Source organism: Scleropages formosus, chromosome 4 (genome assembly GCF_900964775.1).
Source record: "Scleropages formosus chromosome 4, fSclFor1.1, whole genome shotgun sequence".
Lineage (NCBI taxonomy): Eukaryota > Metazoa > Chordata > Actinopteri > Osteoglossiformes > Osteoglossidae > Scleropages > Scleropages formosus.
In genome coordinates this window covers 36194626-36329708 of record NC_041809.1, presented here as the reverse complement: position 1 = coordinate 36329708, position 135083 = coordinate 36194626, and the positions used below count along the sequence as shown (strand labels likewise).

General features: G+C 45.6%; 3 protein-coding genes across 5 annotated transcripts in view; 2 read left to right on the top strand and 1 right to left on the bottom strand.

Moving 5' to 3' along the window:
• Positions 1 to 12445: 12445 nt before the first annotated feature.
• Positions 12446 to 17957, bottom strand: puraa (purine-rich element binding protein Aa). Its single transcript, XM_029251587.1, is given in 4 exon segments — positions 12446 to 13251; positions 13253 to 13307; positions 13310 to 13464; positions 17903 to 17957. Coding segments are annotated over 4 exon segments (1020 nt in total). The 5' UTR covers positions 17917 to 17957; the 3' UTR covers positions 12446 to 12455.
• A 4976-nt stretch (positions 17958 to 22933) lies between these two features.
• On the top strand, positions 22934 to 124425 carry nrg2a (neuregulin 2a). Of its 3 annotated transcripts, none has more exons than XM_029251522.1 (11): positions 22934 to 23392; positions 82081 to 82243; positions 82682 to 82800; positions 101705 to 101825; positions 109532 to 109590; positions 114857 to 114880; positions 118296 to 118398; positions 119188 to 119311; positions 120161 to 120288; positions 121540 to 121767; positions 123764 to 124425. In XM_029251522.1, exons 1-11 carry the CDS (start codon positions 22984 to 22986, stop codon positions 124395 to 124397), a joined length of 2112 nt encoding a protein of 703 aa, XP_029107355.1. In that variant the 5' UTR covers positions 22934 to 22983; the 3' UTR covers positions 124398 to 124425. The 3 variants fall into 3 exon arrangements, with proteins under 3 accessions (XP_029107355.1, XP_029107357.1, XP_029107356.1); XM_029251524.1 differs by having other exon boundaries at positions 123834 to 124344; XM_029251523.1 differs by lacking the exon at positions 114857 to 114880.
• Positions 124426 to 133832: 9407 nt separating this feature from the next.
• The window catches only part of epdl2 (ependymin-like 2), a 3310-nt gene continuing 2059 nt past the window's right edge, over positions 133833 to 135083 (top strand). The window contains exons 1-2 of the mRNA XM_018751844.2: positions 133833 to 134104; positions 134302 to 134336. Coding sequence (XP_018607360.1) covers positions 134026 to 134104; positions 134302 to 134336 — 114 coding nt within the window. The 5' untranslated portion in view covers positions 133833 to 134025. The remainder of the gene's footprint in view (positions 134105 to 134301; positions 134337 to 135083) is intronic.

Below are 135083 nucleotides of genomic sequence, written 5' to 3'. Positions count from 1 at the left end.
CCTCTGGTAAGTGTAGAAGCACCTACAGACCGTTAAGTGACACACAACCACCGATTTTGACTTGACACCAAAGGAGAGGATTTCTTTCTGTGTGTTGAGTCCACAAGCAGCGGAAGAGAAAACAGCCCGTTTGCTGTCAATCGCACACGTCGGTGAGTCTGCTGGAGGGCGACGTTTAGAGGTCACGACCTTTCATTTGGCCACAGTAAGGGATCATCCAGGACAATACTGTCCCACTGCTTCTTTCCAAAGGAAGCACATTGTCACGGAGGAGCACGATGACAAAGCTACTCTTCTTTTCGGTGAAACATTTTTTGAACCTCCACCCGTAGGGTCCACAGCAGAGACTTGAAGCTGGTGTGAACTACAGCTGGACAGCAACATTATTGCTGTTCCTTGTGACCGAGTGCCGTTAGAGGATGTAGAAGACTTTCGACCCACAGCTCAACCCCCTCCACACTGTGTCCGCTCTGTCTTGCTTATACATGTTTGCACAGCAGACTACTGCATTGCTTTTCTTTTTCCCTATTTTTTGATGAAATAGCTGCATATTTTTCACTTTGCTGTGCAAAGCTGCTTCAGGGACACGGCCGCAGCTCTATGCCCTTCTGCGCACCAACACCGACGTGCAGATGGGCGCTTGGCGTGTCACATCCAAAGAAACCTACCGGCTGGAGTGAGGCAGGTGGCTAAAGGAGAGCGTTGGTGCATTCAGCGCCCAAAGCTGGAGTGGCTGTAGTTCTTTGAGGGAGAGAACAGAAGAGGGTGAACAGCCACAAGTAAATTTACTAAAAAAAAAAAAAAAAGTTAAGGTACAAACAACAGTGTTGGTGCCAGCGAAGTGCTTACACTGTGCAATAATTCCTTGGAACTTCAATCCAAAATGCTGTCATTTATGGGACTTTCTGGAGAGAATCCGTGAGCATCGCTGCTTCTATAAAACCATTATTCTCCACACATTCGATGTACTCAAATGCTGGGACGCCTAGAATGTGCGGAAGAGTTCAAAAACCATATGCTGCTCCGTATCTGTGGCGCTGCCACGGTTTCTCCGACGCGGAAGAAGTATTGTTGTTCTGCCTTCGATGTTTGTCCATCACCTGTACATTCGGAGAACTTCCTTCAGAACCCTGGACAGCTCCAAGGAACTTGCGAACGTCCACATTCTGCAGATATTCCTTTCAAAGTGATTTCGCCGACTGCCAAAACAGGTGAGATTCGGGTCACTCGTTACTGCTTTCCCCTTAACCTTTCGGACCACATGGTATTTCAGACACGAATTAAAATGGTGTCTCATGTAACCAGTACCGTAGTTACATATCAACGGTGCACAATAACTTCAAACTTCATTAAGAATAAAATGAGAAATTACTGAAAGTAAAACTGATACGTGTACAGCTTGCTATTCAAAGCCACTTACTGACACATTCATCCCATAAACTTCTGTAATGTTCATCAGTTTCCGGGCACTTTCAGCTTTGAGACACGCCTTGCTTTATATTTTGCAAAAATTCCAGACATAGCTGTAATAAATATTGAGCTTTTTTTGTTTTAATGTTGAAATTAAGTAAAAGCCCCACGAATACTATAATTTCTCATCTTCAGTTTCATATGTAATTCAGGTGCCCTTTATCTAATTTTAAAGTTTAGCTGCAGCCCTAAAAACATTCCAAGTCAAAAATTTACCACAACAGAGGACATCGGGAAAGGGGTAAATGCTTTTTCACTGCACACTGAATAAGCTTAAATATCTCTTTGAAAAATCATAATTTGATTAATGCAATAAGTTACTGTATCAAAGCTCAGACTTCAGCCAGATCCTATAATGGTTACATAGTCTTTGACTACAAATTTCATCAAGACACAATTTTTGTAGCATAAAAATACAAATTAAGGATATAAGAGTACTGTTGACCAGTGGTCCTAATAATAGCTCATATTTTCCTAATCATTTATTATTATAATCGCAATTATTGCCAGAATTTGCCTGACGTCCTGCATTCGGGTTGACGTGGTTTGGTCCTGGTGAACGTAAAGAACGTGCACAATACTGCTGACCCCCCCCCCCCCCCCCCCCCCCCCATACAAGGTGCAACACTGTCAGGGGTCAAAGCTGAGATGTATGTCACATAAACACAACTTACCGCAGCACTTAGTAAAATGAAATTATGTAAACGGCCTTGGATGCGGACTGCAGCTGTACGAATAGAAATATGTTTAAAATACAAGGTACACCTATAATTTCAGTTATGTGAGTGAGAAATACCCCTGGTCAACTAAGCATTCTTCTCCCGAGTAGGAGACGTGGCGTCTCCCGTCCTGGGGGAGAGCGGGCAGCCACACGGCTGGCCGTACATGAGATAACCCTTTCAGTGCAGCTATTCAAAGACCGCATTGTTTCCCGTTTCGCCGATACTTTCCGGTCGTCTCCTTGTTTTGCCAAAGTGAATCAAATGAAGCGAACTGGCTGCTCATTTAGGCAGGATGGTGGCAGCAGGCTCTTTGTGTTTTAGGGCTTAATTTGTCTTGAAATTGTGAAAGAGGCAAAGCTGTAACTTGAAGGAAATTAATCAGAGCCTTACATTTACATTTATTCATTTAGCAACACTTCTCCAAAGTGACATGTTTAGCTACTTGAGTTATTTACTTATACAGCTGGGTGATTTACTACTACAGCTAGAGGTGGGATTCAAACCTATGACCCTTACAGCCTGTACACTTGAAACTTGCCACTTTCGAGTAACAGTATTTGTTATATATATTCGGGGAACATACTGTTCAGTGTTGAGAAATGCAGAATTCTGTAAATAGGACATATTTGTGTCAATGCCAAGCATCAGAGTACAGCACACTTGGTCTGGTGCGTTCCCAGAACATCATCCTCGTGCGGTGCAGTCTCTACCGTGCCTGTAGACATGGTAAAACACGGTGCCAGCAGTGTCGTGTCCTGACGGTCCTCCACCTTAGACTGTAGGACTGAAAGAGAAATGCAAGAAAGTGCAAGCGAACAGCTGAGGACACTTTAGAAGTGAGGAGAAGATGTACCTTTGGACAGGGTAACAATCCAAGCAAGAGGCCAGAGGTTCTCCAGATACACAGGCTGTAGGATCCCAAAGTCCACGTGGTTGGGCGACCCAGCAGAAAAGTCGTGATGGGAATTATCTGCGGAAAGACTTGAACATTTCTGTCCATAAATGATTCCCAAGAATGTTGCGGGAGCTTGAACGGAACAGGCAGGAAGAACGAAGAGAAAACGCCGGATGCGCAGTTGGCGAAGACTTACCGGCGCCTTGTAGGGTCTCGGCACGTCAGAGAGAACCTGTCTCGTTTTACTCACATTTACTGTAAGGGATCACTTCACACTCGAGTTTGGAACAAAATTAAACTAGTGCATGAATCAATCGGATATGAACGAGTAACTTTGCTAAATGGGGGGAAAATATACATCTAAATACTTAAATAAGGAACTGTGTGTCTTGCTCTTCGTATGTTTAAAAACAGTTTAAAGCTAAAGCTCAAAAAGTTTAAATGCAACTAATTTGAGAAAGTCCTTCATAGATCAGTCTCTCAACTCCACCTTTACTGCTCAGTTTACGAGAAATCTGCATCTGTACACAAATTTCTCTCCATTCTAGCATGTTTGTAAATTACATGAATGATGAAAATACAAGTTACCCCAAAACAATTTATTGAAATGGTCTGTAATGAGACAAGATAAATAGTTAAATTACGTCTTTATTGCAATCATTGGTCGTTTCAGACTTAAGCTATTTACAAAAAACACAATTTGTACTATCAAAGGACATTTAATAAGGTAGTTGACGTACATGAAACGGCAATTAACACAGAACAGTAAAATGATGATGACGATGATGGTGAAGATGATATAAAAAAAAAAAAAAAAAAGAAAGAAAGAAACAACCAAAAAAAAAAAACATAAGCCAATTTAAGCACCATATTTAGATTAGGAAAGGCAAAAACAGATGAACTGCCAAAACAACATACCACCACAATGTGAGACTGAATTAATGCATGGAAAATACAGTCTTAACGCAACCATTTTAACAACTAAAAGTCATTCCAGTCGGAGCACTGCAACTTCATCATGCCATTCACTTGTTAAAACACTGAAAATATATTTTCAACACTAAAATATACTTTCGAAATTAAAGTGGATATATTTCTGTTAAACACAAAGCCTAGAGTACCTAGATTTTTAATGCAACGTCACCTATCAAAAATAATATGCAGAATTCTTCATATAAAGTGCAATTTTTTCTTTACAGTGAGTAGAAAGTACCAAAGAAACAATGACAAAAGTAGAATATATATACATATAGAGAATATATACATATATTCTTTAAATACCCCTGTTCAAACAACTTTGAACAATATACAGCATAATAATCCATAATGTAATGTTAGTGGGACATGTTATGAGGGTATTTAGATTCCAAGTAAAAAACAATAACCCTTCCATACTTCCTGCCTCCCCCACACACCTTGAACAGGAGACTCAAAAGTGTCCCTTACAGAGTCCCCAAGTTGTCCACTTGGACTCACTGATCTGCTCAATCTCAGGTGTCCACTGCGCCGAGCACTACAGCGCCCCCTAGTGGTGCGGAGCAGACAGGCTGCCACTGGAAAAGGAGCATTTTACCTACATTTACCCAACGCTTTCCTCCAAAGCTACTTACACTTATTTACCCATTTACACCGCTGGGTAATTTTACTGGAGCGATTTCGGGGAAGGACCTTGCTCAAAAGGTACTGTGGCTGGAGGTGGGATTCGACCCTGCGACCTTTGGGTCCAAAGGCTGCAGTTCCAACCACTCCGCCACCAGCCGGCCGCTCTGGGCCAAGGCAGCGCCGCCGTCTGCTACACCGTTACACGCTGTAGCTCCGCCCACTGCATTACTGCATCGAACATATTTCATGCTGACATTGGCCGTCCGCTTTGGTATGTTATGTCGTTAAAAAAAAAAAAAAACCGCATTACCCTGCAAACACTAATTTTACTGCCATTAGTTGACCAGACAAAACATTCCTTTCGTGTTAAACTTCAGTTGGTATATTTCTTCGGAGCGTAACATTATACCTCGGTTATGTACAGTACAAAAAAGGCAGGAAGCAGAACAACCGTGAGTGAAGAGCTGTATGTGTCTCACACATTAATGTGTAAATCATCTTGTCTTTATCATCATCATCATCACAACATGAAACAAGAGAAACGTTCAAGGATTAACAGCGTTAATCAGAGATTTAGAAACGGAAACAAAACAAAGGGAGACGCTCAATGGAATCTACTTTGTGTTTCAGGGGTGCAGAGTAGCTCCGCTAACCGGACTGCGGTAAATCCCAGTGAAAGCCCTGGCATTTCCCACAGGAGGAATATTTCTCCTTCGTTCATTATTTCGCCGCTCGCCGATGAAACAGCATCTCAGTAGAACGAACCAGCTGACTGTGGTGTTCAGGTGGGACAGAAAAGTAAAGTTTCTACATAGAGAGTGTGATCCATTCGCACGTTTCACTACGACACACACACACACACACACACACACACACACACACACACACACACACACACACACGCACGCACGAGAAAAGGAGACAAAATGCTTGTGATTGCAGGCAAGTTCACTCTGTGATGCTGTGAACCCATATTGCACTCGAACTGAACACGGTATTTAACTGCATTTTTACATTGAGTGCTGTACTTAGTAGTAATCCTATGGCTCTAATACTTCACTGCTCCGCTCCTCCCAATTTAAATAAAAATAAAAAAAAAAAGAATAAAAAATAAGACCTTTACAGAAGCATCTCCCAGCCACAGCACTGCAGACTGACTGTTTCTGTGGAGTCCGCCGCCAGTCCTAGCGACTTCCCCGCTACGACCACAAAGGCGCAAAAACGCATTAAATTGTCACCAAATCCAGGTCTTTTCTGGAAAGTGCTGCACGACACTTTGCTCTTTAACAACTTCCGATGCGCTCCCTTCGTTTAATCCATTATTTCTTCCCCACAAACAAAAGCGTGTCATTATTTCGCTGAATTTACACTGTTATATCGCCTAACCAATTAGGTAACCGAATAATTTGCCATCGTTATATTTAACACTGCTCAGTGTTAAGGGAGTAAATAAATGAAAATATGCGAACTCACACAGAGGAGGGTTCGATGACCCCCTACGGCCTGGAGTTCACTGATAAACTCAACGAATCAGGAGAGTCGACCGAAGACCGGGCCACGCATAGTGTCCTAGGAGCTGGGACCAGGACCGGCGGGGGGACCAGGACCGGCGGGGGGACCAGGACCGGCGCACACGGGAGCACTGACCACCAGGTTCGCTCCGTGATCACCACTCGATACAAAATCACTCGTAACCTGGAAGGATACATACAATCTTAAAGAAAGCGTGAAGTCGTCACGTACGTTCGTCACCTGTACAAAGTGACGCGTGCGAACCAGAGCTACACGCCGAACACTTTACGACTCGTCGCGTACAAAACGAAAAGCACGAGGACGTTATCGACGACATCAACCATTTCCTTCGATCGGAGTGGCAGATTCACCTAAAAATGTTCAAAAGATGACAAAACAATATTCAATAAGCTATAAAATGCTATTTCTTCACGTGACAAGAATTGGCTTGGAAGTTCCGTGCAGAAGCTGTCAGCACTTAAACGTGTAAATGTTGGGTTTTCGGTAAAGACCGTCAAAGCGTATTTTACAAAGGTGACCTGGCGTTAGACGTATCGACGCTTCCTTTTCCAGCGTGTCTGTGAGAAATACCGCAGGGCTCGATGGGGGGTCAAAGCAAACCGGAGACGTGTTTCGTACTGTTCGTAACTCGAGTCACACACACACACACACACACACACACACACACACACACACACACACACAAACCTCATACTTCTTTGTCCATAAAAAAACAACAACAAAAAACTTCCTTGGTACTTGACCACTAATAACAGTATGTCTGAAAAGTTAATAAGCCAAAAAAAAATATATAGATATATATATATATATAGCAGCACTGATATCAGATAGTCAAAGACAAGAATTTAGAAACAACCAGCTTAATAAAATGTATCGCCAACCCAGGAAGGAACATACTACTCAATTCTGAATTAGTACAATTTCAATGTAAATTTATTCAAAACTTTAAATAAAAAAAAAAATAAAAATCTGTCGCAGTAATTCTTGTGCAGGTCCGATTTAAAAATGAAATCACCTTCGCAGGAGGTCACGAAGTCTACGGGAAGCAAGCGAGTTGCTCCCTGAAATGAACTGCAGAAAAAGTGTAAAGACATGACGGTTTAGTGCAACGAGGGCACCAGAAGTACAGTAACAGTACACAGCCCCAAAAATTATGCTCAATGTTGTCATTCGCCGTTTTCGATGCACGGTTAACACTGCAACACGTGACGCTGCGTCGCTTTGCTCGACTCCACATTTCTACGGCACTTTTTTTTCCTTTCCTTCTGTGCCGTTTCATGTTCAATTTGCACAAAAAGGAGTGCAGACAGTTTTATTTTAAGTAAATAAAGCATTTATACAATTCTCCGGGAGTACTGCTCCCCTGTGGAAGGTGACACCGCGGTAAACTACTGCTCAGCACTACTGTGCAGAGCAGAGCACCTCTCACTCTCACACACACACACACACACACACACACACACACACACACACACAGCTTCATCCACGGCCCCTTTGTAAGAGGCAGTACTAAATCACCCAACGTTCACTCTTCATTAATTGTCAATATAATCTTTTTTTGTTTGTTTTTGGATTTCGCTACAAACTTGAACTCTCAAACTTTTTTTTTTTTAACTAAATAAATGTAAGATTTTTGCTTAATTGCAGGTACTTTTTTGCACGACAACTGTCTCCTTCAGTCACGATGCATATTTTATCTTAGCATATTCTGTGGTCTCCAGTATCTCAGGTAAATAAATTAGAAGTTATTTTCTGGTTAGAAGTAAACAGACACGCAGCCCCTTACGATACACTCGACACTACGCAGAAACGGACCGCTCTTCAAATATCAAGTGCATCAGCGGTGCTGCAAATACTGTGTCACAGTGAGCTCTTCTGGCCTGCGGATGTAGAGAACGAAGACGAACCGAACCACGGTACGGCCGGGACGGGTCACGACGTCTGGCAGTACTGGTAGCGACGTGAACGACGCCATCGAGTCCAAAATCAAGTTCCGTCGGTTACGTCTCCGGGAGCGCGTTCCCTCCCCCGGATCCGGGCCGCTTAATGGCACAGAAAGGAAAGAAAAGTCACGATACGAAATGGCACGACAGACCTCGTCTACCAGGCGACGTACACCCTCGCGAGGTAAAGAGACGCGGTACGAATGGTTCCCCTGCAGGTCAGCGAGAGGAAAAGTGGAAGTGCCCTGTGCAGAACAACAGCCGGTGGAGGTGGACAAACCCTCTCCGCCGAAGAGAGGCGAGCAACACGCCGGCCTACTGTGTAAGTTACGCATGACGTGTTCATAAAGCGTACACGTCGGTTTTCTTCAAAAGAAACCCCCTTCCCCAAAAAAAAAAAAAAAAAAAAGTTAACTTAATCAGAGGCCAAAGGATTTACAGAACAGACTCTGCTGCACTTTGGAATACCAGCCACACCGTCTCACAAACAAAGAGTCTTCATACATTTTACACATCCAATTACAGTTATAGTATAGTTATTTCCAAATTTACAGGACACTGATGTGTAATACGCACATAAAAGTTATTAAAAAAAAGAAAAAAAAAGAAAATATTACATTTTCGCGACCATGTCACCTTTTCGTTTAACCGTACAGCCTTTCGATTTTCAATTGTCCGATTTTGGCATCGTGAGCACACTTGCAGTTCAAGTGCTGAAATAAAGAACCTCAAATTCATCGCCACCTTGATTCCAATACAGGACACGTGTCAGAATGTGCGTTTCATACTGTACGTGGTAAAACAAACTCTACTAAAGAGAAACCAAATATGAATTAATGCATATTTTGACCGAAACCTGTTGAAAACAACGGTTTGCAAAAATTAAGTTACAGCCGTGGTGCGATTGCTAGCAATTTTAAACCCATCGCTGCAGACGACACTTTACAATGTCAATTCAAACAATTCCTTCAAACGCATCAGTACCGAAGACAGATGGAGAGCTATAGAGGTAGAACCAGGAAGCATGAACATTATCATGGAAAACTGCATTTTAGGAAACAAAAAAAAACAACAAAAAAAAAGTACATTAATCGTATTGGGTCGTGCTTGTGGACTTTCACAGAAGTCCTGCAAATAATTAAAGTTCAGGCAAAAAAAAAAAAGAAAAAACTAAAGATAAAATTACTTTTCCATCAGTCACGGGTAAATTATATTTCCGTTTATTTTAAAATCTGTAAAATATGCATGAAAAGTACTTTATTCACTACTAAATTAGTTACTGGAATAAACCTTACTCCGAAATGGAAAACAAGTTAGAGAAGAAGTTTCGCACAAGTTTGACATTCCTTAGAGATCTGGTTCCCACCCAGCTGGCCCGACACCCAGGCCATAGTAACACTGACTTTTAACGCACGATTTCAGGTAAAGAGAAGATAAATCTGCGTAAACGGCACACAGCACACAACACGCCTGCGTGAGGATCTTGCCAGATACTTTGTCCTTTTTCTCGTCTTTAAGCTTACTATACGTTAGGAGACATGACTGTATGGTTTATGCCACCAACTTGGAGGTTGTTTCCCCTCCTTTCTTTTTTACCCCCCACACAGAGCACAATAATGCTGCACCGCTGTGTGTGTGTGTGTGTGTGTGCGCGTGTGTCTGTGTGTGCGTGTGTGTGTGTGCGTGTGTGTGTATTCGGGGGACAGCGACTGGCTGGCTTACTGGAGCTCGCTCGGCTTGTGGGCACACAGCCGCTCCCCACCCCCTCAAAACGTTGTACCGTTTCTCAAAAGCAGATCAAAAGGCCTTAAGCCTTGCAGAGAAATAAACGTGGAGTTCAGCCTCATGCTTTCAAATATTAATCATATATTTAATTGATATACATATATTGCCACCATTGGCACGTACAATATTGCACACAGTAATGAAATGTAGCACTGAAACCCTTTGTGAGCCAAACGTTCAAAATGACAAATAATGTGGAATAATGCTGGAAATAAAAAATTAAATTAAATTAAATATAAAACAAATCAGACATGCTAAGTAACCCTCTAACAGAGGTCTTTTAGCAACTTACAAATTACACGTACTGCCCAAGCCATAGGTCTACGCACAGAAAACATCACACAGGGCTATACAGGCGTCTGTTTGTCCCAACCCAGTCCACTGCGTACCCACGACCCCCCCGCTCCCCTCGCGCGCTGCGTGCAACGCAGAGAGCGGGCGCTCGCATCTCCTCCGTGACAACATCCATGTTTACATTTAAGGCTGATGCCTGGAGAGCTTGGGAATACGAACACAAGATTCCACGTTCTGCTCGTCCCTCTCCGGGCCTCTGCCGACCTCCCCCAAAAAAAAACAAAAAGAAAATTTCAGAAATAAAAAAATAAAATTAACTCACCCCACCCCGCCACACCCCACAACCCCCAGAACAGGAAGCCCGAACAAACACGAGCATCAATCCAAAGCACTGGACCAGCATGTAAACATGCGGAGTGTGTAAGGCACCGGGTTGTTGTAAATGCTGAAGAGGACGCCCCCTCCCAACAGGTATGCAGCTCTGTACAGAGAACATGCAGCAGCGGCGCCCCCAGGGCTACTTGACTTCTCACTTGTGGACTTTTGTCTCTCTGTCTAGAGATTTACCATTATTATCATCATCATCATCATCAGTATGACTATTAGTACCACTCTAACATTGTTAAAATGACCCCACAGAAAATGTGGAGTGTGTCTTCCTCAAAGACTAAAATTAGATCTGATTCACAAAATCATAATTTTTTTTTTTTTTTTTTCTCCCTCCCCCCCCCCCTCCTCCTCTTTAAAAGCTAGAACTCTCGAGAAACGGATTGGTGACAATTTTGCTCGGACGGGACGCGGTCGGGTCGCACACATCCGAAGGGACCGCGAGACGTCTGCGTGAGGAGTCTCCTCTGGACATTTGCTGCATGTTATCACTGCACCTCCCAGCCAGAAATCAGATACTTTTTTTTTGTTGTTTTCCTTTTTTTTTTTTTGTTTTTGTTTAAAACACACATTGCATGACAAGTTGACACAAAAGGTAGAGCATACTCCTCATCTGCATGAGCTACAATGTGAATGAAAAGAAAGGAAGGAAAAGCAGTGAAACCATAAGGTTGCAATCGCCATGCAAATGCCTTTCTCAGCATCTTCGTGCGGACAGAGGACGCACTGACCGGCTGCTCGTGGGGACGCTTCTGATGCATCGCTGCAGCACACGGACCACCTTGTTACCCGGCGTCCACCTGTCCGTGTACCTTCAGCTTCACCGAGGGTCTGACATTGTAACAGAGGTGACAGCGTGCGCGTGCGTGTGCGTGTGTGCATGTACCTACGTACTCTGCGTGTGTCATACATGCACGCACACACACACACCTGTGCATACATGCACGCCAACACATAAGTTCACAGGTAAACAGGGTGGTAGGGTTACCATGACAACCTCTTTTTTTTTTTTTTAAAAAAAAAAAAAAAAAAAAAGAAAGAAAAGGTTTAGAGTTTTGGTTACAAAAAAGAAACAAGGGGAAAAAAAAATCTAAAATATCTGCTTTTTGTGCTGAAGTCAAATGTTAGCTCACATGAAAAGGACTCGGATTCCTCGGCAATATCTCCATTTGAACATTGCAAACACTTTTTTTTCATAATAATAATAATAATAGCTCGAACGTGTACAAAAGTTCTCAGGTTAATTAGGGAAATAAACACTCAGTTCTTTCTCGTTTTAATCAAGTAGGAAACACAGTTCATATTTATATTTATATATATTTATATTTATACTTATTTATAACGTTATTACTTTGTTTAGCAGCTGCTTACTGTCTGTCGGTGCTTCGTGGGACATCCAGCGATGGCGGCGATCGGACTGTCGGTCGGTCGGTCGGTCGGTCGGTCAGTCGGTCTGGTGCTCCGTCCTTCCAGTTACACACTTTCTTCTCTTGCACTTAACTTTCTCTCTTGCTTTTTACAGTAAAGTTCTTTTTAATTAATAATAACAATAATAATAATAATAATTTCTCTTCTGTTATTTCGATCGCTCTCTTTTTTTTGCATTTTTTTTTTTTCCTTCTTGCTTCTCTGTCCCGGCGTCTCCCTCCGGTGTATGGGCGGGCGCGCGCTCGTTCGCGTGTGAGTGTGTGTGTGTGTGTGCGTGCGTGTGCGTGCCTGTGTACATGTGTGTGTGTGTGCACGCGCGTCGCGTTCCGGCTGGCGATCGCTCGCTCGCTCGCTTCCTCCCTCCCTCCCTCTCTCCGTACGTCCGTCCGTCCATCGTCAATCCTCGTCCCCGTCGTCCGCCTGCAGCTCCTCCGCTGCCGCCGCCGCCGCCGCCGCCGAGGGCCCCTGCTGCTGCAGCTCGCACGCCCGCTTCTCCCGCTGCTTCTCCTGGATCTTCTTCATCTCCTCCGCGTACTTGCAGAAGGTGCTGCCGAACTTGGACCACACTTTGTAGGGCACCGTGATCGAGTTGCGGTACGTGGGCTTCACCTCGCTCACGCGCATGAACACGCCGTACTTGTTGGCGCCCACGTCGAAGAAGAAGCGCTTGTTGTCCACAGTCAAGGAGGTGCCCTCGGGCAGCTCGGCCGGCTCGTCCTCCACGCCGTAGTCGTCGATGAGCTTGGCGAGCGCGTCGCGGAACTCGATGAGCCCCTGCGCGGGAAGCGCGATCGTCTGGCCCTGCGTGGAGCCCAGGCCGGGCCCCCGGTTCACGGTCTGCCGGATCCTGAGGAAGCGGCCCCGCTGGTTCTCCTTCAGGTCCATGTAGTACTTGCGGTTCTCGCGCACCAGGAACTCGCTCTTGAGCGCCCGCCGCGGCTCGTCCTGCGCCACGTCCGGGTTGCTGGGCCCCAGCTGCGCGTAGTGCTCGATGAAGTCGCCCAGGTAGTCGCGGAACTCGACCGCCACCGACATGGAGAGCGTGAGGCGGCTCTTGTTTCCCCCGGCGCCGACCTCGGCGATCTTGAGGAAGCGGCCCTTCGCGTTCTGCTTCACGTCCAGGTAGAAGCGCTTGTTCTGGATGTCGACGCGCTTGGAGGCGAGCTCCTGCGTCTCGTGCTGCAGCCCGGAAGCCGAGCCCGCCCCGCCCGTCGCCGCCGCCGCCGCTGCCGCCGCCGCCGCGTGCAGGGAGCCGACGCCCGGGCCCGTGGCCGCTCCTCCCTGCTCGCTTCCACTGTCTCTGTCCGCCATGATGCCGCCGCCTGCCTGCCTGCCTGCCTTTCTCCCTCCGTCTGCTGCAGACGCCGCTGCCAGGCGCCACGCCACGCCGCCGATCTCGCGAGATCTGCGCACAGAGACACAGGAGGAGAGACAGACTCTTCGAGTCGCTCGGTTCACCTGTCGCCGTTCGGAGCCGCGCGAGTGACGCACGCACGCACGCACTTTGCTTCGTCTCGCCTCGCGGCGCTCGGATGTGCGCGAGAGCCGCACGGCGCCTCTCTCACGAGGCCAAGCGGCCACATCTCGCCCGCTCCCCTCTTTCTACGGCACCATTTTCGCCGCGTTTGTCACCCCCGACTTGTGTCCCTCGAGCGGCCGGGCTGCGGTCTCTTCGCGCGCGTTTCGCACTAATTCGGACAATTCGCGGAAAACCTGCGGTCTCTGCGGCAGTAGAATTTAACAAGCTGTAGAAATTTATTATAAAGTGCTAAAAAAAAAAAAAAAAAAAACAACAACAAAAAAAAAAAAGTCCGAAGACTCATTTGTCAGAATGCAGACAAGGACAGCATACTCATACTGACTCGCGTTTAATACGGAGCTGCATTCCATTAACTACTTAACGGGTCAGATATATAATTTCGTTCAATAAATAACCTTTCTACAATTTTTTTTTTTTTATCAGGATTCATCTGTCCTGCGTTTTATGCACCTACTGGAGCGATGAACATCGGTGTATCAAGTGGAAAGTAACAAACTAGGTTTACTTAAGAATCACATGTCTGCAGCCGTGTCTCTTTCTCTTAATGTAATGTATAAATTGTATTTTCGCTGAGATGTACATCGCTTTGGAGAAAAGCATCTGCTTAATGAATAAATATAAATATAAACTTAAAGTACGCCCTATGGCATTTTATTTTACACTGGCTAATACAGTATGAATGCAAGAAAAAAAAATGTGCTAGTCTTCATACAAGCCGATTAAAATACGTACCCCTGAAATGTAACTTTCCTGTTACGCTGGTAAAAAACTGAATAAATGGTTGTACGGGACTAAACGTGGACTAACTGTCCTAGTAACGAATCAAAGGTTTAAGGAACAACAAAAACAGGCCCGTTACGGTTAGAAACCTCCTGGCAAGACATCCGATTATAAACTTAAAATGCCATTTAAAAAAAAAAAAAAAACTGGCTAAATGTGTTAATTGCGGGTCAAAATCTATTGAGTATAATCAAACAGATAAAAAGCGTCCGTAAAGAGTTTTATGCTTAAAAACTTTTAGCAATAAATGCGAACATAGATCAACCATAACGCCGAAAACATTTAGTAAAGCACACGATGAGTTACGGGAAATTAAATGTATAATATTGGATATTTACTCAGTAACTCTCTTCTTGCAATTATACATCTTATAACATTATTACAATATACAAATAATACTAATTACAGTCAATTTTCATGGTACAGCAAACACAGTCCAAGTCTCTTTGCAGGTGAGGTAAAAGGTAGGGTAAATAAAAGGCATGCTGTTATTGTGGATCAGCCCGTTCCAATATATAATTTACTCAGTTATTACATGACAAGCGCGGTGATTTTTCGCAGTTATATGGGAAAATGCGCCCCCCCGCCACAGTGCTGCTTCTCCAAACCGTCAATACACGTGGAGCAAGAAGACCGAAAGATGACTGTGCTAAACAACGCACCTCATATTGGAGAGAACAATGAGTAGCTATTGTACTGTAGTACTGTACTGTAATACTGTATTACTGTACTTTAGTCAGTTGTGAGGCTGAAAGTGGCTGCTCTGACTTCTCTGGATTGAACTGCGATGGTTTGGTGAAAAGGGCCCCCGGTCTGTCAAATGCAACTCCCCTTTATTCTGGTGGAGCAACAGAAAAAAAGAGCTCGGGGAATGAATAAATGTATTTTGAAAAATCCATCGGGAAAGTCCTGCAAATATCCCAAAACAAGCCTGAAATGAAAACAACAAATGCCCGCAGAAAGGTCCCAATATCTATACCATCCCTGCTGAAGGAGGTCGTAAAAATGTTAAAAATGCCCGTAAAATATATCTGGAGCCAGCTCAGAGTAACTTCACAAAATATAATCCGTAGATTCCTGGCCACTTTTAAATATATTTCTCTTCCGCGCTGATTGAATTTAAGAAAATGCAGAGAAAATTTCGATTTACCTGCTAATGCGCAAGAGGAACTAGATGGTACAGGATTTTATATAGAAGCGCTCGCCATAAAGTTATTACAGGCGTAAAATTCTCAGATTGATCATAGATTTAGTACCCGTGTGTGTCAGCCACGTTTGTAAAGAAATGTAAAGAAATAAAAATAAATAAAAAGATGGATCCCAAAGAGATCACGAATAGCAAATCATCATTTTCAGTGCTGCTGCCTGAAATCCGTCCATGTTTAAAAACATACACTGTCTTTGCATTAAAAACGTGTATAACGGCATACCAAATTACTATTATAATAAAAATCAGGCTCACTCCTATTTTACTTCATGCAAAATGTTACTTTTCGGGAAGCACAGTAAAATATGTTGGCTTCCTACGGTATTTTAAGCCTTCTTTTAAGCATTTTGCTACAAACTTGAACATTTAGTGTTACTAGCTGTGAAAGAGGCTGCACAAAAGTAGACCTGTCCGCATTAGTTGTTGCTGAAGACAAAACAAATCTCGCAACATAATTTAAAAGTATTATCACATGCGTAAATATGTATTGTGTGTGTGACTGATGGATTGTAAATTGTATAGCAGAAGAAAATGCACATTTGTCAGCTAAGAACTTTTAAATTTGATTCCATGAGGGTGTCAAACTTTTATATAACTAATTCGGGTTTGACTTATTTGTCATTTTTTGTTTTATTAATTCATTAATGTTATTTTTTCTTTAACCTTTCATAAATATGAAAGAAAAAGAGGCTTAAGCAATTAACCTCAAAGGTTAATATAACAAAAGCACAATACAGCAACTGCTACGTAAACATTATCAGTTTTATTCACGATGTTACAAAGTTTTGAATATCCGTCTGTAGCAGTAACTCATGAATTTATACGACCGAACTGAATTTTATAGCATCTACCATTGTTTGCAATGTTTTAACGTGTTTTAAATTTCATTATTACTGTTTGTGTCTGCAAAGTAAATGTATGCATTGTAAATGTGAGTATTTAAATTATTTTTATTTATCTAATTCAAGAGTCTACGAACAGTTATATTTATTACGTGCTATCAAAAATTCAAAATTTCACTACAATTATAGAAATAAATATTTGACTTAATCGACACTTGTTTTAATATTTAGGGTGCGCTTAATTTTTTTTGTATTATATTCTCCTAAAAATATGCTACTTAGAGTCAGCGTGACGTAAAGTACACAGAATTCAGTAAAATCATCACTTTATTTTCGTCAAGCGTCTCAACCTCAGTTCTGACTTCGGTAAAGTGCGTTCCAGTATATTTCTTTTAAATTAAGTAATAAGTTTTAACTAAATTTCGATTTTTTTCCCATGCACTAAGCATGTCTTCTTGCTGAAAAATCACTTATTTGTTGAAATGCAGTTTCGTCTTAATCAAAAATCTACTTCTTGCAACTGAATTATAGAATAATTTTATTTTTTAAACGAGAAATACTGTCGGATGGCATCTCCTTTTGGTTTTGTTCATAAATACAAAGACGAAGAGAATGTTGGAGATTCTTGTAAAGACGGGGCGCGATTTTTCCCATTTAATTCTGCCCTCGCCTCTTTGCTTCAGCTTCTCTCAATGCTCAATTTTTAAATTAACATGTATATTGATTAAAAAGGTAAGAAGTATATCAGCCTTTTACAGATTTTACTCACTTATCCAAACCAACATGTATTTAAGATAAAAGTCAAAACGTGTTAAAACTATTCGTTAATTTCCTTCGGGAAAAATCATGTTTCGCTATAAACAATTTGTTACAAATAACCTGTACCTATATACCATCTTATAAAATAAAGCAATGGAGAGATTGCTTTACTATTTATTCTGCTGTTTCCTAAATGTTAAAAATTAAAAGATTGTTCTTCACTCTAAACGAAACCATTCGGTTAATTAAAAAAAAAAAAAAAAAAAAAAGAAAATAAGCGCAATATGTAGACTCAGTTATAACCCAGACCGACACTGGGAGTTCAATAAATATGAATATGAATAGGTCTCTCAGTGCAATTATCCGTTCTCTTCATTTAAGAAATTCTTCCAGTATTAATAACGGACTAATAAATATAGCGGGTATGGCTGGCTAATAGACCAACTATATATGGTGACAAAACCGTAAAGGTTCAAATCTGAGCTGTAAGGTCTTTATTAGCTCATGAATTTTGCCATGATGTATCTCTCTGGGAGTGTTGTACTGTACATGTTTCAGTCGCATGTTTCCTTTGCCAGCTGTTTGTTCTTGAGGTGCACAGGTGCGTATCTTCAAGAGCCCGTCGAACCGTACTTCTGAAACCGTCCATCTCCCAGGACATCATACTTGTACGTATGAACACATGTAATGTATGTGGAGCGCGTGAAAGACTTACATGTAACTGTTCATGTTCTGATTTTATCCCTCAATGACAGAGACCGCCAATGGCATCCGCTCCTTGTCCGAATGCCTGACACAGATTTTAATGTGATCAATTATTTCAAATTAAACAGAAAAATGCATAAAAGAAACGCAACTTGATGAAGTATTAATATATGACATATTTTGATAATGTTGCCTTTTACTCCGCATTTTGTGGGTGTTTAGAATGAACTTCAGGAAGGGGAATATTTAGATGTGGATGTACAGTAAGTCCTCTACAGTACTGCACTGTTTGTTACTTATAATTTCTATCTGAGAATATCAGATACCTGGAGTCCGCAAAACGTTTGTTGAATTTCTGAGTTTGTACATCGTTCTTCCTTTAGTATTGTACTTTTACTGAGATGTACGTCGCTTTGGACAAAAGCGTCCGCTAAATGAATAAATGTAAATGTATTGGAGTGAAATAGTGGTTCCAGTTTTCTGTGAAGTTTGCAGACGAAAATACCCTTCAGTGATGATGTGAAAAGGGCCTGAAGTGCTGTTTCCTCTCAGCTCTGACACCGTTATTTGTTTTGGTTTTTTTTTTTGTTGTTGTTGTTGTTTTTTTAAACAATCCGCGTGCGAAAGGGCAACACCATAAGCGGAACAAGTCGAAAATTAATTTTTAGATGAATACCGTCGGGCAAGGGGAATTATAAACAAGAAACTCAACAAGTGTGAAATGAGTCGAGTGACACGTTCGGGTCCTCTTGGAGACATCACGGCTGGCGCTCTCACTCGCTCTTTTCTCCCTGCGTGTGTGTGTGTGTGTGTGTGTGTGTGTGTGTGTGTGTGTGTGTGTGTGTGTGTGTGTGCGTGCGTGCGTGCGTGCGTGCGTGCGTGTGCCCGTCCACAAGCATTTTAGCGGTTCCATTACAAAAGCATTTATTCAACATGAAAGAGAAATCCTGCTCGACTTTTTGTTTTTCCCCGTTGTGCGGCGTCGCGCGGAGAGTGCGGTCACCCGGCTGGAAGTCCGTGAACGCGCTGCAAAGGTAAGACACCCCCCCCCCCTCGCCCCCCTCCCCCTTCTCCCCGCCCCCCTCAGAGAGCAGTACTGTACTGTACTTCTGAGCATCCCGGGAAACCGCCCCTTCCTTCCTCCGCCAGGACGTTATATGTGCCGCGCGACTGCAATTAGCTGCACGTGAGGTCACTCCTCAGACGGCGTTATTAGCAGTTAAGGCAGAGAGAGCCCAACACACCAATGGTCGTCTTCTTCTTGCACACTTGACAAACACACTGACTGACTGCCGGCTGACAAGGATGTCGCAAACCTTACCCCGCTGCGCGCGCAGGCAGAGCGCTACAGAGGCCCGCGCAGCCCCGTCGCACGCAGATGCGGCTCGAGACAAAGGTGAAGCGCCGCGAGACACGGAGGCCTGCTGTCGCTGCCGTCCGCGGCGCCGCTCCGCCGATTCGCCGCTTCACAAGATGGAACGAAACAGCGAGTCGTGGCATGGAGACGGACGCACGCACGCACGCACGCACGCACGCCGCCTCCGTGATGTCAGCACGCTGAGCGAATGGGAACGGCGCCGCTGCGCCCTCGCGCTGCCGCTCGCGGGGTACTGCAGCCTGCGACGCGCACTGCCGCCCTTTCGCGCCACAGCATCGCAACGCGCCACTTTTTTCGCGTCGTTCCTCGCGCCGCCGAGAGGCTCGAGCGACACTCTGGCTTTTCAAGCACGAATGCGTGTTGAAATGGGCGCGCAGCGGCGGATGTTACACTGTTGCCATGTAACCACAAACTGTGTCCGACTCCGAGGTGTTGGGGAGCCGCTTGCACACAGTGCAGCACAGTATTTATACATCTCGCGATTTCCACGTTGCTGCTCATTTCATTTGCCGCGCTTTTTCTGGGCATCTGCGCCTCGGTCATATTAAACATTGTTCCTCAAACGTAGGTGATCCGTGTTTAATACACCAATCGGTTCACGTAATCAACTAAGTCAAAGTTCCAGTTTGCAAGCGATCAGGGAACGTGCGAGAATAAAGCTTTTATTATTATTTGGCTGCATTTGTCCAAGGCGTCTTACAATGCAGGATACTGTAATTAACTGTACAATAATTTACCGATTTATACAGTACAGTACCCTTACTGTATCAGTTCAGGAAAAGTAGTGTGAAAAAGGTTACTTACAGCAGAAATGACAAGTAGACAACCTAAACTACTGCACTACTTTTTGTGGTAGGACTGTTGTTCAGCAGTTCAGAAGAACTGCTTTATAGCGTGTGTTTTTTACTTCATTATTGACAAACATAACTTTTTCTGCAAAGTTTCTACAACATCAGTTATGATTTGCGATTTTCTTATAGAATTCATATGTTCGGGATGAACAAAACCCAACGGCTGCTTATTCCTTTGCTGGCCTTAAAAGCATGTAAATTATGGTCAGTGTTCACGAGCATTAGTGCACTACACGGCTTACTCACTGTCACTCCTCTTGGATTAGTTTATGCTAAAGAGCAGTGCATTACCTAGAACACCTCTGCACATCTATGCGTAAATTAGAAAAAAAAAGCGAAAATCAGTGGTGGAATCTTCCACATTTGTGCTACATTAATTGGAAGAGTCAGTCGCATAAAGTAGCTGAGTGATGTTTTTCCTTTGTGCAGCATTGCGACTATGTTTCAGTGAAGAGGCAACATTCCACGTGCGCGTAACCGCACCCACCTTCTCGCTGCGCACGAATTGAGCCGCGCGCGTTGAGCGCTTTCAGCACCAAGGAGAGCGACCGCGCCACGGACAGCAGTCGAATTCGCTCACGCGTATTTTTCACTGTAACTGTGATCCACTTTCCCTTGTCAAACGAACTCCCACTGCGCTTGGACTTATTTTAGAGACTTCCAGGAAGCATGACCGAGTAAACATTAAAAAAACAAAACAAGTGTCACTTCAGTGTGAGCGTCCAGTGGTCCCTTCTTCTTTATTAAGTACCTCTTACGTTTTATGTAAATGACTAGAAACGCCTCCTATGAAAATTGTAGTAAGTTGAGTAACTGTATTTTTTCTCCTTTTTTTTAGCTGTACTGCTGCACTATCCTTATGAACTGTGAACTAAGCCCTGACCATTTCTGGTGTCCAGAAAACATCTAAAAATTCCTATTGCTTATTTAGGTCTATATGAGTGCTATAGTACATAGTGCCTGTTGTTTTTTTTAAATACATTTTTTATGGTTGTGTTTGTAACATAACCTTTTTAGTTAAACACCGCCTAGGATATCAATTCTTTTTCTGTCCTTAGCTTCTCACTACGGTATTGCTGTTTTTTTTTTTTTTTTAAGTATACTTTTCAGCCTAGAATGAAACACACCATGACATCATAGATTTTTTTTTTATTATTCTTTGTGCACCGTGGGTCTGCGTCAATGCCTGTGAACTGATGACTATAGCCGAAGTAAAAAAAGTGCTTCCGTCAACTGTAGCTCAGCTGCTCTCTCACACCCGCAGGTCTCGGAGCGCAACACGCTCCCCCGACTGAGAGCGACACACACCTGCAGCCCCGAACGCGCCCCCGACAGCAGATGGCGCCCTATGTGAACATTTGGCTGCTCTCGAGCCGCACATAAGCTACACCAACACCGCAGTAACAATCCATCCAGCTCTTGACCTTATATAATTGACTTTTGCGGAAACGCACGAGCCGAGGAGCGCCTGCATTAATGACACGGTGTTTGACGATAACACACAGTACACTGGTCTCTGTCATGAGTGTGTCCCTGGTCTTATTGTTCCGTGAGAAGCCCGGCGTGTTTCTTGTTTGAGTGCAATGGATGTGATGCAGCACTGCCGCCCGCCTATCAGTTTTTTCACTGGCAGAGGGCTGAATGTGACCTGAATGCACTGCTCACTTAATAATGGAATGAGGCGCAAAACGCGGTTGGAAGGAGCGCCGAGGAAGCCGAACCTCCAAGCTCGTTGAGCGGCGTTAGTCATCGAGACGCTTTCGAACCTGTTACCGTTTCAGTCCATATTCCAGCATTTCTCTCACAGCAACTCTTCATTAAGACGGCAGCCTGAGAGGAGACATGACGTGTCTCAGAATGCAGTCATCCTGTCCTTTTCTCATCTCGGCTGAATCGTCCGCTGAAACGAAATCTCTGCTGAAATGAAGATGAACTGAGATTTATTCGCCCGGGATATATTGGGGCGGCAGTGAAACCGGCGCTTCGACCATTTTTTTTTTTTTTTTTTTTAATTTTTAACCTGCTAGCGGCTGTGCAGGAGGGTTCATCACCAGAAGCCTCTTATTGCGGGGGACAGAGATTTACCCACGTCCGCGCCCGCTGGACGTGGGGTGGAGGGGTATCGGTGTAGCAGGCGGACGGTATTGCGATGGAATAAAAGGGAGCGGAGCTACAACATCTACCCGCGGGGGGGGGGTTGCGTGTAGAATTCGAACGATGCGCAGATCAGAGCACATACCACAGTAAATCAGTCGTGTGTGTGTGTATGTGTGTGTGTGTGTGTGTGTGTGTGTGTATGTGTGTGCGCGTGTGTCCGTGTGCGTGCGTCTGCGTGCGCGTGCAGCCGACTTCCAGGTTCCTATTGTGAAGCGGGGGGCGCGCGCGCGCGCGCGCCCGCCCGCTGCGTTATTGCCTTCCGCGCAAAGAAGGGACTCCGTGGCAGCGCCGCAAACACAGACCGTGCATTTCTATGATGTCTTTCTAGCACAATGCAGAGACAGGGGTTTCTAGCCCAGCGCCGTTACGCCGTTTCCGGTTCCTAGCTGGTGTTTCCCCATCGCAAACTGTCGGAGAAGCAGCGCATCCAGATGGCATGGACACTTCCGCAAGGTCTGCCGCTCTGCCGTGCTACTGGAGCCCATTTGCAGTCTCCTACTTCAACTCAGCTCCATCCTCATCATCATCACCACGACCACCACCACCACCACCACCACCATCATCATCACCACCATCACCACCACCAGCAGCAGCAGCAGCAGCAGCAGCGACAGCATCAGCATCAGCATCAGCAGCAGCATCCAGCCACCCCGAGAGCACTGCAGCAGCAACGCGACCAGCCAACACGGAGCCAAAGCAGGCGGCATGAGGCTTGATTCAGTTCACTTCTCCATGCTGGTCATCGGGGTCTCCTTCGCCTGCTACTCCCCGAGTTTGAATTCCCTGCAGGACCAGGCTTACAGATCTGCGGTGGTCATCGAGGGGAAGGTGCACTCGGTGCCCGCCAACGTCTCCACGGAGCCCTACAGCGTGAATGTCCGAGTGCTGGACGTGTGGCCCCTGCACAGCGGGGGTCTGGAGCGCGAGCAGCTCGTCACCGTGGGCCACTTCGGCTCCGAGGCTCCGTGCACCAGAGTGAAGAAGAACCACAAATACATCTTTTTCATGGACCCCACGGACGAGCCCTTGGTGTTCAAGGCATCGTTCGCCCCTTTGGACACAAACGGGAAGAATCTAAAAAAAGATGTTGGGAGGATCTTGTGCGAGAACTGCGGTAAGTTTATCCCCCCGCCTGCTCGGTGCCTGCCTGGCCGTACTGCTATTGTGATGTTGCCTCGTGCTGCCAGTATCGACACACACTGCACATATATATGTGTCCGCATGCACTTCCCCTTTGTGATCGATCCGTCCGTCGATCGATCGATCGATCGATCGCGCGACGGTTCCTTCGAGGTTTTGCTGCGTCCGAACAGCGACACTCGGCTCTGCGGGCGAGAGCGCCGATTTGTCCAAGTCCAAGTGTCCCCGGGAGATGCGTGTTTCTGTTTGTGGGGCGTCTCTGCAGCATCATCGTCCCCACTCGCCGTACCGCGTACGGCACACACGCTCACACGCACGCACACACACACGCACACACACATTTTGAGGTTGCAGTTGTACACAAGTCGCCGTTACACAACGCGCGGGGACGCAAAAAGACGCGTATTTGCCAGCTTTTTTTTTGCTGCTGCATGTCCACATCTGGTAATGATTTCCTGCCATCATCGCCTACGGAAGCTGTAATATACAGTCATGTTATATCTGTGTGTGACTGTGAAAAAAACAATAATAATACAACACTGGCGTAATACACACAAGTCTTATGCAAAAAAAGCGAATCGCACTTGATGCAACGACCAGCAGAAGTGCAAACGAGCGCGTATTCCGAGCTTGAAATGAATGAATCTTCTTGTATTGATGCTCGAACACATTTGGGGTTTCGTGGTAATCTGGGTTTCGACGGGCTGAGAAGAAGTGATCCGCTGTTATTGGCGCTCATCACATTCATGATTGCAATGCGGGTTAACACATTACGCGCCCGTGTGTGTGTGTGTGTATATGCATATGGATTCATATAATAGTGGCGATATGACTGGTATATGGTGCACCAGAAAGGAGAGAATGATCGGCGCTTCAGGTAGGGTTCGGGGGCGTCGGGTGCGCGCACTGCCGCTGTGCGCGTTCGCGGCAGGGCCTTCGCTGCTAAGGCGTCGACTGGATCCCGTGTAAACTCGATTTGGGACGCGCAGGAGACCCGCACACCCCCATCGGTGTTACATCGGGCTCCTCTTCTGCGTTTGAGCCAAAATGGACCCGAGCGCTGGACTGCAGAGTCCCTGGAGGAGCCTTCATCCATGGGAGGTTAATACATGAGCAGCAAGAATAACAATATTAGTAATAATAACTCAAGCTCTGTTACAGTTAAGGTGCCCGTTCCATTACTGAACTGAGGTTATTGTACAAACCGCCATGCAGGAGCAGATCCCACCCGTTCTGAAAGTGGCTCTACATGCCCTGTATTTGCCAGCGTGGAATATAATCATCAGATTGTTTTTTGGCTCTGCAGTTGAATGGAATGAATCCACCGGAGGAGCTGAACGCACCCGAGCTGTTGGTGCGAGGAGACCAGGCGCTACAGGCCGTCTGCGGTTTTCCTCCTTCACGTGGTTGTATTTTTACTGCCCTGCCACGTATGTCAAAGATGCGAGAGCCTCGCAGTAAAGTGATGAGTAATGTGCATGTCATTGTGAGGTAACGCAGCAGTGTTATATCATGAAAACACGCCAAAGCAGACCTAACTTCCCATTTTTGCAGTGAAATGGATAGAAGCAGTTATGTCCTTCAGCATTTGATCAGTTAACCTTTGCTTCAGCTCATGCTTTCATTCGGGGGAACTTGCAGTGGTACATAAGCAACTTTGCAGTGAAATGGCCATTTACAGAGCAAGATGTGGTTACTGTATCACTCCAGTGTAAGTACCTCGCTCAAGGGTACTATAGCAGGAGTTGGGTTTGAATGGGAAGCCTTCAGGCTAAAAGGTGACATCCCTCACCAAAGCGCTGCCTGCTAATCCAATTCAACACTTTTCCAGCGGAAGGCTTGAATAGCCCTGTATGTACATGTAAAAACCTCCGGAGCTGCATTTTTTTTGCATAATTTAGAACAATATGTATAACAGGGCTGGGGAAGGAGCAGGAACCAACAACATTAAGACGTCCTGGTTTGTGGGAAATGTTGCAGGATTCAGATCATGGGTCAATACACAGAAACCTGGGTTTGAATCTCCTGCTCACACTGCTGAAACATTAAGACAAAAGCTTCTGTTTAACTTATAAAAGGGAGACACTATGTCCTAAGCAATTTTCATTTAATTTGTTTGTCATATTTCCTTTCTTTAAGGAATCTGTTCCTTGGCAATATGTCTCTGTCGTGAAAGGCTCCGTGCCAATTTTACTTATTTAAACCACTAAAACACAGCGTTCACGTTTGTCCTTTTATATTTTTCCTAAAAATGCTTGAATTTTTAAATCACTTAGTCCATTTGTAGCAACTTGTCCTGGTGATGGGTTGCAGCTGAATACTTTAATTTTTTAAAACACTTTGAAAGAAATCGTTCATTTAATAACGTCAAGTCTGGCTTTGAAAACAATCCTGAATTTCATTTTCCTGTTAGCCAGAGAGAAAACACTAGACAACTGAACACAAATCATTCATGACCCAATATTGATGTCATTTGTGACAGGATAATGTGACAGAAGTGGTAAAGCGTGTTATGTGTCATGCACATTATTGCCTCTCTGTAGCTTAGCATGTGTCCCCAGGTAACAGGAGGTGAATCACGAAGTGGTAGTACAGTAATGTGGCAGATCCGTATCACACCAATGCTTGTAATAATTCTAAAACTCTGAAATGTTAATTTATCTTAACCTCTTTAAAACACATTTTAGCTTTTTCTAAATGAATCTGAATAAATATCCCTTGCATTGCCTTACCAGTTCATTCATTTAATCAACTGATAAAATAATGTCTTTTAATCATTTCAGCAACCATTGACTTTTAAATCTATCCCAGTTTGAAAACTCTTCTTGCACCTTTCGACTCCAGTGACCGTGCGTCGGATGACATTTCACGCGAGCCTTCTGGGAAAGGGAAAGCACTTCTGTGCTGATAATGGTAACTGGCCGTACAGTCTGGTAATCGCATCCACCCCCTCACTTTGGCAGTGTTAATTCCCATCTGTGCCAGTGTGCATGATGATGATTGACTGTGGTTTCTGCTCAAATATGTCAGGCCCGCCTGCTTATAAAAATATTTTAGTCCCTGATGACCCAGCCTAGATCGCGTGGCCGCCGGACGCTTGCGGTGAGACGGGGCTTTGAGCAACATCTGGCGGCCTCTCCTTCGTTGGAGGTCGCCAGGTCGTCTCAGACTTCCCTGTCCTCAGTTTTGACCAGAAAACGGCATTGGAAACCCGGGCTGCTCATCTGCGTGTCTCACCTGTTAAGAGGGGCTGAGAGCTGAGACTTTGTGTGTGTTTGCAGCTTTGTGTGTGTGAAACAGCGCACTCAGTGTATTTGCCCAAAGTACTGGCTGCAGTCATGTTACCGATAAGATGCAGTGAAAGATTGAAAGTGTGTCGGCCGCTGTTTGGATTTCACCCTAAGGGTCCTCAGTGCCCCCGCCTGCCACCACCTGCACCCCCCACTACCAACTGCCGCATGGAGGCCACATCTGATGACGGACAGGAGACGTGAAGTTGCCTGAGGCTCGGTTGCTGTGAACTGAAAGTGCATCAGTTCGACTGCATCGTGTGGGACGGGAATAGAGACAGCTGTTTGTGGACTGAAGGCTCAAATGAATGCTTTACTTTATAGGGAAATGTGTCAGGAAAAAATACATTTAGTTCACTGTTACTGTGCGTCGTGCCACCGTTAGTGAGCGGCTTTTGCTGCCCTTGGACACTTGTGATATTATTTTTTAAAAAAAAAAGATAAAATCACAAACATTTTGGAGCTGTTCAGTTTAGGAATAAGTCAAATATGCTCTGTATTTCTTTTTAATTTTATAATTGCTACCTTCACATAGTTCACATTTATGTATTTAGACACTTTTCTCCAAAGCAACTTCCAATGAACTCTATGTAGTGTTATCAGCACACACACCTTATTAACCACAGTGACTTACAGTGCTAGATACACTACTTACACTGGGTCACTCATCTATACATTAGTGGAACACACACACACACTCTCTCTCTCTCTGTGTGTGTGTGTCATTTACACACTGTGGGTGAAGCTGAACTTGCATGTCTTTGGACTGTGGGAGGAAACCAGAGCACCTAGAGGAAACCCACACAGACACAGGGCAAACACACAAACTCCACACAGACCCAGTGGGGATCAAACCCACATTCTCTCACACCACCTAGACACTAAGGCACAGCAGTGCTACCCACTGTGCCACCGTGTCACTCCTTATTTGTGTCTTCATCTAATATGACAAAGCGTTCCTATGACAAATTACAGAAAACTTACTGGATTGACAGACGTTCATTTTCCCAATCTGCTTCAGGCCTTTGCTTCATGCATGGAGGCAAAGAAAACGAAACATGACAAAAATATCTGAAATTGTGAGAAATAAATGTATTAAGAGTGGCCTTACTAATTCGGCACAACCTTTTGGACGGCAATTATGTCCTGCCAGAGCACGACGGGCACCAGGTGCTGTAGTGGTTCAGTAATCGTAAGGCTGCAGAATGAACTCGCACGTCTTTGCTCCTCTATTTATCTTTTCCGTGTAAATGCGGAGCGTTTAAATTACAATCTGTTTACATATTGAAATCCGTGCCACTGTATAATGCTGCTGCAGGAAAATGGCATGTAAATTAAACAATCACATCCGTAAGTCGTTTTGGAAAGAACGTTTGCGACGCAATTATGTAAATAGTGGAAATAAATAGCGGAAGGATACCGAGTCTCACATTACTGGAGTTCAGTGAATGCAAGTGCTGTTCATCATTCTCGTTTCTAACAAACGGCTTGTACGCTGTTCGCTGGAAGCGTACGTGGGTTGAGTTAGCGTTCCTATTAAAAGGTGGAGTGTCTGATCCCTGAGTCACTCAAAAGCCCTTAGCAGTAATAGCTGTAGGCTGTTTGTTTTCCGCTCTTACGCTTCCTGTCCGCAGCATCGCAGAGACCGACCGGAGCGACGCCGCCAACGAGGGGGATGCTCTACGGAGCACCGATGGAGACGAGCTCGGGTTTCGCGCACCCTCCCGGCCCGAATAGGGGCCCTGTGACGGCGCCCCGTGTTTGGCCGGCTCCGGCGTTCTGTCTGAGCGGCGCTCCGGCTTTTGCGATCCTGGGCCGTTCGTCAAGCTCAGAGACTCGATGGGGAGCTGACGCGGCTCCTCGATGGGACGTGTCCAATATGGGCAATGTATCAGGTGGGGAAAAAAAAAGATTGAGAGCGGCAGAGGAATACTCAAGAAGGGATTTCATTGATCTCAGTCACATATAATGAGGGATGTTTGTTGAAGTCGCACCGCTGACCCTGTGCCCCACAGACACGCCGACGGATTCGTGAGCCGGGTCTCCCGGAGGCATCCTTTCCGCAAACGTGCGAGACACGTCCCTCGCCCCTACACCGAACGCGTATCCCGGGCAGTCACGCATTCAGCCTGCTTGTACTTTTCCTAAAACACATCGGTGTTTTCCATTTTTAACTTTTACGTGCGATCCTTAAAGTGTGGGAGCGCCGGTGCCTCGCAGCTCCTTCCCTGTCGGTTTAGGTCTGGGTTTGAATCGAGTTCAGTCTGTGCGAGTTGTCCTGGTGTTCATGTGGACCCCTCCACTACAGTCCAAACATAGTTCAGGTGATTTTTCTGACTCTAAATTCTCTGTAGTAGTTTGTGTCTAGGGGGGTGTGGCGGCACAGCGGGTTTGTGCCATTCCTGCTCTCTGTTGGGTCTGGGGTTCAAGTCCCGTTTGGGGTGCCTTGTGACGGACTGCCGTCCTGTCCTGGGTGTGTCCCCTCCCACTTTGGCCTTGCGCCCTGTGTTGCCGGGTTAGGCTTCGGTTCGCTGCAACCCCGCTTGGGACATGGGGTGTCAGACAATGTGTGAGTGTGTGATTGTCCCATCAAAGGGATTTCCTGCCACCTGCCCTATACTTCTGGGAGTGACTGCAGAACACTGACACACTGTGCTGGAAAAGCAGTTTATGTTTATTCATTTAGCAGACACTTCTCTGAAGCAACTTCCAATGAACTCCATGTAGTGTTACCAGCCCACACACCTTATTCACCAGGGTAACTTACACTGCTAGATACACTACTTACACTGGCTCACTCATCCATACATCAGTGGAACACACACACACTCTCTCTGTCACTCACACACTATGGGTGAACCTGAACAGCATGTCTTTGGAGTGTGGGAGGAAACCAGAGCACCTGGAGGAAACCCACGCAGACAAGGGGAGAACATGCAAACTCCATACAGACTGAATGAGGCTCAAACCCACGTCCTCTCGCATCACCCAGGGGCTGTGAGACAGCAGCACTAGTTGCTGTGCCACTGTGCCACCCATAGAAAGTGGTCACTGATGATGTTTAAGTTCATGAATTTAAAAAAAAAAAAAAAATCTCCAAAACAGGGTATACATTTGAGCATATTAATACCGTATGGGTGAAGAATAGTGAATGAGCTTCCAGAAACTGACTCCACTGGCTACTTCCACGGCCTTGGTGTGTTTCCAGAGTGCACTTTATCAATGCAGCTCTGCTGCAGAGGGGTGCAGGGCCAATCTTCCATCAAGTGAGCAAAGGCACAGCGAGGTGCAAAAGGTTAACCGATTGGCCGGAGGTCGTGCGAGGAAGATGTGAAAGGTGAAAATCGTTAAGAGGTGATGGTTATGGGCGGTGGTGCAGCGCGGCGTGTCAGTATGGCTGGTGTGACTGAGTGGGACACGAGTGAGAGAATTAGGGGGGCATGTTCTGTGGAGAGGTGAATATTGTATAAAGGACAAGGTGTCAAGTACTCTGAGAGAACAAGGGCCATCTTCAGCTCCGGGGGGGGCTACACTGTCAAACCCATGGAGAACGAGGGTCACGTTGGGCAGCGGGGTCTCATGCAGCTGCGACGGAGTGAGAGTGACAGTGCTCTTTTTTATAATCCTTTTATAGAGACCCTTACTGTCTCATAGTGTCAGGGATTCACGGGAAAGTGAGGTCTCGAGACTGGCAAAAGTACCTGCGAGGGATGTAAACGTTAGGATGCGAAAGTCTTGCTTTTTAAAGGATGGAGTCATTGATGAACAGAAGAATAATCAAGGTCCCTTCAGCACGTGTTGTTGGGATGTGAAATACACACGGCAGTTTGCAGGGATCCAGATCTCTCCTGTACTCTCCACATCACTCACACACCATCTGAGCCGCTTGTCCCATGGGGGGGGGGGTCGCGGGGAGCCGGAGCCTAACCTGGCAACACAGGGCGTAAGGCTGGAGGAGACACACCCAGGACGGGACGCCAGTCTGTCACAAGGCACCCCAAGCGGGACTTGAACCCCCCCGACCCACCACAGAGTAGGACCCGGTCCAACCCGGAGCACCACCGCACCCCCCTACTCTCCACCTAAACAAAAACGCAAATACCTCGATCAGAGCAGGTCAAATTTTTTAACAGTTCTGTGTTCAAAATGCATGTGACAAAATTCCTTTTGCATATTGAAGTAACGGATGATCGAAGAACTGTATGGAACCGATCACAGGAACTTTACGGAATTGATACTATGCACTTTTTTCCCAAGCGGATCTCTCCTTCGACACAGGCAGGGACACGGACGAGCGAAGGCTGCGAAATCCGGTGAGGTAGATATGTGTGGGACACCGAAGGCTGTTGTCCAGCACTTTTTGCTGTGGGTGAAGGATACTGTCAAGGATGAGCCACAGTGGACGGCTGGACGTCTTGACGGAGGTTCGTCTGTCAACCGGGACAATTTACAGCACATTTAGCTGCTGTCTTTTGAAGCAATAAAAAAAATCTCAGTATACTTAACACTTGAAAACGGTGCATCCGATTAGTATCGCAGTGGTTAGAGCTTCCAGATCCCAATGTTGCTGGTTCGAATCCCGCCTGCTGCTGTAGTGTACTTACCTTAAATTGCTCCGGTGAAAAATTACCCAGCTGTATAAGTGGGTAAATCATTGTAAGTAAGTTGCTTTGGAGGAAAGTGCCAGTCGAGTTAATAAATGTAATGTAAAGCTGGTACGTCTGTGTCTGGGGGCAGCAGGCAGCGTCGTGATTAGATCTGACATAGATGAGCTGACATAGATGAGAGATGACACCTCTCCATGGAGCGACCGGCGTCTGAATCCCACCACCTGCTGTAGTATCCTCGAGTGAGGTCCTTACCCTGAATTGTTCCAGAATAGATGGAACAACCAAGTGCGAGCATCGTAAGTCACAGTGGAGAGAAGTGTCAACCGAATGAATTAACGATCATTTAATAATAACTTCTGATTCGAACGAGGAGGCCGGTGAGCGAGTGAACGAGGCATTCAGTCTTGTAATGGCGCAAGAGACGTTCCCTCTCGCTCGTAGAAAGTTCCAGTTCGAGTTCAGTACTTTGCCGAAATGACGCCAACAGGCAACGTAACGGGGACGCTTGGGTTCGGGTGGCTTTCGAAGAGTCGTGCCGGCAGAGAGCGTGTGGAGAAGACTGTGGAAACGCAGCGCCGCTGTTGTCGTAACGGAAAACTGTCAATTATTCATCTGAATCGCACCTTCATCCAAGCGTCACTGTGCACCTTGCTGAGGGACGGACTCACCTCTGCCGCCACCGACGCGTAACATCTTCCCGGATGATGCATAGCAGACATTTTGTGCCAGAATGTTCATTGCAAATCAGCGGAGGTGAAGATGTTGGGATTTATTTAGCTCGTCGAACGAAGGGGTCATGAGGTGGAAGTATGAAAAGAGCCCCTGGATTCATTTTGGATTGGTATCAAATAGTGTCACATTTTCACAATAAGCCAAAAAGCATTTCATCACTTTGCTTTCTGTCTAGTAAGATCATGTCTGAGTGGAAATTTTATTACACTTACAACCCAGTAACGCTGTCGTCTAGAAAGACATGAAGTTGCTCTGTGGTCTCAGCTTTTTACGTTTATCTCGTGCTTTTCTCCATTTGTGCAGCTGGGTACTTTTACTGGAGTGATTTAGGGTAAGTATCTTGCTCAAGGGTACTGCAGCTGGAGATGGGAATCAAACGTGCAACCTTCGTGTCCAAAAGCAGTAGCTCTAACCAGTGTGGTACCAGCTGCCTCTTTTCGCACTTTTACGTTTAGCTGATACGTTTCTCCAAATGTATTATTTGCACACCTGGGGCAGTTTAATTTTGCTGGAGCAGTTTGGGGTAAGTTCTTTTCTCAAAGGTACTACAACAGGAGGTCACATTTGAACTTGCAACCTTGAGGTCCAAAAGCAGCGCCGCTGACCACGGCACTACCAGCCGTTTATGCTTCACGGATGTTCATTTTAACGTAAAAGTATTTATTAAGCGCTAATACTTGCATTTTGATGTGCAGATATTATAATTTCATTATGGTTTACAGTCGAATTGTTCAGAACTTTCCTGATGGCACATTTTGTACACACACACACACACACACACACACACACATACTTCTCTCCTGTGTGAGGTTTTGAATTATGAACTTCACGTTTGCCCTTGGATCTCCTTCACCCAATATCAAAAGTAACATGTTCCCACTTGAATCAAAGTTTTATGTTTTAAAAAAAATCATATGTTCACATAAAATAACTTGGATGGTCTATTATGAAGCATAATTCAGGATTCTCAGCGGTAAAGACGACATGTCCAGTTAAAGGAGACGAATATGGTGGTCGCTGCGCCCAGGTGTGTCTGTCTGATGCTATTTGGCCCCGAGAACTAATATTTTAGTCAAAGCTGCGGTAAAAACATGTTAGTAGTTTACAAAGTAGGACATTTTTGGGGTGGGGTGGGGTGACGTGTGATTTTCCTGAAATAAAATACGCCTTGGTTATGGGAGATGTATGAAAACTGGAGAGGGTGTGGACTTCATAGGGGATCATAGTAAAAAAAAAATAAATACAACACGACCATCTGTCAGTTATTTGTGATGTTTTTGTGTTATTTGTGAGATATAATGCACATTTTCTTTAATGTTTTCATCTTCTGTGCATTAAAAGTCCTAATCAAGAAGCTGGGAGTCATACTTAAATGTGATATAGTGATACCTGTACTAATGTGCCCTAATATAAAGGTAAATGTACTTTCACAGATGCTTTCTGGAAATCTAATCTTCTTATATGTTTAAAAAAACAGTATTATGCAAAAGGTAAAAATAAAGAAATGTCAACAGTTGTTTGGGTATTAAATTATCAGGCCATTCCAGACTGCCTGTTATTTTTCGTGTGTTTTCCAACTTCTCCCTTCATACCAGTTGTTTCAAATAACTCAAGAGCCTTTGCAGTTGCTCGAGTTAAAGACATTAAGAAAAGTGAACCAAAACTTGCTTGATTGTATCCTCAAAATAAAGGTAATGTATATTTGTTTATTTGAGAGGAGATCAGTACCCAGCGTCGAGGTTCTCTCATAATTATTCTAGTAATTGGAAAATTAACATTTCAAGTCAATGATACGCAGTATATTTAAAAAAGAAAACTAAAATCACCGCTTATAATGTGTGGGGGGAGAAAATGCAACATAAAGACAGAGCAGAGGCCGTTTGTCTTATTCGAGATATGACTTGCTTGTAGGGGGGTCTAGGAAAGGTTCGAAAAACCGGTGACATGATGTGTAATTTACTGTGCTCGTCTTACATCACCTTTCAGGGTTTGCTGGGTCATTGTTTCAAATGGTAGATGTCAGAGTCCACGGTGTCCACGGCCCACTATCAAAATGAAAAATGAGCTTCGTTGTGACCTACTGTCTTGTGCTATCTGCTGTCTGGTGTGTGACCTTTGGAAATACTTGGCTTATAGTGATGTAATATGACACATAGAGAGTCTGTGCCCGTATAGGAGTCACGGTGCACACGTTCGGCTCAGGAGAAAACAGCCATTCGCTATGATTTCAGAGGAAATGCACAGTCGGATGTCCTCACATTTAGAAAGATTGGATGTACGCTTAAAAAAAAAAAAAAAAAATTATATATATATATATATATATATATATATATATACAGTACTGTGCAAAAGTTTTAGGCACTTGGTTGGGGAAAAAAGCTGTCAAGTGAGAATGCTTCCAAAAATAATGCTCTTAATTAATAAACTCTGCGGTTCAAGCCTCGCTTGGGGTGCCTTGAGATGGACTGACATCCTGTCCTGGGTGTGTCCTCTCCCCCTCCAGCCTCGCGCCCTGTGGTGCCGGGTTAGGCTCCGGCTCGCCGCAACCCTCCTCGGGACGAGCAGTTTCAGACAGCGTGTGTGTGTGTCTGTCTGTACTGTCTTTCTTTAACGACATAGAAGCCCTTACCGTAATACTGTAACTTTTTGCAAAAGGAACACTTGGAAATGTAAAATATGCTCTTTCCCACTGACACTAACGCAGAAGAAATTAAATAAGCGTCTAAAACAAATATTTTTGTGAAACATGTAAGTGCCTAAGACTGTTGCACAGTACTGTGTGTATAGACAGTATATATACAGTATATATGGGCAGATATACGTGTGCATCACTGCATTTAAATGCTGGAGACTGAGATTCCAGAGCTCACGGTTTGCATAATGAGGTAACGCTTTCCTCGTCTCCGAGCCACATTTGAGGAGCCAACCTGTGACCGATAAGAGCGCCGTGCTGCCTGTCTTGGCGCAGCGGACGGATGGACGGCTCTACCTCCGCAGCGCACGCGGGTTTGCGGCCTCCGGGGTAATAAACCTGGGCCGGTATTCAAGTCAGACGCTCGGCTCCCTTCTGCGGAACGCCGACTGTAAAATGTTCTGTGCAACCGCCGTGTTTTTTTTTCCCCACATTTATCACAGCATAACATTTACAGAATCTTTTCAAATGTCATTTTTAATGCATTTAAAGAGAAATGCAAACGTAGCAGCTGTCGGGGCTAATTTTGCACTATTTGCATAAAAAACAAGGAACGATTTAGAACTGCATGTCATGCCAGTGTAATTGTTAAATGTAATTGATCAAGTTCAAATGATAAATGTCAGTGTTATATACATTTACATGTTAAATGTCAGTGTTCAATCTCAGTGTTAAAGTGTAAATTATAAATGTTGGATTTGCTCTCGCCGCTATTAATGAGTGCGGGAGGTGACGTAGGCAGTGCGAGAACATTTTCCACTTAAATATACTGTAGGTTTTAATGGTTTCCATAGTTAAAAACATTAGTTTTCAAGTTTCAGTTAAAACATAAGTGAAACATGCAGAGGGCAGTGTTTTTATTCCTTGATAAATATTAATTTTTTGAATATTATTGATAAATATTATTATTCGTTTGCCAGGTGTACTTTGTAGAATATTGAAATTTTTCACATTAAGGCAAAAACGTCCCGGACAACATTTTTGTTTACCCTCGGGGTTTTCACGTGGAGGTCCCATTGTCGATGCGGAGGCAATATATGGATGCTGCTCTGGCCATGGACAAATGAATCTATCTATCTATCTATCTATCTATCTATCTATCTATCTATCTATCTATCTATCTACATAAAATGAAACATTTTGCACTACTTCACTGCCGAGCAAAGTAGTCTATTTGTCTATCTACATTTGAATTTTACATCTATTTTTAGTATTAATAATTTAGTATTCAATTCAAAATATCTCCCTTGAAAACGTTTCCTCCAGTATATGTGAAAGTATTGCTGTTTTGCAGCGATAAATGTGGAAAAAACATAATTATACACAACACAGAAAATTTGACAAATTTTGCAGCAGCCCCGCCGTCCGCCCGAAATCACATGCAAGGAAGTAATTTCCATGCTCATTAGATGTGCGGTGGAACACATGCCCTCACTTCGGCTGTCGCCGTTCCTCTTTCTTTCCCGCTTCCTCATCTTATCTTTATTTCGGGCGACTTGTCAATCATCTTGGCCTCGGCGCTGCGAGGAAACCGACATCCTCCCTGTTTTGCTAAATGGCAGCTACTCCCCCCACCCCCCACCCGACGCCACGCGTACCTGTTTCCACCGAGATGTGTCTGCCTGCGTATCCGATTTAACTCCCGCTTTGGTTTGCGCGCACCCCCCCCACCCCCCCTTCCAACCCTTTCAGCGTTAAACTGGAGTCGCATGTTGAGACTGGCAGCTCAGTTTCCAGCACAAGTATTTTGATATATGGGTTACATTTACATGTCATTGTTCTCATTTGACAGACAGGGACACATAGTTGCCATATGATTAATAATTTATCAACCGCCAAGCAAGGGGCCCCCTGGTTTGTGCTACCATGAGGGGTGTAAGTGTTTTACGAGTCACCGTGGTGTCTTTATGGATGCTTTGAGTGGTGTGTATCTCCTCATCTCCTGTGTCTCCTCCAATCCGTATGGATCATGGTTCCCAATTCCCCAGTCACAGGATGTCAAGCACCAGAAGATTCACCTTTTTTTTTTTTTTTTTTCCAATTTATGAGTCAAAATATATATTTAACTCTATCATCACATACATATTAATGTCTAAGGAAACACTGCTTGAGTACAGTATGTGGGGAACCATGGAGAAATTGTTCAGTTTATTTTTAAATGTTGGGTTTTATGGTATGTGGCTAAGAGCATAGTGGTTAGAGCTGCTGCCTTTGCCTCTCAAGGCTGCTAGTTCAAATCTCCTTTTGTGGTACCCTTCATAAAGCTACTTATCCTGAATTACTCCAGTAAAGTTATCTTTTTCCAACACAGCCAGGCAGTTGTCTGGTCAGCGGGCGGCCTTCAGCAGGCCGGGCTATGCCTCTAGGGATGGCTTGTGGGTCTCAAACAGCTCAAGAAGGGGACAAACAGATATATAATGTATGATTGCTATACTGATGCTCAGAAGTACTGTTCACCTAAAGCTCCTTGAGTCCATTCTACATCTTAACAGGCTCAGTAACAGAAGGCTTTACTACAGTTAACTTCCACATTTAGGAAGTTAATAATGGCACAGCAACTACTGCTGCTGTCTCACAGCACCTGGGTGGTGCAAGAGGATGTGGGTTCAACCCCTGCTCAGTCTGTGTGGGTTTACTCTGGGTGCTCTGGTTTCCTCCCACACTCCAACGACATGCTGTTCAGGCCCCTCCACAGTGTGTGAGTGACAGAGAGAGTGTGTGTGTTCCACTGATGTATGCATGAGTAAGTAGTGTATCTAGCAGTGTAAGTCACCACGGTGAATAAGGTGTGTGGACTGATAACACTACAGAGAGTTCGTTGGACGTTGCTTTGGAGAAAAGTGTTTGCTAAATGAATAAATGTAATACGAAAGCCTGCATTCTGTAAATGAAAACTGAGCTCTGCCATTAACATGGTAATGGATTATAAATAATGAACATATGTTGATCCTTAAGTGTTTAAAACCCTGAATGCAACAAGATTTAAAAAAATTTAAAAAACAAAACTGTACTAGTGTGCACTGAGACACAATGCAGTGACCTAAGGACTGGCATAATGTGATCGTGTTTTCTGGTTCTTGTAATCCTTGCTGCACCGTTTCTCAGTTCACGGGAAGAGATGTGAGCGCGAGGCATTACAATAGTCTGGTCCGCTGCTGACAAATGTCAAAGACAAACACATTTGCAGTAGACAAAACTAATCTGCAAATTTGCATGTTACAGATTATGAATTTGCATATACAACAGTTTTCAAGAACTCATTATTCAAAATTGCGGCGCTCTGTTAGTCAATGTGTCACGTGGAGTCATATGCAAAGTAATGCTATCAAGTGTATGTGTTTCGTGAAATATTGCACATTTTCCAGAAATGCGTTTGCCACTACAGTGTAGGAATATTAAATACGTTTCTGTACATTAATTAATCGACTTAATTCAGCTTCTGTGTTCTTGCAAATTTTATTAGCTCTCATCTTTGTGTGTTTGTTTCTGCTGTCAGGATCTTTATCTGTGATTTTCTGTCTTATCCGGTTTGTTTGCTGGTGTCTCGTGTTTCTGTACTGCAACACCGATTTTAAGCCTCACAGGCAGCGCGGGGAACATACTCTAGTGCAACGCTAACGCCCAGAGGGGTCATCTCTAATCCGCAATATGTTATGTCGTATACAGAGGTGAACGAGAAATACACCCTTCGACTGTAAGTAATATAATGCAAAATTTCCAAGTCGAACCTGAAAGTGACATTAATTCATTTAGTTGATGTTTTTCTCCAAAGTGACTTTTGATGTTGTGCTGTTTATAATTAATTACCCATTTATTGGCACACACACGATGTCTACAACCACTTGTCCCGAGTGGGGTCGCGGCAAACCGGAGCCTAACCCAGCAACACAGGGCCCAAGGCTGAAAGGGGAGGGGACATACCCAGGGTGGGGTGGCAGTCCACCACAAGGCACCCCAGGCAGGACTCGAACCCCAGACCTGCCCCCATTTATTGAGTTGAGGAATTTTACTGGACTACTTTAGGGTAGATTTCTTGCTCGAGAGTACTACAGCTGGAGGTGGGATTCAAACTTGTAACCTTTAGGTCCAAAGGGAGGGGGGGGGGGGGGGGGGGCAACTCTAACCGCTTTTCTACCAGTTGACCCTTTGAACATAAAGCACTTGTAACGCTACCTTTACACCTTTAAAAATGCAGTTAAAGACACAAAGGTTTCTGTTCTGTGTATATTTACATTTATTTATTTTTCAGATGCTTTTCTCCAAAGCGACTTCCAATAAACTCTATGCAGTGTCATCAGCCCACACACCTTATTCACCATCATGACATACACTGCTAGATACATTTTTTACCCTGGGTTACTCATTTATACATCAGTGGAACACACACTCTCTCTCTCTGTGTGTGTGTGTGTGTGTGTCACTCACACACTGTGGGGGAGCCTGAACAGCATGCCTTTGGAGTGTGGGAGGAAACCCACAAGGAGAACATGCAAACTCCACACAGACTGAGCGGGGACCAAACCCACATTTTCTTGCACCACCCAGGCGCAGTGAGACAGCAGCGCTACACGCTCTGCCACCGTGCCTTGTTCATTTGTGCGTCTGTACCACCTTCTCACACATTCCAGTACCATGTTCCAGTACACTTTGTCGGTGGTGTTACAGTTAGGTTTCTTTGCTGTGCAGGAAATGAGCAAATGGTAAATGAAGGAAAGCACTGGTGGGGCGCGAGGTTCAGTTTTACTGTGAACACAGAGACGGCAGAATCATCTCCTGCCAACGCAGGATTCCTTTATACTGCTAATTCTATTTTTCGTTATTGTGAGCGCTGCAGATGGAAGCAACGCAACCATCGCTGTCTTTTCTTTGTGTGTAAATTCCCCTGCTTTCCCGGAGAGGTGACCAGGGTTAAATGCCTGCTTATGAGCCTGGGCGGAATGAGGATGATGAATCTGCACCGGCTGCCTCGTCTTTCACTTTAACTAAACAGTGGCACGGCAGTCCTTTCGACAAAACAAGACATTTAAATCAAAGCCGCTTATCACCGCACATGTTATTTATTGCAGCGGTCGGGAAGGATGGAGGGTTGAGTCCTGGCATCCTTTACTCGGCGTCACTCGGATGTCCAGCTCTCTCGATGATGCGGCGCCTTTTCCCGATCTTGCGGCTGCACCGTTTGGGCTTCGGCCCCTTTCGCTTGCCGCACGTCACTTTCCTTCGGCACATCGTCCCCGCTGTGAGCCACTTAGCAGCAAATTTGATCCTGGTCCGCGGAGCATCACGCTTGGCACATTTTATCCCCCGAGTGACACTAGCTCTGGAGCGGGGGGAGCTCCACCACCTTGCTGAATAAATTCTTATGATGTCACCTGTACTAGGAAATTCATTACATTGAATTATACACAGCAGCCTTTTTTTTCCCACCAGGGAAAACAGTTAATATTCGGCGAGAAATAAAATGATGTTCCTTTCTGCTCATAATGTAGAGGCCTATTAAAGATTGGTAAAGTTAATATAAATGCACTCCGGGAAGAACATGATTCCGAGAACCATATATGCAAATATAGAAAAAAGCATCCAGTGATTATTGTAACATTTATAGAACGGGCAACCATCTGGTGCGGCGCCGTCCGGACCCACCTGCCCTCGCTTGTCCCTTATTTCACTGTTGTCCACTTTTGATTCCTTCGTGAAATCTGGAGGCAGGGAAATGTTCTGGGCCAAGAGAGCTGGTCTAGCTGGCCTTCTCTCCTCCGGCACCGAGTGCGCCTGGTGCGCAGCACTCTGCCGTGTTCTTGATTAATCGGAGCGTTTTTGTGCCTTTACCTTTCGTGCCCTAAAACATTGTTTTGTAGCAGCGGAGGGCAGGCCTCTGCTTTTGTGTGCTATGACCGCGCAAACACCTTGATCAGAAGCTGCGTTTTGCACGGGAGCAGATCTGTGCTCCTTCCTTCTCCGCTCGCCTCCTAATGACAAGAGAAGCGCGGGCGCCGGATCTAAACGCTTCCCTCCGCGTACGAGGCTGTTATTTCATCTCCGGCGCCTTGGGTACAACGTCCTCACCTTGGTCCTCTTTGAGAGGGACGGTCGACTCTCAAGACTATAAAAAGACATTTGTTTTTCTGCCCGGTAAGTGAGCTGAACACAATGCCGTCTCAGCTGTTCCTGCCGATCCTTTATGTAGGAGTGGGGTTACCCACATTCGCTGTGCTGCCGCAAAGATAATGAATCATAAAAGCTTTTCTCTCCCCAAAAGGGAGCCAGATATTTCCAATAGTGCTTCATGTACAGATGCAGATATTATTTGGGGGGGGGGGGGGGATTTGTTACATAACTGGGGTTACATGGCGTGTCTAAATGTGTGTTAAAGTCAAATTGTGGTGTTTAACACACACCGATATTCATGTCAAAGCCACTGGTGGTGCAGAATTAGGTTGACAGGTGTTGTACAGCTGTTAGAGCTGCTGCTTTTGGACCCAAAGGTTGTAGGTTTGAATCTCACTTCCAGCTGTAGTACCCTTGAGCAAGGTACTTACCGCAAATTGTTCCGGTAGCATTAGCTGTATAAATGGTAAATATATTCACATTGTAAGTTGCTTTGGAGAAAAGTGTCAGCTAAATATATAAATGTACTTGCATGGAGTCCTACCATGAAAAGATGCTGGGGAAGTGAGAACCAAAGGAGTCACATAGGGAAGCTGATGCTGACGGCTGGGGAAACTGGCTATGAGGATGGTGTTTCCTAGGTCCTCCTCCAGTTTTTAAAGAACACCAAACGAAACGGCTATTAATTCGTAACTTTCTCTACAAGGACACGCTGCTTAGCGTGTGCATCCTCTCCTCTCCTCTCCTCTCCTCTCAGCATCCTATTTGTTTTCACACTCCATTCATTGGCTAACAGTGGCTGGAATAACAAGCCCACGCTGGTGCATCTCAGTTGGGCGGCAGCAGATGGACACATCCCTACTGGCAGCCCTGTCACGTCCTCCCCAAGTGTCTCCTCAGGACACGGACACAACAGGCGAGTCTGGTCAAGGGCCAGGAGAGCCAGAGCGACGAACCGTGTCGAGCTGCGTCACGCGCAGAAGAAGACGTCTTTTTTTTGCTTGCACATAAGGGACGCTCGGCGTGACGTCACTGCGGTGCGCTGGAAAAGAGAAACTTGGTGCCAGGGAGCTCTAACCATGTCGGTACATTTACATTCATTTATTTAGCAGATGCTTTTGTCCAAAGCAACTTCCAGTGAACTCTATGTATTGTCATCAGCCCACACACCTTATTCACCACGGTGACTTACACTGCTAGATACACTACTTACACTGGGTCATTCATCCATACATCAGTGGAACACACACACACTCTTTGTCACTCACACACTATGAGGGAACCTGAACAGCATGTATTTGGAGTGTGGGAGGAAACCAGAGCACCTGGAGGAAACCCACCCGGACACGGGGAGAACGTGCAAACTCCACACAGACTCATAGGGGACTTTTGCTGGAGCTTCTAGAGGAAAGATTGTGTGCCGTTGTAGTCTTGAATGAGCAGGGATGTGTGGACAGCGCCGACAAGGAGGGAAGCGCAGGATTCGCCTTTCCTCGGGAACTACAGCCTTCTGGAGCCTTCGGTGACTGTTACACACACACACACACACACACACACACACACAAACTTGTTATGAGACAACTTATAATCGTCTGTAGTCTCTGCTGCGGAGAAAAATTGACTGGCTTCATTTCAGGAATCTTACAGTTTGAAAAATGTGGTATAGGTAACAGTCCCCCACCCCCACCCAGAGCATATTTGTTTTTGCCAGTAAAATGGCTACATTTGAATTGAATACATGAAACTGATTGTCAGCATTTCTCATGTGTATTGGCTGCCAGAGGTTTAACAGATTACCAGAAGGGGACAAGCGCACACACTGCAGGCTGCCGCTGAGAGAATGAAGCTGTTCCACTTTTATTGCTATTGAGACAGAAAATTGAGCTGTATTAAATTGGACTCAAGCTTCTGAGGCGCAGTGACGTATGGAGAGAAATTCCATGGGCCTCATTCACTATGGCACTCTCTTCTATTATTCATGTGTTTTGTTGTATTACAAATTCATTTCAATATTCTTCCAAAAGATTTTCTTTTCTTTTTTTTTTTGCCTCTAAGACAAAATGCCACCCTCTGTGATAAATACTCGCTGTAAAACTGTAAGACGTCTTGGTCCACTCTCTTGCCGTAGGGACTTTTATTTTCCTTTACCTAAGCTGCATTTCGTTGGACAATAATGCACTTGATGAAAATGTAGTGCCGGGATGGTGGCGTAGCGCTGGTGCCACGCGGATGCTACGCTCCTTGTCAGGACGTGTGTTTGAATCTGGCTCTGCTGTCTGTGTGGAGTGTGTACGTTTACATTTAAATTTATTTACTTAGCAGACACTTCTCTCCAAAGCGACTTACAATGGATACTATGTACTGTTACCAGCCCACATACCTTATTCACCGCAGTGACTTACACTGCTAGATACACTACTTACAATGAGTCACTCATCCATACATCAGTGGAACACACACACTCTCTCTGTCACACACACACCTGAACAGCACATCTTTGGAGTGTGGGAGGAAACCAGAGCACCCAGATAAAACCCACACAGACACGGGGAGAACATGCAAACTCCACACAGACTGAGCGGGGATCAAACCCATCTCCTCTCACGCTACCCAGGTGCTGTGAGACAGCAGCGCTACTCGCTGTGCCACCACGTACCTTCTTCCCATGTCCCTGTGCTTTCCTGCCAAAATCCAAAGACATGTATTGCAGGTGAACTGATGACTCTAAATGACCTCTACAGCGCGACTGGATGAATGTGTGCGACTTCCCCTCTCGGGTGTACCGTGCCTCGGCTCCTCTGCTTACGGGATGTTCTCCGGGTCACTGTGACCTTGCCCAAGGAGATGCTCATTTACGGATGGAGAAAAATATTCTATGACGCGTTTGCCTTTTCTACTTTGTCCCGGTATGGTATTCGCCGGAAGAGTCCAGACCGTCTTCTCCTGTGGAAGCAGGTTCTCACATCCTCACAAATTATGGCACCGTCCACAGAGGTAGGAGCAGAATGATCTCGAGAAGACGCCTACAGCGGTTGCTATATGACATTTCTATGGAATGGAGCAGTTAGTAACACATCATATTGGAGAGTGTAACGATTTGGCTGGCGATGGGCAAACAGAGGTCCGCAGCCAGGAAAACAATCCAGTACTACCCAGCGCAGTCGCCAGCCAATAGACACTGCCAAGCTGTCAGCCGCCACCAGCAGTGTAACCGCATGTACGCCATAGCACTCGACATTCTAAAGCCAAAGTATCAACACACTGATCACTTACGTCGCACTAAACGCTCATTTCCAAATGCCAGACGATGGAGCGAAATGGATTTAATCCGTCTTCGAAATGTTTCTCGTAAACGGACATCGCAAAGGCTGCGTGTGAACTGCGCTCTTTCCCACTTCTGCGAATGTCAGCTACCCATAAACTGATTTAATATTTTTCATTCCGTTTTTTCGGGGTGCCGTACTCGTTCCAGCATTTTACGCTGCTCTCGTGGGTCCTCTGGTATTATAGTACACTTTTGCCAAATGTCACAACGCATCATGTGAGGATTGTGTCATCAGTTGGCTTGGAGGGTTACTGTATGTGGAGAAGGTCTCTGCAATCTACATTTTATTTATTATTGTGCATTTCTGTACTCCAGCACTCTCCCAGTGATTATATACAGGGAATCAAAAAACAGAAAATCCATTTTGCCAGTGTGTGGAAGGGGGACAATTATTCCCTAGTTGAGTGGGAATTGTTCCCTAGTTAACTCCGGGAAAATCTTCGAAAAAACAAGGAGTAGAAATTAATTGGATTTGGAGCTTTGTGCCAGAAGAAAACGCCTGGCATTGTTCTGCTGACTGTCACATCCATGCCCACAACTCAGTCGACAGCACCCGACTCCAGTTCAGCACCTACCCTTTAAAAGACACTCCAACGCCCAGACCGTTGAGGAATCTCGTCAGGGACATCCGCCCTTTCTCGTGACTCTTCGTTCACGTCCTCCGGTTTCTGACTCTTCGCTTCGTTTCCCGACCACGTCCACGGATCCTCGTTTCTGTCCTGTTCGCCGTTCGACCGACCCTTCGCTAAGTCCCCTGACCTCGCCCATGGATCTTCGCTCTGACCCCGACTGCCGATCGACCGACCCTTCGCCTTTCCCCGACACCGAGAACTCGCCTCATCCCTCGTCTCCGGACGAACGACGCTGCGCTTGGGTCCAGCCGTCCCAGGCCCCTATGTTTTGCGTGACAGAGGCAGGAGACTGTTGGTCCCCCAAGTTATCGTCAGGCAACTTCTGCTCCATGACGAGTGCCTGAAATTTAGAGGTTACCAGCAGCTGTGTCTTGGACCTGTTTTGGCTTTAAAAATTGTTTGCACTCGCTCACAATAATCATGTGCTAGTCAGGGTTGGGGTGGCCAAGAACCCATGCTGGAATTGCTGGGTGCAAGGCTACGGACGCCGGGGTGCACCCTGGGCAGGGCGCCAGTCCATTGCAGGGCAACCACACACAGACATTCTCACTCAAGCATTGGGGCAATTTAGAGTTGCCATTATGCATGAACTGCATGTCTTTGGACTGTGGGAGGAAACCAGAGGAAAACCATGCACACTCACAAAGAACATCCAAACTGCACACAGACTGAGCTCCAGTCCACACTTTGCCCCAACACACACACACACACACATTTTTAGAACCGCTTGTCCCTTACGGGGTCGCGGGGAAACCGGAGCCTACCCGGCAACACAGGGCGTAAGGCCGGAGGGGGAGGGGACACACCCAGGACGGGACGCCAGTCCGTCGCAAGGCACCCCAAGCGGGACTCGAACCCCAGACCCACCGGAGAGCAGGACCGTGGTCCAACCCACCGCACCCCCCACACTTTGCCCTCACATTTCTTGTAAATTTAAAAATAGAATAGGAGCTGTGCAAGACATGTTCTTTTGAATATCTAAAAAAAGGAAGAGTTTCACTCCCTTAAATAAGGCCATTTCTCAACGAGGCGGACTGTGTGTCATGATATCACAATTACTGAATCATTCATTGCCAGTGTCTGTGGATCTAGGCTACCTTTCTATGATTTATAAGCTAAAGGTACTCTCCTGCAGCTAAGGGTATTCTTGCCCATGACACATGAATCGGGTTTTTTTTGTCGAACATAATAGAAGCTGTGCGGCACAACAGCACAAGAACACTTATAAATGTCAACATTTACATTTAATGTAAAATTGCCAGCATATTAAAATGAAAAAAGGGAAATTCACCAAAGTGTACAACAGCAGGGTTTTTTTTGACAAGGCTTTCCAAAATACACTTGTTGCTAACTGGTATCTCATTGTCCTTGGAATGTGATCAGACAACGTGTGTTAAGGGCTGGATGAAAGGACTAAAAGGAAATATTTATTGGGGAAAGTATTTGTCCCAAACAAAATGATCCAGAAAATTCCAATGCAAACCAACACGTACGGTATTTAAGTCCTTGTTTTTTTTTTTTCTCTTTTCAGGAAAGCCTGGGTTTAGTTTTGTGGGGGGCATGGTGGTGCAGCGGGTTTGGCCGCATCCTGCTCTCTGGTAGGTCTGGGGTTTGAGTCCCGCTCGGGGTGCCCTGTGGCGGACTGGCGTCCCGTCCTGGGTGCATCCCCTCCCCCTCCAGCCCCATGTCCTGTGTTGCTGGGTTAGGCTCCGGCTTGCAGCAACCCTACTTGGGATGAGCAGTGATAGACAGTGTGTGTGTGGGTTTAGTTTCATAAGTAGAACCCAAGCTTCTAATGTAACCTCTGCTTAGCCAGCACCTCCATCCCTCCCCTGGGAACCTTGTGTTGGAATAAAGGGTGACAGAGGAATGTGTGAACAGTGGTGTCATTACCTGTGAAACATGCCGGAGGAATACAATAATTCCAGTGAACAAAGTGTCTAAAACTCTTTACTAGGTTTTAGTACAACATAAAACTAGTCTTAAACATTTCTCCGTCCTTTTTCTTCTCTGCCCTCCCCCACTGCTCCTGTGATGCGTCAAGGAGGGATAGATACCATCATGGGTACTTTGTGGGTGAAAGGGAGTAATGGTGTGTGTGTGTGTGTGTGTGTGTGTGTGTGTGTGTGTGTGTGTGTGTGTGTGTGTGTGTGTGTGTGTGGCTGCTTCCTGGGTTACACCTTGGCCTATGTTTCACCTAGGTAGAACGAGTGACAGACCTGAGATAACACACATGCGAACCCTCAGTGAATCCCATGTTGTTTCAGGTGCTGAGATCAAGTCCTAGGTTTACTATAGAGGGGTTTCTCTATAGTACATACTTTCCATTACTTTCTGTAAACATTTTTGCTAGATTAAAAAAAAATATTGCTAGGAAGGTGATCAGGAATCGTCAATATTCGGATAAAGTTTTATGCAGCTACTCGTGTGATGAACGTTGGTTCATACGGTGGAAAGAAACAAACGAACTGCACTTAAGAATCACACGTCTGCATTTAAGTGTCTCTTCCTGCTTATGTAATGAACTCATTGTATTTTCTATGAGATGTACGTCGCTCTGGAGAAAAGCGTCAGATGAATATACATGCAAACGTAGACTCTAAAATACATGTCATGTATATATTAATATCTTGTATATTATTTTAACTGAGAGTTATTGTGACAAAGCAATGCAGACCTGGCGATAAAAGCACTAATGGAGCGATGCAGCTGCACGGTACAGTAAAAACTGACGGTAAGAGCTCTTGGTAAAATCCAGGAAGCAGCGGCTTATTGGTAAATGACAGATAATATATGGATTTTTGCAGCACTGGTTTATGCTCCGTGTTATGTAAGAATGTTTCCCTGTTATATAAGCAAATTTTTACTGGAAAAAAATTGCTCTGGTTCTGAAAAGTGTGTTGATGATCATCGATGCAATTCACTCATTATTGAAGACTTGCCTCCAACGTTCCGTTTGACTCGAGGCAGGATTTTGACTGAGGGCTCAAGGGCGGCCTCTCCCCTCCTCAACTGGATTGTATTTGACACTGTATGAGTTTTTGGTTCGTTGCGCTGCAGAAATGCAAACCTTTGGTGTCATTTTTGGATTCTTTGCTGCCCGAGGAGAAGCTGTAAACTATTTTAAGCATCTTAACGCTTTAAGGTTCTTTGGAGAAATGAATCAGTGAAATGAGTAAATACCCAGCTTTACTCAACATATTTCAGAAACTTGACTTGCATGGCTAGATTGTCAGATCACTGGGTTAAAATTCATGCTGAAGGAATACTGGACAGTTCAGAAGATTACGAAAACAGTTAAAAATTGTTATCGGTAGTGGTTAAATCCAGAATATTCCATGGACAGATAGAGATTGATTATGATGATTAAGGCGTTTTTGTGTTCGTTCGTTGTTATGGACCCCTGCCAGGAGGGGTTTCGAAGCCTCATTAGATGTCATCGCTATAGACAACTGGAAATCACACTGAAGGAAACTTGAAGTTTTGTAGAAGCCTGTAGTTTTTAAGTGGATCAGCGTCAAGAAGTCATTCCAGAAGAAAAGCACTTTCTGATGCACTTCTGCATAACTGACCCACTCCGCTAAAACACAACACACTTTCTTCTGAATATCTTATTCCTTCTTTCTTGTAAATAATGGTCAAGATGACCACAGTTTGGAGTTAACTTCTGTTCTGTCAGATATAATATGATATATGAAACCCACAACAGATGGACACCAAAGGGCAACTCTTATCCCCAACGTCAACAGCCAAGCCGATACTGGACAATGGTTTTAAATATTTGCTGTATTTGAGGTTGCTGGTCTCCTGCCCTTGAGCAAGGCACTTACCATAACTTACGGCAGTAAATTACCCAGCAGTGTAAATGGGTAAATAACTGTAGGTAGCTTAACATGATAAGTCACTTTGGAGAAAAGCATCAGGTAAACAAATAAATCAAATCTACAGACATGACAGTGACAACAAAGAGATGCGAATATCTGTGAAACAGACTCTGTAGTCATAGGAAGAAAAAGTGGAGTTTTAGTTTTAGTGTGAATTTGCAGGAAGATTTTATAGAGCAGAGACCCAGTTGTCACTCAGCCTCCGGAGAGATGGTTCATGGGCTTTCATACCACCTCTGTTACATTTACTCTTCACTTTGTATCAACTGTTCCTTGATTAATTCTCCATGTGCATTTTAATATAACGTGCAGTCTGAATACGCCACTCATTTCGAGGTAGTTATCGAATGCAATGGAGTGCAGACTTGAACGAGAACTGCAGTTTTTGGCCTGCAAACCTCAACTTTCAAGGACAGCAGCGTGAAGGGTGTGTCACAGAAGGTTTTGGCCATAAATACGATCTTCTCTTTTGTTAAGACTGTTGACCAAAAACTCTTAAACCGGAAAAATGAATTGCAGTAGCAATCCACTTTTTACAGCTAAATTGCAAATTTAATGGTTTTGTGTGTAGCGCTGCTGTCTCATGGTGCTTGGGTGGTGCGATAGGACACAGGTTCGATCCCCACTCGGTCTGTATGGAGTTTGCATGTTCTCCCCCTTTCTGTGTGGGTTTCCTCTGGGTGCTCTGGTTTCCTCCCACACTCTAAAGACGTACTGTTCAGGTTCACCCATAGTGTGTGAGTGACAGAGAGAGTGTGTGTGTTCCACTGATGTATGTATGTATGAGCGACCCATTGTAAATAGTGTATCTAGCAGTGTGAGTAACCAAGGTGAATAAGGTGTGTGGGCTGATGACACTACATAGAGTTCATTGGAAGTCGCTTTGGACAAAAGTGTCTGATAAATAAATAAATGTAAATGTGTGTTTTAAAGAGCAGACTTCACAGATGCTTGCTGATATTAAAAAGATATGTAAAACTAAAAGATATGACAGTGTATGTAAAAGTATCCATATTGTCATTGTTTAAAGACTATGACGTGACCCTTAAAGCAAAGAGGAGATCGTTTCAAGGCTACATGGTGCACGTGGGCTTCGGAAACATCTTGCAGCTCATGCCTGGCCTTGTGTTGCAGGCATGTTGAAATGGAGCTGGAAACATCTGTACTGCACTGCAAACCCCATTAACTGCTGTGTCAAGACCCATAAACTCTTTAAGAACCTGTGTCTGCGTCTATTTGGCCACTTCTTCTTACTTGATTAAAATCACGTTCTTTAAAGGGAGAAAGGAAGAAAAAAAAACATTTAGAAACATGTCAAAGCATACAGAGAGTCAGTATTTTTAAAAAGTCACTGGTCCTAACTGCTTATGTGGACCAGTTTCATTATTATGCCATTATTTATAAGAACAGAACTGGATCACACAATTTTAGGACAGTTCATTCCAAATTTCTTTGTAAATCCTTCTAATTAATAAAATGAACCCATGGCATGTGACTGCGTCTAAGCCAGACAGTAACTGTGTAAACTGTGGTAATTGAATGTGCATTTGAGTAGAATGGAAACTTTGATTTTGCCTTTTAATTATCGGTGCATTGTTTTATGTTTTGCTGATTTTTTTTGGGGAGCCCTGGTTTTAACTCAAGATGAAAACAGTCACAATAGAAGATGTTAATGACTATTATGGGACTTTTTTTGAAGTGCTTTTTACACGGCATCAGCTCCTGAAAACATATTTTTGTGGTTGTGTAAGTCGCTTCAATGTATTTCCGTTAACAGACAGGGTTGTGAAATCAAGAGCAGTAACCTTGCAGTGTTTGGGAAGGATGTTGGGCAAATCATGACTAAAAATGTTAAATGATATAACAGCTGAACACAATTCTTGCTGCTTAGGCTGTGCAACTAGATGTGGGTTTGATCCCTGTTCAGTGGGTAAGGACTTTCTATTTTTATGTTCTGCCCATATCATCAAGTTTTTATACTCAACGGGAGGAAATCCACATAAATAGGGCCACATGGTGGCGCAACAGACAGTGCTGCTGTCTTGCGGCGCCTGGGTGGTGCAAGAGGCTGTGGGTTCGATCCCTCTTCTTTGTGTGTGGAGTTTGCATGTTCTTCTTGTGTCTGTGTGGGTTTCCTCTGGGTGCTCTGGTTTCCTCCCACACTCCAAAGCCATGTTCAGGTTCCACTGATGTATGGATGAGTGACCCATTGTAAGTAGTGTATCTAGCAGTGTAAGTCACTGCAGTGAGTAAGGTGTGTGGGCTGGAGTGTGTGCTACCTGGAGTTTGCTGGAAGTTGCTTCAGAGAAAAGTGTCTGCTACATGTAGGAGTAAAGAAGCTCTATTATCTGTTTACAGGACACTGCCTGCGACTGTCTACTTTTGATGAGTGAAATGAACAATTCCCGAGCTGGATAATCATGTTTGAAGGATGTGACTAACCATATAGGGTTTTGCCTTTCTTTGGATTGGAGCATCTGAACTGACTGGCCTTTTTTTTTTTAGTTATTTAGACAGTATCATTATGATTTTAAATTCCATGGCTCAGTCAGTAGTAACGGTAAGGGATAATGACTTGTACCCAAGGTGTTGTTCGTTTGAATCCTGGTCCTGCCACTGTTGTATTACCTTTGACAAAAGATATCTGTCCTCAACGGGTCCGCTCTGAATGTTGAAACTGGTAAACAGCTGCAAATCCCATCGGACAAAGGTGTGAGCTAAATGGCAAATGAACGAAAGAACTCAAGTTGTGGCAACAGGTAGTGCTGTGCTTCCAGCAGGTCACTTTACAGCCAAATGACTTGAGTCTGAATGAGTTTGAACCCTCACTCCTGCTCTGGTACACCTGATCACGACACCTACCCTGAACCGATATGGGAGAAATTGTCCAGTTGCAAAAATAACTAAATAACTACATGTAGCTTTGTGTAAAAACCTCATGATGGAAGTTGCCTTCACAGAGGCCTCATATAAATAATAGAAATACAGTCATTTATTTAGCAGACTCATTCTCTAAAGTCAGGGTGCAGTGGCACAGTGGATTTGACCAGGTCCTGCTCTCTGATGGGTCTGGGGTTCGATTCTCACTTGGGGTGCCTTGCAATGGACTGGCATCCTGTCCCCCTCTAGCCTTGCACCCTGTGTTGCCAGGGTAGGTTCCGGTTCACTGCGACCCTGCTTCGGGCAAATGATTTCAGAAAATCTGCGTCTGTTTTCTCCAAAGTGACTTCCGATGAACTCTATGTCATGTTATCAGCCCACACACCTTATTCACCGCAGTGACTTACACTGCTAGATACATTAATTATACTGGGTCACTCATCCATACACCAGTGGAACACACACTATGGGTGAATCTGAACAGCATATCTTTGGAGTGTGGGAGGAAACCAGAGCACCCAGAGGGAACTCACACAGACATGGGGAGAACATGCAAACGCCACACAGACTGAACGGGGATCAAACCCACGTCCTCTCGCACCTCCCAGGTGCTGTGAGACAGCAGCACTACTTGTCGTCCCACCATGCCGTCACTGGCAGTACTTGAGCTCTGTGCTTGGCTGCTCTGCCCACTTTTTGGTAAGCGAGAACTCTGACAATCGTATGGCCTCATGCAATTTATTTTTAATCACAGTTTTTCTTTTTAACAGGTGGCAACTGAATCAGTGTCAGCATAAATTAAAATGTGTGTCTCATTCACCACACAGAGGCAGTATGTGTCCAGGATTCTGGACACACACACAGGAAAAAACAAATGACTCTCAGGTTTCCTGTCCAACTTAAATTTTCATTAAAGTTTGTTGCTCTTAACCTGGACTTCCACATCCCATAGCTTCTCGTTCTAGTTTGCAGGAATATTATTCCTAAAATGGGATGTTTCAAGTTAATTTTATATTCAATTACCGAAAACATTTTACAATTACGTAATATGTACAGCAGGTAGTGTGTGGCATGATAGTTAGAGCTGTTACAGCGTTGTTAGGATTCCTTTGGGTCCAGTTCTATTCCTACTCCAGTACCTGAGACCACGGTATTTGCATTGAACAAACACAGTAAGAAATCCAAGCTGTATGAATTTATTATCCGTTTATATAATAATGCTAAAGTTCCTTACTGAAAAATGGTGCCCGGTAAATAAAGGTTAATAACATGGATAATACGGTGGTTTTACTGCAGTGGGATTCAAAACAACAACCTGCAGGTTTCGTGCTCTACATGCATCTGAACATTTAAACCATGAACAGAGAGGAGCAGCACAGTGACCGTAACCAGACCACCAGCTTTACTGGCAGCAAGATGAGCGCTGTGGTTTGCTTTCGTGATCTTAGGTCCTGTACGGCAGAGCGATGTACCGATTAGGCCAATAAAGATACGATTTCTGCTAATATGAAACAGAAAGGGGAGGGTGGCTCTTTTACGTTGCTCTTTGCTCTGTTTTACTGTGTTAAATGCGCCTGTCCTGCATTTGGCAGCAACTCCCTAACAGGGCCTCCCGACTGGCCGGTGTCCTTCTTCTCCGTGAAGACCGGCCAAGTTTATCCCAGTGTTCAATTATTAAACATCACTCTGATATCTCGCGCCGCAGTCCAACACACACTTCGCACCAAACACACGCTTTCCAAGTGTGTGTGTGTGTGTGTGTGTGTGTGTGTGTGTGTGTGTTGGAACGAAGGTGCGTTCTGCTCCATAGCTGGGGTCTGAGTGCCCAAGGATGTCTGGTTGAAGGCGGCAGCTGGGTGATGGCACCCCCCCACCCCCCACCCAGGCCCCACCTGGACCCCACACACGGCCCTCGTGTTCCCGGATATTGTGCTGAGCTCAGATTTTTCGCAGATTCAAAGAGCTTCCATCTGAAAGGTGCCGTGAATAATGCATCGAATCTGCGGTCTCACATGAACACCGGAAGGAGAAAAGCTCACGAAGGGCGGGCTTGGGAGGTGCAGTGGGGGGGGCATTCCTTGCTTTTCAATCTGCGGAGCCCATTGAACCGGCGAGGTGGGGAAGTAAGTCTCTAATACGGCCCCTGCGTGTCAGTGTAAGGAGGCCATGTGACAGCGTGATGGTGATGGGGGGAAGGGGAACGATGGGGGGGACTGTCTTGCATGCAGCATAGTGCATGTGGGGGGGCGGCAGGCAGGATGCAACGAAGTGGGGGGGGGAGGTGGGTTGGGGACAGATTTTCCCCACTCCCCTGCCCGCTAGCGCCTCATCAACTATTTATCACCAAGTCCCTGCACCTCAAGGCTCGTTCACTGCAGAGCAGTGTCTCAACACACACACACACACCCTCTGAAAAAAACACTTGGGTGAAAAAGTGGGAGAATTGAGCTATTTATAGCACATATAGGAGGTTTCGACATGAGTCCTTTACTGTGACTTCCACAATTTTTATCGTTTTTTTTAAATTTTGATTTTTATTTTGCTTTCCTCATTGTAATATTTCCTACAGTGGCTCCAGACCTCTGCTGGCTGTGGGGGGGGGGGATTACAGCAGTTTTCCTCCAGTCATCGTACAGCGCTGCAGTGGATGTGCGCTTCCTTCTCCTTCCCAGTTAATGCGACGGGATCTTTCATTGACACGTTTCTGTCGGTCGTGCGTTGAGGAGGTCGCGGCCCAGAAGGTTTCGCAAACATTCCCGGCCGTTCGCTCGCTCTTCGACGTTCTGAGCTGCATCGTGTCCGGCGCTGCGCGCATCACGGCACGCCACTTGCGTTCCGTCTTTCTAGGCCCGTCTCAACATCAACATGAACCATGTGACCTGATCCGGCACTCAGGTCTCGTTCTTCCTCCCGTTGATCCCCCGAAATGCTTTTCCGCCCACCAACGTGGGAACGAACGTGTGTGCGAATGTTTCCGTACAGGTGTGTCTGCACATGTTTTCTTACCATTTCAGCGCTTTTGGAGGGAAATGTGGCTGAAAGGAGTAAACCCTGAGGGACCTGCTGAATAGGAATGGCTGCACAGAGTAAATTCTTTAAATTTAGCTTCCTTAAAAAAAAGAAGTGACTAAACTTTTTATGTGTAACTAGTTCTTAGCTTTGGACATCTACATTTATTCATTTATCAGACTCTATGTACATCTCATAAAAAACACAATGTGTTCATTACATTAGCAGAAATAAACAGCTATATAAAGTCGTGTGATTCTTAAGTACAGTTAAGATTCAAGATTCAAGAGTTTATTGTCATAAGTACAGTAAACAGTTTGTTATACCATACAATGAAATTCTTACTCTGTGAATCCTCCCAGCAGCCTATGACATAAGGAAAAAAGACACAAGACATAAATTACAAATTTACAAAATAGCTATTAGTGCAAAGTTAATTTGTTTCTTTCCACCATATGAACCCATGTTCATCACACGAGTAGCTGCATAAAACTTTATCCGAATATCGACGATTCCTGATCACCTTCCTAGTAATTTTTTTTTTGAGATACATATAAACACACACACACATTTTCAGAACCGCTTGTCCCATACAGGGTTACGGGGAACCGGAGCCTAACCTGGCAACTCAGGGCGTAAGGCCGGAGGGGGGGGGGACACACCCAGGACGGGACGCCAGTCCGTCGCAAGGCACCCCAAGCGGGACTCGAACCCCAGACCCACCGGAGAGCAGGACTGTGGTCCAACCCACTGCGCCACCGCACCCCCTCTATACATATAAACATTTACGTTACATTACAGGAGTAGCTGTTTAAAGGTTTATCCAGCATCATCTTAAAGTTATGGTGCATGAATATTTACACCGTTCATGAACTTGAGAGATGATGGGCGAAGTGAGTCTGGAAGAGGTGAGTTTTAAGACCCTTTTAAAATGTAGACAGAGATTCAGCAGTTCTGAGGGGGGGGGGGGGGGGGTCCTTCCACCACAACGGAGGCAGAACAGAGAACCTCCGTGCTTTACCTTTCCTGTGTGGGACCAACAAGAGCGCAGATGTGGAAGAACAAAGCGGTCTGGTTGGGGTGTAACATATAAACATTTACGTTACATTACAGGAGTAGCTGTGCAAAGGGTTATCTATCTGGACATCCTCTTAAAGGTAAAATTAAAAGTTAGTGTGATGAGGAAATGGTTCTTTTTGTGCCGGTGTGACTCAGCGAGACAATAACAGATACTGTGACTGTGGCGAGTGATGGAAGATCCCTTGACAGAAACGTCCCATGAACAGAACAAGCGAGGCCCTTGATGGTCGGTGTGTCCACGTCCAGTGTGCCAAAGACGCGAGAGAAGACACAACGCTCCCCTTCCCTCCGCACGCACGAACTTGTTCGGCCACGTTTGCCCGACACGCTATACCTGCGCATCGCACGCGGCGATCCCATGAGGTGTGTTTGCAGGCGTGGGTGGATGAAGAACCTTCTAGAGACATGGCGGCCAGGTTGTCTTTGTCAGAAGGGGCAGGAACGGAAAAAATGTGGCGTGGAGATCTAGGCCGAGTGTGAAGCTGTAATTTCTTTAACCCCCACCCCCCCATCCTAAAAACTGGGACCCAACTTTTCCTGGTCTAGTTCAAAATTCTCACATCTTATCACCAGGATCATGAAAAGTGACAACAGGTCTGAGTTTTCTATTTTTTTCATCGTCACCCTGGAGCTGCTGCTCAGTACTTTTGCAGTTACTGTGCTGTTGCCGTTAAATGTGCTGATGCTTAGCGGTTATTATCTGATGGAGTCAATCCTTCCACCTTCAGATTTGTTTCCTGTATAGCTAATAAAACGATACTGCGGAACATGAAAAGCTGTTAAATTAGTGTGGTGTCTCGTTTGGGACATTGTGTTTGAGGGACCGAATCTATTAACCACCGCAAGATGTCGGAGAGGGGAAAAAAATTTATACACCAAGTGAACCCTCTGAAGAGCTGTTTTTTTTTTTTGTTTTTTTTTTATGTCCAAACAGCCTAATTGGTAATGGAGTCGTTTTTAACCCGTCACTGCGATCTGCTTTGAAAAGCGGAGCACTTTTATTGGTTTACATCAATCAGTCATTAATGTGGTGACCTTGCTGTATTGTAAAGCCTCTGCCCAGCACAAGCAGCATCCTCATAAACACCCTCCTCTGGTTTCTGTCCACATTCCAGAGCCCTGCCCACTGTCCACTCCTTTCATTCACTGCTCAACATTTTTACACTGTTTAGACTTGTTCTGCTGCCTTTACCTGATGATTCAGTGCCTTCAGAAAATATCCTTTGTTATCTGTTTCTAATTTTGCTCTTTTGCAGTGTGAAATAATATATACCCTTTGTTTTTTTCTTTATATTAGTTATAGAAGATATATTGGTAAATGAAAGTATCATTTCAAGATGGAATAAAATATTCCATTTGATGTTTTCAAATTATAGTGAGCAAGTTTGGTCTAATATGGTAATTCATCCTTTGTACTGCAGCAACTTAAACTGAAGTTAAACCAGCTGCATTATTGAGAGATCACATGAAATCATACAAAGGTCTGTCTATGTTGAGTGGGTAATACTGCAAACTTTGTGTGGTATCACATCAGAAACAGCAGCTCAGATCAGTATGTTGTCATAAAACTGCCTGTGCAATTTCAAAATGCAAATTTTTGGAGGGAAAAAGGTTGGAGGAGGTTATGAAAAGACTGGAAACACTGTGCACTTGCCAAGGAGCGCAGTTTAGTCCAGTGTAAAAAGGGAAAATGGCATAACTCAGGCATTACCTAGATGAGGCTGTCCATAATCGCTTCAGCACTGCACAGATTTATTCTGTTTAGATGAGTGGCTAGACAGCATCTACTCCTTAGGAAGGCTGACACTGAATCATAGCTGGAGTTTGCCAGAAGCCATCTGATAGACTTGGAGAAGAACATTTTGTGGTATGACCAGACTAAAGTTGAGCCCTTTGGCCAGAAAGTGAAATGCTATGTTAAGCACAAATGAAATGCAGCCCAGTGCTCAGACAGCACCAGCTTTACTGTCAGATATGGTAGTGGCAGCATCATGCTGTGGGGTGATTTTCAGTAGGGCTTCTGAGAAGCTTGTTGAACAGTAAGATGGGCAGAGTCCAAAATGGGCAAATCCTCTGAGAGAACCTGCTTCACTGAGCAAGGAATCTGTGTTTTGGGAGAATATTCAAGTTCCAGCAGAGCAACAACTTGCAAAAGGGCAAAAACTATGAAGGAAAATAAAAACGTGAAGGTCATTCTTCTGGAATGTCCCAAGCAAAGGCCAGACTTCCTAAGTCTTACCTTGAAGTTGATCAGGTCTGGTGTGACTGAGGACCTGATAGCTGCTGCGTACTGATTGGCGTGCTGGGCTTTTTGGGTCCTGAGGGTACTCCAGGACCGCGCAGGGCAGCCGACCCATCAGGACGCTAAGATGACGTAAGGAGATGAAGGAGACGTTAATCAATTGGTTACTTTGGAGGCCTAGACGTTAGCCGAAAAGACGTTAGTCAGTGTGATCGGTGCCCGGTAGCCCGGGGTCCGCTGTAAATTTGAAATGGAACAGGCAACACTTTTGAAAATCCAAATGTGCAGAAGTCAAAATACATTCATTCTCATTAGGACTCTGTAATTGCTGTCAGAGGTCTATGTGCTGAGTGGAGGCGAGTGATTATTTTTCCTATCGAAAAACATACGTTTTGAATGTCTGGAAAAAATTTTGTTGAATAACTTTTTTCCAGCGAGGATGTTAAAATTTAATGTCGGAGGGGAGGAACATTATTTCCGTGGATTCCTGTTTTAGTGGGTAAGAGAACAAAATGTGAAAAGTTTAAATTTTTTAGATGGGTAGAGGGGACGGTATGAATATTCTCCGGAAACACTCTTTGTAGGGCGTCAGCATGTTTCCGCTGAGGGTAAAATGAACTACAAGAAAATGATGCAAAGGTTAAAGCCGTATCGATAAATAACCAACGTTATTTAATGTTATGGAGACAAATGTAATTATTTTTCTTCCTTTTCTGTAGCTCTCTTGCCATGGCAACACTACTTATTTTAATGTGCTCCTTTTAATTAAATGAGATTGTATTTTAATTAAATTTTAATGGCTTTCAGTGCAGAAGCTAGCAAAGTTGAGTATGAGTTGATATATGTAGGGCGTTGGGTTTGCAGACTAATATGTAGAGCCTTGGGGAGTTGGATAGAGTTCAGTCAGAGAATGGGTAGTTTTGTGATTGAATCGTTTTCTTTTTTCCCTTCTCATCTCCTTGAGTTTCTCTCCTTATTACGTTCTGTACTCAAGCTGAAATTCGCCAGAGCAGAAGCTTATTTATTTATCTAGGTTAATAGCTTTGCTGACTGGCCCTTCCTGTGGCCGGTATGGGATGATAAAGACCAGAGCAGGTCTCCGGAACTGCGCCAGTCTCAGGACCACCGGCCCCAAGTGGCAGGCCTTGTCCGCCCCAGTCTCCGTGGGGTCAGGGCAAATGCTAATCCCACCACAGATGCTGGTGGACATCTGGGACCTGATGCTGGAGCTCTTCAAATCCACGTATACTTTGTCGAGTTGGAGCTGTCCGGTGGTGTTAATTCACAGGTTCGTTTGCAGAGCTGAAATATTTAGACACATGCTAGGGAACTTCTCTGCTCTGGGAAATAAGGACAGACCACAGAGATTATTATCAGGATTGTACTGCGATGTTGGCATCCGTGGTCCTGCTTCCCACAATGTAATGAGTGGCATTTGTAGACAAAGTATATGAGCGTGTGGGGGGCGTGGTGGCACAGTGGCTTGGACCGCGTCCTGCTCTCCGGTGGGTCTGGGGTTCGAGTTCCGCTTGGGGTGCCTTGCGGCAGACTGGCGTCCCGTCCTGGGTGTGTCCCCTCCCCCTCCAGCCTTACGCCCTGAGTTGCTGGGTTGGGCTCCGGTTCCCTGGGACAAGCGGTTCAGAAAGTGTGTGTGTGTGTGTGTGTGTGTGTGTGTGTGTGTATATGTATATGAGCGTATGAAGAATATTTTGTTTCCTTTAAGTGTTGCTGTCATATACAGTACTGAGTTAAAACAGATAAATGTTTCAGTGTTTGAAGACCCTTTGCATGACCATATGGACAGACACCCATGGACATGGGTGGCACAAGGAGCAGGGCAGCTGTCTCGCAGTGCCTGGGTGGTGTGAGAGGACATGAGTTCAATCCTCACTCAGTCTGTGTGGAGTTTGTGTCTTCTCCCCATGTCTGGGTGGGTTTCCTCTGGGTGCTCTGGTTTCCTCCCACAGTCCAAAGACATGCTGTTCTGGTTCACCCACAGTGTGTGTGTTCCACTGATCTATGGATGAGTGATGTAGTGTATCTAGCAGTGCAAGTCACCATGGTGAATAAGGTGTGTGGGCTGATAACACTACACAGAGTTTGTTGAAAGTTGCTTTGGAGAAAAGCATCTGCTACATAAATAGATGTAAATATATGGACTCTCCAGGTGGGATGTGAAATCTATCTCAACTATGTTGATCAGGTCTGCCCCACTGTTCTTAAACTATATTTAAGTGGACACATTTTGCTCTGCTTCTTTACTTAACTCTTATCCAGCTATTTCAACAGTTGCTGCATCTTGGTTATGACTATGCTTCACTATTCTTTACTGTGGAATATTACTGTGGCAGCAAAACCAAGTGATCAAAGAGAACTCGACGAGGAACCGTCCGTTTCCAGTAATCCGCGCTATTAACTCTGTAAGCCTACAGGTCTCAACATCTGTCTCAAAGGCAGGGAGAGCTCAGCAACTCATTTAGAAGGGAGGCCCCAGTATCTCGCTGAGGATTGAGATCTCGGTCATCATGAGAACGTAAGTCTCAGTCATGAACCCAGACTGTCCGTCACCGGCACGGGAAACGGGAAGTGATTGACGGAGAGTGTAGATCTCAGTCACTCGATAAGCATAAAGCTCTGCTGTGCCAGAATTTTTCACGACTGCTTCACCTATGATATTGCTATGAACTGTGATTTATGATTTTAAATATGTTGAAAAATCGGGCAACAGGAAGCGGAAGGGTCCCAACTTAGTTTAAAGTGTGTGTTTTATGGCAGGTTTTAGCGAAGCAGCTCTAAGTATCTCTCGTGACTTCAGTGGTCATGACAGGCCGAGCATGAATATTAAATATCCGTAAAGGCGGAGGGTTGCTGTAAAGCTGTTGACCTCACAACCATCCGGTTTGTACAGAAGACATAGGGCCATGGAAATAAAAAAAAAGAAACGTTTGTGTTGTCTTCCGCTTTGAAGCTCCAATGTGCTCGGCGTAGAGTTTGTCTCCCCCGCGAAGTGGACTGCTCCATCGCTGCTACCCGCAGTGTTTCCCAGCAGCCCGAGCGGCGGATCCCTCATGGACATCCGTGTTTTGATGTGACACAGCAGAGCCGCAATGGCTGCAGCGCTCTGTGCGTGGTTACCATGGTGACAGCAGTGCGCTGCAGAAATGACACGGAGCCCAGACCGATAACGCGGAGGTTCCCGTGCTCCTGATGCACGGACACACAAACACAAATGTAGATGTACGTTCTGACATCTCTCCCTGGTGTCAAAATATATATATATATGGTGGTTACAGGCTTATGAAAAGCACATGCTTTCAAAATGTTTCAGGATCATCAGCACATTACAACCTGTATTGTTTTCCTGCTCATTGTTCTGCTGCCATTTAACTGTCCACTCCTCTACTATTTCATTCTTCGTTACATTCCAACCCGAATCCAGCTACAGTGTTTTATGAATAAGCATTTAACATGCAACACATACGTTTCAAGATGATTCTTGGGAACACGAACAAGTGCAGGAGTCGCTGACCTTGAGAGAGGAGCCACCGTAGATGCCTCACGATGTCAGTCACATCCGAGTGGACGCGGCCCTGTTCTGTTGGGGCAGGACACTGCGCCAGCACCCTAAGAGTGACGTCCCACATCGTCCCCAGATTGGAAACCTGCGGTGGAGCCAGTCTTCACCTCATGACAAAACACATCACCGGACACATTGAGAGAGCAGCTGTTTCCTTCTGCCAGGGTGTTTCAGCGTCTGGGTCACGAGCGCCAGAGACGCCAGACTCATAGTCCTCTTTGCTTGCATGAAAACACACAGCTTTGTGTGTCCTGAGAGTAATGCAGTGGAGCACCGTTAAGTGAGGGAATGTGGAACAAACTTATTTTTGACTTTCATTCACATACAGTATCAGCCTGAGATGCTGTTCGGCTGTTGGGGCGGCACAGCCTGTAGCACTGCTGTCTCACAGCGTCTTGGTGGTGCAAGGGAGCATGGGTTCAATCCCTGCTCAGTCTGTATGGAGTTTGCATGTTCTCCTTGTATCTGTGTGGGTTTCCTCCCACACTCCAAAGATATGCTGTTCAGATTCATCCATAGTGTGTGAGTGACAGAGAGAGTGTGTGTGTTCCAGTGATGTATGGATGAGTGACCCAGTGAAAGTAGTGTATCTAGCAGTGTAAGTCACCACGGTGAATAAGATGTGTGGGCTGATAACACTGGAAGTTGCTTTGGAGAAAAGTGTCTGATAAATAAATAAAAATGTGAAAGTTCAGAATTTCAGCAGGGATGTTATGTTTTCCGAGGCTCTTCAACAGCGTCGCTGACTCTCGCTCGACAAAAGATCGCCATGTGCAGAAGAATGTGCTCAGAACATCAGCACCGTCCGTGAACTTTCTCTCACTGGTCCGTGCAACAGGAAACGGAGCGCCATTCTGAGATGCGTTGTGTGTCGGTAAACGTCTCTCCGTTACACAGACTGTCTGTATATTTTGCCTGGTGCTCCTGGTATGAAGACAAGATGCGCTATTGAGAACCTTGCACTTGGCCTTTTGTCTTGGTTTTCATCTCTCTAACTGGCTCTGTGCTCTTTTTCTATTGAATGAAGGTGCTATAGGACCGCAGTCTTTATCATCGCTCCCTCTCTCACTCACCCATATGCTGTTGATTCATCTGTCAGCAGCAGTCAGGTTTCAAAAAAGTACGACCCAACACCCCTCTTTGATGCACGAGGATCAAAACGGCTCCATGTGTGTTTAAAACCATTATCTTTCACGGTTGTGAAACTCGAGAATTACAGGGCAGCGTGAGAGAAGACGTGCGGAGGCAGACAGGGAAGAAACCGAACGCGTTCCGGGCCTCTAATCTCCACCAATCTAAGAATGCGGAGAGGTGGCCTGTGAACCGTGGCAAAGAAGGGGGAGATGGGGTGGGGGTGGGGGTGGGGGCTTTCAAGGGTCTGAGAACAGTTCTTTGTTTATTCTTGATACGGACACTTCCGCCCTCTTTCTCAACCCTGACACATGGGCTTTGAATACTTGGGGCTATGGATGTGAGGGACTGCAGATGCTTTCAATAAAGGCCAAACACAATGTAAGCTGTTCCACTCAAGCTGTTTCGGACTCGGGCTGCCAGTTGCCTCGTGAGAAGTAAACTGTGGAGGTTCTATGTTCTGTACAGGGTCAGGCTATTTAAAAATTCATGTTTTTCAGTGGTGGGGGGCAGCGGGTTTGCCCAGGGCCTGCTTTCTGATGGGTCTGGGGTTCGAGTCCCACTTGGGGTGCCTCGCGATGGACTGGCGTCCCGTCCTGGGTGCGTCCCCTCCCCCTCCAGCCTTGTGCTGCTTGGGACGAGCGGCTTCAGTCAATGTGCGTGTTTGTATAATGCACACAAACACGATGTCTACAACCGCTTGTCCCGATAGATAAAGAATATTTTAAGTGTTTAATCTGAAAATGTATTAATATGTAAATAACGTTCAGCGTTAAAACTAATTAAAAATGACGGAAAGTAAAAACACATGGCCTGTTCACACTTTTACTCCATGTTGATTGTTGACCGATTCATTCCATTAACTGTAAACACTGTAGAAGCAAGTTAAGTGTGACTAACCTACACTTGTGTTCTGTTTGGGTGCGTTTTGTTTTAATCCATCAGCTCAGAGTTTAAATACAGATCAGTTTTGCTTCGCTATCTGCAGAATTTTTGAAAATTGCCAAGTGAAGAACTGAGGTGGACTGGAGTCCTGTCCGGCATGTACCTCATGCTTCCGGAATTAACTATGGACTGTCACCCTGCCCTGGACAAACAGTTATTAACAATAGATTGAGAAGTGAGTCGTGTCCACCTGCTGCGCGAGGACATCAAGCCTCTCGTGTCACACAAGTCTTTTGGAGCTCAGATCTTGTGTTCCACAAACCCGGTTGACTTTGCCAGAGCCTGTAGGCCTGATAGACAGCAGGAGCAGGTAAAAGGTGTACCAGTCTGTGCCCTTCCCTCCACTGTCAATCAGCGCAACACAACATCCCGCACTGTACTGCTCAGTGAGGAGGTATGAACCCAACGAAGAGGGAGAAGTCCTGGTTTCAACCACGCTTCTTGATGTTAAGGAGTGATGTAAATTCAGTTGCTGTGCTTCATTTAGTTTTATTACGTTCTTTTCTTCTTTAGGTATGCCTCTTGGCTTATTCTCATTTATCTGAAGAAATAATTTGTTGAGTATTTCGCATTTATACCCAATTACAAAATTATAACCTGCTAGAAGATGGAAACTAGGACTTTCGGCGTTGATTTCAAAGGAATTCGCACTCGGTTACGGTGAGGAAATCCAAACTACGTCACCAAGAGCGTCCAAGGTCTTTCATCGAAGCTTCTAGGATCTGTAATGTCCGGTCATGACACGGACACCTATGTGTATTGCTGCAACGTCCGGACACGCGCGTAGGGCGTGGAGATCTCAAGTGCAGAGTTGATGCGATCTCAAGTGCACAGTGCAATTTAGGAAATGAAGTGCAGAGGTGATTCGATGAACATGGAACAAAGAGCTACACTGGGTGCTCTTACAAGGACAGTAAGTAGAACAAGGGTATGGGACCAGAACTAGTAGACAGAGTCACGGCGTAGACAGGGCTGGAACATGGGACCTGGACAGGAGCGCGGAAGACGGAAATGGAGAGGGCAGGAGCTCAGGACTGCAACAGAAACACCCTAGGAGTGGGACTTGGGAGAGTGGTAAGTCACTGTTAGGTTATTGCAGTAGGGAGCCGATCTTAAGTCCGCAGTTTTACCTCTGTCGTTCCCTCCTTTTATACCTGTTGATCGTCCCGTCACAAATAGGCGCGCGGGTCTGAACTGGTGGAGCTGAGTTGTGCTTTCTGTGGTCGCTGGGGGTATTGCTGCTGTGAGTCGTGGCAGGATCACTACTCATTCCATGAGGAGCAACAATATGCGTCCGTTTCGATCTTGTGTCGGATTAGCATTGACTGCCACGGCGAAGGGTGTAAATTGCGGAACTGCCGAGCTTTGGTCCGTCTTCCGGTCCGACTCAAACGCTGCAGCTCCACTAGCACAAGCCCTGGCGGAATTCGAACTCTGTGCCAATACAGTGGTACTAATTGCATCATTGGCAAAAAAAGACATAAGTATTTGTTACACTTTCAATCTGCTCAGTGAAATGAAAAACATTAAACACTGCTTTTCTGCCACATCAGTTAAAGGGCTTTTCGTTTCAATTTTGATTTCTGAAAGTACGAAACGAAAGGCTCATGCATTCATCCTTTACCCAGTTATTCATGATTTGAACCGTAAACCCATGGGCTCAGACAAACCAGAACCAGCCTTATGCCACGTACAGTAGATCAATTATTTAATATTAGTTTCCTGCACGTTATCGAGATTTGTGTTCACCGATGTCTTTCTCTTGCAGTAGTCTTGGTTAAAGTTTTTATTAGTTATAGAAGTTATGACACACTGAAGGAATTTGCTCTTTATCTTCAATAATGTATTTTTCTTTTTTCTTTCACCTAAGCAAAAACAATTTTATGGTGTTTTTTTATGTTTTACTTTTGTATTTTATGTTGCGCTACACACTTGACTGAGAAGTACAAGTTGGGTACTAATTTTCCAAACAAGATTCATATTGTTTCAAATGCTTTCCACAGTATCGTAAAAGATTAAATCCATAAGTTTTATGCAAGTTGTCAGCCATTCATATGTTCTTTTCATGAGTTAATAAGAACCAACGATTTTCCCAAAGATATATTTGTATAATCCAGCAATTTTTAAAGGTTTTAAATGTTTTATTTAGATGTTCTTTTGCAGAAATCAGTGATTTTTAAAGAAAATTTAAAAGTATTGTACAGTGTTCATAACAAGCCATTGTACTTGTTAGGAAAATCATTGGCCTGTACTTTTCTTAAACTCTTCATTTTTACTGCTCTTTCAAAATCAGTTTAAACCAGTAAAATCATACATGTTTGAACATCATCAAAGCAGGTAAGTCATACATGTTGCGAAAGTAGCAGCACTCGGATGGTAGGAGTGTGACATCTTGCTGTCTCAAGCTTTGTAACACATTTTAATAGTTGTTATGGGTGTTAAGAGAGCTGTCAAACACTGTCCTACGCTGCTATGTATAACAGTGTTACAATATCATTCGAAGGAGTGGTTGTTCTAAAGTGTTATAAACATCTGTTTGTGCTATTAAATAAATGGTGAATAATACATATTAAAAAATCCATGGAGATCATAATGGATTAAAAATGATGACTTTTCATTAATACCACCAGTACAGCAAAATTCACAGAAGCACTTCATGACATTGGAATTCAGTGCTGCTCGAAAGTGCGTGAACCCCTTGTGACCCTCACTTTACCACAAAATCATTGTTTAATGAGAATCAGTCTTTCTCACCTGACATAATAGGTGTGTAATGACCAATTCCATTAGTTGCTTTAGAGGAAATCATGTGTGCGGTAGAAACATGGACCACGTGCTAAAATGAATGAATCCCAAGTTTCGTTGGTTAAACCAAGTAGGTAAGTAGAATTAGGTGTGTAAATCATGATCATTTACTCATTTTACCAGTCTGTTTTAAAATTTTACATTTTATCATTTTAATATGTTAAATGGGAATAATGACTATCCCCATAGGTTTCACACGCTTTCAAGCAGCACTGTATAGCCAGGCTGAGATAGAACTCATGTATTTTAGGTTGGCAGTCAGTAAATTCCTTGTGCTCATGCTGAAAAATGTATATTTTTGTTTGAGGAAAAAAAATTACTGGTATATATGCACCCTCCACAGTATTTTATGTAAGATTGTGAAACATATTTATACATATTGATAAATTTGCTACTTCAACAGGGCAGTACATTCAAACATTATGAGGAAAATCCAGCATTCAAACCTTGGACTCCCACCCCATGGGCAAGTGCCTTACAAGATTACTAATAGGCTACGGTCTCCTGGATAGACTTGAGGATATGTTTCCCTACCTAATTAGCCAGATTTATCATTTCCCGTCTCACAGAAATGTTGCACTGGAAGGGATGCTCATGGAAATACTCAAACCACGGTCTCCTGCATTACTGACAAGCACTTTACCGCATAACTCAAAGTCTCTTAGCGAGATTTCAGGATTGCTGCAGTATTTTGATGTCTTCCGGAACCCGTTTGAAGACCCCCCCCGCCATCCCCTAATGCGTTGTACGCAGCATCACATCACCCACACTGAAACAGGCAGTGATGAAAAAATCATTGTACCAGCTCTTTTAACCACACTGATCACGGGTCTTCTTAATGTGTGCCTTGGTGCTTATAAGGTTGTGTTGAGTGTGTGTAGCTCTGAAGTATGAGTTCTGAGCGACAAAATATTAGAGTTGGCAGCATTCTGCTGGGTGAGTCTCTGCGCAGTGTGTAAGTGTGTGCACGCTGCTCCTCAGGGGAGTGTGGTAGATGTAAGTGGGCAGAACCTACAGTTACATTTCTGCAGGGCATGAGCAGCTCTGTTGGCTTCCAGAGTTCTCTGCGAATTCATCGGCACCACACAGCAGGTGGCACACATGTCTGTAAGGATGCTGAAGTTCAAGATGCTGAAAGGCAGTGACTCTCCATCCTGATCACGATGACCCCCTGTCTATACCGTGCGCTTTTTTAAGTTTTCTTCGCTGAGCTCTTTGTTGAATAAACTGCACGATTCAAACCACGTTGGTAAACTACGTTACCTAAAAAAAGCCGAGAAGGCTTCTGTCATGTTATATAAAATTTCTGTTTGGGGAAATCATAACACCGATTACTGTACATTTATTAGTGGTGCGGTCTCATCTTCATCGAAGCTATAATAATGTATTCTTATTTACCAAACAACACGCAACATTTTCAGTTTCGTTACTTGAATGAACTAATGGTTTAAACCGCCAAAGTCATTGATGGAAAAAGCATGTGAACTACTTTTATCGGCGATAATCTCCACCAAACACTTTCTCTAGATGCTGATTAGACCTCTGCAGACAGCAAGTTTTTCAGTCCATTCTTCTACACAGAACAACTTCAGTTCATATATATTTTTAGGATGTCTTGCTTGAAGGGCCTGCATAAGGTGATGCCACACTATTTCAATGGGATTGAGGTCAGGACTCTTACCTGGCCTTTTTAAAAGACTGGATTTGTTCTCTTTAGCTGCTGTGTTTCTGATTTTCTCCTGTGTTTTGAAACAATGTCCTGATGCATCACCTACATTTTTCTGAGTTTTAGATCACAGACAGTTGCCCTGCCTTTCTGCTGAAGAATGTCCTGATACGACTTGGAATTAACCGGTCTATCAGTTATTGCAAGCCATCCAGTCCTGAGGCAGCAAAGCAGCCCCGCAACATTATACTCCCTCCACCATGGTTTCGGTGTTAGTATGCAGCGTTTTGTTTTCTCCAGACATAATCTCTTTGTCTTCACAGACCATGGTTCCAGCGGTGCTATAGAACACCAAGATTGTCATTAACATTACATGTATTAATTTAGCTGACACTTTTCTCCAAAACAGCTTACAGTGTTAAGATACTTACAATTATTTACCCATTTTTCTTGAACAATTTAGGGTAAGTACTTTGCTCAAGGGTACAACAGGTGGAGATAAGATCCAAACCTGCAGCCTTTGGGTCCAAAGGCAACTGCTATAACTACTACACTACCAGACACCCCTTGCATTAGTAGCCTTGAGATGGGCAGCAGTGTTTGTTTTGGAGACCAGTGGTTTCCTCTGTGGTCACATCCCATGAATATCACTCTTGTTCAGTATTTTGTATCATGGTAGGCTCATGAGCACAGATGTTATCAGTGCAAGAGATGCCTGCAGAAACTTAGCTGTCACCCTAGATTTCTTTGTCACTTGTTTTAGTGGGACTTTGAGCATATGGCATGCCCTTGAACTGGTCTTTGTTGGATGCCCGCTTCCAGAGAGAAGAGCAATGGTGCTAAATTTCTTCCACTAGTAAACTGTCTGCCTGGTTGTGAACTGATGAAGGCCCAAGTTCTTAGAAATCCTTTTCAACCCTTTCCAAAGTTTTGAAATTCAACAACTATAAGGTACCATCAGATTCAAGACCCTGGTCATTGCTTACAAATGCATCAATAGAACTGCTCTCAGATCGTGCGCACAAAAAGTAAAGCACAGAGGTTCTTGGTTCTGGCTCCGTTGTGGTGGAATGACCTCCCCCTTTCGCTCAGAACTGCTGAAACTCTGTCTATATTCAAGAAGGGTCTGAGAACTCACCTTTTCCAGATTCACTTCACCTATAATCTCTCAAGCTCATGTATGGTATAAATGTTCAGGCACCATAACTTTATGATTATGCCCAGGTGAGCCTTTACACAGCCGCTACTCCTGTATTGTATGTAAATGTTTGTGTACCTTATTAAAAAAAAAAAAATTGTAGGAAGCTTATCAGAATTCATCTGTCCTGTGTTTTATGCATCCACCTGAGTGATGAACATCGGTGCATCAAGTGGAAAGAAAGAAAAGTTTACTTAAAAATCACATCTGCAACTTTGTCTCTCTTTCTCCTAATGTAATGAACACATTGTATTTCTCTGAGATATATGTTGCTTTGGAGAAAAGCATCTGATAAATGAATAAATGTAAATGTAGAAGCCTATGAACAATGACATACATGTTTATCATTGTCACAGTTTAACTGAAGCCATTAATACTATATTGTTGGACTTTATAAGGTAATTTAGATTACTTATCTTTTCACAGTTATGGAGGTAGTATGACTAGACTCATAGAAATTATACTGAGTCCTTTCAAACGCATTTAATTGAATGTGATTTGAATTTCACCATTCATTTACCTACATTACTTACAAGGTTAAGACCGATAAAGTCCAACATACCTAGGTGCTTGCTAGGACCAGGGTTGAGAAACGCTATTGTAATATTTGAAGCAAGATCGTCTTTTACCCTCACCAGTAACGGGTGACTAATTCTCTCATTCCAGTTAAGCATATAGCACAGAAATTTGATAATTAAAAGTCAATTTAAATCCGTGTGTGTCTCATATCGTACATATGCGCGGATGCAAGTTGTCATTGTTGTTTGGGCTGTGTGCTCCATGTTGCTTCAGGCACATTTTAGTCCAAAGGAGTATGACACTGAGGGACAGCTGGTAGCGTAGTGGTTAGAGCTTTGGCTCTAGAGGTCACAGGTTTAATCCCCACCTCTGGCTGTAGTACCCCTGAGCAAGGTACTTACCCTAAAATTACCCAGCTGTGCTGTATAAGTGGGTAAATGATTGTAGGTAGACTAACACTGTAATGCTTTGGGGAAAAGTGTCAGCTAAATGACTAAATGTATGCTATTTCCCCACCTACAAATGTGAGGAGATATTTGCACAGAAATCAGTTGTGTCAAACGTGTAAAATCTGGATTTACTGTTTCCGGAGTATCCGATCAGGCATTAATAGAATGCAGATCAATTCCTCCTCACAGTACTGATTAAAACCATCATTACAATAATATTTTGACCATTAGTTATATTAATTAATAGTTCTAATATATATATATATATATATGTTAGTTAGATTGTGTGTTAGCAATGCAGTATTGAAGTTACAGGTTCGATTAAAAGTACATATTTACTGAAGTTGTACAAAGAGTAGGGACCCTTTTTTCCTCCTGCCAGTGTTACTAGCCCATGGTTTTTGTATAATAAGATGTCATGCATTTGATGTAGTGCAGCTGGCCAAGCCACATTATCCTAATTACATTTCCTTACAATTTCCGCCCCACTGACCACTCTTGCGGGCTCTGCATAAGCCTTCTTAACATGTATTGGTGTGACCTGCTACACTAGTTAAGGCTCTATGTACATTTTGGCTCCGTTGTCCTCAGGCGCTTTCTATCTGCAAAGCTTTGCCCCCGGTGTGGAACTCACCATCACCTGTATCGTAGTCCACGGAAACGGGATGGAAAAATCGGTTTTGAAGTCACCATGTGCTGCCCTGAACTTGGGCCAGAATCAAAACCCTGCTGGTATCTCAGATCCTGAAGCTCACAACGTGCTCTTGTTTTTCCCGGGGTCAGTATGAGTGAGCAATTCTTTTCAAACCTTGCTGTAAACATGCGGGATTAAGAGATCACTGGCGACTTTTGGGGAGAGTGGGATGAGGATTAAAAAAACAGTGCGCAGCCCATACAATATGGGTGTGCTTTGGTATTCGGTTCATGCATGAGAAAGAAGAAGCTATTTTTTTCAGTGGGGTTTCCTACAACCCTGACCTGTGTGTGAGCCCACTGCTGGGATTATCGAAGAAAGGCGGCAACGGGAAGGACACGATTGCAGGCAGGCCGGGACTTGCGTTCGGCTGAGAGCAGGAAGAGCGGGAGGAAGGGGAAGGAACGAGCGGGAGAAAGAAAGGACGCGAGCATGGCCGGCCAGGTGTCAGTTGAGGGGAACAACTTTGACCTCTTGTGTGGGAATGGTGTCTATTTCCATTCCATTCTTTTGCAACACTTGTGCTTTGATTTTCTTCATCTATTATGCTGCAAACAGAAATAAAAAATTAACTTCAAAATGCAATTTGGAAACCAGCTGGAAAAAGGCCATATTATACTGCAGGAGACAATGGACTTTTAGTAACAATCTTAAAGTATTAATTGGGAAGAAGTTAGGTATGAGTAACATGAAATTATATTCCTGAATAAATAATGTCACACCTCAAATTAATTTTTTCATCATTCCATTTTTATCATTCACTTCTGCTCTGGATGTTTTTTTTTTTTGTCTGCCCATGACGTTTTGTGTTATTATTATATGTTATTATGTATTATTCTTCTTTATTTGGCTGACACCTTTGAGCAATGCAGTTCGTGGGGACAGTGACTGTGTTGGGGTGTTTGGATAGAGTTCCTCTGATGTGTTTGCTGTGTTCTTGTTTTAGCGGCTGGATGTTTTATGTGGTGTGAGTGTCTTGTGTTGGCTGACCTGAGATGAGAGAATGTCCAGAAGGACGTGTGGTTTTGTGAATGGGGTTTGATCTGCCCGCAGCGAGTTGTGTCACTGGGTAGACGGTTAAGAACCAGCTTGTATGAATGAGCTGTTTTGTTGTGAAGGGAGTCTTGATGGTTTGAAATGGTCTCGAGGCAGACCCTCGCTGTGCGAGGACCATCTGTTTGCCACGGAACTGGCAGCTTGACAAAGACGTGCTGCAATCCGCTGGGGGAGGACTGGGCAACCTCTCCTCTCACTCGATGGTCAAATTCTAGCCTACAGAGATGTTCTTCCAAGGGGCAAGCAGGCTTGGGATACCGCAAGTCTCTCGCTTTGTGTGTTTGACGAGAGAGCCCAATCTTCCCAAGTCCTCCTTGGTTCAGGGCCATGCAGGAGAGGAGGGGTGCAGTCCTAGGCTCTCCGTTCCAGGCAGCGAACAGTTAATCACCAGCTACAATTGGAAATGCTTTCTCTCGCTCTGTCTCTGTCTTTCCCTGTCTCTCTCTCTATCTCTGGCTCAGTCTGTCTCCCTCCCTCCCTCTCTCAGTGTTTGTGGTGCTCAAAGTAGGTGTATCCCTGTTCTGGGTAATGGGTGTTGCTCTATATAGCAGAAGACTAGGGGGACAGATCCAGTGTTCCATCCACGCTCTCCAAGACTACGGTGTCTGGTTTCTGGGATCGCCCTTAGCACGGCAGTCATGTCAGAGGACAGGGAGAGGGCCGAGAAAGGGAGGAAGAGGACAGGGAAGAAAGGAAGGAAGGAGAAGAAGGAACCCTCTGATGGTAAAGGGAGTAGGGGTTAGAGCTGCCATGGAAAATGTACCATGTCCTCCTGCCAAAGCTCGCTGCCTCTTGTCACACAGTAGTAGGCTGATGTGCGAAGCAAGTAGCTGCACATCTCGTGTCGGCGGGCGGAGGTCTTGTTGCTCGTTCATGCTCCGTTGCACGAGAGCCGCAGCTACCTGCAGACCATTGACCTCTCCAAGTGCTCTTTGCTTTGCTTGAGGTGCTTCGGTTGAAATACTAGAGGGAATTATGGCTTGGGGATTTACTGCTTTAAAACCAGCTCTAACCTTTTATTTTCGGCTCGGTTTAGCGCTGGCGAAGGAGCGAGAGCCGTACACCGCGCAAAAGTGCCGAGCTGGACAAATTCCGTCGCTGTATGTTCGCCATGTGTGATGTATGGATGGAATGCCAGTCAGCAGGTCACAGCTGATTTCTGTGTTGGTTTTTACCACAGTTTATGTATTTCACCTGCTCCCACTTGTGTGCCGTGTCTCGGTATTGTACGGTCTCGGTGAAAGGCTGCAACGTGAGTTGCGATTTTTCTCAAACGGTGACACAGCGAGTTTCTCACAGATGGTTTGGACAAGTTGGGGCAAATCGCTCGACTGATCTGGCTGGGGTGGTGGGACCAACCCCATAAAATTTGCCCCATAGATGACCGCAGCAGGTCAGGCTGACTGCGCTGCGCTCTGGGCCACTGATCCGGCACGATGACTCATCTTGTCACTGCAAACTAGGTCAATAACCTGTTGGTGGGGAGCAGTGAGGATCACCCCAGGAGCACAGTCTCCATTACAGGAGATTAACAGCTCTGACAGGGAGCAAGAGCAACAGAGCTGACCAGCGGCGAAAAAGGGGAATGGGTCATCTTGGGGGTGGGGGCTGGATTGGGTTGGGTTGGGTTGAGGGGGGGCGATGCAAACATTGTCTTCATATTCACTCCACTTAAGGAGAGCAGAAGGTTTTATGCAGGCTGGTTGAAGAAGAAGCCAATACCAGGGTAAGGGAGATGTGTTACATTTACATACATTTACATGTATTCATTTATCAGACACTTTTATCCAAAGCGGCGAACATCTCATAGAAAATACAGTGTGTTCATTACATGAGCGGAAAGAGACACTTAGATGCGGACGTGTGATTCTTAAGTGCAGTTGGTTTGTTTCCTTCCACCATATGAACCGATGTTCATCACACCAGTAGCTGCATAGAACTTTATCCAAATATTGACGATTCCTGATCACCTTTCTACTAATTTTTTTTTTTTTTTTGGAGATTCATATAAACATTTACGTTACATTACAGGAGTAGCTACGTGAAGGATGGATCCAGGAATGATCTTAAAGTTATAGACCCTGAACATTTACATCGTTCATGAACTTAAGAGATGATGGGCAAAGTGAGTCTGGAAGAGGTGAGTTTTCAGACCCTTTTTAAATGTAGGGCAGAGATTCAGCAGTTCTGAGTGAGAGGGGGAGGTCGTTCCACCACAACGGAGCCAGAACTGTGTCCTGTCCTTTCCACTGGCGTGGCTCTGAACAGGATTATAAGACACTCCTCACCATCGGGACCGGTGCTATTGTTCCAGACACCAAGGACTATGGAGGTGTTACAGGTGCAGGAGACAGTGGTGATTTACATGGGTCTCATTGGTACGGCTGAGCAGTGGCGTTCATAGTCTACCTGGAAAGTGTTGAGGTCAGGTGTGAAAATGCAGGCCTTTCTGCGTATGGGGAGGTGACAGAGTGGCACCGGGGCTGTAGCATGCAGTTTTAACATGTCCCTTCTTTTATGGGAGAGCTGGTAGCATAGTGGTTGGCGTTACTACCTTTGGATACAAAGGTTGCAGGTTTGACCCCACTTCTGGCTGTAGTGGCCTTGAGCAACATCCTTACTCTCAGCTGTTCTAGTAGAATCACCCAGCTGTATAAATGGGTAAATAATTGTAACATTAACGTTGTGAGGTGCTTTGCAGAAAAGCATCACCTAAATGAATAAATATAATGCGAAGGAATTCAGTGAATGTCCAGCTCTGTAAGTGAGTGCAGGTTTCAGATACGTGTCAGCGTTTGTCTCGCAACACGGAAAGATCGCTTTAACGTCACTGTTCCCTTTTTCTCTGAGCTGGAAGTGAAGTCTGTTAAACTGCATCTCCCTTTCAGAAAATACTAGAAAACGGTCTGGAAGAGCGAGGGAGCGGATGGGCTTTCGGTGTGAACCGGGCCGGTGTGAACCTCGAGTGAGTTTTAAACCTGAAACTGAGAAGAAAATGAAGATTTTCATTTTGACGAACTGGCCATTACTGGCATTTCGCTGGTAAGAATTTTGCCGGCGCAGCAGAGTCAGAGTATATGCGCAAAGCCAGTTTAATGTTTCTTTCATGAAACTTCTTTCGATAAATTTTTTCCGACTTTGCTTAGACCGGCGCTTGGTGTGTCACTGAATTAAAAACAACACGCTCCTGACATCAGCTCAGTTTTATTGATGAAATTCACATTCGCTTTCCTCCGTTATGGCCCCACTTTGGACTTGAACCAACACCATCTTTTCAAAGTGAGCGTTAACTTCCTTGCGTCTTCGATATAAATGTTTACGCCGAGATGTGACACGGACGGTCCACTTTGAGTACTTCCGCACGCAAGTAAACAACGGCGTTCCCTTGTGTAATTCTGAAATATAACATAATTCTCTGTCTTTGCATGTACCTTTACTTCTCCAAAGAGCCGATAGCACCCAGAGCAGGATTCTACATCCATTTACCGTGATAAATGCCCTATCAGTGCAGCTGCTCAGGTGAACAGTGCAAGTGCACCTCCTGGGACTGGACCCTGCTCTCAGTGGGTCATAAATCCATTTTCCTAACCACCAGTTTACCTCCTTCTCTTTTAAAAGAAAGTGTTGAAAGCTCAGTTGGGTTCGCATTCATTCATTTACCTGACACTTTTCTCCCAAGGAGTTTACCGTGTTAATCTAGTTATTTACCCATTTATGCAGCTCACTCATTTTAGGCTTTAGCAGCAATTTAGGGTAAGTACTTTGCTCAAGGGTACTATGGCTGGAGGAGGGATTTGACCCTGTGACCTTTGGGTACAAAAGGCAGCATCGCTAACCACTACACCACAAGCTGCCCCAAGTTTTACTCTTCTAGTTATTTTTTCTTAATGATCAACGGATGCATTTCTGTGGAGTGGAGGAAACACAGTGGTCGGCACTCGAAGAGATCGGGTTTGGATCTCGCCTCCTGCTGCAGTACTCTGGAACATGGTACCTACACTGAGATTATGCTGGGAAAAATGATCCAGCAATATACAGAAAATGGTCTTTGTAAGCTGCTTTGGAGAAAAGTGACAGCTATATTAATAAATAATAACTAAGCAGATGGCAGTACGGTAAGTGGATAAATTATGAGTTTATTTCCAACAGACTCGCTTTTTCAGTCCTTTATTATTATTATTGTGTTCGCACGGATCCAAAAACTTGACGATCGCATTAAGTGCCCGCTTGTAAGGGTTCATGCACGTTAGGATGCTAAATTGTGATAAAAGGTGTCAAACAAACCCGTTGCGTTGGGGACTTTTTAAAGAAAGCAGATGCATGACAGGATCAAAAAAGAATGTCGAACCTAAAAGGTGTAAAGTGTGATCAAGAGCTACCTAATTCTAATTGTGTTCATAGTCGTGCTATTTTTATCTCGAGAAATAATGGCATTGTGGAACAGAGAGTAGTTGTCACAACAAAAGATAAGCATACTTTCTAAAGTTTATGAAAAAGGTAATATATTCGCATGAAACATTCAGTTTCTGGAAAATTCTTCAGAGTTTTAAAGTTTCACATCTGAAACATAGACACTATATTAATTTAATAGCTTGAGGAGGCGAAACGCTCTGTTTTTTTCACGATATATGAATAAAAATGGTGTTTGATCAGTTCCACACTGAAATTTGTTAGAATCCAGCACAGTGCAATGTGTGTTGCTACTGTAGTAAAATATTCTGACTATAGATATGGATTCAGGACTTGATTTTTTTTAAAAGATAAATGTTTTTTTTTTTTCTCATTTGTGCAACACAGCCCTCGAAAGCTCTGTGAAAACTGGAGTGTTGGCGACACACAAGTGGATATTTGCATTGACAGAAGGGGATTTTTTTGCGTAGCCCTGCCCTTTCCTGTTCGGAGCTTTATTCACACACCATGTCAGAATTTTGAGAGCTCGAACCCTCGGACAGAAGCGTTTTGGTGTGAACAAGTCTTTGTGTAGATTTTCAGGGCAAACATCAAATGAACGAGTTGAAAGAGGCAGTGGCACATTAACGTATGGGAATTCTCAGTTCTGGCTCCGTTGTGGTGGAACGACCTCCCCCTGTCACTCAGAACTGCTGAATCTCTCTCCGCATTTAAAAAATGGTCTTCAAACTCGTCTCTTCCAGACTCACTTCCCCCATCATCTCTTACGTTCATATGGTGGAAAGAAACAAACTAACTGTACTTAAGAATCACACGACTATATGTGTCTTTTCCTGCTAATGTAATGACCACACAGTATTTTCTATGAGATGTTCGTCGCTTTGGAGAAAAGTGTCTGATAAATGAATACATGTAAATGTAAGCGGAGAAGGTATTATTGGTTTTTCCAATACACGACACCAAGTCATTCTCTATTGAGACTGTTTATTTTTAAGTATACTGATTATACTTAAAATCAAGAACTTCCTCACCTTTTTCTCATATCTGTTTAATTATTTAATTACTGAAAGTCAAATTCTCTCATTTTCGGTCTTCTGCAATGCCACACGGTGCTAATAATACATATTACGGACCGTTTTCTACAAAGGCCATTTCCCAAACCGTTCTTAATGGATTATGCACTTCAGTCTTTTATATGATTTTGGCTCTTGTTATATATGTAGTTTCACAACAGATAGTGAGCTGTGTGAGTATTACATCATTATCTTGAAAGCTAAACCAAAAAAAAAAGAATCATTACATAAGCACAACATCTCAGAATGAAATGTCACAGTTTTAGTAGAGTAGTTCTGCTGTCTCACAGCACCTGGGTGGTGCAAGAGGATGTGGGGTCAATTCCCACTCAATTTGTGTGGAGTTTGCATGTTTCCTCCAGGTGCTCTGGTTACCTCCCACACCTCCTATGCTACACTGAGGGGTTTGCTGCACCAGCGAAAGGAGCAACTGCAAGTTTCCTTTACTACATTTACATTTATTTAGCAGACACTTTTGTCTAGAGCAACTTCCAGTGAACTCTATCTAGTGTTACCAGCCCACACACCTTATTCACCACGGTGAGTTACACTGCTAGATACACTACTTACACTGGGTCACTCATCCATACATCAGTGGAACACACACACACACACACACACACACACACACACACACACACACACACTATGGGTGAATGTGAAGAGCATGTCTTTGGAGTGTGGGAGGAAACCAGAGCACCCAGAGGAAACCCACACAGACACAGGGAGAACATGCAAACTCCACACAGATTGCATGGGGATCAAACCCATGTTCTCTCACACTACCTAGACAGTGTGAAACAGCAGCGCTACTCGCTGTGCCATGCTGTGTGTCCCTTTACGTTCACACACCGTCCACAGGTTGAAACAAGCCACAGCCTTTCTTGCAAAGTTAAACCTCAAACAGAATCTGAGGTACACAGAACAAAATGTGAAACGTGATTATTCATGTGATCGTAATTACTCTTAATATAACGTGGGACCTTGACATATAAGTTTAATTATATAGATTTTCTTTTTTCACACATGATTTTTAATTTTTCATGGGACAAATTTTAATGTCGTAACAACCACTCCCATCTGACGAGTGAGATGACAGGCAATTTCACTTCTAAATTTGTTTGTATCAGTTTGTATGTAACGAAAGAAACTCGCGTTAAGTTCATTCAAGCTGTTTTCTGGGAAATCTGAGCGACTCTTCGGAAATCTTCAGCGTAACACGGCAAACTATTAACAATCTGGCCAAGAATAGCAGCAGATGGGAATGTTGTATAATCACACCCTAATGAAGACTCGTCAGGTATCCCTTGGGCTTCAGAACCTGTCTGCCGTTCTCATCCTCAAACCCACAAAATCCATTGTTTCATTTTCCAATTGCGCTTAAACATAAAAGTTTTTTTTTTCGTGTTCTCACTATCATCGTATCACTGTTTCTTACTGTCATCAGTGGGCTAAAACGTAATGCTCAGGCCAAATCGGGCTGAAGATGCAGTGTGTCCTCCTCCTGTTACAGTGTCTGTCACCTTGTTATCGCTTAAACAAGGAGCTTGTGCCTTTTCAAACCTCACTGAGATATCCTAAGTACAGTAACACACTGGGGATCCGACGCCACATTTTACTGCTAATGAGTGTTAAGCACATGGTTTTCCTTGTTAATTAATAGGGAACTTTAATGCGACAGCTTCAGAAGAAGCCATGTCCCCATGTAGACACTCGTGACACATGTAGAAGGTCGCACGCAAGATCCTTCAAACAAATAGTCAACAGTCACTAGTCCCTAACCAGGTCCTACGTGTCCACTCCTGTAATGCAACACCCGGAAGTGTATCGCAGACACCGAATGCACACCGATGAGCGTAAAGCTCCATCCCCGCCATTGTAATGCAGTCGCGCAAGGTATTCAGGTAAGAGGTTTGAGTCGGACATCAGCTGACGTGTCTCCCCAGCTCTTCCGCTGCAGTTCCCAGACATGTGGGTCGCTTGTGGTTTGCTTTACTTTTACTCTTCTGCAAGTGTTGGCCAGTGCGTCCAAACTTTTGACTTTGGCACCGGACGTAGCCACGCGAACTCTCCCGCGCTCGCACGGCGGTGCTGCAGATTTGCGGCCTTTACCTTCGCACCTTCCATGGTGGTATCCCCGAAAACGGTGGGAGGAGGATCTTTTTTTTTTTCTGGAACAGACTTGTGCAGCCCAGACAGAACACCTTGTTTAACAAGGACATGGAACTGGGTCATTCCATCCCAAATTAGGACAATTAGCTGTTATTTTAGTGCACTCCTGTCTGTGGTCTTACTTTTAGTTATCGTATGTCTGCGTGCATCTTTTTTACTATTATTATTGTTACCTCTGTTGCTTGTGCAACACAATCCTCAAGTGTAAAATAGTCACGCAAGTAGGAGAAATGAGAGGATGGGAATTCGCCGCACAACCATTTCTGGAATTGAACGTGAACAAAATTATTCGTTCCAAGCGTCGCACGTAAATTGTCTTTCTTGTCTTTGACCAGGGACAGCTGGCAGTGGAGTGCGTAGAGCTGCTGCCTTTGCACCCAAAGGTCACAGGTTTAAATCCTGCCTCTGCCTATAGTACCCTGGAGCAAGGTACTTACCCTAAATTGCTCCGGTAAAATGACCCAGCTGTGAAAGTGGGTAAATAATTATAGGTATATTAACATTGTTAGTCGCTTTGGAGAAAAGTCTCAGCTAAATGAATGCATATGATGTAAAGGTCTTTCCTACCACCTGTAGGTGCGTGCGAGAGTTGTGCAAATGTACTCATGACGTACACCAGGGGCCTTTAAAGCTCCATGTGTCACGGGGCCATGAAGTGCTTGTGTGTGACAGAGAAGTAGAATGTAGAGATACCTAGAGAAAAGGCAGAGGATGTAAAAGGCAAACTGTCTGGGTTGATAAAGGACAAACGGTCCTGTTCCTTGGCCCTGAGTGACGGGTCGTGTCGTCAAGCGGCCGTCTTCGTGTTCGAGGGCTCGTGTTTCTGGAGGACTTCCACACTTCAGGTGGGTGTCAGAGCTAATCAGGCAAGGGACCTTACCGGAGGTTACGGTACGGTGCTCAGAACTGCCCCGGCTTCTACCACCGTGGTACTCTCTTAAACAAAACGAAAATCTATCAAGTGAAACTTGCAGTGTGCGAAGGCAGCAGCATGGAGACATACAGTTACATTTATTTATTTATCAGACACTTTTGTCTAGAGCGACTTCCAATGAACTTCATGCAGTGTTATCAGCCCACACACCTTGTTCACCGCGGTGACTTACACTGCTAGATACACTACTTACACTGGGTCACTCATCCATACGTCAGCGGAACACACACACTCTCTGTCACTCACACACTGTGGGGAAACCTGAAGAGCATGTCTTTGGAGTGTGGGAGGAAACCAGAGCACCCGGAGGAAACCCACGGAAACACAGGCAGAACATGCAGACTCCACATGGACTGAGCGGGGATCGAATCGATGTCCTCTTACACTGCCTAGGTGCTGTGAGACGGCAGCACTACTCGCTGCGGCACCGTGCCACCACTTTCTTAAAGCGATGTTGGTGGAAGATGCTTTAAAGCTATCCTTCTCCTAGCAAAGTCATTTTTTATGCTTGGCCCTGAAACGGCTGGATGGTTGTGGCCCAAAAAACTGAGTCATGATTCTAGATCATGGTAAAAGTTTCAGAAATACGCCTTTGTGCCGCTGTTGGCTGAATGAGTATGTAGTCCAGTGTACGAAACGCACGCATAGACCCACAGGTACAGCTCACTCTGCGTGACTCTCTGTTTAGATTAGAGACAAATCAGAGAATTTAAGAGGTAAAATGTCGAGGACAATGTTAGGAAACGCTAATGATATTTATGTTTTTTAATATATGCGCAGCAGAAGAAAAGGGCAGTGCGAAAACTCTTAAGAGAATGTTTGAGTTGAGTCTCTGGGTGGTAACATGAATATTTAAATGCACTTTTTTCTTGTACTTCTGCATGAGAATCAAACTGCACTGGGCTCAGCTGCAGGTGCTGTGATGTCAAGGCCCATGACTACGTTCCCTTTGTAAAATGTACGGGAAACGTCTCGTCCGTAGAGGAAATTCAGGATTCCGATCGCGGCGACAACGAGAGCGCATGGGACCCAGAGTTAACGTTTGTGAATAAAATGCATGACGTGCTGTCACAAGTGCGTGGAGCGAATTGAAAAACGAGTCCTTGCTGCAGATGGGAGGTGTGGGGGTGCAGTGGGTTGGACCGGGTCCTGCTCTCCCGTGCATCCGGGGTTCAAGTCCCACTTGGGTTGCCTTGCGATGGGCTGGCCCCCTGTCCCGGTTGTGCCCCCTTCTCCTCCAGCCGTATGCCCTGTGTTGCCGGGTTAGGCTCTGGTTCCCTGTACGGGATAAGTGGTTCGGACAGTGTGTGTGTGTGTGTCCTTGCTGCAGACGCCTTCGAGGTCCAGTTTTAACGATCCCAGTTTTGACTCCTCCAGAAGGTGTGGGAGATGTGACCATTCGCAGGTGCGGACGTTCCTGCATGTGGTAAATGGACGCGTCCGTTCCTGTTGACCCCACCCCCACCCTCACTCCCACCCCCCTTGTTTGAGCTGGTCTTTGGTTCTAATCCTCCTCCTCTCTCTCTGTCACCCTCTCTCTTTCTCTACCCAGCATCCGCCCCGAGGTTAAAACGGCTGCGGAACCAGCTGCTGGAGGAGGGAGACAGGCTCACGCTTAAGTGCGAGGCCTCCGGAAACCCGAGCCCCACCTACACGTGGTACAAAGATGGCAGCGAGCTCAAGAAGAGCAAAGAAATCAAAATAAAGTCCAGCAAGTCAGTGCAACCATTTTTTTTTTTTTTCATATTGCTCACAGCGGCCGGTCGGAATACGCATATGACACCTTTGGTGGCGATGCGGCCGCCACTGGGGCAAACGCTTCCCACGTGAGGTGTGGAAAAAGGCTCTTGGCGTTGTGGACAGGGCGGAAAAAATAAGAAAAGTTTTCAAAGCATGTAAGAAGTTGCACTTGTGTAGAATTTAGAGCTGCAAATGATTTATGCCTTCCGTGTATCGAATTCGATTAAAAAAAAAAGTGCTCTGAGGAATAAGGATAATTTCATGACGCATTCATAAGATTTCCTCTGTATTGAATTCTTGCAGCTCTTACGATATCGCGTCGTGCGTTGCGGATCCATCCTAGCCGTTCGTTTCACCGTTTCGGCGCGTTCGCGACGGCATGTTGACCCGCAGCCCTCTTTGTTTCCCCGCAGGAAAAACTCCAGGGTCCAGATCAATAGAGTTCGACTGGAGGACTCTGGAAATTACACATGTGTGGCAGAGAATCTGTTGGGGAAGGAAAACACAACAAGCACCATTAACGTCCAAAGCAGTGAGTACCTCTCTGAGGGGATTTCTTCATTGAGCACAACACTTAACTGCACGGCGGCGGACTTGATTTTTGATGCCCAGCGATTCGGAGAGCGTTGAGACCGGTGCCTTTCCCTCCTTTTTTTTCCCCCGCTTCCGGGAATCCTCTGAATGGTAATGCGTGGCTCCACGTTTCGCCGGAGACGCGGTGATTTCTCTGATCTTCGTTTCGCCGGACGGGACGGACGTCAATATCGGAGAAGTAAAAGGGTGAAACGGCCAAGTCGTGTAGCGACACCCTTCCTCACGCCAGGCCTGTTTAGCAGTTTCCTGGAACATCAGACACGTGGAGATGTGGCTCCGTTCGAGGAGCGTGACACACCTTGTGCCAGCGGTCGGGTGTCCCTTGTGCAAACGCTTGTGGTCCGTTCCCGGGGTGGAGAGCGGTGAGCCCTAGGGCCGACGGCTCATCCTCAGACAAGCCTTGTTTGAGTTCCAGCAGCTCCGCCTTGTTCCGCGAAGCTCCCGAATAATGGAGAGACAAGACAGGTCGTTCTGGGGATGGTTTGGCTCCAGGCAAGGGAAATAATTACACTGAAAACACTTGCTGGAAAAACTTCAATGACATAAAAGCAAAAATGCAAGGCCAATAAAGTGTTAAAAAAACTCTGGAATTTAGCCAACAATTCAAACTGCTGGAGCAAAATTGGCTTAGAGTTGATAGAAAGATGTGATTCTCTTGACAACGTGTCTGCAGAGATGTGTTTGTGAAAGACAAAGATCAGGGCTGGAGGCCATTTCTCTCTTGGTGACCATAGATATATATTTTTGGGTCCCTAGTTCCTCCGGAGGGGCTGCGGGGGGTTTGGCCGGGTCCCGCTCTCTGGTGGGTCTAGGGTTCGAGTCCTGCTTGGTGTGCCCTGCAGCAGACTGGCATCCCGCCCTGGGCGTGTCCTCCAGTCCTGCACCGCCGGGCTGGGCTCCGGCTTGCCGCGACCCCGTTTCAGACAGCGTGTGTATCTCCTTTATTGACTTACTCGAAATCGTGTGATTCGGACCTGGAACATTCTGGATTTATGCTGTTTTTTTCCTTTCTCATCACAACACATTGTTACGACTATGCACAAAGGAAAGTGCGGAAGGCTGTCCGGCTCTGGACGGAGAAAAAAACGAGCCGAACGGAAAAGCCTTTTTATTTGAGCTCCAGACCGAACCCCAGGAAAGTCTTCATGTCTGAAAATCCTCCTTTTCTGCATCCAGAGTCTGCTGTAGGAGAATTTGTCCCATGGGTTGTGTTGTTACCTGGTTTACCCCCAGTGAGCCCTTTTCCAAGTGCAGCTGGGTGTGTTGCATTGATGGTGACCTGTGCAACACAGTTGTTCCCATATACTTTGCCATCTCAGTCATTGTCAAGTTAGGGTTTGCGCCACTGGGAAGGTATCATCGTCGCACATTCTACATTGGTGGGTTTTCCATTCCCTCTCGGTGCACAATTCGCACGTGTTCCCTTCCTTTCAGGACTTTCCCCAAAGGTTTCTCCAATTTCCTCTCGCGCTCGTGGTTGCGCTCTTTCGACCAAGTGCTGACTCAGCATCGCCCTTAGTGTTACTCTGTAGCTTCCGCTCAATGACCCGTCATCCCATCCAGTTGTAATGATCGAACCTGTGACGTGTTATTTCATATAGTGCCTTTTGACACTTCTTTTCCAGAGGGAATGAATAGAAGAAAAGAGGAAACTTCCAATAAATGTTCATGCGCTCGTCTGCATCTAAGTGTCTCTTCCTGCTAATGTAATGAACGCATTGTATTTTCTATGAGATGTTCGTCGCTTTGAAGAAAAGTGTCTGATAAATAAATACATATATTCATTTATATGATGCTTTTCTCCAAAGCCACCTACAGTGTTAAGATTATAATTATTTACCCATTTATACAGCTGGGTAATTTTAGGGTAAGTACCTTGCTCAGGGGTACTACAGCTGGAGGTGGGGATCGACCCTGTAACTTTTGGATCCAAAGGTAGCAGCTCTAATCACTGCATTACCTGCTGTGCTGTTATGTATTTTGCTTATAACATATATTATATGTAGCATAAATTCCAACGTGACAGCTGGGAATGTAGTGGTTGGAACTGCTACCTTTGGATCCGAAGGTTACAGGGTCGATCCCCACCTCCAGCTGTAGTACCCCTGAGCAAGGTACTTACCCTAAAATTGCTCCAGTAAAATCACCCAGCTGTATAAATGGGTAAAAAATTGTAACCCTACCTGTAACACTGTAGGTGGCTTTGGAGAAAAGCATCAGCTAAATGAATAAATGTAAATATGATAAAAGCTAAGAATGATTCTTTGGTATAAGTGGATCGAGCCTAAACTCTGCACTGCGGTGTCGCGCTGCACAGCCCATGTTTTTTGCGCTGCGTTCCAGAAAGCGCACAGAGATGCTCCTCTGTAACGCACTTTGTTAGCTCATACATTCTGGCAGCCTGTCTCATGTCTCAGCCTGATGGGGTGCAATATAAACGAGCCTCATTGGCCCCGCGGATGTGGTGTTTTGTCAGTGTTTTGTGGCTGCAGGGCCAAATACAGTGGCTGCAATGGTGGAGATCCTGCAGTGGTATGTAACTGCAGTATTGTGTAAGTGTGTGTGTGTGTGTGTAATGGGGGAGGGGAGCGGAGACAGAGCTCAGAGGCATCTGTTTCGTGCCCTTTTATTGGCAGTCGAGCCACGGCGCCGTCCTCGCACCAACGGCCTGTTTTTTCGACATGTGCAGCCGATGGGCTTCTCGGGCTCCGCTCTCCGCTCGCTCGCCCGCCATGTGCCCACGGCCCAGGGGTTCACTCTCATTTCTCCGCACTCCAGCATTCGGGGACAACAGGCGCGCATTTTTTGGGGGGGGGGACGGTGTTTTTTTTATAGCTGCTGCTCCCACCACGGCGCGGTCGCCCTCCCGGTCAAGGTGAAACCCGTCTTTGGCGTGCGCCTTCGCGTGCCGGCAGGCGATGGGGCCGATCGAGACAAACGGCACCTTGGCGCACGTCGCTTTGCTGCTTCCCCGTCACAGTAATGTGGTGCTTCAGATTTCACAGTCATGTAGAAATAAAAATACTGCAGTTATGCTCATTGCGCTCGTGACCTGACGTCGTCGGTCTTTTCTGTCTTTCAACGTTACCTGCTGGAATGACCTCCCGGTTCTCTGTGTCCATCAGCGTTTCCCTCATGGAAACCATAACTTGGACTTTTATGTGAAATTACTCAGTGGCTCTGCAGTTTCTGGTCAGTTTTAATTCCTCATTTTTAAATGTATCCATATCTTGTCAACTGACTTGGTACAGCGGAATCAGCGTTTAGGCTAAATCCTTTAGACAATGTTTCACTCTCCTGGTGCATTTCCTGGCTGGTATTTTATTGTGTCGCTATTCTTAGCATCACACTCCATACTGACACTGCTTTATAAAATGATGAAAGAAGACTGAACTGTCTCCCTGCTATTCCTAGTCCTCTCATCCTCAAACAAGCTCCAAAAATAGAGTCTCTACTACATTTATTTATTTATCAGACACTTTTCTCCGAAGTGACTTCCAATGAACTCTATGTAGTGTTACTATCAGCCCACACACCTTATTCACCGTGGTGACTTACACTGCTAGATACACTACTTACACTGGGTCACTCATCCATACATCAGTGGAACACACACACACACACACACACACACACTCTCTGTCACTCACACACTATGGGTGAATGTGAAGAGGATGTCTTTGGAGTGTGGGAGGAAACCAGAGCACCTGGAGGAAACCCATGCAGACACGGGGAGAACATGCAAACTGCACACAGACTGAGCGGGGATTGAACCCACGTCCCCTCGCAACACATATAACATGTATCACAACCAAAAATACACTACTGACACATATTTAATGTTCTTTATTATCCATGCATAAGGGGGTGCGGTGGCGCAGTGGGTTGGACCGCAGTCCTGCTCTCCGGTGGGTCTGGGGTTCGAGTCCCGCTTGGGGTGCCTTGTGACGGACTGGCGTCCCGTCCTGGGTGTGTCCCCTCCCCCTCCGGCCTTACGCCCTGTGTTGCCGGGTAGGCTCCGGTTCCCCGTGACCCTGTATGGGACAAGCGGTTCTGGAAATGTGTGTGTGTGTGTATTATCCATGCAAGGGGGATGCGGCAGCGCGGTGGGTTGGACCGGGTCTTGCTCTCCGGTGGGTCTGGGGTTCAAGTCCTGCTTGGGGTGCCTTGTGACGGACTGGCGTCCTGTCCGGGGTGTGTCCCTTCCCCCTCCGGCCTTACGCCCCGTGTTGCTTGGTTGGGCTCCTGCTCCCCACGACCCCATATGGGACAAGCGGTTCAGAGGATGTGTGTGTATTATCCGTGTGAACGGAAGCGCCATCGATTCATAGTAACCACTCCTGTGGTTTACTGGGGAGGGACCAGAAGTGGTTTAGCGGTGCTTTTGTCTGTGCATATTTGCAGGTGCCAAACGCGGGGAGAAACATGCAGGCTCTCCACACCCCGAGTTGGATCCAAACCCCACGCCCACCGAGCAGCTTGGGAATTGCATAGTACTGGCGGTACCAATTACCGTGTTATTGTGCCACCCGTCCTGATCATTTCTGTATATTGGTACCCAGCACGTAACTACATACGGAGTGTTTCAAAACAAAGTGCACACTTTACAACCCTCCTTCACTGCGTTTTACTACCTTAAAGGAAGATAGAGTAATGCTTGAGATGAGCAGTCTTTTTAGGGAACATCACACTGCATAAAACACATTATATTTTGGCTCTACAGCGGAAATGTCCGTACACATCGTTGAAATGTGGCGAGTATGTTTTTTGACACACTGTACATTAACAGTGACCTGCAGTGGTGAACTGTGCCTTTGGCATCTGTTATGGATTTTCACTCTTCTCATGCAATCAATTTTGTATAATTTTGTATAATTTATGGCAAGAGTGATTTAGTCCCAGCTTTGTGTTGCTGGTAATCTTGTTTCATAATGTAAATGTCATTTGAATGTTGATTTATGTGATGGGTGGAACCCGTGGTAGGGGTGGTCCCTCATTTGTTTACAGAACCATTGCGCTGAAACCTGCTGGAGCTTTTCAGATTATTCCAGAGATCTGGACGAGTTCCACTCCCGAGAAGCACGCATCTCCTGCGGGCTATGTGTTTTGCAAGTGTTATTTTAGGCTTAGAAATAAATGAATCTGACATAATGGTGGAGAAATGTCCAACACACACCCTCTGAAGCTGCTTGTCCCGAGCAGGGTCGCGGCTGACCGGAACCTATCCCGGTAACACAGGGCACAGGGCTGGGCAGGGAGGGGACACGCTGAGGACGGGACACCGGTCCACCACGGGGCACCCCATATGGGACTTGAACCCCGAACCTCGGATGGATGCAGTTTTACAGGCCGTTCGTTTAATAAACAACGTTCGCTTAAGGACAAAAAAACATCAAAAAGAAGACCACGTCAATAATAAATGTAACCTAAAGGGGAATTTACAGCTCTGACCCTCATGAGCTGACCTTAGCTGTGCTTAGGCAGCTGCTAGTATAGTGGCCAGAATGGCTGCGCTTGCATCCTAAGGTTGTAGGTTCAAATCTCCTCTCTAGCTGTCGTACCATAAAATTGCTCCAGTGAAAATTACACACACACATTCTCAGAACCGCTCGTCCCATACAGGGTCACGGGGGAACCAGAGCCTACCTGGCAACACAGGGCGTAAGGCCAGAGGGGACGCACCCAGGATGGGACGCCAGTCCGTCGCAAGGCACCCCAAGCAGGACTTGAACCCCAGACCCACCAGAGAGCAGGACTGTGGTCCAACCCACTGCACCACCGCACCCCGTGAAAATTACCTTCCTGTATAAATGGGTGAATAATTGTGAGTAGAGTAATGTTATGAACTGCTTGGGAGAGAAGTGTCAACTGTCTCCCAGTACCTTGTTTGACTGAAGGATTCAGTGCAAATTAACTTTTGAAGCTGTAAACTCAAATCCATATCTGTTTATGACAGAATCTGCTTCTCTGATTGCAGTTCTAGATTCTTGTTTATATTATACTTTTGCTGATTAAACCAAAAATTTTAATTGGAAAATAAACCAGTTACACTGGGAGCTGCTGGTGTTCATGAAAATCCTCCCTTGCTCATAGTTGGTGGATTCAGGGGATTTTTCTGGGATTTTACCCACTGTTTAGTACTGTGACCACGTTAAGGCCAGAAATTAAGGAACTAATATTTCTTACTTTTGTCACTTATTAATTTAGTCCTTGGGACATTTTATGCAGTGGTTTAAAAGGGATTTTAAAGGCACAATTATAGACATCTGTGGTAAAAATGACGTGTTTGAAGTTTCAGACAACATTTGTGGATGCGCTATAGACGTGTTTGTGTAACAGAGCATTTAAGGGTCAAACTGAAAGGAAACCTTAAATGAAGGTGTTTTACACACATCCTTCCTGGTATTTTAAAGTTTACCTTTGGCACCATCAGGCTCAGACTCTTGACTGCAGTGGAAGGGCTACAGGACAGTGTTTCTTCTAACCATGCTGTCTCACAGCGCCTGGGTGGTGCAAGGGAACATGGGTTTGATTCCCCGCTCAGTCTGTGTGGAGTTTGCATGTTCTCCCTGTGTCTGCGTGAGTTTCCTCTGGGTGCTCTGGTTTCCTCCCACACTCCAAAGACATGCTGTTCAGGTTCCCCCATAGTGTGTGAGTGACGGAGAGAGTGTGTGTGTGTTCCCCTGATGTATGGATGAGTGACCCAGTGTAAGTAGTGTATCTAGCAGTGTAAGTCACCGCGGTGAATAAGGTGTGGGCTTATAACACTACATAGAGTTCATTGGAAGTTGCTTTGGAGAAAAGTGTCTGATAGATAAATAAATGCAGATGTAGTCTGTGTATGTCACCCAAAATTGTTTGTATAAATAAAACCATCTTTTGTCAGCACCTTTGGCCAAAATAAATTCAAACATTGCCGTGTGTTTTCATTTCTGAAGCATTCGAGAAGCGTCACCGACATTTCGCTGAGAAAGTGTGTGACTGTGCAACGTGTCTCTTATGGCAGAGTTCTGTTTATTTGCTTTTTTACGTTTTGCTTTCTTTGTCGGATCGTTTGGAAAACTGTCCGTCTTCTCGCACTCATTTCTGACACTCGGGCAGCAATGTAGTCAGATATGATGATGTAACAAGGCGCTGCAGAGCAGACAACGTGTTCCTTGTTTATTCTTGTTCCTTGTTTTTTGTGGAGACAGTCAGCATAGCATGAGAATTAATGAAATTCATAGAAAGTCACCATGTATATTTTTAATTTACCGGTGTGCTTTTCATTATGTTGATTATTACCTGTGTTCAACGAAACGCAGACGAAGGGAGGTGCCCACTTGACAGCCTCAATGAGATACCCATGTTGGGACCCTTTGCTTGTGTCGGTTAAGGGGGGAAGTTGAGTTTCTTGATCTCGAGTCACGGAGACGCAAGGCGGCAATGTTGGATGTTGCTCTCTGTAGCTTCATGGTGAGGTCGGTTGGACTGGGTCCTTGTCTAGAGCCGTCGTAATATAAACATGGGCTGTAACATCTTGTCCTGTGTGTCTAAAATGTCAACTCTATGTGGGAGGGGAGAGGAGGCCTCCCAGGGAGCTCGGCTGCACTCTGAGTACCACGGTTCCCTGGAGGGGTGTTCTGGAGCCCGAGCATCGGCAACCTGGTGCTGTGCTGGATGCTTCCACCCCGCAAGCGTTCCAAGTGCTGCAGGCAAGGAGGAACACAATGGCACAGAAAGGTGATCTTCTGCAAGGACCTTCCCCACTTCCCCAAACCCAGCAGTTCTCCTTCTTTATCCTTCTTCATCCTTCAGACCAGACGCTTGTCCGACAACAAATCTACACGTTTCCCTTTCCCAAGTTTTTTGAAACGTGCATTTACTCTTCCTGAAATTCCCGTCTCTCTGCGGCGCCATGGATGTCAAGATTAACTGGGTTCAGATGATGCCAGAAATCTTTTTTTAGATGTTAGGTGCAGTCATGGCTGAATGTGAAGTACCTGTGAGGGAATCGATGCCATTGATTGTTGCCTGTTTGAGGAGCAGCTGCGGTTGTGACTGGATCCCTCCCAGGCGGGCCCTCGCTCAGGGAGATTTATGTCCAGCACTGAAGTCAACAATCCCCCAGAATAATCCCCTGCTCGCTGTCAGCCGGACAAAGAAGAAATTCTGGAGCCTTCATTTGGCACATTTTCATGAGGACAAAAATATTAGAAGTTAAAGAAACAAGTGTTTCTGTTTTAAACTGAGCAGCATAGTGAGTTGTGCTTCTTTCTCACAGCGCCTGGGTGGTGCCAGAGGATGTGGGTTCGATCCCCCCTCAGTCTATGTGGAGTTTGCATGTTCTCCCCGTGTCTGCTCTGGTTTCCTCCCACACTCCGGAGACATGCTGTTCAGGTTCCCTCATAGTGTGTGTGTGACAGAGGGAGTGTGTGTGTGTGTTCCACTGATGTATGGATGAGTGGCCCAGTGTAAGCAGTGTATATAGCAGCGTAAATCACCGCAGTGAATAAGGTGTGTGGGCTGATAAAACTACATAGAGTTCACTGGAAGTCGCTTCGGAGAAAATTTCCTGCTAAATTAATGTAAATCGGCATTCTAGATGTTTTCTGCAACTCCATTTTACCTTGTTTCTTCTTACTGGTGTCAAGTAGGTGTGGTGTGAGCTCTGGTCCATTGCTATGTTGAGTTTATGATGTTCTAAAGTAGAATATCTATGTCTTAGGGTTGGTGAGGGAGGTAATAAAGTACTTGAACGTTGACAAATTGAATGACTCTACGGTGAAATGACCACCCTTTTGAAGATGGGACAATGACCAGCATAAAAGCTCAAAATGTGCCTTTCCATCCACTTCACCCAATTCATTCGTCTTCCTTCCTTCTCACCGTAGAACCTGCAGTGATACCCTCGCCTAAGAAAGATCTTTGAGATTACAGACATAAGCAACTTTCATGTTAATTGAGATAACGCTTCATAACCCTAACCCTAACCCTGGGCAGGCGAGTCTTTTACGGCAAAATGCGCCTTCAAAAAGCTCCACTTGTCAAGCCCAGACATGAGTCTGAATGACGAGTCCAACTCTTTGATACCTGCGCTCTGCTGATGGGTTTGGTAAGACTTTCCTATTTAACAGAAAGGACTGGATAGTTTGTAGAAAGAACTTTGTAACATTTCGGTCAATCCAGTAATACATTAATGTTCCCAAAGGCCTGTAAGTGTCATTCAGGAATGTGTTACAATGTATTCATTCAGCCAACACTTCCCTCCAGAGGAGCTTTTAACTTGTTACCCATTTGTAGAGCTGGGTCATGTTATGGAAGTTAGTGAGGATAAGTACCTTTCTCAGGGGTGCTGTAGCTGGGATTTGAACCTATATTCTCTGGTTCTATAGGTAGCAGCTCCAAGCAGTACTCTACCAGCTGTTGTTTGAAAAGCCACCTCTGATAAAGCATAGTATTGTGGCGCGCAGTGCTGTGGATTCGGACGGGGCGAAGAAGGACGCGGAGGCAGCGTTCATTACGAACGATTTTTTGGAACATCAGCACCCGGGAAATAACGCTCTCGGTCCGAGAACCCCATTTCCTTGAGGACCTGCGCCTACAGCCAACCTTCCCAGCCTGCCTAGCACCCCCAGTCTCTTTCACCACACACTCCTAGGCACAGTCACCCCATTAATGCCCCCAGTGGTTACACACACTATGTACAGATTACCCACAATGCAACTATTTACACAAAACATCTTCCCATCTAAATACCGGTAACACGGGTCGTTATAGTATGTACACCTCATGGACCACAGTAGACAGTATCTTCAGGACCTGCACTAGCATCCAGTCACAAGGCGCTGGGTTCTCTACTTTCACACCGAAGTAATGTGTGTTCCAACCTCCTGTGCCTCATTTGTCACAGTTCCCTTTCGGCTGCTTGTCCGGATCCCCAATTGATAAATGATTGGAAGTTCTGTGCAACACAGTCCCTACGGCTGAACCCACGCAACTGGAACCGATTCACGTTAGACGTTCACATGTTTTCACTCTGGAGAAAAATGTTAAGCCGTACAGTAAATCATGTTTTTTGTAAATATTTAAAAAAAAAAAAAAAAAACTATACAGCAGTGCAACGCACACGGAGTAAAAATATAACGCTGGACGGGATGAGAGCCTGCATTATGAAGTGTACGGTTTTTCCCTCTGCATCATTTCTGAAAAAGTGGTTTAGTAATGGAGAAACTTTTCAAGGTTCTGTGGTACAGAGAGAGGATTTCGCGTGACCCCCTTTTTCTCTTCATACCCATGTTAAAAGCAGATGAATGGGGGGTGAGATTTCGTGATCTGCTGGTGTAACGGACAGGATGTGAAACAGCCTGACCTCCGGCTTGTACCCCTTTCTCTCAGGGGACCCGTATCGGTGGGTCGGAGCGGTCAGCCTCACCCAGTCTCGTGAGCTTCCTCCCTGTTCCGGCCGGGGGACTTTGTTGCGCTCCGGCTTCAGGGCTCCGTGTCCCTGAACAAAACCTGTGCCAAAAAAGAGGGATGCCTGAGAGCTCTGAGAGGGCGAGATAAGCTCTGTACAGGGGCTCACGGGAGACATGGAAAGGAGGGACCCAACGCAAGCGGGGGATGCAAATCGCACCGTGAGTTGTTGCAGCCCGCAGGCCGCATGGTGGCACAGCGGGCAGCGCTGGTGCCTCACAGCTGCTGGGCTGAGCAGAGCTGGCCTGTTCTCCTCGAATTTGCATGAGTTACCTCCTGTTGCTCCAGCTTCCCAACGGTCTGCGTCTCAATGTGGGGAATATGTGGCTCTAAATTGCCCTCAGGGTGTTGAATTTCTCCACTGTACAAAAAGGCAAATGATTGTATGTGGCTCAGTATAGTAAATTTACATTTATTTATTTATCAGATGGCGGCATGGGGTACAGCAGGTTTGTCCTGTGCCTGCTCTCTGGTGGGTCTGGGGTGCAAGTCCCGCTTGGGGTGCCTTGCAACAGACTGGCGTCCTGTCCTAGGTGTGTCCCCTCCCCTCCCCTCCCCCTCCAGCCCTACGCCCTGTATTGCCGGCTTAGGCTCCAGCTTGCTGCGACCCCGCTCGGGACCGGTGGTTGTAGACTGTGTGTGTGTTCTCCAAAGCAACTTACAATGAACTCTATGTAGTGTTATCAGCCCACAAACCTTATTCACCATGGTGATTTATGCTGCTAGATACACTACTTACAACAGGTCACTCATCCATACATCAGTGGAACACACACACTCTCTCTCTCACTCACACTGTGGGTGAACCTGAGCAGCATGTCTTTGGAGTGTGGGAGGAAACCAGAGCACCCGGAGGAAACCCCCACAGACATGCAAACTCCACACAGACTGAGCAGCGATCGAACCCACGTCCTCTTGCACCACCCAGATGCTGTGAGACAGCAGCGCCACTCGCTGTAGTGCCGCGCCGCCCACACGGCCGTTGCTTTGAAGAAAAGTGTCTGCTAACGCAGTAAATGTAACAGTGGAACTGTGAGCTCCTTTGGAGAAGCAGTTAAATTAATAAATATGAACATCAGCTGTCCAGTTTGGAGATGAGTGATTGCGGCAACAAGCCATGTTTTGCAGCGCCGTGCCCTTCCCCGGCACCTACCCCCCCCCCGGCCTTATACACTCGCACACAAACACACACGCATCTCGAAAACTAGGCTGACCTTCCTTATGTAAGAGTTTACCAGTGTGGGCTGTTGTGCAACTGCGCGCTGCGAGGCCTTTCATATTTCCACCGTCGTTTCCCTTCGTGACTCGACGAGGCAAGACCGGGCACATCTGCTGCACGGAGAAGAAAGGCCAACGGGGGAAAACATGGTAAAAGAGGCTCATAATAAAAAGGAGAAGCGGAGCTGAGACTCAGCCTGCGTTTTTACAGATAAATATTTATTATTTATATTCTGATTCGAGAACATTTCTGTTTTTCTTTGTTGCATGTTGTTTGCAGGGATAATGAGTTTTCCCTTGGAAGGTGGTTTTGGTTTATTGAGTTATCCGTAATAACGTTTGTTTACTCGCTCGGCCCAAATTCTTGGTGAAGTTTGCATCTTTCCTCTTTGGCCTTTTGCCTGGGCGCTGATTTAAAACACTTCCATCCCTGCAAGAGATCCTTCGCGCCGCTTCACGCAACCAGATGCGTCTTATTGAGCGTGAACTTCCAGAAGTGAGACGTGTTTCCGAAAATGTGAACTCTTCCCCGTGAAGCGTTTCGCCGGGGTCGCGCGGCGTCGCGCGCAGCAGAGTCCATCTTTACCGTGTTTTCACGAGGCCACCCTGCGGTTTTTAAGCACCGGCCTCGCTGCGTGTCTGCAGCCACGCAAAACCCACATTTCTGCTCATTTTAGAGAAAATATTTTGCTTGGAAATAACTCGCAGCTCTGCTCACACTGACCCCCATGCCTTGTGTTATAGGAAAGCCCCTCCGCACATGTTCAACTCCCACTACGGGAAGCCTTTTGCATGTAGTCGTGAAGAGAGCACTGTAAGAGGGTTTTGTTTGAAGGGCAATGGCTGATGCTGCCACGAAAAAGTGTGAAACATAGTAAAGGCTGCGCAATGGACTCACACTGGAGGGTTATATATTTATTTATTGTCTTTTTGCTGATGCTTTTCTCCAAAGAGCTTAGAATGTTAAGCTACCTGCACTTATTTACCCAGATATACAGCTGATTAGTGGAGCAGTAGATGTACCTTAGTCAAGGGTACTACAGCCGGAGGTGGGATTCAAATGTGCGACCATTGGGTCCAAAGGCAGGGGTATTAACATCTAGCCTACCGGATAACCTCTGGGGTATGCATTGCAGCCTTGAGCAGCACTGTGACTCAGCAGGTAGGTGAGCTCTCTCACAACTGCTGGGTTTTAGGTTCACATCCCGCTCCAGAACTGCATATATGGAATTACCATCAAAATATGCACTTTTTGACATTCATGGTGCTTCCGTCAGTATTCCAGAGTCAGGTGAATGGATGATACTGATGCACCTTTTGTCCAAATAAAAGGTGGTAGTGTAGTGGTTAGCACTTCTATCTTTGTATCTGAAGGTTGTAGGTTTGATTCCTACCTCCTCTCTGTCATATCCTTGAGCAAAGTGCATGCCATCAATTTACCGAGCTATATAACTGGGTAAATTATTGTAACCTGAACACTGTAAATTGCTTTGGAGAAAAGTATCAGCTTAATGAATAAATGTAAAAGCCCTGAAATGGATTAGGGGGGTGTGATGGTGCAGTGGGTTGGACCGGGTCCTGCTCTTCAGTGGGTCTGGGGTTCAAGTCTTGCTTGGGGTACTTTGTGATGGACTGGTGTCCCCTCCCCCTCCAGCCTTACACCCTGTGTTGCCAGGTTAGGCTCTGGCTTGCTGTGACCCTCTACTGGACAAGCAGTTCAGACTGTGTGTGTGTGTAAAATGGGTTATTTCCAGTGCTTACTTCTCTTACTGTTTAAATACTGGCCATGTTTTTTCAGTGTGTTTGCACCTGTTAAAGGACACACTTTCTGTATATGAGCAATAGTTGTGTCAAGTCCTAAGGATGGAATGCAACACCAGTTTGGAGGTCAGTGCGATACAGTAGATAACCTGATACGCAACACTGAGGACGGCTCGTTTCTACTAGACGCGGTCAACCGCAGCTGGTCCAATGCATCGAGTCGTCCTCGTCTATGTGAACAGCCAGATTCTCCGACATTTTACCAGCAAGCAAAGAGAAGTTTGAAGCCCCTGGAAAATCCTTACATATTGAGCCTTCCTCACAATAGTTTAGTAAATAAATATTGATAATCGGAATAATGAAATTACAATACATGTAGAATTGATGATTAAATTTGCAAACAATATATCCCCTCACACACACACACACACACACACACACAGACCACTCATATATGTGATGGTGACCAAAGGATTGGTTTTTCCCATATGAGTGTATGATTCACATGAAAAATCTCTGCGCTTGTTTACTTCTTTACTTTAATATTTTAATGCTCAGAGCTCATCCAGAAATTATTGCTTTTTCTATTGCTTCTACAGCCAATCAAGAAAACTAGTTTTTGGGCAAGAACGATGTGAAAAGGTCTGCAGAAAACATGGTACAAGTCAGTGCTTGTGCTGGATAATGAGTTTTTCAGTGAAACTAATATAGGAAGCACTGCAGTCTGGGCCACCTGGTAGCACAGTGGCTGCAGGTTTGAATCCCACCTTTAGCTGTACTTCCAATGAACAATGTACTTACCCAAAATGACAGCACTGAAAAGTTATCTAGCACTGTAAATGGGTAAATTACTGTAAGTTACTTTGGAGAAAAGTGTCAGCTAGTAGAATGAATGTAAATGTAGTCTGATGATGTAACCGCCCTTGTCTGGTGGTCACTGAAGTGAAATGACCCCTTTTTAACCTGTGTCTCTGGAGCTGCTGAGGCCTCTTTAAATGGCCTTCTTGTTTTCCGCAAGTGACACCAAATCATGTCCGTGCTGAGGAAGTGCTTCCCCAGTCACCTGTATTAACACCTCAACCTTTCCTCTTTGCGCCGACACTTTCCTAGAAACCCCGGACAGCACCGAACACGGTTTGTTTACAAAACTTTCCAGATGGTTCCTCTTGCTCTCGCCCTTCGTCTTTAGTCCCTGGGCCTTCCGAGATTAATTAGACTCGTCGACAAGGCACGCCGAGGGCGCAGGGGCACGTCCAAGACGTCCGGTTAATGATCCACTCCAGAGCCAGTGCGCTGGGGAAGCACCCTGTGTATTTCCCACATGGCACTGCGGGGCACTGGGATGGTGCCGTTGCCCTATCAGTCCATTTCCAGGTCAATGACAGATTGTCACTGTGTCCGTATGGGACGTCGGATTTCTCATGACGCGGAAGTCCTCAATACCGCTGTGTCCCGCGGTGTTCTTTCAGATGAACTTGTTAAGGCCGTAAAGCCTATGGCAGGTGTTGATGAGAAAGTGGGAAACTCTGATTTACGGCAACTGACTGCCGAATACCTTCAAATCTTTCGAACTTTCATTCGGCCCAAAACTATGCGTCTGACATAAAACTTATAAAAATGTTGGACCCAGTTCAAAAGCTGTAAGACATCATCAACAAAAGGCCTCTAAAAGGAAATCCATGAAAGCATAGATGTGAGTTGCACGATATAATGAAACTGAACTAATGTAGCAAATGGTTGTCCAAGTACCTCAAGCACATGCTGGAGAAAGTGTGTGTGTGTGTGCGCGCGCGCACTCATATTTTTCTTTTTTATTATTCCTTAAAATTTCTTTGTATGTGTCTTTTTCCCAATCCAGTTTTGCTGATGCTTTTGTGTGTGACGTTCGACCTCAGGGCCGCTGACATCATCTCATAGTCGGGCTGAGCCGGGTCTTTCAGGGATCTCAACTCAACCTTTCGCCATATTTTCAGTTTGCGCTTTTCGTCCTATTACAGGTGGTCGGTCCCCGATTTACGATGGTTCAACCTAAGATTTTTTTGACTTCACGATGGAGAGCTGGCGATAAACATTCAGTAGAAACCCTACTTTGAATTTTGATTGTTCCCCGGGCAAGCGAGACACGGAGTGATACTCTCTCGCGATGCTGGGCAGTGGCAGGGATCCGCATCTCCCAGTCTGTCACCCAGAGGTGTGTATTAGGAGTATTAAATGCATTTTTGACTTAGGATATTTTCGACTTGCGATGGGTTTCGCGGAACACGACCCCATCGTAAGTCGGGGACCTCCTGTAGTAGCCAAATTTTTATTATTCCACTGTCCATTTTGTCACTGTATTTCAATCAGTATTGGAGAAAGATCATTACAGGTCCACTGTGAGAGTCGTCATCAGTTTAAAAAGCTGTTTTCTGCCATTGAGCTCTTGTGCATATAGACCCCTCATCTAGTCATGATTCTTGTGAGTTTAATTAAATTGGAAATGGCTTTAGTGAACTCTGTCCACTGAGAAATATGGGGTTTGTTCACATTTATCCAACACTTTTCTCCAAAGGAACTTACAGTTATTTACCCCTTTATACAGCTTGGTAAGTGCCTTCTTCAAGGCTACTACAGGTGGCGGTGAGATTTGAACCTGCATCCTTTTTGGGTCTAAAGGCAGCAGCTCTTGCCACTACACAACTGGCTGTCCCCCCTGTTGGGCATCTTTGTTGTTCTGTTGCTTTTCCTGATACTGATGTTGCTGCAAAGCTCACAGAATTGATTGAAATGGGAAGCTTTTCAGCATCAAGGTTTTTAACGCAGGCAGCACGGCGGTGCAGTGAGTAGGACTGGTGCTTTACAGATCCTGGGCCGTGGGTTTGAAATCTGGCACAGTTTGCATGGAATTCGCATGTTCTTCCTGTGCTCATCTGGGTTTCCTCTGGGTGCTCTGGTTTCCTCCTGCAGTCTGAAGATATACCTTTCAGGTGAACCAGGGGATTTAAATTGCTTGTAGTGTGTGTGTGTGTGTGTGTGTGTGTGTGACTGGCATCCTGTGAAGGGTGTATTGTGCCTTGTGCCCAAAGCTTCCGAGATAGCCATTTAAACATTTGCATTTGACAGACACTTTTCTCCAAAGAAAAGTACAACATACAATAAACAGAAGTGCTTTCCTCAACGGATAGATGGCCAAGATACATCTTTGATACTTTGTTTGATATCAGCATTTTCATAGAGCACATACTCCAGTAGGTACCTATACAAGTGACATAAAAATGCAAACGAATAAATGTCAGTGTAAATGTAATAAGGGGATAAAGGGCAGAAGGCAGAAGACCAGACAGGAGGGCATTACAGTAGTACGGGTGGGATTTCACAATGGCCTGGACCAGGAGCTGATTTTGAACACAAATGGGCATGTGGTTATTGAAAATGAATGGATGGATGGACGGACGGATGGATGGACCAATGGATGGATGGATGGACAGATGGACTAATGAATGGATGGATGGATCGATCGATGGATGGATTTTAACGTTCGTGTTTAAAACGCAACTATGTGCGTAAGTGTCTTTTGAGAGGGGAACTGGGATTTTGCTTTTACTTTGCGCAAGATGTGCGGATCAGTGCAAAGCTCTCTCACAAGGTGCCACGCAACTGGAGGCGTGAAAAATAAAGTTTATCGACCAGGAACGTTACTGCACTTACAGGAGCTCACCTCTGCTGTCTTCGACTTCCAGCCTGACACTGAGGCCTTGTGGACAGCTGATAATCAGTGAGAAATTATCTGAAAAGGCATAAAAACCATAGTATATCACTGTAATAAGTTTTCTCACCATGTGCTTAAAAACTGGCTGAATTTCAGATTTATTAAGAAAAAAGTTTCAGTACTGAATACATCGGTGAAATATTTTGAAAAGCATTTGCATATGTATTTTTAGTGCCGTGTCAAGGAGTAAATAAACCAGAAACAAACAGGCACTTTTTTTATTAAGTCAGTAGAATTATATGATAAATGCCAGAGCTCTTGTCCCTGGAAGAAAAAATGAGGTGCTGAGAAACAAAATACATTGATACACTTATTGAAGTAGATTTCTGTTCTTACCAGAAATGTGTTGTGAGATTAATGAAAGTTTTTGTAACTGGGGGAGAAAAACAGACAATATGTCAGTTTTGACAAGAAAAAAATGAAACCTTAACATTTACTCAGCAGGGCGCCACAAGCCACGAGCGGTGTGACGTACGGTACACCGCGGTAACAATAGCGAAAGGAGGGCCTACTCATGTGGGCTCTGTGAAGTGTTTCTGTGGAACGTATAAATCTGCACAACCTTTTATATACAAATACTGTTATTTTACTGCCAGTAGTGCAGAGTAACACGTCTTTGTGATGTAATGCAACAGGGTTGGGGGGAGGCCTAAATAGCACGGTATTTTCCGAGGTCGAGGTACGTGGGCTATGAATTAAAAGCGAGCAGAGTTAGTGTTACCTGGTGGAAAGTGCAGGTAACATAGGCACTGTCAGAGGATCACTTGTGCTTTTTCGTTCAATTTTATTCAAGATTCCAATTATAGTGCAAGTTAACTGAAGATGAACGTGTGAATGTTAGCAGGCTTTTTAACAGACAATAAAACTAAATGGAACAAGTATAATGAGGATAACCAGCTCCGGGATTTATGATTTTTTTGTTTTTTTCTGTAACGTTACGTGATGTTTTAATAACACGTCGCATGAAAATATTGCTGCGTAACACACGCATTTTCGGAACCGCTTGTCCCATACGGGGTCACGGGGAACCGGAGCCTAACCCAGCAACACAGAGCATAAGGCCAGAGGGGGAGGGGACGCACCCAGGACGGGACGCCAGTCCATCGCAAGGCACCCCAAGCGGGACTTGAACCCCAGACCCACCGGAGAGCAGGACTGTGGTCCAACCCACTGCGCCGCTGCACCCCCTGTCTGCTGCGTAACAATTGGTGGGAAACGGGCTTCCTGGCACCGTGCAGCTTTCACATAAGCACTGAGTGTGTCAATGTGCTTCCCGTGACGTGACAGATAAATCTCAGCGGATCACTCGGTGACGCCATTCTCGGGAGCTCGTTTCCCCTTCGATGCAACCGGTTAGTGTCAATACGTGGTAACATTTCAGTGTTGGACGGACGTGTCCTTTGGCGCGCAGATTGACGCATCGGCAGGTGCCGGTTCACCTGTTCATCTTCTGCAGCCCGAGGATGTGTTGCTCCAGTCCCCTCTGTCCCATCAGTTGAGAACATCTCAGCAAAAAGAGAGACCCTTGGTACACAACGCCAGGGGGTCGCTGCAGAATGTCCCCCTCCCCCCAGTGTCCCTGGCCTTCAGCATCTCCGAGGGGGCAACCGCTGGGTGCGGGCGGCCCTCGGTGTGACTCTCTGTCTCCTGTCTTCCTCAGTTACCACCACGCTGTCCCCAGGCTCAGGTCACACCAGAAGATGCAACGAGACAGAGAAGGCGTACTGTGTCAACAATGGTGACTGTTACTTCATTCACGGTATAAATCAGCTCTCTTGCAAGTAAGTGAGTGACATTTTCCACTTCTTGCCGCTTTCAAAGTGTTCATCATGACTGTACTGTAAGGTTATTGTGTGTGTTTGTGTAAATGTGTGTGCCTGGGCAGCGGTTTGGTAGGCGAGGACCGCTCGGTTGTAAAAAATGAAAGCGTACAAATTGAATGCTGTTGGGTTTCGCTCGACGTTTCACACGGGACCCGAGCAACTGAGCTCTTTGACAGCTGCAGGATTTTTAAAACAGGCTTTAATTAGCACTTGATTTACGCCGTGAAACGTCCCTTTTCGGTGACACCCCTAGGTTGATTTATGAGTGTAATGCATTCTTTAGAACTGCTTCTAACAAAGACTTCTCATAAATTAGAAATAGCATTTCACTTAAATGAAAAAATGTATATATAATGCTTTCCTGATCCAAAAAAGTATTTTAATACATATATAAATATTTATTTATTATTTGTTTATATATATATATATATATACATAAGCAAAAGTCCTCTGACAGTTCGTGCTGGATACCATAGCCTAACCTAACAAGGCAGTTTTACTAGTTGAAGTACCTTGTAAAGCTTGGTGTCATCGAGCCATTTGTTCGGTACGTTTTGTGAGACAACAATGAGAGCCACTAGAAACACTGAAAAAGATGCCTAAAATAAATGTGTGCAATAAAGGAAAGAGGAGAACTCTCTCGGATGTCTAAAATGAATTTGTAAAATAAAGGAAAGAAGAGGAATCTCTCTCTTAAGGGATCCTTATGTGCCATCGCTGGGCTTCTCAAAGACTGAGACACAAGAAAGGGGCTCTTGCGGTGGCTGTGATGCGATTTCCTCTTGAGTTATAATTTACAGACCTAAAATTGTACTTTTCCTACGACAAAAGCATTAGTTAAATAAAGAAAAATATTAACAACGGCTCCCTGTAATGTGTTTCTTGAAACTGGGGCAGGTTACTTATAAATTTAATTTGAGCTGCAGATTTCTCCTGCTCATAAGTGAATTCTTGTAAAATTGAGTCGTATAAAGAAGGGAACGAGTGTAAGAATTATTTCATTATAGCATATATGAGCTGAACCAGAGCGAAAAGAAGCACAGAACGTCACTGTCCACAATCAGGCGTTGGCCTCCTCTACGTTGAAATCATTTTATTATAAAGTATTCGAAATACCCAAAGTGCCATAAACATCCAAAATTGGACCCACTGAGGTCATCCTGTCATTTTGAGTCCTGATGAGCAGCCAAATTCAGATGCTCTCAGCTGGCAGTAAAAAATACAGTAAGTTATTGATTGTACACCAGACATAAGATTAATGACAATGTTGGTAACAAAGGCTAATAGCGATTAGAAAACTTAATACGGGAAAGAATCGCGTAACGTTGATATCAAACATGGAAGGAATAATAATGTAAGTGGACTTGTGCTCCGTTGTCATTTACTGGGTTGCCAGTTGAAAGCATCGCACCCTTTTGTCAGGCCAATAGGTTTGATAAGTCGTCTTAGGTATACTTTGACGCGAATCACACATCTTCCCTTTCTCAGCTCTCGTTCTTCAGCATTGTCCTCTTCACGTGTCCTTGCGCACATCAGTTCCTTCTGCATAACACTCCTCCCCCCCGACACTTCATTACAGTGAGAGGGACCACCGGATCCTTCACACGTTTTCATTTTTGATCATCCTGAATGTCAGTTTTCTGCAAATTAACATTTTTCCCATTATTGTGCCACTTGAAGACGTGTTTGCAGGCCCTGCTTGAGTTGAGGACTGCTGCATCTTATTGCTTTGGGGAGAGACAAATATTTATGATATATCAAAGCTTCCCACAAGCGTAAATACAGCAGGATCTTTGCTTACATTAGGTTCCCAGAAAATGGGACCTATTTATGATGATGGTTTTAAATGAAGGACGTTGAGTGTGTTTGTTTGGGAAAAAAACAGATTTTTTTCTCCCTTCCTCTGGGAAAGTGCAGCTTCAGCCATTTCTCCGGGAAGTTACGGGGGGCCGTCCAAAGAGAGGAGGTGGGGTGTGTCGCCCCGCGGTGTGGCACCGCACGTCAGGGTTGCCGGGGCTGCGATGGGGCGGTTGCAGGAGCCCCCGGACCCAACCCAGCGGCGGCGCTCGCCATGCGGCACGGGCCGGACCGCGACGGCCGTTCAATAAGCTGTGTACAAATTGGAAGCAGCAATAACTCAATTGCTGCAGCTAATTCACTCACAGGGAGGCACGGGTCCAGGAAGTCAGATAATGCAGTTGAAGCCCCCGGGGAATTGTAGCCTAAAGCCATCTCATTCAATATAGGCCAGGCTTCCACGAGTATTACTCACTGGCCAACAAGTTCAGCAGACAGCTGCTCCTTTATTTATGCCCCTTGCTTTCACTTTGAAATATAAAGTTCCTCGGAGGCAAAGTTAACAAACGACCCGAAGGCAATTCTTATCTGCCGTGTCGGTGCGGCAGTATATTCAATAGCATGTTGCGTCTGCCAGAGCGTCAATTTTCTCTAATATAGATAAGCCTGAACAAGAGCGAAGCCAAAGAGAAGCATGTTTTGGAAACCTGTAGCACTGAGCCACTCAACTTAATATATACAGTATATAGTACAGAAAAATATACAGTGTATAGTATAGAAAATATATATTGTGTACGGTATAGAAAATATAAACAATATATAGTACAGAAAATATATACAGTGTACAGTATAGAAAATATAAATAATATAGTACAGGAAATATATTCAGTATATAGTACAGGAAATATATACAGTGTACAGTATAGAAAATATATACACTGTATAGAATAGAAAAATATACGCAGTATATAGACAGTGGGCTCAGTCATGCGTTTACTGTCAGCTCTTTTCATTTGTTTAAATACCTCCAATGTGTTTCAGTGCTCAATCAGTGCAGATTTCTCCAATTAACCTCTTTAATTAACAGTCGTCTGACTGGGCTGCACTTTGCCGAACCATCGAAAATGACTGAATATCTCAAGGCGACGAAATATTTCCGCTGCAGCGTTTACAAAGTACTAGTATAATACAGGCCTTTGTGATTCGATTTCCAGCCTAGCAAACGTTACACCGTGGGTTTTGTCAGAACGGAATCGGCCGTGCGGGACTCTCGTTCCGACTCCTACGCTGCGACAAGTGCGCATCAGTGCAGCGTGAGCCGTGCGAAACGCGGTAAGATGCGTGTGCGTTTTGCGCGGTAACTCGCGAGCATTTTTCACAAAGTAGCATCGTCTCTTGCCGAGTGCCACGTTCGGGCCTCATGCGCGCGCCCCCCGTGTTGCAGCCATGCGCTTCGTCACCAGGGTTACCGGGGTCAACCAAGCGAGTCAACGAGCAACTTACAGGCCAAACAAACAAAACTGCACAAGACCAAACTCTGCATGCAAACGTGGGCGTTTGCGCATCTCGGTATAATTTACCCAATTCCGCAGTCGTTATGTAATTATGGGGGGTCGGACCAACATTTTATTCCGCTGAGCCTGACAGCCACTGATGTCATTCGCATGCCGATCTCCGTGAATACATGTACGAGCTTCTTCAGTGTCATACGTCATACAGTTACATTTACTCACTCTGCAGATGCTTATAGAATGTCTTATAGAAACACACACACACACACACACACTTTCAGAACCGCTCGTCCCATACAGGGTCACGGGGAGCCGGAGCCTAACCCGGCAACACAGGGCGTAAGGCCGGAGGGGGAGGGGACACACCCGGGACGGGACGCCACTCTGTCGCAAGGCACCCCAAGCGGGACTCGAACCCCAGACCCACTGAAGAGCAGGACCCCGTCCAACCCACTGCTCCCCTCTTATAGAAATACAATTTGTTCATTACATTAGAAGAAAGAGAGACATAGTTGCAGACGTGATCCTTAAGTAAACCTAGTTTGTTTATTTCCACTTTATGCACCGATGTTCATCGCTCGAGTAGGTGCCCAAAACTCAGGGCAGACAAATCTTCATCACCGTTCTAAAATTTTTTTTTTTAAGGTACGGAAGATACACGCATCCCCAGCCTCTTGGAAAAGATCGCACACCATATATTTCATTTTTAAAACTCTATTTCTTGTAAGGCTCCGTTTTTACGCGGTGTCTGCATTAACCTTCTGTGGCGTTTACGCAGCGTGTTCGTTTTTTGCGACTTTTCTGAACAGTTCCTTGGGTTCCGAACGTCTCGGCGAAAGATCCTGTTTGCAGAGGCCAGTTTCATCAGCGCAATCCTGTAATGTAGGGTGATGAATGTCTGGCGTTGACTGTAAAATGCACTGCGTAAAAGTGTGGGACCACAGAGCTTTATTAATGCGCTTCCATGTCGAGAAAAATCGTTTCCCTCGGAATAAAACATCTCCAGATGAAATATTATCATTTATTTATTAACGCGTTAACTGTTATTATAACATTATTATTATAATAACCGACCAACGTCACCTACCGCTTGTCCCGAGCGGGGTCGCGGTGAACCGGAGCCTATCCCGGCAACACAGGGCGTAGGGCCGAAGGGAGAGGGGACACACCCGGGACGGGACGCCAGTCCATCGCAACGCACCCCGAGCGGGACTCGAACCTCAGACCCACCAAACGGCAGCTACCGGCCAAACCCGCCTATAATTATAGTACGTAGTTAACTATGAACTATTGAGGAGCACCCCGACAACTTCGGGAGGAGAGCTTCAAACTATCAGGAACTCGGACACCTCTCAGTTCGAGTCTTCGCGCCGGACCCGCAACGACCCGACCGCCTCTCGTTGAAGCTCAGCCGACCGGTAACACGAAAGATACAGCGCAAGTGGAAAACAGAGCGGGGGCACCGCCTATCAGGGCCACCCGCTGCGACCTCCGACCTCGATCTCGCCCATAAATACGCCCACCCTCATCGAACGCTCCAGTTCGTATCTAGCTTTTACAAGATGTGGCAGCTCCCTGATGATGCTTCCAACAAGGGGAGCGAAATGTTGGAGCCAGTGTCCTACACGACGCGACTGAATCCAGAAGAGTTAAATCCCCAGTCAGTCGAGTCGACACCAGCCGCGGAAGCCTACGGGTTTTGATATGAACTCTTCATTAAGGACTTTTATAGAAATTTCAAAATACCGCGATCTGTACTAGCTGTTACTCGCTAAGTTAAGTAACGCGAGTTTTTTTGTCATACGAATCGAGCGAGAAAGGCATTCGTAGGCCGTCGCACACTCTGGACAGCGACTTTATCCATTTCGGGGTGACGCTTCGATCTCGAGCATTCACCTTCACGTGCCTTTCGCCAGCCCTCCCTCCTCCAGGCTCTACTCACGGTGGTATTCCAGCCTGAGAATTTCCCTTTGTATGGAATGCAAAAATGAAATCGATTTCCTGACCTCGCCGGGTTTTCGGACCCTCCTAAGCGAGCGGCGGTACGTTTCTGTTTACTATTTATCGATTGGTGGGAAAGATCGCCGTGACTTTCCCCGTTGAGCAAGGCCGGCTGTGACCGCATTGACGGACGGGCCACACGCACCACCTCCTTCTCACTTAAAGAAATGTGATTTACTGATAGCGGAAATAAACAGCACTTCTTTGTTTAAAACAGGGTTCCCTGCGGAGAAGTAAATGGCACAGAATTTTAATTCATTCTCTGGACTCAGGCCCGTGCCACCACTTTTAATTTTAGCCGCTCGGTGATGTTTCCTGGATGGGACTTGAAGGTACCGGGGTAATGCAGCGTCACGGCAATAATCCCTCCAAATTTTTTCGCAAAATGAAACGGATTTTATAAGCCTGCACTGTTAACCTTTCTATGAATGGGCAGCTGGTAGGGTAGTGGTCATAGCTGCTGCTTTTAGACCCAAAGGCGATTGATTCGAATCCCACTGCCAGCTGTAGTACCCTTAAGTAAGGTACTTATCCTAAATTACTCCAGTAAAATTACCCAGCTAATTAATTTATTTATTTATTTACCTTTAGTGGTTTAAAACCATGCCGAAGTTAGCCGAAGGCTCGGTTTATATTTGTGTTTTTCCAGTCGTCCCGCAAACACGTAGGTTTAGACTTCTGTGTTTTTAAAAACACTTTGGGCTTGTGAGCTGTGAGAGCAGCCGTCGCTGGCAATAATGGGAGCTGAGAATTTTTCGTATGATAGATACTCTTAGGTAAGACTGGTACGTGTCCTATTCTCAGTTCGGTGTCTCACATCGCTGGGAAGGCGCAGGAGCCCAAACTAAAGCGGATCAGAACACATTTCTGTGTTAAATTCCTGGACGTGTCGCAGTTCATATCAGTTCATATAGGCTGTCCTCGAAAAGCAGAGATTGGCCCTTGAGCCAAAATCCATGCAATTCTGATAAAGTGGACAAACGTCCCAGAAAAATGAGCGTGGCGTAAATTCGGAAGCGACGCTCTCAGCCTTCTGCGTAAACACCTTCGGTCAAAGTTAATGCAATTAGTCCCATTGAGCGGAGGGAGCGGCGAGAGAATCGCCATAGTGGAAGAAGCACGTGATTTCACGGTAGAGTACCTCGCAGCTGAAGGTTCCCTTCCTGTACTCATAACAGCTACAGTATTCGGGGGGGGGGGGGGTCTTGTTCAAGAGCCTTTTTCATGTAAAAAAAAAAAAAAAAACAAAACGAAGAACTGATTCCTATTAGAAGTGATATGGCGAAAGACAGGGGTCAGAGGTCAGAATAAAGACCGACGTGACCCGCAGCAAGGGACCGCAGTACTGTACCGATGTTCTTAAATATCTTTTAAATGATATCGGTTTCAAACTGTTGGTTTCATTGTTATTTATCAGGCTCACTCAGTCTCGAAAAGTCTGGCTGAGCAGCTGCTTTAGTCGTCCGTCATTCTTCTCAGTGTTTTTTTTCTTCTTTTTTTTTTTTTTTTTTTTTTTGGCGAACCGTTCAGCTGTAGCCATTCAGAGAAATGAACTCACGGTAAGTATAGAAGGTCACAAATGTATTTTCTGCCCGGGTGACCACAAGCGCGGACGCAAATGAGAGAAAAGAAATAGTCCGAGGGGAAGGTCCGCGTTAACGTGAAGGCCGGACGGAGTGTCGAGCGGCGCTCCTCGTCGCCCAGGTAGGGTGGCTGACGGTCGAGTGGCTGACGGACGGACGGACGGACAAAAGGACGGAAGGACGGAAGGACGGACGGTGCCTCGGGACCTGCTGTACTCTGTCACTGATCCCCTTTTCCTCCCTCAGATGCCCTGCCGGATACTCCGGGCCGCGGTGCCTGCAGACAGAGCCCCTGCGGCTCAAAATGCCCAGTCCCCATAAAAGTATGTCCACATGAAATGACCAGCTGACAAGCCGTGTCACTGGGCCCGGGGGTCCCGCCGAAAGGCCGTAGCCTCCCCCCCCCCCCGAGCCACCCTGGCCGCCCACACTCGCTGTGGTTGGCTAGCCTGGCACCTCCTGCTGCGTCGCGGTGGCGGGGATCACGGCGATCGCTCTGCTTCTGCTGTCTGGGTGGTGCTCTCTTCTAACTCCTTGTTTTCTGCTCTCTTTTTGTTCTTTGTTTTTTTTTTTTTTTTTTTTTTTTTTTTATTGTTTTTTCCTCTCTTTCCCTTTCGCTCTGTCTCCTTCTCCTCTTCCTCTTTTGTGTACCGTCTCTTCTCTCACCCCCCTCCCCCGTGTCTTGATTTCCTCCCCCCCCCCCCCCCCCCCCCCAATTCTCCTCCCCTTCTTTTGCCCTCTCTCTCCCTGTGGTTTCGTTTTCCTCCATCAGGTGTCCAAATGACTATAATGGTGATCGCTGTCAAACCTACGTTATGGACGATTTCTACAGTATGTTCATTCCTTCTTCTGTCTGTCCGTCATTCGATTTGCATGGTGCTACTGGAGTATGGCATGCTTACATGTTCGTGTCTGCTGTCTCATGTGCTACACATATGTTAAAGTACCTGTAGCTGTAGTGGGACAAGCGCTCACTTAATTCCCTTACAACAAATCCCTGAAGTGTCACCATAATTTACCACGCAATTACTGTGCTTGATGAGATCAGTGAAACACAATGAAAATGATTAATTTGCTAAATATTGATTAACTTTTTGGTCTCAGGTTGTTTTGAACATATATGTATATATATAGGTATTTTCACGCTACATATAACTAATAACACCGCAGAGATTGACATGAAAAGAAGTTATATTAAAACTTTTCATGTAGAAAGCTGCTTCATGTTTCTAAATATGTTTAAAGTAGATACCAAGTAATAAGTGCGAAAAATGTTGTGCAAAGCAAACAAAAACATTTAGCTTTCATGTATGTTTGCATATGTATGTACTTATCTATGTCTCTGTGTATCAATCCATGTCATCCATAACATAACTGGGAAAAAAAATGTCAGTTTTTATACAAAAATGTAAAATAATAAACAAGCAATCAGTGAGGGTCTGCATTTCCACTCACTGTAGTTACTCAGATAATTCATTCATAAATTATGACATTAAATACGCACCACCAGAGCTTTGAGTATTTCAGTAAGTAAAAATACATTATTGTCCTTTGAAATACTACATTAACATTGTTTTTCCTTCTAATGTGGCATAAATAACAATTTGGCAGGGTTCAAATGCATTCATATGATAGGAGAACATTTTTGTCCTCCTACAATAGACAGTGGATCCTCTGCATAAAGCTACATTAGGAGAAAAATTAATAAATGATGAACTCCACCTTTAACAGGGGCTTTTAGTGTAAAACGTCACTCTTTATTAACCTCTTAACCATTAGTAAAAAAAAAAAAAAAAAAGCAATGATACGATTCTTCAGTTAGAGGAATATAACCAGTAGGTTTGTTTTACTGTAGAAGCACATTTAAATACCCGAGTGCAGTCAGCCAGGAATGAAATGATTGAATAAGAGGAGTGAGCACGTTGGCCGTCGAAGTGGCATTAAGAGCAATAAGTGCAAGGCATGCTGCATGACCATTAACCGATGGCGCGTTCACGTCGCGCCGAGGTGAAGGGGAATCCCTGCGAGGAGCTATTTTATGAGGAAGCCCCTTCCCCGCTCCCCGGAGGGGCTCCGACATGCTTAACGGAAGCACCGAGAGAGCGTTCGGAGCTCCGCGGAACCACGGCCGCTTCCGGAGAACATCTGCTCACCCTCAACATGCCGCATGTGCGTTCCTACTAACCACACGCTAATCCCTAGTTGAGAAGCACCAAACGTGTCACCGGTTCAGCTTCTAGGGACCTCCTGCAGTTTAATCAAAATGTTGAGTATAAAGCAGCGCAGGTATGTGAGCTGTGTTGATATGTTTAAGGTGAAAGCGTCTCCCAGGCGACAGATAATCAGTGAATCTACGCCGGGATCAGTCCAGCTTTGACGGCGGGCGAAAAACGCGGTAAAATCTGCGGGTGCGGCACCGAAAGGTTCGTCCGGCGAGATGCTGTGAGCGGCAGGTCACGTCAGCGTCGCAAAGAGCAAGCGCCCATTTATTACAGCCAGAGAGCAAATGGCCGAACCGGGTTTTACCAGGTTGCGTCTGCAGCGATTTTTCGGCGGTGAGCCAAAGCGTGTACCGTAGGGTCCCTCGGAGGTAAAGGTGAAGGCGGTTTCGACACGTCCAGAATAGATGGTTACGTGAGGCCCGGAGCAGGTGCCGGTGGTCCCGCGGTCATTTTACACGGTGGATTAAACATCGATTAGACGTTATATGGACAGATGCTGAGATCATCGCTGCCAACAGAGCCCATTGGAGAAAACTCGTTCCCAGCACGTCGACTAAAGACGTTATTCCCCCCCAAGGCCACAGATGACGTCCCATCGGAAACCTCCCTTCACCTTCATGGGCTGCAGTCTTAACGGTGCCATCGTCGCGGACGTGAAATGTCTTTAACGTTAACAAATGTCTTTACGTTGCCCTCGTAGCGGAGCTCTGAAAATGCTTAACCATTCAAACGTCACCTAGACGAAATGCAACAGGAAGACCCTAAATTAGCTACTTACTACTGCGAGCGTGTCCGCAGACAGCTTTGACATTCCGGTCCGAGATGTTTCCCGGCTTCGTCTCCTGCAGGTTCCAGGCACTTTGAGCGTTACAGGACCCACCGCTCCGACGAACCCATCGCAGATGGCGACACTGATGTCCTTTGCCTTAAGGACTTCGTATTCTACGACGTATGACTTTATGCAGTGCCTCTGCAAACATTGCTGGCTCTCATCCACCTGGGACTATGTGCCCTGTAATGAAGCAGGTTAAATTCCGTTGAGCTTCTTACCTCTCATTCCCAAATGGATTGTTTTAATTCCGCATTAAAGCTTCAGATGCGTATTCTGCAGAAAGAGTAACTGGATTCTAACGCTGAAAGAGGCACTTAGACAAAGGATCATGAGATGCACCACTTTTTCATTATGCTAAGGGCTGCGTTGGTACCTTGCATTATGCATATTGACTCCCTTCTCCATCCTGCACCAAAGCAGATGTCCCTTCCTCCTATTCAAGGTCTGATATTGTCCTGGTTTTGGGCCTGAGAAAAAACAGACGTGAGGTGCAAATTCGGCCGCTGGCCTCCGCTTGCTTTGAGGATGATGCATGTCCTGGGAGGGACAATGTTGTTTTACCCTTGAGCAAGGTAATTAACCCGAATTGCTCCAGATAAAATCCAGCTGTGTCAGCTGCTTGGGAATTGGTGTAAAATGCTTCCTGAAGTTTCAGCGCATTCATCAGTTGTGAACAGCAGCCCCAACCCACACAGCACCCCCCGACCCCCACCCCCACCCCCAGCTAATACCACTTCCGATTCTGCATCTCTCTGCATCTTTTTGTTCTCCCTACCGCCGTTAGATTGTTCTCCCTACATTTTTTTGCCCGGCTGCTGCTAAAAGAGGTATTCATCATACCGCTTTGCGCTGCAACACCAGGTGCACGATTTCTGTTGACCTTGACGTCTTTCGCGCTGTCATTGACGCCGGCTTCTGGGCACAGCAGTTAGCCTAGCATTGACTTTGCCTCCCAGGATCCTGCTGCACGTTTCAGGCTCCTGCTGCACACCCCCCTCCCCCCCCCATCACCCCCCATCACCCCCCCACCCTGCCAGTCCTCGAGAAAGCCACACCAAGGAGCGAGCAGCGGCAGAGTGAGCAACGGCATGTTGTCATGACAACGGCGGGGCTTTGCGGCAGACTCTGACTGTCAGAAGAAGCTCAGCTCGATCAGCCTTGGCCTTTTGCACGTCCTCTAGCTCCTCTACGCCGAAGGCTGCATTTTCAGCGCCATAACAATAAAATCATCAGTCGACTGCGCTTCCGTTGCTATAGTCCGTCCTTTTTGTCACCGTGCCTCCTCACTGCAGCTTGTTGTTACAAGTCAGTGGACTTCGTCTGGGAGTACAGTGCACCGCGTCCAGATGGGGTCGTGATGTACCATAGCGGTCACCTTGTTGACGCTCCTCTGCCGACTTAATGAGCGTGCAGCTGCAGCATCGTCGCCGTGCCGACGTGCTCGGCGCTGCGCTGCAAAAGATTCCTTCAGCCTTCCTCAATCTTTCGCTTTTCAGCCTTGTCTTCTGAGTCAAAAGGTGTCCAAAAAAATGATCTTTCGGAGCGACGTCTCCGGAAACTTCCGGAAAGGCCACAAGTCAGACTGTTGCGATACAGGCACCACACACACTCTGCTCTTGTCAGCAATGTGTTGAATGCAGAGCGTGTGAACCGTAGGTCCCTTTCGGAACTGGCCTGCCGCCGGCTTGCAGCCTGGACATCTGGTCAACCATAATGAATTATTTGCACTGCCCCAGTTTGAGGAATCCAGCCCCTCTGTTTAAATATGTAAAGTGCCAGTGGAAACAGAGCTGCTTCAGATGCATTTGGTTGTTGCTGTTAGTCTAGCTCTCATATCACTGTAAAATGCACATGAATGCAATGGGGCAGCAGTGTGGACTGACACGGAAGACATTTCACCAGAAGGTTGTGGGTTTAAAACCCAGGAAGACCATTAGTTGTACTAGATCTGAACTGCTGCTGCGGATGTCTAAGAGCACAGCTGTAAACTGCCGTAGATTCCGGTAAAATAAACTGTCACCGGTATCAAAGGCGGAGTCACTGTAAGCTGACGGTCAGAGTAGCAACATCACCCTCAAAGATATCTGTGTGTGTGTGTGTGCAATATGAAAAAAATACGCCCCTGTACATGAGCAGTCTTTTAATATAGTGGTACTGTCTTTTCCGTCCAGTTACCGAACGGTGGCTCTCGGCACGGCATTTAGATGCCATCTTAAGGACTAGAAAGGTCTATGATGTACGACACGGTAACGTCGGCGGAAAAAACGTTTGCTCTCTGGCTGCGAAGTCTTGCGTCGGTGTATTTCTGCTCCGCGGGTGCAATGCTTTTCAATTTCAATTACAATGAAATCCAGCTCACATTTCAAGTCATGCATGCGAGATGCAGTGTAACAGGCTAATTTGTGCTGAAAGACTGAGCGCATTTGAATTGTGGCATGTACAATATAGGCATTATATCTTGTAAATCATGCAATCTTTGCAAAGGAATAAATGCAAAAGTTTTGAAATTAATGGCGTTGTAAGAAATATATAAGCAGGGATTGCATTTTCTTCTACAAGTTACCGTTCACAGGTAAGGCCTAAGAACAAAATAACTCCAGTGTATATCGACGGCATTCCATTTTTTGCGAATGTTTTCCTGTTTAATTAATTTAGGCGTAAAATATGCACCGTTTTAGTGATCAAAATTGGGAATTTTTGCCGTTTGTCTCTCAAAATTTAAAGCCCACCAGATTCATAGAGCTCATTTTGCACCTTTCCAGCCCCTTAACATATGAAACCTTATGTAATGAACATGGCAGTAAGTGGTGTGGTTGTCTTGTTCTGCATGAATCAACGCTTGCTCATCTTTGTGATGCCTGTTTGGGATAAGAGACACTGTCCACGTGGTCCACGTGTAGCTGTGACTGACACCTGTCACTCCAATGTCTGACGGTCTCACTCTAACCACATGATGCGCACCTGTTGTGTATGTTGGAAGATCTCTTTCTGAAACTGTTTTCTTTTTTTTCTTTCTTTTTTCGTCAACTTTCTGCATTGGCAGAGCATCTTGGAATTGAATTAATGGGTATGGAACAATCATTCATTTTAATTCCAAATCCAATGAGTTGCATAGTTTTCTTTATTGAGTCACATGCTCCCATCTTCCCGAGAAGCTTGTCGAAAACGAACAACCAAATCAGCGAACTATTGAGCGGCGCCGAAGTCGGTCCGATTGAACGCGCTTCCTCTACGAGCGTAGGCCTTCCTCCAAAGTGAAAATCTGGGTTTTTCTGCAGCGCTCATTACTGCTTTGCTTAGCATCTAGCCAGGATGGGGACGTTTTGGGAAGAGACTCGGCATGGTTAACAGAAGAGTTACGCAGCGCTCAGTGTGTGTCAAAGCATCGTGCGATCGCGACAGCCCTTGAGTCCTCCGAGTTGGGATGAATGAGTTTCCACCGGCATGAAAGGGAGAAACAAGGTTAATTACACCGGTCTGACTCTGGGCTCCGCGGAGTGAGCGTCCGCATGATTTATTTGTATTTCGGCAAAGGTTTTTATTCCCTTTGTCCACAGTTTGCCAGTGATAAGATTGCACACTTGTGCCTTTTGTTAAGTACCGCATTTCATTTCCTGCGATTTCATCATTGTCGTTAAGTTGCGGTTACCAAAGTCTTTTCATAACACCGCTCAGGGCCACGTGACGGGGTCGTTCTGGAAATACTGGAAGAATAAGTTGAATCGCAGTTTGAAATGACCTAAAGCACTGAAACATTTGAAAAAGTAAACAGTGTAGTCGGCAATTAACTACAGACGGTCCCCGACTTACGATGGGGTTAGGGTCCGACAAACCGATCGTAAGTCGAAAATGCATTTAATACACCTAACCTACCGAACATCATCGCTTCTTATCCTCTAAGATGGTCCAGATGGTCGATTGCGAAAGTCCAAGTTCACGCGCGATGGCCATTACGGGATTGTCGCCTTCGTGTTGGGCAATTATCTCGAGTTTCTCCTCGAGAGTCACTGTCCTCCTCTTCTTCTTCTCACCGGTAGCAGGAGACACAGATGGGCGTTTCGTACACATGATGGATGCGCAAAACACAACGTAGGTACGGGGGGTATCCAAAGAAACGCTGTAGAAACAGAACACTGTAGAGTCTCGGTTGTAAACGCTAGCGACCGCGTGACAGACTGGGAGGTGCGGATCGCTGCCGCTGCCCAGCATCACGAGTGGGTATCGTACCGCGTATCGCTTGTCCAGGAAATAATAAAAATTCGAAGTACGGTTTCTGCTGAATGTGTATCGCTATCGCACCATCGTAAGTCGGACCATCGTAACTCGGGAACCGTCTGCAGTCGTAAATTAACTGGGAGAATTTTAAAAGGAGGTTCCTGCATTTCCAAAACGAAACCAGACTTTATAGCACTGCTAATTTTAGTTTTTCTTTACATTTCTCGGGTTGAATATTGTGACATTAAGCCAAATCAGTTTGTGTTAGAGTGATTATTGAGTGGAGATTAAATTTTAGTTTTTGTCACTATATGTGTGCGCGCGTGTGTGTGTGTGTGCAGGAGTTTACATAGGACACTGGCGGAAATTTGTATGTTTTAGATGAGGACAGGTGACTTGTGTGACACAGCACGGGCTGGAGTGACGCGCTGGGACTTAGGGTGCTTTAAGTTCCTTTCAAAGCAAATGGGTGCTGCTGACAGAAAGACCCGTACTGTCGTACCCGAGGTCACGGATATCCCTCGTTGATCCCTTGTCCTCGACGCCCCTATGTTCCTCTTCTGCGACAAGCATGCGATGCCAGGCTTACAGTTGACTTCCCCCTTTCTGCTCACCCTCACTGTCTGGCCCTCCCACCTCCTTCATCTTTTGCTTTCGTCCTTTCCTCTTTTTTCCTCTTTTTTTTTCCTTCTTTGAATCTCTTGTCGTTGTAGCTTGTCTGCACCCACAGGATTTCTGCAACATTCTGCTGTGGTTTGAAAAAAAAAAAAATCGGACTCAAATTTGGATTTAAAAAAAGAGCAAAACTCCCTGGTTTGATTTGCCTTTGAAATTATCCTTATGCTTATCATTCTTACTGCACCCAAATGTATCATGGAGACAAAAGCAAATTGTGCATCAAACCCATTCTTCTTAATGTTTTGGTTGTTCCTGGATTACACATAACTGTGTGTCATGCCCTTGTAAAGCTCCTGTGATGCTTTTATGGTCTGGGGGACTACTGTACAGGTAAAGGACCTCACTTTGCCAGGACCCCACACTGAGTAGGCGATGACCTCCATTCGACAGTATCGGTGCCATCAGTGTGTCCAGGATGTGAGCGCGCCATCCGAGTCGCGCATTAGCAGCGACGTCACCACCCCCCCTCCCCACGCGCTACGCAATTGGCATCCCGACTCTGGGCCCCTTCCTCCACCTTGCTCCATCTCCATCTGGGTGGGCTCACTTTCAGCTCCGCCTCCTACATTTCCCTCAACGGCCCCCCATCATCATCCTCACAGGAGCAGTCCCAAGGGCGGCAGAGTGACACATTTCTTTTCGATTACATTTGCTTTCAATATACCTTGTGTTTTATTTCCCTATGCATGCATGTGTTAAAGAAATTGTTGCAGAACCCTCCATTTTACACGGCTGTGTAAGTCATCTGAACATCTGAACGGGGAAAAAAAGCTGCAGGAACTTGAATTTGGTGTTATGAAAATGTGTCAGAGTTGAGAGATGGTATGGAGTCTAGATGATGGTGTGGGATAAGTGAGAAGATCAGAAAGCAAGGAAGAGGTTGAAGGGATTGAGAGGAGACATCGCAGGTAGTAGAGCCACCTTGGTCCACGTTCCTCCCTTCGCTGCTGTGGCGCACCTCACACTCTTATGACTCATCTGCTCATGTAGGGCCCATTAATCGCACCTTCAGCCTGACTCGACCAAGACAAGCCCGGCTACGCATCATGGAGTCAGAGGCGCCCATTGGAACAGGCAGCGGAGGAGGCTGAGAGTGGGGTGAAGGGCACTCGCTGCTCCCCGAACTCATCATGGTCGCACACTGTTTTGATGTTATGGTCACTACGGTCACCTTGGATTGGAGAAGTCGATTATGTTTCTGAATGAATGACCGTGTACTGCCATGATGACTGAGGACTGCTTCAGGGTGGAGGTGAGATGGGAAAGGCTCAGGCACCACGGTGATATGAAGGCTCAGGCGTAGAGAAGACATCACACTCCTAAGGGGGGGAGGGACTGTATTTCATCAGAGGACAGTACAGGGGTAGGGTGCCATAATATAATGCTGTAAAGAGATGCATGAAAGCAGGTGGCGGTGGGGCAGGGCAGGGCAGGGCAGGGCAGGGCAGGGCAGGGCAGGGGCACTGTGTTTGCTCAGGTAGAGGGCTGTGTGTGACCTTGTAGGGTTTGTGAGGAACAAATGATGGAGACGCTGTGGTGCGGGAACATCCGGACCAATGGAGCGCTCCTGTGTGTTCCCATTCTCGCAGAGGCGGAGGAGCTGTACCAGAAGAGAGTCCTGACAATCACAGGCATCTGCGTGGCTCTGCTGGTGGTGGGCATCGTGTGTGTGGTCGCCTACTGCAAAACCAAGTAAGGGCGCCTCGTCCCCGGAGACCCCTCGATCTTAGGCTCTAAGAAGCACAGAACTCCCATGAACTCATTTTCAGCCCTGGGCTTGGCGGCTGGAAGCCCGGAGACCGAATGGTCCCGTTGGTCGGAGCACTTTGCGCACCTCCGATGGCTTCCGCTTCCCTTTCTGCTGGAGGCGGAGCGCTGGGGGAGGGGCATCCGTGCCGCCGCCAAGACAGAGCCCTAAATACCCTTTCCATCATGTCGCACATAAAACAGTTGCCATGGGACCGTAAGTCAGTCACTAAACAGCCCCCATAGTGCCAGTTCCCATTCACGTGTACGGGAGCAGGATTTATGATAGAATGATGACATGAGCTCAAGGTAGTTGAACGGCACTGCGTTGCGTTAAAGTGCGCCATCAGTGTTGTCGTTAAAGCACTCAAGTGCTCCTTCGAAATTGGCGTGTAAAGGACTTGTGTAAGCAAAGAGTTTAACGGTAAATAGCTTTCTGCGGCGAGCCTTGGGCTGCAGAGCGGATGCTGGGTGGGGACTCTCACACGCCACTCGAGGGTTGCAAATGAGAAGTTGAAGGGGCCCTGCTGCCATCCCATCGAGACAGGCAACCGAGGCTGATTTCTTGAGCAAGAGGCCACTGTGTCAACCGGCAGGACGTTTCGAGTTACGTCAGTCGCCCAAGATACAGGCACAATGTCTCCTGCGACCACGGATAGGTGACGAAAGTGAGCGATGTCGCTTGTAGAGGAACGCGTTGTGCGCGTGAACGTGCCTTCCTTCCCTCCCCACCAGGAGACAGAGGAAGAAAATGCACAACCACGTGCGGCAGAACATGTGCGGCGACCATCCCAACCGCAACCTGGCCAACGGACCCAATCACCCGGGACCGGGCCCTGAAGAGATCCCCATGGTGGATGTGAGTTGGAGACGGAATCCCTGTTTCTTTGTCCGAATGCTGTGGCCTCACATGTCGTGAAACATCGGTACGGTCGGTACGGGTCGAGTTAGATGGAGGGGGAATGAGTAGCAGCGCTATGATGAATATGCACTTGAAGACGGACCCCCGACACACACGCTCTTTCGTTCGGTACACTCATCCCTCTTGTCAAGCTCTGCTAGTGAATTGCTGCCAGTCTAAGTGTGTTTCTTAGCACGAGTGCGCTGGAAGGCGTCCAGTGCGGCTCGAAATGCAACTCCGGTTAGTCAATGGGCCCCGTCAATGGCCGCATCTCATTAAACGGCACTCAGCGCTGAGAATCTGTTGCAGTGTCACTTAGTGCCCAATTGCTGCCTTCAGCCGCCCATGGGGTGGATTGTGCTGCGATGTCTGCTGCTGCTTCTTGAAGTTGTGACGGTAATCTTCTCGTCTGCCCCTTCCCACTTCAGCCTTCCATCCGTGTTTTTGTGTCGTGGCTTGTTCTCCATGTTGCTGGTTTGGCTGCGTGGGCAGAGGCCTGAATATTTGGTGGTCTCGCCCATGAGGAACTGCAACATGGACCCGATGTCACATTGAAACGTAAATAGTCTGAATGCTGCGTGTGATCCGGGAAGGCCTGCGTCGCCGCCCGAGCGTCTACCTTAGGGAACCTCTTCCACCCGGAGTCCTCTGTGAATACAACTACAATACCCACAATCCACCGTGTGAGAGTGTAGAACCCTCACCCCACCGTGCTCAATGTGACATGTCGTCCTCTTCCTCGACGGGAGACGGGCCCCCGTGCTCCCTGCCCGAACTTTCCCTGTTATGCAGCTTTCTTCATTGCAGTACATCTCGAAGAATGTCCCAGCCACCGAGCGGGTCATCCGGCATGGGACCGAGACATCCTTCTCCGGCAGCCGAGCATCTTCCAGATCCCACCATTCGTCCAGCCCTGCTCACTCATCCACACACAGGTACCCGCATCTGACCTTCCCTTCGCGGAAAACACAGTTCCCCCTCCTGCCCTGGCGAGGTTATCCATCCTGCTGTCTCAGAGAACCCAAAATATTCGCCGGGTCACAGTGAATTTCCCAGACGTCCCTCAGAAGACATTGACCCACCTTTTCAGTCAATTCCACCTTAGTACCAGCTCACACCCTGGACGATATGTTCTACTCACACCCGTCTAGCGGGGAACCTGCTGCATCCACAATCCTCTGCGAAGACATCGCCGTAACAACGTGACTCCAAGACACGTCCAAGAGTGCAGGAGGAGTGTGTTCGGTCTTGTTCCCATCCAGCTACTACTGGTGCAGTCAAATATTGTAGAAGGTACTTCTCACAGGGTGAGATCGGTTGTATGCAGACGTCCAGCATTGGCGTGCGGTGCGATGACCTACTAACCTGGGATCGCCCTCATTACGTTTTGTCGGAAAATAATGCGGTGAGTGCGGTAATGATGATGACAGAAAGTGAGAACTTAGCTGTATTGATTCCTGGCTTCTTCATCGAGAAGCTCCAAAGCGTTTCTCCTCGGAGAGTTGGGTGATTGACCGAAGAACCCGCAGCTTGTTCGCCACCTGCTGGCTCTACAGTATATATATATATATATATATATATATATATCTTGGGGGGTGCGGTAGCGCAGCAGGTTTGGCCAGGTCCTGCTTTCTGGTGGGTCTGGGGTTCGAGTCCTGCTTGGGGTGCCCTGCGATGGACTGGCATCCTGTCCTGGGTATGTCCCCTCCCCCTCTGGCCCTGTGTTGCTGGGTTAGGCTCCGGTTCACCGCGATCCCACTCAGGACAAGCAGTTTCAGACTCTGTGTGTGTGTGTGTGTGTGTATCTTAAAATCAGTTCTACAGAAGTTAAAATACTGATGCTGTAAAAACAGGAGTTTTGCAGGTTTGACACAGGTTGTGTGTGTGCGTGATGTGTGTTCACATTGGAGCATGACCCCATTGCTGAGACAGTACTGAAGGAACCCTGGGAAAGACACATGAAAGGAAATACTGAATTGAGCACAAGGACTACCACGGTACAGCTTTTCACCTTGTTTGCCAATTTATATCCGCTCGGTCGTTTCCACCACCTACGATCTTGCCTCCCCCACTCAGCCGTGAATTCAGCTGGAGACCCCCATGCGGTGACCTGCGGGGGGGTGTAATGCCATGAACGTCACAGTGTTCTTGCTCTCCCCGTCCTCGTTCCCTCGAACCCTGCGCAGACACGAGGAGCGCACGTGGAGCTTGGACAGGACGGGCAGCGCGCTCTCGGACTCCCCGTCGGGTTTGGCCTCCTCTTCTGTGGGGACCAGTAAGTGCAGTAGCCCGGCGTGTGTGGAAGCGCGGGCGCGGCGTGCGGCACACTGTGGAGTTACAGAGCCCCACGACCCCCCCGCCGGACGCTACCGGGACTCCTTCGATTCCCTGGGGGACTCTCCGCACAGCGACAGGTGGGCCCCCCCCCCCCTTCGCCATTCCCGGTGCATTGTGGTACACGTACTATCGACCCCTCCCGACACCGCAGCCCAGTGGGCCCCCAGCTGTTTCACTGCCTCACTGGCAAATATTTAGAAAGAAACAATCCCACACACACAGGGACTGGAGTGTGTTACATCAGCACTGTACCTGGTAGCATAGTGGTTAGAGCTGCTACTTTTGGGCCCAAGGGTTGCAGGTTTAAATCCCAACAACAGCTTTTGTACCCTTGAGCAAGGTACATACCCTAAATTACTCCAGTAAAATTACCCAGCTGTATAAATGGGTAAATAATTGTGAGGAACTTCATACTGTAAGTTGCTTTGGAGAAAACTGTGGGCTAAATGAACAAATGTAATATAATGTAGAGGGAGAACAGTGTGAGCATCGCTCACGTTTTGCTCTCCAGCTTTGAACCCCCTTCAGATGCTGCACTTCGTTCACAAGGCCTCCTCCTCTGATAATGACCTGACTGTCCATTCGGGGCACCCAGGTGTACAACTTGTCCACTCGTGCAGAATGCTGACTCATTGCTATGGCGACCACGCTGTGCTGTTCAGTGACAAGGGCACTTTTGGTCTTCGATTTTTCCCGTGAAAAGGCGCATTGAGTGGAGGAAAAAGATCATCTCGCTCAGTGTCTATGAGCGCTTGTTCGATGCAGGTCGCAGGTGGAGCACCTCTCCTGGAAGCATAGGGCGTGAAGCAGGGTGAGCCCTGGACAGGACACTAGTCCACCATGGGGCAATCACACACACACACACACACACACACACACACACACACACACACACACACACACACACACACACACACACACACACACACACACACACACACTATGGCCAACACTAAGTCACTTGGGTGGCACAGAGAGTAGTGGTGCTGTCTCACAGCGCCTGGGTGGTGCGAGAGGATGTGGGTTCAGTCCCTTCTCAGTCTGTGTGGAGTTTGCATCCTCTCCCTGTAGCTGTGTGGATTTCCTCTGAGTGCTCTGGTTTCCTCCCACATTCCAAAGACATGCTGTTCAGGTTCACCCAGAGTGTGTGAGTGACAGAAAGAGTGTGTGTGTGTTCCACTGATGTATGGATGAGCAACCCAGTGTAAGTAGTGTATCTAGCAGTGTAAGTCACCGCGGTGAACAAGGTGTGTGGGCTGATAACACTACATAGAGTTCACTGGAAGTCACTTTGGAGAAGTGCGTCTGCTAAATAAATAAATGTAAGTCACTTGAAACACATGTCTTTGGGCTGTTTTGGGGGAAACCAGAGCAGCCAGTGGAAACTTGTGCAAACAAGGGAAGAACATGCAAACTCCACATGGACCGAACGGGGATGAAGCCTAGAGCATCTCTGACCGCACAATGCAGCCGCCGAGAGGCACCGGCGCCACCGGATGGAGCGGTGTGCCGCCCGACTTTAGGAGAATCATGGAATCATATTGAGGCGGTAGGCAGCACTGCGGTTAAGGGGATGGTTGGGTATCTTGACGGATTCCTGCTCAAGTGCTCAGTTGCTGTGGAGCGCTTGAGGAAGTGCGACTGACTCCGTCTGAAGCCACACACTCCGCGTGCGCTTTGGAAAATCTTCGAAGAGGCTGTGCGACAATTACCGTTTGCTTAAAGGCACTTCGTTTCATTTTGGCCGCTGAAGTCCTGTGTTTCTAGTTTATATATTAAAATATTCCCAGCGTTCCAGTAAATGTGACGGCTCAAGGAGTGACTGGAGTCAGCGGGCCGTGCTTTCGGAGGGAAGTTTATGTGACACGGAGCCGTACTTCGCACACGCGCACGTACACACACGCTGCTCCCTGTCCGCGTGTGTCTAAGGCAAGCGTTTTTGCTGTTTTCGGATTTTCCCATAGCGAAACAACTTGGGGGGGGGGGGGGGTAACGACGACTTAGTGTCTTTTCTTATTTTTTATTCTCTTGTCTTTTTCACGCTCGACCGTCGCCTCTCCCCCCTCCCCGCAGGTACGTGTCAGCGCTGACGACGCCGGCCCGCCTCTCGCCCGTGGACTTCCATTACTCACTGCCCCCACAGGTGCCTACCTTCCAGATCACGTCCCCCAACGCCAGCCACGCCATGTCGCTGCCGCCAGCCGCCCACGCCTCCTACCGGCTGGAGGACGACCAGCCGCTACTCCGCCGCTACCAGGTGCCCCTGCAGGACGTCCAGCGGCACGAGCCTTACTGGCAGCAGCGGCGCTCCTGCCTCAACGACAGCACGGGCAGCCTGCCCTCCAGCCCCTACCGGCTGGCGGACGACGACGAGTACGAGACCACGCAGGAGTACCTCTCCTCCCTGGAGAAACCAAAGAGAAGCAGGTCGGGCAGCAGACGCTGGAGGAGGTCCAGGCTCAACGGGCACGTCTCGCAGCGGGGGGAGGCAGGGCGGCGGGACTGGGGCTCGCGGAGCTGCCTGTCGGACAGCGAGTCGGAGGACGAGGAGGGCGAGAGCACTCCCTTCCTCAGCATGCAGAACATGAACACGGAACCGTCCACCATTTACAGACCGGCGGACAGTCGGACTTACCGCTCGTCGGGGCGGCACGGCGGGCGCGGAACTCTACAGGCCCGGTCCAAACAAGACGGGGCCCCCCGCTGAGAAACCAACGAAACAGTATCCGATAGACCTGCACCTATAAGAAATATTTTTATTTTATATAACAGACAGATATTCTAACAAATGAAATATTTATTTTCATTTTAGCAAAATGTTGTCTACTAGCTAACAGCAAAGACTTTTTTTATAGGGAAAACTCTATTTATATGTACATTTTGATTTACAGCATAAAGAAAAAAAAGACGTGCCAATTTTTTCACAACTAAAAAAAAATAGAATAATATTGTGGTGCCTTTTGCTGTATGCCGATGCGGGAGGTCCAGTTGAGTTTTTTGTAGCCTTTCTTATACGGACTCCTCATTTTTATACACAGTTCTTCTTGGTTTTTTTTTTTTTCCTTTTTTTCCTTTTTTCCTTTTTTCTTTCCTTCTTTCTTTTTTCCGATGTCGTTCATTTGGAAGCCATCACTTTTTTTGAACTGTGACATTACCGCCCCATCATGCAATATTAACCACTCCCACGTAAGGTGTATGTTTACATGAATATGATTTCTTTTTCTGTAACAGGAAACTGACAATGCAAAGATGTCCCGTTTCTTCTCCAGGGGAAAGGTTCGGTGTTCTCGCTGCGTCGCGTCGTCCGCAGGAAGTTAGCGTTGCTCGGAGACTTGCCGGTGCGAGGGTTTCGGTAGAAGCGGAGACGCGGTGAGCCGTGAGCTCCGTCCTTCCCCGAGGCCTTTGGCCAGGAGGCCGCGCTCCGCCGCCCTCGACGTGCGCGTACGTGGCAAAGGCGCGTGGCCCGTGAGGACCGTGCGCCGACGTCGACTTTGTCCCACGTCTCTCCCTTGACTTGTGCTCTCCGGTACGGGCCGTCGGTGCCCCGGGCTTTAGGAAGCCGCCGAAGCAGGGGGTTGTGGTTTTGGAGCGATTCCCATCTTTGGTGATCTGGGCTTGGCTAGTGCTGCCGCCTCTCCCCTCCACCTCCCTGCCCTTCCCCTTTTTGAGAGCCCTCTACCCCACCTCACCCAACCAAGCAAGCAAGCAAGTAAGCAAGCAAGCAAGCAAGCGCCCCGTTTCTTCAGCTGCATCTGAGAGCCACGCAGCATCTCAGGACTTTGACCCCCCCACCCTCCCAATCCATCCCCATCAGACCGAACGACTCCGCTCTCCCCCGGTCGTCTTCATTCCTCACCCAGCTCTTCCACAAACGCATGGATGGCAGAGAGGCTCTTAGGTGGAGCGTTACTCAAAAATGAAACATAGCTGTGAGATCGATGGTCAAAACGCCAAAATATGCAAACCTTGTCTTTAGGTCTGTTTGATGACATCATTTTATACAAAGTATGATGACAAAAGTCGATGTGGGAAGACTCTTCAGTAATGTGTGCAGTGTGTTTGAATATGTCTGCAGTCATCGGTTTCTGAGACAACCAAACCATACCATCGTCTTTGGCGCACATTGTTATTTTTATTATTATTATTATTATTATTATTAAAGAAACAAAGTTTTGATACATACTTGATACAGTCTTCTTAAACTTAATCAAATATTGATTGCCTTTTCTGCATAACAAGGACTTTTCACTTTTTTTAAAAAATTTTTTTTGAATTAGTGCCACAACCGTTTATTGCCACATGCCCACTCTTTGATTGTTTATTCCGCTAATGATGAAAAACCCCTTTGCGAGTCACTGGGAGGCTCCAGCCCAGAGACGGAGCATCTCCGGATACGTGTTCGGTGTCGATCGCTCGCCAACATGGACCAGTAGCTCTGGGTGTTGGTCAGTCATTTGGTCAGTTGGTCAGTCATTTCACGAGCTGCTCTGTCACTTCACTCGCCATCAGTCGTCTCTAGTGATCGTCAGCGAAGAAGCATATGGGTATTAGGAGGCTTCCCATGAACCGCCGTCACTTAAAAACGAAACGGACTTTCACTGAAACTGAAAAAGGAGCAAATCTTGCAATTATGTTCTTTTATATGACACTTTAAAGGAGATTTGTACCGGTAAGTAAAGATCACGTATCATACTGGTTTTCAGCTAAAACACGTACGAAAATCACACTCTTGATGTATCCAAAAGAAATCCAGACATATCCGAACTAGGTTATGAAATAAATGACGTATGGCTTTATTACAAGGCGCAGCACTATACTTCCTAGATTAGAACTTCTTTCACTGCTCCAAACCAGAATTCCACTTGGTTGTTTCCTTTTCTGTTGGTCTCTTCAGGTTATCAGGTCTTATTCTGTATATTTAGATGATGCAAACGAAGGCAGTGCTTCTCTAGTTAGTTTAAATGTGAAATCCCCCCCCTCCCCTCCCCTCCCCTCCCCTCCGTTACGATTTCTTACCGTTATGTCCGGCCAGTTTTTTTCTTTCTTTTTCTTTTTTTTTTTTTTTTACTTCTTCCTTTTCCTCGCTTGAACTTCTGAGCAACTCCCCTTCTGCATGTCCTCGTGGTCCCCAGGTAGATGGATGCATGGTTAAAAGCAGCAACTGAAAAGTTTTCCAGTCAGTCAAAGTGTATTTCATTTAACATTCAGCAATAACTCTTTTTCCATGTCCATTTCTTGGAATATGCTAGAAAATTTTGCGAGATTGTCATAGAGAACCTTGTAAAAAATAATATGGAAAAAAAAATCAATCCACCTGTTCATATAAAAATAAATCTTTATTCATACCATTTTAATACAATGCTGTGGTCTTTATAAAGGTTTTTCTTTCATGTCGCTGCTTAGGTTGTGTCCTGTAACTTTATCCTTTCCTTGATAAATCTGGCTGCCCTAAGGTTGCTGCTCGTGGCCGTTTAACATATTTTACCCCTTTTTTCCCGCAGTTCAGTTGTAGCTGATCGCTGGAAGCGCAGCGCCAAACTCATGAGAGCTACGCAAGTACGCATCCCCCTCCAGGATAAAATACGTCGGAGAGCTCTTTTTGCTCTGCTGGCACCGACCTGACTGACCATAGGGGTAAATGTGGCGTCGGGGGTGGGGGATGGGAAGGGGGCTGTCTGGCTGTCTCGCCACCCAGGAGGATCAGGGGCCGATTACTAATTTCTGAGCCTCCTCACCACCCGTAGCTGACGTTCCAAGGCAGGGGTTCCGTCCCAGACCCCAGCCAAGGAGGGGTGCATTGCTGTGCGTCACTCGGAAGGCCCTTGTTGGTCATGTTTCCGGAAAGAATGTCCTGAATCATGGCGCCAAGTATCACCTTGACTTGACACCTGTCTCCTGGGTACCGCCCTCCTCCTACCAGTTGAGCAAAAACGGAGCGGCTGAAGAGGCCGTGTGTCGGAAGTGTTGCTATATGGCTCTTTCATCACTTGAGCGGAACAGACGCCAATGTGTGGAGCGGAGACGCATGATGGGATGGAGCTCCTAATGAGGGAATGGAATTTAGAAACTGACTGACTTGCTCAAGCTCGCTTACAGAAGGTCAAGGTTAGGCAGGAAAGATCCATTACGCATTGCAATGCGTCCACTGACACCAATGTGGCCTCCTTGACGGCGACTCATGGGGTCACGCCCACGCCCTCGAGCCAAACGGCCGCACCTGCCCCGAATCAGAGCAGCAGGATATAAAAGGAGCCCTCCCGGCTCACCTGCTTAGAGAACCTCATTGATTCCAACCTCTTCTCCTGCGATAGCGAAAGAACCCCACTTACCTCCTCATCCTTCCAGTCCCTCTTCCTCCTTTGCCCTTCGCTCCCGATATGCTGCCTTCCTGGTTTTAGATCTCCTGCCTCACCCAATCGAATTAGATTCCTGTCTCGCCCCAAGAACAACGTCTGCGCCTCGAACGACCCACGCCTGTCCCCAACTACGATCCCGGATTGCTCCTTGTGAACCCGCGATTGGGTCCACACCAACTCCTCGGTCTCCCGTCCTCGTCCGCACCACGCCGATGTTCCTGCGTCCCAGGGGGTCACAGTTTACAGTGCTCTTTACTTTTGGTCAGCGCCTAATTTTGTTGTAGTGCAGTAAGTATTTAGTGGTGTTTTGGCGTTAATTCTAATCACATTTTATTCTCTAAAACCTGCTGCAATGCACAGCTCAAGGACCAGGCTGCAGAGCTGGTCACCCCTGTATGATCAGAGCTTCCTTTGCTTCCCTCCCTTCTACATTGTTTCCCTACAACGTATTATAACAAGGAACACATGAGGAATATATACCGTAAGGAAAACCAGATTTTCAATTGTTCAGTTAGTAATATGCTGCCAGCTTTGATGCCACTTACTGTCATGTCTAATTTTTTTTTATTTATTATTAATAAGCTTGGTATATAATACATGAAAGGATATTACCTTAAAAAGTAACAGCTTTAAACTGTCAAGTGTAATTTTATATCCTCACATGAATTACGTTTTCTTTAAAAGAGAAGCCAAGATTCAATTAGTGCTGGAACTGGGAAAAAAAATAAAAATCTCTCCACTTTTCTAGTTGTTTTTTAAATAGTGCAGAAGTTCTAATAATTCTGTGAGTGAAACAAAAGTACATACCAGCACATGTACTTTTCCACTTGAAAAAAGGGAAAATGGAGAACTCCTCCTTGTCTTCCTCAAATATTTTGGTGAGTGATGGAAGGACCTTTTGAATACGGAGCATGTTTCCATGCACTGCTTTGCCAGTGGATGAATCAGTCCAGCTGTGGATCATATTGTGCAGATGCTGAGCTCTCTCTGATTCATGGTGAAAATTGTCTTTCATCTGCACTCATCCACCTGTAAATGGTGTTTTATAATAATATAATCTTTATACTATTATATAAAAATACAAAACACAAATAAGTATTAAAATAACACAATTTCTATAAAATTTAAATATAATTTTTGTGTGAAAATATCATTTCAGATATACAGGCTATGGTATATAATATGCTATAATATAATATTTAGGTATATAGGCTATAATTCAACTATCACCAACCTCATGAATTTAGCCCTTCATGCACCTCTGAGTGAAAATACTTTAAGTGGAATTGTGTGGCTGTTCAATATCTTGGGTTACCTGGTTCGTACGAGGACAATGCAGATGTGTCTTCATGAGCCCTGGAACAGAAAACTGCTCTAAATGTTCACAGATCCTCGTTTTCAGAAAAGGGGTTTTCTATTCAGTCCAGTTATGGTCTTGTGTATTTGGGTTTCCCCCCCCAGTTTTATTGCATGTTTTAGACTTTTTTTTCATCCGATGGTGCAGCACAGGACACCTGAAGACTGCGACACTTTGCAGGGTTTCTGCTAAATACATTCCACTTCATCGCCCATATAGCAAACGCTCAGACCACAAGAGTTCCCTCTTACAAGCATATATAATTTGCACCCTAAATTTGCATAACGTGCTACAAACACATGGTTATAAGAAATGCCTTACAAAAACAGAAATGTCAGAAAGAAATTTGTGATGCCAAGCAGCACACAAGGTGAGCAGCGCCCCCCCCCCACCATGGATTCCGTGGCTTCCCTCCAGTATAGGCATGTGGGCATGTGCAAACATTTAAAATAAATGTCAACATTTTTAAAAATTACAAGAATAAAAGAATGACAAAACACAACAACCATATGGAAAAACAATGGGGGGGGGGGGAGAACAGGGGATTGAAAAAGAGAGACACCAAATGTGCTGTATTTAAGCTATTTTGAACATGTGGGTCTCAAGCCTGGATTTAAAGTACTCCAGAGTCTTTCTGACACTGTGGGAATGGTTTCGACTGAAATTTTCCTCTGCATTTGAAACAAAAGGCAGGAATTGCATACATTTGGGTGAACCATTTCTGATGCACGTATAATATATTTTTCCATTTAAATTAAAGGTAACTAAAAGCTTGTTTTGCTAGAATTGACCATACATATACTGTACATTCCTGGCAACAATTGTGCTATTTATGCTAGGGAAGCTTATAGTGGAGGGCAGAGATTGTGCTCTAAAATGCTTAAAAATTAAACTAAATGCTATTATCAGTCCATTTGGGTGGAAAAACATGGGAGTGGAGTAAAAGGCAGTTTAGAAGACCACCAGAGAGTGACACCCACTTCCACAGAGGGCTTTCGGGGGGAGAAGGAGCATCAACAAATGTGAGCTCATAGAGCAGCTGCTCACACCCAGATTGACCAAGAAGAGCAAACTCTCTTTCCCAATGCTAAATGCACCTCTCGGTTGCCCTGTCCTCCAGCATTGTAAAAGTATCCCAGCATCACCTACTGCACCTCCCAAATGGAGGCAACAGCCCGGTGGGTTAGATATGTCTATTTACATCATGTGTGTTGGGCTTCAGTCGTTCCCCAGTGACTATAATTTTTCTTGAAATACACAAACTTTCAATAAAGATCTGAGCGGGACTGAGCCTGGGGACTGTACATGACAAGAGGAAGGAGAACGAGGACACTTCTCTTACACTTTCTTTATTGCAATGCTCGACGGCATTATAAACAAAAGTGATTTTGTAAAGGATTTTTGCTTTAAGGAAAGTTTGGGGCAAAGCAGATCCAACCAAAGAGCGGTGAGCATGAATCACTGAAAAGCTTTACTTTTGACATGGACCTTGCAGTGAACTTTCACCAAAAAATATGGGTGTTTTCAGCGTTATTCTATGATGGTTACATCACATTTACATTTACATGTACATGTATTCATTTATCAGATGCTTTTCTCCAGAGTGATGTACATCTCATAGAAAATACAGTGTGTTCATTACTTTAGTAGAAAGACACACTTAGATGCAGACGTGTGATTCTTAAGTGCAGTTTGTTTCTTTCCACCATATGAAAGAATGTTCATCACACGAGCAGCTGCATAAAACTGTATCCAAATATCCACAATTCCTGATCACCTTCCTAGTAATATTTTTTTTTAAGTTACATATAAACATTTACATTACATTACAGGAGTAGCTGCATGAAGGATGGATCCGGGAATGATCTTAAAGTTATAGAGCATGGACATTTACACCTTACATGAACTTGAGAGATGGTGGGTGAAGTGAGTCTGGAAGAGGTGATTTTTAAGACCCTTTTAAAATGTAGAGAGAGATTCAGCAGTTCTGAGTGAGAGGTCGTTCCACCACAACAGAGCCAGAACCGAGATTAGTCAGTGTAACTTTAAACTGAATCACTGTGACACTATTGAAAGTGTCAAAGTTCTTGCTCTTGGTTTCTTGTCCAGCTATACTGTATAAGGTGCATTATCCATCTCTAACTTTAGCCACAGTAATACCTCAGGTGTGAAATGACACAAATCAAAAAATTAAATATAATGAAAGTTACAGCTGTGAAATCTCGTGAACCTGAAGAAATAAATGTGCCCTGAACTGAAAACTGCTCGGTGATGATAGTTTTAGTAAACAGATGTTTTCTTTCTTCATTTCAATGGAAATGATTTTGACCAAAGAGAAATGCTATTTAAAACTGTTTGTTTATAATATACAAAAATGCATAAATTTGTGGTATAATATTGCCAGGTTATGGATCCAAAGTCAACAATATACAACGAAACCTAACGTCTTCCAGACTGGAGTAAATTGAAATAAGTTGTAACTTATGCTGAAATTGTTCAGGGACTTTTTGATTGCAGCAATTCAGCTAAACTGCGGGACTCTTGAACTTTACAGAAATACAGTTAATGGTACACTCTCTGCGATTTGCAAAGTTCCCACCATTACTATTAGTTTTACACTGATTTTTATCTGCAGCCACTTTATGTTTCCTCTGGATGTTTTCGAAGCAAAGGTCACGCCCGGTAGCGCTGACTTTGACTCCTTTGTGTCTGCAGCTCGCAAGGGTCATGAACCTGAGATGCCGTATCTTAACTTTCTGAGCCTGCGTCTCCAAGCGGAGCTGTGAGAGAGAGTGAGAACAGGGTGAATGACTCAGCAGTTCACACCGCTGTCAGGAGCTTCTCCCACCACGAGGGGGCAGCAGCAAAGACTCGTCCACAGAGCATCACTGAACCCTCACAGCTTCCCTGGGTGTCGACTAAGGGACCCCACGAGACTCTCAGTCGTCGCAAAGGTTACGAGAAACATTTGCATCGGTCTCGTGGAAAAGCCCTTTTGGGGGCAACATGTTGCAGAAAATCAAATAAGTAAATTAGCAAATCAGTCTCGGGGCGACCGAGCTTCAGCAGATGACTCTACTAATAACATGTCCCAGTGGTTGAACATCTGGACCAAGAGCCGTGAACAAGATTTGCAAAAGGCAACTTTAGTCTCATCACATTCAGCTTTAAACGCCGCTGCTAGTCCAAAGATACATTTTACCGGAAACGGACGGTGGTCCGAGAACAGAGCCTTGAGGGACCCCGTTTAGCAGGTGGTAGTGAGTGTTCAGGTGGGGTTTCCATATCCCCTCATACAAAAAGCTAAAGCGATGACCAGGAATCGTCATTGTTAAACTTAGTCTTTGCTAAATGTTTACTGCCATTTAACCATAAAAAGAGCGAGGCCAATTTCTTAGAGCACAAAATGCTGTAATTGTGTGACTAGCAATAAAGTAATAGAGTATTTTTACTGTGCCAAACGGTGTTACACGAGCAAAGGTTCTCTGTAGGAAATTAAATCAGAACCCGTCAGTTTCAGGGTCTCCTACTGACATCCTTCCTCATGTTCATGTTCATTATTTCCCTCTGCATGTCACTGCTAAGGAGAACAAGAGCGCCGTCTCAAGGCAGACAATTACATGTATTTTTTTCTTTTAATTATTGCCATTTAGCTGCAGAGAAAGGATTTGGAGGATTAAACTGGGCAAAGGTAGATGTGTCTTTTATAGTTGCGGTGTACAAATAATCCACACATTTCACTGGTTTTGCACCTGTTAAAACTGTATTTACCTTCTTAGGGAGGGTTACTGAAGGAATCTTACCCTGGGACCAGTTGTGCCCTGGTGTAAACTTTTACCTCTACTGCTGTTTTCACCCAGCAACAATGTATGACAATACACTTGACCTTCAGAGAGAAACAAATGTTAACACACACACACACACACACACACACACACACACACTCCACTGGCTGATCCTTTTAAGTGCCCGCACAGCCTGGACTTGGTTTCAAAACAGCAGCAGCGTAAACACACACATTTTGAGACAAGCTGGAATATAACAATAATATAAAAATGCAGCAACTGTTATTCTACCTTATGAAATCATCATCTTCCATTTTATTATATGAATCCTAGGTGGTATTCAGCTTCTTCAAATACCCAAAGATGAGCCCAGAAGTAATGTTTTAATTGTTATACACATTGCTGCCAGTACTTTTTAATTTACCCTCATGAATTCCATCTTTTAAGCCTCCAAAAATATAACCATTAGCATTACATGTGGCTGAGCTCATCGCTGTATTTGATGCAGAATTACCAGCTCGAGAGGCATTTATAAAACAGGCCAGAGGAGAGGAAGTGGTTCTTATCTGCACTGTACCTTTAACCTGCAGAACAATAAACACTCACATGACTCTCAGGTGGATGAAGGGAAAACACGGACTTTGGAGCTGAATGTGGATCAGAGAGACATTTATATAAGGAGGCGTCTGCGCGAGAGCTCTGAACTCGTGTTCTTAGGGGGAAACCAGCCGCAACAGCCGCACCACCACCACCACCACCACCACCACCACCAGCATCAGCATCAGCATCAGCATCAGCACCACCATCAGCACCACCATCAGCACCAGCATCAGCACCATGCAGAGCCTCGTTGCCATTTCCCTCACCTTGATCCTGGCTGCAGCGTTTACCGGAGCCCAGAAACCTCATCCATGCAGTAAGAGCAGGAGGGAGAGCACCTGAACATGATCTTTTACACCACGACAGTGTTTTCTGCACTTTCACGATGTGTACAGTCCGTGTGAGCTCTTACTGTGGGCTGGTCAGTATTAGCCATGTTGTTACTATGTTTTCACACCTTGCAGACCAGTGTTGCTGTTTTTGCACTAAAATGGATTTTTCACCAACTTTCAGAATCACCCCCTCTAATGGTTGGGAGGCTGAGCGCGGTAAGTGTTGTCTCTTCTTACCTCGGTGTGACACACACACAGAAAATGTACACAGTGGCAGTAATGTTTGTTTGCTTGTTTGTATTTTTAAATGTTTTTTACATCAGAGGGTCAGAACAGCATATGGATAGACAGAACGCCGAGAAAAAGTAAATATGTCCACATGCATAGAACGAGGCCTCAGGGTCCAAAGGTTACAATTTATCACAGGTATGATCATGTAGCACTTTCTAATAGCTTCCAGGGGTGTGTCCAGATATTCCAGAAGTTACTGGAGTTTTTCATGCAAATCAAATGTCAGTTTTTCAAGTGGGGGAAATTTAAACACTGCAGTTATCCACAATGTGACATATGTTTACAAGTGGATGTTTACATGTTTATTCTTTTTTTTTTTAAATTTGACATCATGGTCATCGGATGTCATCTGGGGGAGAACATAGTAATATTATCTATTTATTTGCTTAGCAAACTCTTTCATTCAAAGGGTCCCAATGAGTATTTTTGGAAGTGAATCACGTTCCCGATTTCCACTGACATGTATTCATTTATCAGATGCTTTTCTCCAGACCGACGTACATCTCATGGAAAATACAATGTGTTCATTACATTAGCAGGAGGAGACAATCAGATGCAGACGTGTGATTCTTAAGTGCAGTTTGTTTCATTCTTTCCACCATATGAATCAAATAAGAGGATTTTCTGGAATATGGGATATGATATGACCTTTCTGGGATATGAACCTTCAGC

Bases quoted from the DNA above. Each gene is read 5' to 3' on its own strand.
- nrg2a (XM_029251522.1), top strand. From the start codon at position 22,984: ATGAGGCTTGATTCAGTTCACTTCTCCATGCTGGTCATCGGGGTCTCC. The intron at 118,399-119,187 runs GTAAGGGCGCCT...CCTCCCCACCAG, and splicing joins GTCGCCTACTGCAAAACCAA to GAGACAGAGGAAGAAAATGC. The intron at 119,312-120,160 runs GTGAGTTGGAGA...TCTTCATTGCAG, and splicing joins AAGAGATCCCCATGGTGGAT to TACATCTCGAAGAATGTCCC.